We start from the raw sequence: 127,628 nt of genomic DNA on the forward strand, positions 1-127,628 counted from the left end.
CATTGGTGTTTGTCGAAGATGTGATCATTCCTTGCCAACCAAAGGTACCAACATATACAAGAACAATGAGACTATAATTGTTTCCATAACCTTACAATGAGCATTAAATATATCCCACCCTTTAATCCAAGGAGAGAAGCAAACATCGACATGTATAGGTATTGAATATCCCAAAGAGCTCCTAAACCATACTGCATGAGCCAAGAAACAATCCAATAAGATACAGGAAATGGATTCCTTACATCCACACATGTTACATAGACGATCCACCTGAAGAATTTTGTGACGAAGGGCTTCACGACTTGTAACCTCCAAAGCACAACAACGCCAAAGGAAACGTTGAATCTTTTGTATAGTTGAACAGGACCAAATATGCTTCCACAAAATAGTTGGAATAAATCGTCCGAATTGGTTGTGGGAAGAAGAAGATGCCGAAGAATCCTTATGACCTTTTGAGATTTGCGAGTCAGTGATAAACACTTTTTACAGAAATGAGTCCATTCTTGACAAAACTTCATGCAAGAGTATCTTCTTGAGGAAAATAAGGATAACTGTGTCTTGAGAATCTCCACAATCCACATGATTGAAGTGCTCCTCTTATAAATCTTGATGCCAAACTCGATTATCCTGGTCAATGATATGGTAAACTTCTGTAAATAAGGGAATTGTTGGTTGTGTATATCCCTTGATTGTAGAAATCCAACAATCACTCCATATATCAATATTATCCTAACACGCCAATACAATCCCTTTTTCAAACACCTTCTTTCCTTCTATGATACTCCGCCAACCCCAACTTGGTTGATGCTCCACCTTTGCTTAAATAAATGAGGAATGTGGATAGTAGATGGCCTTCAAGAAATGTGCGAAAAATTTATATGAATCAAACCAAATACACCAAACAAATTTAGTTAATAAAGCACTATTGTGTGGTGATGGTTCACAAAAACCCAAACTCCCTTTCTCCTTTGATTGGCATAAATAGTCTCAAGAAACCGAATGCAACTTAGGTTGACCATCCTTATCCCTCCAAAACAAATTTGTTGCAACTTGTTGTAAATGCTTATGTTAAGAACTTGGCAATTTGAAATGTAAATAAGCATAAATAGGCATTAAAGATACCACATATTTTAACAGTACTTTTTACCAGCATGTGAGAGTCAATCTTGTGCCTTATTATTGACCCTTGTTTATATATCTCATAACAAAGAAGTTCTAGACCATATGTCTCTCCCTGGTTTCTGAACCTTGACAGGTTTAAAACCTTGTGTATCACATGTTCATTATCTGTGTTATGTTTCTTTTTTTCTTTCTTTTGGCATTGGGCTCACATGAATGAATAGCCTTGCTTTCTACCCCAAAAAAAAAAAAAAAAAACAAAGAAGTTCTAGAGACACAAAAATCTGTTGGTAAACCAAGGTATTTTTTGGGTCATGACCCATATGGAATCTTTAAGATTTTAGAAAACCACTTCTTCATCTTGGTATGTGTATTAGGAGAGAATGTCATACATTTTTTCTTCAAATTTGTTGCTTGTCCTAAAGGCATGCAATAAGTGGATAGGCAATCTCCTAAAGTGCAATTTTCCTTCAGATCAACTTTACAGAAAATAAAATTATCATATGCAAATAAAAGATGACTAACTAGTGGAGCTCGATTGTGTAAATAAAATCCAGTATTCTTACCTTCAGCTTCAGTCTTCAATAATAGACAACTCAGTGCATGTGAACACAATATAAATAAAACAGATGATAGGAGATCTCCTTGGCGATTACCCCTTGTTGGAATAATGGTCCCATATGGACCACCATTAATAAGCATCTGATAAGAAATTGTATTAAGGCAAGCCATCACCATTTTTCATCTATTGAGCACTGAAGCTTGACCTCAAAGGCATAGGTTCAATGAAATCTCATTCAAGTCTATCATAGGTTTTCTTCATGTTTAGTTTCAAAGCAACAAATGTATTCTCCCCCTACTTCCTCTTTTTTAAAATGGAAGAGTTCATGTGCCAAAAACATTATCCAAATAGATGTATTCAGAATAAAAGCAGATTGATAAGGAGAAACCACATCATTGAAGATAAACTTCAATCTCATGCCATTATTTTAGTAACCACCTTACTAACAATCGTACACAATGCAGTAGGTCGGAGTTGGTCAGCCATTTCAAGGTGAGGTACTTTAGGAGTTAGACAAATCAATGTTTTAGTGAGAGGAGAGACATAATCCCATTCTCAAAAAAATTGATCACAATATTATACAAATCCATATTGATAATATCCTAATATTTTTGAAAAAAAAAAAAAAAACTAGAGGAAAACCATTAGTACCTGAAGATTTAAGTGGACTCATGGCAAATAGAGCAGTTCACATTTCCTCCATAGTTGGTTGACCACACAACATGTTATTTGTCTCTAAAGATATAATAGAAGTGATTGCATCAAGCACAACGTCAAGGATTCAGTATCAACACCTTCATACTGGAATGCATTATCAAAATGTGATAGAACTTCATCATACACCTCTTTCTCATTCTGTATCCATAAACCAGATTGAAGTTTAAGTTCCAAAATATGACTATGGTGTCTTCTTTGCAAAGTAGTGGCATGAAAGAACCTGGTTTTCTTATCTCCTTCTTTAAGCCAGATTATGTGAGACTTCTGCCTCCATATTTCCTTCTCGTTTGCTGACTCGGTATGCAAATCTTTCTTGAGAGTAACAATTTTGAGTGTGAATAGTCTAAGAATGGCAACCTTTGTAGGACAAATAATAAAACTTGAAAAAAGTATTTATAGACACCTACTTTGGGAACTTTTCCACATGGTTTTTATTTTTTGGCAAGTGAACAAGATGGTTTAGCATTTTTAACTATTGGATGCATAAGGAGCCCTTAAATAGGTTACATTTAAAATTTGATGGGATGCTGGATTCACATTACATGATGTATCCTCTATGCTCATTGATGCAGACAAAATTTTCAGTAAAGCTACCTAAGTTTAATTTGATTCCTAGCATACTAATGGAATGAGTAACATTTTTTTTTTGTAAAAAAAATACAAAGGGGGAGGGTTATAAGGGCTTATATATTTACTACCACAATGATTGTCCATAAGACCATAATTGTAATATGAAAATGCTAATCTCATGATTGTTACTTGTTACAAGGGGAATAGGCTGATAGCTCATTAGTAAATTTGATTTTTTTCTTCGAACAAGCGATCTTTATCTTTCTCCTCTATACCCTCTATTGATGAGCCATGTCCCGTGCTTCCCATTGACTGGCTCCCTCACGGCCTCACCCCATCTGTTCAGAGAACCTCTCTCCTATTTTCTCCTCTGGCCACATTCCATTCTTTGGTTTTCAAGACTTTGTTCCTCTGAAGCTATATATGATTATCGTCATTAGTAAAATCTGTTTCAACCAAAAAAAAAAAAGTCAAAATATTTTGTGTGCCAAGGCGTAGGTGAAATGACCATCCTACCCCCTGAATGACAGATCTATGTCCCTCGGCGCAGCTCCAAAAAATATCTATATTTTAAGGGAAGGGGTAGTTGGACCAAATGACCAAATTATTAGGCCACCAATTGCCAGGTCAGAAACAGTGCAATCGCTCGCTGTGATCATGTTGGACGCAAAACGGCAAAAGCGATCATCTTATCCAGAGCATGAGGACGACCGATTGCCATAACTTGGTATTATCCTATCAAGAGATGTCATATGCTCTCTTACAAGTTCCGAGAAACCTTATCGCTCTACTTACTCTTTCGCTTCTGCTACCTAGAAACCCCGATTTTCCTTCCTTTTAAGGTTTTAAACCTTCCGATGCTATTTGTTCTTCAGTAATTTCCATGGCAGCATTTCTCTCCTGCCATTACTTTCCTTCAATTCTTTCCTCCCGACGTATCTTCCCATCGATCTCGACTACAAGAGGAACCTGCTTGGGTAATCATCAGAGATCTCTTTGGATTCGGCGTTTCGGACCCAAGTGTTCTTCCGACAAACCTTCTCGGTTTCGGCCGGACCATGAGCAGGTAACATGAAATTTCATGATTATTTTCCTCTCTTTTTTTTTTTGTTCTTGGGTTTTTGTGCAACTTTGGTCTTTCTAGCAGAAATTGGTTTAACCAAAAAACTGAGCTTTTTTGGTTAGAGAACTGAGAATGCTTAACTTGGTCGTTCAGCAGAAAAGGAGGTCATTCTCGTTTAAGGAATGTGCATTTTCTATAGCACTGGCAATCGGACTGGTTACAGGAGTACCTGCTTTGGCTTATACGGCCAGTCCGGTCTTGCCTGATGTTTCAGTGTTGATCTCCGGTCCGCCGATTAAGGATCCAGGGGCTTTGTTGAGGTATGCCCTACCCATTGACAATAAAGCTATCAGGGAGGTTCAGAAGCCTCTTGAAGATATTACCGACAGTCTGAAGCTTGCTGGGGCCAGAGCTCTGGATTCTATTGAAAGAGTAAGAAAGCCTGAGTTTGTTATGATATTATGTTTATGGAGTGGAAGGGGAACTTTTTAAGGTTTTAGTTTGATGATACTTAAATGGTACCTAAGTGTAATTGTCTGTTTTGTGAATGGTAGAATGTGAAGCAGGCATCTCGGGTTCTCAAGCAAGGTAAAGATTTGATTCTTTCAGGGGTTGCTGAGTCAAAGAAAGAGCATGGCAAGGAATTGCTTGACAAACTGGAAGTTGGTATGGAGGAGCTTCAACAGATTGTTGAGGAAAAGAATAGGGATGCTGTGGGACCTAAACAGAAGGAATTGCTTCAATATGTTGGAGGGTGAGTTGGAACATCTGGGCTTTCTACATTTTTGTGCTTTAAGAAAGCTATATGTTTGTGCTGTAGGAAAGTAAGTTCTCCCATGTCTGTATTTTACAGTTCTATTTTTTATCCCATGTGAATTATGTGCCTTCATAGTCCCCTTCCTAAGAGACATTATCTTCCTTATGGCAACACGTTGATTTTGTGCATAAGTTCTTATCCCATTTGGTCAATGGTTTCATAGCCAGTTTGCTTCCCATGTGCCAAAGTATAGGAATATGAACTTGGAACCTTCTCTTCCTTTTTTTAATAAGGTATAAGTACTAACATAGAAGGAAGTGCCTTTTCTGAAAGAAAACAGGTATAGGAGACCTTTTATCGTTATTTTTTTTTTTGATAAAACATGGTAGTGAGGCTGTGTATCAGACATTAAACAGGAATAGTTCAAGTTTTTGAGGTAGAAGTGATATCACTCTGGTGTCTTGACAAGGTGGCAGAGTGCTGGGGTTTACTAACCGTTGGTCAATCATCTTTTCTTCTCTACCCAGGGATTTTTTTTGTTTTTAATTGCTTGGTCATTTACTTATATATCTTCATAATTTTGAATTCTTTTTTGGCATTATTAACTCAGTGATATGGTTTACCCTGGCCATGTATAGTACCATTTTCATGAATTTGATGCTCTGTTCTTATATAAGGAACCTATTGGTGTGTTCTCAATTAAGTTTTCATCGCATTTCTTCCGTGCCTCTTGGAACCAGTTATTATTAGTGATGTCTTATTTTCACAAAAAGAAAAAGAAAAAAGTGTATCTTACTTTGATGTTAAAGGAAGAAAGGACTGTAGAAGTTAATCCTCTTAAAAGAAACTTTTCTCATATACAACCTTGTCATTGACTGCAGCTGAGATCTTCCTGGGGCATTGGGTTTCTGCAGTGTTGAAGAGGACATGGTGGATGGTTTCCCATATGAAGTGCCTGAAGAGTACAGAAACATGCCTCTTTTGAAAGGAAGGGCAACTGTGGACATGAAAGTTAAGGTTAAGGACAATCCTAACGTGGATGAATGTGTATTTCGTATAGTTCTGGATGGTTACAATGCCCCGGTAACTGCTGGAAACTTCATAGATTTGGTGGAACGGCACTTCTATGATGGCATGGAAATCCAAAGAGGTATTAGAGCTTTCACTGAAATCCTTTGCATTGTCTGACTAGCTCCGTGCATTGAAACTTATCACAGAGGATAATATTTAGAAGAGATTTGACAGTTGCCTTGTGGAAATTATGATTTTTTTTTTTTGGGAAACAATTTATGCATGCTGTTCACTGTCTCCACTGCCTTATATTGTCTTTCAATTAAAATTGGGATCTTTAGTACCTCTCAGGATTTATGTGGTTTGCTTGGATTTACTGCAGCGGATGGCTTTGTAGTTCAGACTGGAGATCCTGAGGGACCTGCAGAGGATTTCATTGATCCCAGTACAGAGAAGCCGCGTAAAATACCATTAGAAATTATGGTTGATGGGGACAAGGCACCTGTATATGGTGAAACATTGGAAGTGAGCTTCTGGAATATATCTCTCTCTCTCTCGCACACACACACACAGATGCGCACTCCCACACTCATGCACCCATCAACTCAACCAAGCCTCATCCCTATTTCCATTTCCCAATAAAGATTTCTCAAGTACACATGCTGGAATCTCCTTACACTTTCACCACCATGAACGGATTTTTTATTTTATAGATGTACTGACACAGTTGATCCCCTTCCAGAAAGTGGGATGTAAACCTAAACCTGATCAATCTATGATATACAATAACCGAACAAAGAAAGAAAACCTTTTTCCAAGAATCTTAATTAGTAAACCTCAGAAAGCTTGTAAAAATTTGATGACCCAATCGCCTTGGTCATGTCCCACTAAGTAATGAGTGGAGTTCTTGAAAGATCAAATTCGTTGTCAATTTAGTTATTTCTATTGCTTTTTACAATTATGGGATTCACCATAGTTTCCAATTTTATCTGCTGGAAGCATTTTATTCTAATTTTATATTCACATTTTTACTACAAGCCCTGGATTTTAGTTCATGAATATATGTGGTATATGATCTTAGTGAATCTGATCATTTAATGTGTTTTTACAGGAGCTTGGTCGATACAAAGCTCAGACAAAGCTTCCTTTCAATGCATTTGGAACTATGGCTATGGCCAGAGATGTGAGTGATAAATTTCCAAACGATGTTTCCCTTTACTAATTTGGCTTACACTGAGTAGTTCTTTGTACTTTTTGAGACAGGAGTTTGAGGACAATTCTGCTTCAAGCCAGGTATTTTGGCTCTTGAAAGAAAGCGAACTGACTCCTAGTAATGCCAACATATTGGATGGTCGGTATGCGGTATTTGGATATGTAACAGATAATGAGGATTATTTGGCAGATCTCAAGGTTGGAGATGTTATACAATCCATTCAAGTTGTCTCTGGCCTTGATAATCTTGTCAACCCAAGCTACAAGATTGCAGGCTAAATTTTCCTCTGATCTTGGTAGCAGATTTGTTGTTCATAAGAGTTCATGACTGGAGCACCAACTCCAGCACTTTTAAATACATTAATGCTGTAATGTTTGATTTTGAGAGATTATTTAATATCAGACCTAGCAGTGTTAACATTGGTAGAATGCTTGGTTTGGTGGGCCTTCTCTTTTGGTTGCATATGGATTATGTAGCTATTCATGTTCTATCTTGTTCTCTTGCTCTCAAGCTTTACACCCTCCAAATAAAAGAAAGTGAAATAGAAAGGAAAATGTTCATGTACACGGATCATGGTGAATTTAGTAGATTCATCAATTGTCATGTGGCAAAAAATAATGGAAATTGAGTGGGTTTATGCTCCAGAGAATCATTTACCCATCTGACTGATAAATTTTCAGGCCCATCAGGATATACAATGTGGTTCGAATCATGGTTTAAAGTTTTTATTTTTGAAGAGACTTTCGACCAATATATTAATGCTCATTTTTTTAAGAATGCCTTGAATAAACTATAATAAGTGGAAGGGAAGCAGTTTTCTGTACGGGAGTGTGGCCTACGCCAGCACTCCCATGTGTCTATCTCTCTCCTCCTTAAAACAAGGGGGCAGAGGTATCTTTTTTCATGGGGAGGAGAGAGATAGACTCATAAGAATGTTGGCGTAGGCCACACTCCCAAACAGAGAACTTTGAACTTTTTCCCTAAGTGGAATGGTATTTATTTTTTAGGGTTTTCTTCAAATACCCCCCTGAAAATACCCAAACGTATAGTTGTCCCCTTAAATTTTCATTAATTTCATTAGCACCCTTGCTTTCCAAACTAAGTATCACTATAGTCCCTCCTGATAGTCAGAGACATTATGTTATAACTAGGGATGCAAGTTTGGCCCTGTCGACCCGAACCCGCCCTGGCTTGCCCTGAGCCCGAACAGGGCCTAGGCTGAGATATTTGGCCCTGAGGGCGGGTCAGGGTTGGAAATTTCTGGCCCTGAGTCAAGGTCGGGTTGGGTTAGGGTTGAGGCCTCAAGCTAAGCTTGGCCCGGCCCGGCCCGACACTGATTAAGTTATACTATAAAATATATATTGATATAATATATACATTATATAAACTTTAAATGTCACCCACATTTTTTTATATAATATCTTATATATGAAGACAATAAGTGATATAATACTTTTTATTATAGTGTTATTTTATGTAAAATTGATAATGTTCTCCCCGCTTCATTCCAGCCCATGCATTTCTTTCCCCTTCCCCATGAGCAGGGCCAATTAGGGTCAGCCTGGCCCGACCCTGAGGGTGGGTCAGAGTTGGATTTTTCTGGCCCTGGGTCAGGGTCAGGTCGGGCCTGGGCCTAGCTAAGGGGACTTAGGGTTGGACTAGGGTTCTATAAAGCTCGGCCCAATCCGACCCTGTTGCAGCCCTAGTTATAACGTTTCCCAGTTTTTGAACATTGTTGGACCATTCTGCCCTTGATAGGGTAGAATGACCAATTTGACCTCAAAATATTGGTCATACAAAAACCCCTTTTTTTTTTATTTATTTTAAATTTATAAGAATAAGGAATCGAAGAGGGAATATTCCCTCTCCTTCCCCAAATCGCAAAACAGAGACAACTTAGGGTTTTTTTAAAAGCCACTGCCGCCTCTTGTGGTGGCCGAACCAGGAGGTGGCAGCCTCAGAAGGACACGGCGAACGACGGACTTCCTCCAGCGACCACGATGCCGGCCTCAGATGCCGGTAAACAAACCCGTAACCCTTGGCTGTGTTGTTCCTCACAATACCCCTCACCCTGTCGTCTGCAGACAGTTTCCAAGCTCGCACAATCCAATTATAGGCAAAATCAGCGATGTCAATGCCTTGATCTCACGCTTTGTCCTCAGATCATCGACAATTCTCTCATCGTTATCTCTTCCGACTGTAAATCGACGTCGCGTTCCATTGACCTATCTAGATCTAAGTGTTTCTCCCACATTGGCTTGTCTAATTTGGTTCTTAGTTGCTCGTCTTTGGTCGAGCTTGATCTGTCTAATGGTACTGAGCTCACGGATTCTGCTGCAGCGGTTATAGCGGAGGCAAGGAATTTAGAGAAGTTATGGCTGTTAGGTGTAAATTGATTTCCGATTTGGGGATTGGATGTATTGTGGTTGGGTGCAAGAAGCTGAGATTGATCAGCTTGAAGTGGTGCTTAGGTGTTCCTCATTTGGGTGTGGGTTTGCTTGCAATCAAAGAACAAAAAAAAGGAATGGCTTAGGGTTCAAGAGACGATAGGAAATGGGTTCAAGAAAAGGGGTTTGGCAGGGACGATTGCAAATGGGTTGAAGGATACTACAACTCATCTTCCCCCAAATCGATTTGGGGGAGATGAGTTGCAGGTTTTTTTTTTTTTGGACATTTTTGTCATTTTACCCTATCAAGGGCAAAATGGTCCAACAATGTTAAAAAAATGGGATCCGTGGGAGGGATTATAGTGATACTTAGTTTGGAAAGCAGGGGTGCACGTGAAACTAATGAAAGTTCAGGGGGGCAACTGTAAGTTTGGCCATTTTTAAGGGGGCATTTGAAAAAAACCCCTTTTTTTTTTTTTATTTTGGTAAAAGTGGAATGGTACTTGCGCAACGAAGAAACCTCCCACTGGCAACTTGAAATTTTGATTTTATTGACATTTTATTTGCAATAATAAAGGTTACTCTATTGTGGTCAAGTGGTCACGGGTTCGAGTTACGGACTAAGTATATTATGACCCTCCCTAGACCCTGTAGACTGTAATGATGAACAAAGGGGGATGACTTAGAATCCCAGCTTCAAGATGAGAGTTTTATTGTGAGCTTTCATTTTATCCCATACTATAAGATGAATTTTTTTAGGGTTTCCAGCAGATCCATTCGAAAAATTAAGACAAATAGAATCCAAAGTCCTACAAATCTTAAGAGAAAACAAAAAACAAGACATAAGATAAGATGGAATGGAGGCTAAAACATCTTGAATAAGAACCCGTCTTCCTGCAAAAGAAAGAAAATTAGATTTCCAATAAGATAATCTATTCTTAACTCTATCCACAATGAACTCCAATTCCTTAGATTTGGATCTAGAGTGAAAAAGTTTGGACCCCAGGTAACGAGAATCTGAAGACACTATCCACAATAAACTCCAAATCCTTGGATTTGAATCTAGAGTGAAAAAGTTTGGAACCCAGGTAACAAGAATCTAGAGACACTTTCCTTTACACCAATCAGAGAAGAAAGTCTTCTTCGTTCCATCTGGGAAACATTCCTACTAAAACACAATTCATTTTTACCAAAATTAATATCCTGGTCAGACAAATCCGAATAAAGATCAAGAATAGATTTAATAGTAAGAAGGTCCTCATCACAAGCATGACAACAAAATAAAGGTATCATTAGCAAAAAGAAGATAAGAGATTTCAGGGGTATTTCTAATCACTTTATTTCTTTGAAACATTCCCAAGTCCCAGTAGGTAAGAAGAAGGCGGGAAAGAACTTCCATGACTATAGTAAATAAATAAAGACTGAGAGGACAATCTTGTCGGATGGCCCTGGAAACCGTAAAATAGCCAAAAGGACTACCATCGATCTTAATAGAGAAGGAGGTAGAAGAAATAAGATTAAAAACCATGTTACACCATTCATGAGGGAAACCAAGGAAACCAAACAAAGAGGTAATCAAACCCCATTCCACCTTATCATAGCCTTTTGCCACATCAATTTTAATGGCCACAAAGCCCTTTTTCTCTTTCTTTTTTTTGGGGGGGGGGGGGATTTTAGATAGTAGAAAATCTCCTGGGCTATGACTATATTGTTAGTGATCTGTCTACCAGGAATGAAAGCCGCCTGAAAAGGAGAAATAAAATAAGAAAGATGGAACTTGAGGCGAATAGCAATGATCTTGGCTAGAATTTTATAGGAAACATTACAAAGGCTGATGGGACTGAAGTCGGACACTCTAACAACATTCTCCTTTTTGGGAATCAGACAGATCCAGGTGTGGTTACAAACTTGGGGGGACAGAATGAGAAGTAAAAAAAGATGAAACAAACTCACCAACACCCTTAACAAGAAGGTCACAGAATCTTTGATTAAAACAAGCTTGAAAGTTGTCAATGCCTAGGCTTTATGGGGACCAAGAGAAAAAGCACCCTTTTAACCTCTTCTAAAGAGGGGGCAGGGGTAAGCATAAAGAGGAGGCAGCCTCATCAGGGAGAATGGGATAAAAAAGACATGCAATAAAGCTAGGATCTAAGGGGTTAGAGGTGGTAAAGATGGCTTGAAGATGATCACTAAAAGCCCTAGCAATCCTTATGGGGTCATCAATGCGAACTCCATGGTCATCTAGGAGTAAATCAAGGCGACGTTTACTAATATTGTGTTTAGAGATCGCATGGTAGTATTGGGTGTTACGATCTTCATCTTTAATATACAAGTACCTGGACTTTAGGAACCAAAAGGTTTCTTCGGCATAAAAAATCCATTTCAAATGATGTGAGATGAGGGATAGGTTAGAAGAGTGGGATTGATCAGTATCTTCCAGAGATATAAATTGATTAAAATAAAAAGATCTCAGCAAACTGACATGTCCAAACACCGATCTATTCCAAGAAGGTAAAAGTAGAAAAAAGCTTAAGGAAATCAGGATGGTGAACCTAAGCTTCTTGAAAATGAAAAACCTTTCCTTATAGGGTTTTCTCCTAAAACAAGTGTTAAGGAGAATAGGGTTATGGTCCAAGCCTAACGAAGGAAGTTTCCTAAGTGAGACTCAAGCGAAAGAAGCAAACCAAACTGGAGAGGCAAAAGCCTTATCAAGGCATTCTTTAACCAGTCTAAGAGGTTTTTGCTAGTTGGACCAAGTGAATCGAGATCCAGGAAGGATCTCTTCAATGGATAGGTCCGAAAGCAGGGCACACAGATCATGGACTGCAGAAGAAGGGTGAAAAGGGGCATCCCCCAATTTCTCTTAGGCATAGAGAATTTCATTAAAATCCCCAATAATTAAAAATATGCAATCAAGATGCTGAAGAAAGTCATGTAAAGCATCCCAACAACTAGACCGAAGAGAAACATGGGGAGGACATAAAGGCAAATAAGACATTATCGTCCAAAGATATTATAAGAAATAAAGATAGCAATAAAGTGGGGATGGGTAACAGAAGTCAAAATGGAAAAGCAGGGGGATTCTAACACCAAAGCCCATCTTTACCCTCTATGGATCCTTCACTGTTAGAAACTTAACCTGATTGGCTCAAAATAGAAAAATCCTCATGCTTCTAACATTTAGTTTCACATAAGAAGATAATATCCAGATGCAACTTAGAAAGGTGGTGGTGCAAACACTTCTGAGTAAACGAATTGTGAATACCAAGAACAAGAACATTCCAAAAAAAGATAATCATGATGAGATGAGAAAGCAAGCAGAATATCAATCCAAAAAAAAAAAACCCCGCAAGTGTCAAGCATAAAAATGAACCCCTTTTCTAGGGTAGAAAGCACGATGGAGATATCTATTATGTAATTCAAAGCAACACAGACAAATACTGAGTATAAGCATAAAGAAAACTAAAGAGAAGTTATAAAAGTTAGAATACAAAATTGGAATGATATACTCGGTTTGGAGTGGGGGAATTAACTTCTTACTGAACAAAATACTATGCAGTAGTCTCAGCGGGTGGGGGAAGAAAGCACAGTCTGATCATCGATAGAGAGTTCAACAAACCAATCTCTCACAAGTGAAAAAGAGATTTAGAATCAAAAGAAACAAACAAAGAGTTAGAAATATAGTCCTTACGAGAATCAAAATTTGAAAACATAGGAGAACGGATTGTAGAGGGCATGAATTTTCGCTTCTTGAGGCAAGGAGACAGGCTCGAGTTCCCGGTAAACATATTCGCCAATCCCTTAGGAGTTAAGGTCGTCAAAGGAAGCCCAGGCTGAAAAGGCCCATAGAAGTACTGGTTAATAATGGTGCAACTAGCCATTGCAATAGAGTCCCTTGAAGAGGGGATGTCAGAGCATGACTGAGGAACCAAAGAGGCTGAAGCCAAATTGGGAGGAACCATGGTCCCAGCAGCAACAGAAGAAGCAATGATTCCATCAGTACCAAATTTATCCTGAGCATAAGAATCCAAAGAGGCCACCATGTGGAGATCATTGGCTAACGGTATAGTAGAAGTGGGTGCAACAAACTCATCCTTAAACAAATCTGGAAGAAAAAACTCATCAGTACCCTCAAAAAGATGTATCGTGGTCTGAGTAGGGAGAGATGGATTGTAGTCCATGTGTGAGTTCTTCGCCAACATCAAGATGGGTACCAGTATCATCATAAGACTTTCAAGGATCGTCCACAGTATCATTCAGGTCCGATGAAGAGGAGGAAACTAGCATTTGAGAGTGATGAGATTGGTGCACAACCAGACAAGTGTTAACCATCAAAGGAGGCTAGAGAACATCATTAAAGAAGCCGATCGATGGTAGATGTTGCCTAGGAGAGCCCTTGAGCATTGGACAAAAAGCAGTATCATGATAGATACAGTCACAACGGAGACAAAGGGTAAAGAGTTCATACTTGAGCTGAACATGAAAGGCGTCACCAGTAGCATTGCAAATCTTAGAAGAAACACATACTGGTCGCTTCTTTTTTAAGCTAATCTTCACCCAATTTATATTCTTCTGCAAGCCAAACTCCACCAAATTGAGGCAAAATTCTAAAGTTCTACCAGTGCATGAAACAACTTGTTTAGGAGCCTCAAAAGAGAAGCAGTCGTCTGGGATAGAAAGAACTTGGATCCAGATAGGGACCGATCCCTTTCTCTGTAATAATAGTCGTCATCCGACGAGTAGGGAATCAAATGGATAAGTTGTGAGTCAAACCACCATGGGGTTTGATGAAAAATCTTGTCTCTGTCCTCAGCCGAAACAAACTCCACAAAAAAGTTCCCTTCGTCAAAGCAACACACATAAGAAGCTCCAAAGGGTTCCCAAAGTACAGCAAGAAAGTCGCAGAGAACATCCCAATCAGGCTTAAGGCAGCCCATGGTGTAGCCATGAAATCAAGCTTATGTCTAGCCATAGGTACATAAGGGATGGCCACTTTCGACTTAGATCGCGGAGAGAGTTAGAGCTGGTAGGGGTCCTCCAAGAAGATGTAAAAGGCCTACGATGAGACAAAGAGGCCAACCCCGTGCGGGATGGCGGCCTACGATGACCACCTTGAGAGGGATCGAGGTGAAATTGGTGCGCCAAGTAGTGCCTGGACGAACTCAAGTCTGGAGAAGACATAGAAGGGGAGAGGCGAGCTTTCACACAGATCAAAGAAACAAAGAAAACCACCAAGCAAGCGTTAGAAATGAAAAACACCCACAAAGCAACAACAAGAACACAAGAAAATACCTAGAAAAGGGAAAGGGGAAGAGAAAGGGGAAGGACGACAATAGTCACAACCTAGTTCACTAGTAAGAATAACACCAAAGTAGTGATAGAGGACCCTGAGGAGGGAACTCATAGAGAGGAAGACGATGATGAAGAAGCGCTGTGACATCGAGCACAATCCTAGAAAATCCATTAAGGCGAGACATAAGTCATAAAACAGAATGACGCAAAAGTGAGAAGAACAAAGAGTAAAAAAGAAAGGAAAGCAATAAAGGCAAAACAGAAAGAAGGAAAGGAGACGCCGTACAATATAGGAACAGGAATCGAAGCGATTCCCCTTTACCAAACGCGGGAAGAAGAAACAATGGTAGGTAAACGAATAGAGAGAAGATAGATGTCAGAAGGGTGATCCAAAAAATGGGTTAGAAGAGACAAGGCGGGAGGATAAGCGTCATGAAGATAACAAAGTGTTCCTTGCAGAAGAAAACCTTCCAGAACCTTGAATGACTCAACTTGGTACTTCTGTTGGATTCAGATCCTCTACGGCCAAGGACCTGGTGGCCATCGTCCTGCCAAACATCCTAATCACGCCACGTGGATTTTGAAGCATCCAACGGTCGGTTTTGTTTTGTTTTTTTTTTTAAATCAAATCTAACATTAGATGTGTAAGTGACCATGTTTAACTAGACACGGATCAGACCAAACTCGACCAGACGGTCGGTTTTATTAAAGAAACCACTTAACCAAAAGGGTGAACGAAACCCTAAGGTTTCATTTTCTATTTCAAAATTGATTTGGGCCATTGTCTTCTTCCTCCCTCTCGGTTGCTCTACCACAAGGTTTTTTCCACGAGTGAAAGAATGTTAAGGGTTGTTTTGCAATCACCAGGAGTGATAATGAAGATGAGTGGACATGAAAGGATTAATAATGGAGAGGGAGAGTCATCGGTCTTGATTGCAGAAGGATAAGTTTCTAGATTACATGGTTTTAGGGCACAAATATTGCAACATTTGTACTAGGGTTTTCTCTAGTGGTCAAGCACTTGGGGGTTTTCTCTAGGGCTTGTTTTGGACCTGCGATTGGGAATATAATTAGGAGATTTCCCAGATGTGTTTTAACATGGAATGCCTTCTTACATGGTTTGATTGCTTTTTAGGAGTTTGATCTATTTCCAAAATTGGGAAATAGAATGAAACAAGACTTTCCTTCAATGTAGCGGTGACTAAACACTTACTTTTCCTCTATAAATTAGTAATGAGAATTACTGTTGATTTCAGTGGAGGAAGAATACGATGGCCCAAATCAATTTCAATCTTGAACCAGAAAATGAAACCTTAGGGTTTCGTTCACCCTTTTGGTTAAGTGGTTTCTTTAATAAAACCGACCGTCTGGTCGGGTTTGGTCTGATCCGTGTCTGGTTAAACATGGTCACTTACATATCTACTGTTAGATTTGATTTTTTTTTAAAAACCGATTGTCAGATGCTTCAAAATCCACGTGACGTGATTAGGATGATTGGCAGGACGATGGCCGCCAGGTCGTTGGCCGTAGAGGATCTGAATCCTACTTCTGTTATGCTAGGGCAAGTCCCTAACACTTTAAGCCTTGTTTGTGGATGAAAAATCTGTTTGGTAAATAGAGTTTCCCTTGTGTTGATTTTTGTTAATAAAATCCGCAGTTTGGATTAAAAAAAAAAAAAAACCAAAAAAAACACCCAAATAACGCCAAAAAGCCAGCCGGAAGCCCCGTTCATAAAAAACCCATTCACAGTCACCAGCTACTGCGGTCTACCACATTAGTGTCTCCTCCGTCTTTCTGTTTTTCCTCTTTAGACTATTTTACATTCCTCATCTCCTCCATCGATCGAGAGAGTGAGAGAGAGAGCGACAGAGACACGGGAGAGAAATCGGAGAGAATCATCTGATAGATTTCAATTGAACTGGGTGTGGCAGTGTGGAAAGTGTTGTTTATTGTCTGGGTTTGAGCAGTGTGGGAACTGGGAAGTGTTGTTAATTGGCATTATCTCTTCTTCCCCTTCTTCGTTTCTTTGCCTCCTTTCGGGCATGGAAACGGTGGAAGGCAAGAAGGGTAAGAAACAACTGGATATTGACTTTGACGCCCTTTTAAAAAATGATGATGCACCAGCAGAGCTGGAGGTGGTGCCTGTCGAGAAGTCCTCTCAGGATGACGACTTGGTAGCGCTTTCAGATCATCAACTCGATGAAAATATTCGCAGATTACAACGACATGACAACGATATGTCCTCCAGATTGCCAGATAAAGGTGCGAAGCTTCGTGCCAGACTCCAGCGTCTCGAAGACGAGAAGAAACGCAGGAGTCTCCTCCGATTGAAGAAGGTATTCTTACTCTACAACGATCTATGCTTTTATATTTTGCTTCCTGGTTCACGGTTTTGTTTGTTCCATGCATTTAAGTGATGATGGGTTTTCACTTTTCACTTGAGTTGTCGCTCTTAAAGAATCCCTTTTAAAAAAATCTCCAGCTTGATATTTTCGCATGGAGTATCACATGCTCGCTTTTGTTATTTCTCCCTCACCCCCCCCCCCCAAAAAAAAAAAAAGGTAAAAAAAAAAAGAACAGAAATGGTGGGTTTAATTTCAGAATTTATGATGACTGAATATGTCAGATCTCTTTACTGCAAATGTCTGTTCTTTGCTGTGGGTGAATCAAGGAGAAAAAATAGCTGGGGTGTGATTCTTCAATTCATGACCGGTTTTTGTAAGTCTGTAATTGTTTATGGCTTGTCTTGAAGAATTCAGCATTACCATCACCCTATGTATACTTGGGGAATACTATTTCAATCCAGCATTTGAAGCACCGGTGACTAGGCATGCAGAAGCAGATTGAGAACGTTAATAGTATAATGTCTGCATGCACAAAATAGGTGTCAGTATGGATTCATAAGGTTTGGCAACCTATTTGGAGTGTTGTGTGACTCATAATTTTGCCAAAATTCCATTGTGGACATTGTGCTTAGTTTAATGGATGAGTAGGATACAGAAGACTTATTACATTATCATGTGACAGACAAAGTATTGGGCTGTGGATCTGAGGTGTCTATGAAACTCTGAGCATTCTGAATCTAGATTTAAAGGATTTTGGATAAGCTTTTCCTTTATAACCGGAGACCATTTATTGCATTGCTAGACACCATCCATATTCACATTTTGAGACAAGTCTACTGTTGGAATCTATTTCCAAGTTTTCTAAAGTTTTGTGTTGGACACCAACACTATGTTAATCTTCACTTTGTTATTCTTTATTAATAATAGTCTCCTTCAAAGTGTAGATTATGAGGTTTGGAGTGTAGGTATCTTAAGGGTTTAAATGCAGGTGTGAAGGACCTTTCATGTCTTACCATGAGATTGCAATCATTGGCTTCATTGCATTTTCAAGAATGTGAGATTTTTGTTAAGCACTATCTGTAGAATGGAGTCTATTTATAGGACTCACGTAACACTGAAAGAGGCCAAAGTTATATGAGGTAGCTGAATAAGGTTGGTCCAAACAGCTATTTATATTTGGCCTACTTTTTGCTCTGTATTTTGGTCAGAGAAGCTAGTAATCTGAGCTTATTATTTTTGTGTAGAGCTAAATTGAATGTACCCAAATTTGTTATTATTTTTGATTGTCAATTTAAATATTTACTTTTATATCATCTTCCTTTAAATATCTATATTAAAAGACTAAAATGACTGCATTTTTCTGTTACTTTTCCCCCCTTCCATTGGGACATCTTTCTACATCAAAACTCACGCATTTTACAGTTTTTTGGTGTCATTTGAAAGGTTCTGTGGAGATTTTTCTGACTAGATCAATTTCTTGCAAGTATGATTTGATTTGGAAAAGTTATGTTAATTTGCTGGAGGAGTATAGCTCATAACGAGATTTCAGTTTCTAAGTCATTGTCCCTGTAAATCATTTTTTAAAAACTGTGAATTAGTAAAATGCTTTGTTAGGGCTTTGTGGAATTGTTTTCAAATTGAGAGGGTGTTTGTTTATACTTTTAAATGTGATTGCGTAGGAATCCTAGGTGTGGTTACCTAGGTTAATCTTTCTTTGTCATCTTATTTGCTTCTTAGCTTTCTACTGAGACTTGCTGTCATTCTGATCATTATTCGGCGACTTGAACTTACGCTGTCTTACAGTAGAGATGTTCACGAATGTGTGTTGCCTGAAGTTTGTATGTATCAACTGTAAGAACTTCAATGGCAGCACTGCCAATGTTTGATAATGCACTTGTAACTGTAAGATGCAATATTTGGACCATAACCTTAGTGCCCTAATCCTCTGGGTGGGCTTGTTGTATCCGCTTTGAGAGTGCAAATCCACGAAATGAGAGCGGAAATTGCTAATTCATGATTAAAAGACACAGATTCATCTCTTCCCCACTCCGCACTCCCCACTCCGTTGAAACAAGGGCTTCACTTGATGCCACCCCTCCCAACCTTTGAAACCATGATTTTCTCTCTCTATCTCTTTACCCTTCACCCTGCCTGAAAAAAGCTCCACGGCCCCTACCCCACCACTCTAGGAAAGGGGTTTCTGCTGAAACTACCTTTGCTCATCTCTGCAACCACAAACCTGGAGCCCCACTCCTCAATCTCACCACACCTCATTCCACCCATGTGGATCCCTTTAGTTTTGAACCTCTATTCCTTATTTGTTTTAATTTTGAACCCCTATTCTTTATTTGTTTTGAGACTTGGCACTGTGGCACGAGATGATGATTTGTATTAAGAGGGTTGCCAAAGATGTGTTGGGGGAAGCGAAGGGTAGTCGTTAGGCCACTCGAGAGACTTGGTGTTGGAACGAGGAGGTCCAAGCAGCTATTAAGACCAAGAAAGTGTGTTTTAAGACTTGACAAAGGACTAAGGAAACCGAGGATAAAAAGAAGTATAATGATGCCAGAAACGAGGTTAGGAAGATCGTGGGGATTGCTAGGGCAAAGAAATATGAGGATCTCTATATCAACCTAAACACAAAAGAAGGGGAAAAAAGATAGCTAAGATGAGAGAAAGGAAGTGTAGGGATTTCGACCAGGTGAGGTGTATCAAGGGTGGTAATGGAAGTGTGTAAGAGATGAAGACATTGTGAAGATGAGTATATTTGTGATATACTAAGTGGAGATAGGTCGAACAGATATGACCCAGACGCTTACACTTTTCAACAAGACACCACACGGCATAGATATGTACGAAAGGTTAGTGTGGTGGAAGTTAAAGAAGCCTTAAGAAAGATGAAAACAGGCAAGACACCAGGCCCAGATGAGTTCCCAATAGAAGCTTGGAAATCCCTAGGAAGTTGTGGGGTTTATTGGTTAACCAGTTTGTTTAATAAGATTATGACCACAAGAAAGATGCCAGATGAATGGAGGAGAAGCATTGTAGTCCTTGTGGGGTTTATTGGTTAACCAACCTATTTAACAAGATTATGAGCACAAGGAAGATGCCAGATGAATGGAGGAGAAGCATTGTAGTCCCGGTTTTCAAAAATAAAGGTGATATCGAAAGTTGCAATAACTATAGAAGCATAAAGCTAATGAGTCACACTATGAAACTTTGGAAGAAGGTTATTGAAGCCCATCTGAGAAGAGAGATTCATATCTCGGTGAACCAAGTTGGCTTTATGCCAGGTATATCCACGATTGAAGTTATCTACTTATTGAGGAGGCTCATGGAAAGTTATAGAGATAGCAAGAAGGATCTCCATATGGTCTTTATCGACATGGAAAAAGCCTATGATCGAGTCCCTAGAGATATAATCCAACATGATTTAGTGAAGAGAGGGGTGTCAAGTAAATATGTGGATGTTATTAAAGATATGTATGAGGGTGTGGTAACTAGTGTGAAATCTGTAGGAGGTCAGGGCAAGGAATTCCCAATTACGATTGGATTACATCGGAGTTCAGCCTTAAGTCCTTACCATGGACGATATAACCAAGAACATTCAAGACGAGGTCCCATGGTGTATGCTCTTCGCCGATGATATTGTTTTGGTGGATGAGACAAAAGAAGGGATTAACTCTAAGTTAGAGCTTTGGAGGTCAACCTTGGAAACATGAGGCTTTAAGATTAGTAGAACGAAGACGGAATATATGAGGTGTAATTTTAGTCACATTGTGATGGATACTGATATGGTGCAAATTGACGAAATAGAGATACCGCAAAGTGACTATTTTAGATATCTGGGGTCAACTATAAATAAAGAAGGTGACATAAAGGATGATGTTTCACATAGAATTAAAGTGGGATGGATGAAGTGGAGAGGTGCGTCCAGAGTGTCGTGTGACCGACGTATTCCTTTAAAGCTTAAAGGAAAGTTCTATAGGATTGTTGTTCGACCAAACATGATGTATGAGGCAGAATGTTGGGTAGTTAAGAAGTGTCATATTGATAAGCTTTGTGTAGCAGAGATGAGGATGTTAAGATGGATATGTAGAAAAACAAGGAAGGATAAAGTACGGAATGAACATATATGAACAGACTTGGGAGTTGCGCCGATCAATGACAAGCTCCGAGAGAGTCGTTTAAGGTGGTATGGTCATATTCTACGGAGGCCTATGGATGCTGCTTTAAGGAGGAGTGATATGATTCCAATTGAAGGAGCTAAAAGAGCTAGGGGCAGACCTAAAATAACCATAGGAGAAGTGGTGAGGAAGGACATGCATAGTCTAGGTCTTGTTCCAAGTATGACCTTGGACTGAGCCGATTGGAGGGCAAGGATCCTTGTCGCTGACCCCGTCTAGCTGAGTTTCTTCCGATGTGCTGGGCTGTGCCTCTTTCCTCTTACTATCTCTCGTTTTTTTTTTGATCCATGTAGCCGACCCCATTAAGTTCGGTTAAGGCTGTTTGTTGTTGTTGTTTATTCTTTATTTGTTTTGAACCTTTGAAACCATGATTTTCTCTCTCTATCTCTGTACCCTCCACCCCGCCTAAAAAAAACTCCACAGCCCCTACCCCACCATTCCAAGAAAAGGGGGTTCTGCTGAAACTACCTCTGCAACCACAAATCAGGAGCCCCACTCCTCAATCTCATCCCACCCATGTGGATCCCTTTAATTTTGAACCTCTATTCCTTATTTGTTTTATTAAAATTTAGTTTCTCCTATCATTGTTATTAACTATTAAGAGTTTTCTATTCTTTGCAAGACCATTTGATTTACAATATACTTTCTGTAAATCATTCATTTAATAAATAATCCAGAATATTTAAAAATAAAACATAATATCTAGTTTTTTTTTCCTTCAAAAAAACTAATGAACATAGTCAAATTTCATTATAAGGCGGCTTTATGTTCTAGTGATTGGTTGATTGTGTGGTCCCATGTACTATGGTCATTGGGCTACATATTAAAATCCCTTCTGGTTGTTTATTAAAGAAAAAGTAATAAAAGGATAGCTGTGTGCTAATCAAAGCTCTGGAGAACATAAGGAAAATAAAATTGACACATTGTCTCGCAAAGGGAAGTTGTGCCAAAAAACCGATTCTTGGTCTCATCATGTCTTGTTTTGCCAAGGTGTCTACCAACTCATTAACCATCCTTGACCTTCACCGGAACCAGAGGTTTATTATGGATTTCTAGGTCATTGACGTGTTTTAAGAATGTGTACGAGTCTATATGGCCTCTTCTCTGAATCCCTCATCCACGCAGTGATGCAGAAGTAATCCCCTTCCACAGCAACTTGAGGAACTTGCTCTCTAGTAGCAAAATCCAAACCACCACAATGGGAAAGAAGCTGTGCTCTATCTGCATCACCTTTTCCTCTTTGGACTGATGAAGCTGTCCTCACCTCTCCTCCGATTCTGGAAGTCCTATTGATGTCGTCCTAGCTAGATGTTAGATCTACTAGGAACCAGGTCAAACAAAATTCTGTTAAGCTACTGGTTAGAGGGCAGATTTTGATGAACTTGGTCAAGGCAAGGGTTAGACTTGGGGTGTTGGGTTTGAATTTTATAGGGTAAAGCAGGGCAGGTTTAGGGGAGTCTAAAGAACCTGGTTTGGTGAGTTTTGAATGAGAATTTCAAAATCAAAAAAATTAGGGTTTCGGGTTTGGTTTTGGTTTTGGGGAAGGAGAAGGTGGTGAATTTTGGGTTTATAATGGGGGTTTGGTCCAAGGTTTGGATCGAATTTCCCAAATAGGGAGAGGAAGGTTCGATCCTAATATGGAGGGGTTTTGAGGGTAGGTTAGGTCTGGACAGGTTCTAGGTTATTTAGGGTTTAATGGATATGAGGAGGGATGTGGGGGGTTTGAGGTAATAAATGGGACAGAAGTTAGGATCGAGTGAGGGGAATGGTCTAGGGATGCTGTGACTGAAAGTTGGATGGATTCTAATGGAGGAATAAGATGGAAAGTAATTGCAGCAATTAGAAACACTTACTGGATTTGTAGAACAGCAACTAGAAGCTGTAGAAGAGAACCTCCCGATCTGAACAGATGCAGGGAGTCAACTGGAGTCTTACCAATCCCTCCCTTGAATCCACAAGGCAAGCTCACAAGGAAGCTGGGCAGCAGCAACTATGGCAGCAAACTTTGAAACAAATTTTAGCAAAATGAGTAGTGGGGAGCCTCCCACGATTTACTTAATAAGGCTGAAAGCCCAAAACCTAATACAAGATCCTCTAGGGACCAATAGGAATACAAGGTCCTCTAAGGACCAATAGAAATAGGTTAACTCCTAGCCAATAGGAGTGAATCCCTAAAATTGAACCAAAGGTTGAACCTGGTTCAATTGAACCAAAGATTGAACCTGGTTCAAATTAAGTTTTACAAAAGAAGCTAAGCATAGAATAAAAACTAAGGCTCCTCAATCAGCCCTAAGCTTAGGGCTGTCTCTTCTTCTTGCAGCTGCTTGGACCTGCATCACCTATGATTTAGTGTTCATTTTTTGCCTATTATAGAATGGTGAAGGCAGAAGGAAAAGATTGTAAACACATTCGTATTGGTGGGCTCATTTTGCCTTCAATCTGCATGGTTTTTGCTACAATTATTCTTAGCAGATTTCTTTGCTAATTCAAACTTCCAGTGTTTTGTTGCTGCTGGTCTCAAGCCCAAGTAATGTAGGAGGGTTGGTGCATGGGCATCATGCCAGCAGCTGGTATTGTAAAAACCTGGGCCAAACCCTTCGGCATGGATCCCGGGCGTTTGCTTTTTTGAGTATGGTGTTGACTGGAGATGAACTGTGTAACAGGAACCATGTAGTTGACCCCATTTATTTAGGTTTGGGCCTGGTTGGGTTATTTGAGTATTTGTTCATTCGAAATTGTACATCAAACCTTACAGGTCAGAAAGTAGTCACCAGCCTTCACAAGCATATTTGGAGGAATGGGCAATTATCACTCCTAATTTTTTTAATAAAAAGATACATATCAAGAAAAATAAAATTACTGATTACAGTGGACATTGAATGAACAAAATATCCCAAAGATGCAGGATAAGTTGACTACCTATGTAATCCTGTTCCTAAGAGGCCCTAATATGAGCACTTCAACAACTAGGGTTGGGTTAGACTTGAAGGGAACTATTCTAACAATCTACAAGTAGCCAGCTCCTATGAGTAGGTTTTCAAAAAATATACCCGACGAAAACAGAATTGGAGGGGGTTGCTAAAGCAGTGCTAAAACTAATAATAATCATAAGGAATCAAGCTGATCGAGAAGTTTTTAGAGAATTATGGCTGTAGGTCAGGATTTTCTCAAAAAGTATGTTGATATTGTGGATGATGATTGCTCTTACCTTTCTTAATTTTTTTTTGTTGGATGTTAGAAAGAATGAATCAAGAAGTAAATCTTAGTCTAATTTAGAGGCTCATGGATAATCTATAGTTAGAAGAGAGCTCACAAACTTAATGAAGAACTTGAAAAGATTCCTGAAACAACTGAAGGACTCAATAAACTGTTCTGAAATATAATACAAATGGTTAAGAAACTAATAGATTGCGATAAATCTGAATTACATCTTGATATAATGGTGGAATCAGGGTATCCCTAAGAAGGGTTCAGATTCCAACCCACAGGCAGAATTGAGGAGCTGAAAACCAGCAAGCTAAAATCGCTATACCATCCAAAACAGTTTATCGATCCAATAGTTGAATCTCCAATTATAGACGCGTCACCAAAATAGAAAATAGCAGCCATAATTAGAAATGATGCTATAAATCATCATCCAACCATCAAAATAACATAGAACTGTGAATGTAAGCAGTACTCCATAATCAATCCATCATATACAAAAATCGCGCTCATCTATCAATCCAATATCACAGTTCAGTAACTCACAGATTTAGTAACCAGCTGAGGGAATCACTGATGATATGCCCAAACTCTTATCGAGGGAAGGGGCTGTGATACTCAATAACACTTTAGAAGAGACATGAGAAGGAAGAAGGGGGATATGACCAAGGCCTCTCATCTACGCAGCCTTAATCCTGCTTCGCGGAGAGGCTGTTTCCTGACTCTAACCCAAGAGTCTGTGACTACTAGGTCGCAATGGAGCAACCTTATTGTTGTGCCTGGGCCCGCCTATTACTGGTGAAGCCTGATTTAGGTCCAGAAAGTGGTTCAGTGGATCTTTGGAGGGCCATTTCGGCCTCGAAACGAGCTCGGATGGCCTAAAAAGCGGATACGTCACCGCCAAAGGCCGTGAGTTGTGTTGGGTTTGTCGAGACCTTCGAAACGATACATATTTCGACATATGTTATGTTTTGGTCCGACCCTGTCCGGTTTGGCAATTTTTGGGTCCAAGGGCATTTCTGTACTTTCTCGGGTTAGGGTTTTTCTATAAAGTCTCCTTATCTCTTTGAGAGGTGTGTGAGTGAACTTTGATGGTTTGTAACATTTTCAGAGACATAGTGAAATTCGTTCTGTTTCTCGGCCGTGGAGGTAGCTTCCATCTTGGGGGTGAACCACGTTAAATCCCTTTGTGTTGTGCGTTGTGTGATTTCTTATTTTCATTTTCTTCTGCAAATCGCCACTCCTGGGCGTTGTTTTCTTAACACCGCCCTCATCTAGTTCTCTATTGAATAAAAAATTAAAATCAATTCGATTTGACAGGTTCAGAAACGTCAATCACAACAGTCAAACAAACCTTTTTCAAATTTAAATATACGAGCTTACAGATTGTAGAATTCAGTTTTATGACAAATATGGCTATGGTCTATAGCTGAACAGGTAACCCTGATAAAGACCAAAAGGTTGGTTTAGGCCATTAATAGGCCATTAACTAGCTGCTTGACATTGATCTTCCAAACATCTAAAGAAAGTAAAAGGAACAGTGAACTCCCCTGTGCGGATCTATGGAATACATTTTTACTTTCTGGCCTGAATTTCTTGGGAGGCAGAGCTAAAGAATTTTTCACTACATCATATAAGACTGGTAGAGGAGGTTGATCTCCAAAGACTTCAAACCTGAGGTCCTAAATAAGATTAGTTCCAGCTTTTATTACAAGATTTTCCAAGATGCTGCCAATCTTGACTTGAAACAGATCAAACAGCCCAATGAAATGTTTGTATAATTTCCACATGAGTTCATAGATGACTTGTGGTCCCCCTATCTTCTTTGTGACTATAATTGACAAAAATGATCTGTTTTGATAAGTTGGTTAACCATAACAAACTTACTAATGTTGCCGTCTGCACTAAAAGTACTTTTGGGAGGATTGGGATCTCAAAAAGTATGATCCACTAGAAACTGCCTATTGCCTGGATCCAAGAAATTACTGGTTGAAAGATTTTATAGAGAAGATCCTTTTTGCCTCCAAGGTTTTATTTCTGCACAGGGTATGTGGATGAATAAATAAAAAACCAGACTAGTTTACTGAAAATATGGTTAAACAAGGAAAGTGGGACTTTGAGGGAGACACCAATGTGATGTGGAACGAGATGATGACTTGTCTTGAGAGGGTTGCTAAAGATGTGCTTGGAGAAGCAAAGGGTAGGCGTCAGGCCCCTAGGGAGACTTGGTGGTGGGATGAGGAGGTCCAAGCAGCCATAAAGTCCAAGAAAGAGAGGTTTAAGACATGGCAACAGACTCCAGAAACAGAAGATAAAAAGAAATATATTGAGGCCAGAAACTAGGCTAAGAAGAAGGTGGGGTTGGCTAGGGCGAGGAAATATGAGGAGCTCTATATTAGTCTTAACACAAAGGAAGGGGAAAAATCTATTTATAAAATAGCTAAAATGAGAGAAAGGAAGAGTAGAGATTTTGACCAGGTGAAATGTATAAAAGGGGAGGATGGAAGAGTTTTAGTAAGAGATGAGGACATTGTAAGGAGATGAGATGAGTATATTTGCGAACTTCTAAATGGAAATAGTTCGATTATGACCGAACAGGTTAACAACATTATTCATCAAAACGCCACACATTATAGATATGTACGAAAGATTGGTGTGGCGGAAGTTAAAGAAGCTTTAAGAAAGATGAAAGTAGGCAAGACACTAGGACCGGATGAGATCCCAATAGAAGTGTGGAAGGCCCTAGGAGTATGTGGGTAGGTTGGTTAACCAAGTTATTTAACAAGATTATGATCACAACGAGAATGCCTAATGATTGGAGAAGAAGCATTGTGGTGCCGATCTACAAAAATAAGGGTGATGTCCAGAGCGGCAATAACTATAGAAGCATAAAACTGATGAGTCATATAATGAAACTTTGGAAGAAGGTTATTGAAGCCCGTCTAGGAAGAGAGACTCATATCTCAAAGAATCAATTTTGTTTTATGCCAGGTAGATCCACGACAGAAGCTATCTACCTATTAAGGGGAGGCTCATGGAAAGATATAGAGCTAGCAGGAAGAATCTCCATATGGTCTTTATAGACTTGGAGAAAGCCTATGGCAGAGTACCTAGAGATTTAATCCGGTATGTTCTTGCGAAGAGAGCGGTGTCGAGTAAGTATATAGATGTAATTAAAGATATGTATGAAGGTGTGGTGACTAGTGTGAGATCTGTGGGGGGCCAGGGCAAGGAATTCCCAATTACGGTTGGGTTGCATCAAGGATCAGCCCTAAGCCCTTATTTGTTTGCGCTTATCATGGATGAATTAACAAAAAGCATCCAAGACGAGGTACCGTGATGTATGCTCTTCGCCGATGACATCGTTTTGGTGGATGAGACAAAAGCAGGGATTAACACTAAGTTAGAGTTGTGGAGATCGACCTTAGAATCAAGAGGCTTTAAGATTAGTAGATCAAAGACGGAGTTGGTGCCGAATTAAGTTTGTACCGAATTAAGTTTGACCAGTTTTTGTTCTTGAACTGGGGGGTTGACTTTAATTCCTTTTGGAATTTGATTTTTTAACTATTTTTATTGGATTCAAATAGGGGGTATTTGCTTATTTATGAATAATTTCTTAAGTAAATGAAATACAAATACAAAAACATTTACTTAAATGATATTAGGCATAAATAAGTGGCTGTCTTGGTTCTTGGTATAGATAGGTGTCTGTTTACCAAGATTTTCCAGCAAGATCTTGAGATCTGGCACTCATATAAAGGACCTAGATGGGCATTTTCCTATGTCAAACTGAGATCTCAGAGAGATATTGTACTTTTATGACTCGACCCCCATCTCATCTTGGGATTTCGAAAAATTGAGAAACTCGGCGAGGTCTCGCGAGTTCTTGAACTATGATGATGACATAGTGAAAATTGAGGAGCCAGAGATACCGCCAAGTGACTATTTCAAATATTTAGGGTCTATCATACACAAAGAAGGTGACATAGATGATGATGTTTCACAAAGAATTAAAGTAGGATGGATGAAGTGGAGAGGTACGTCCGGAGTTGTGTGTGACCGACACATTCCTTTAAAGCTTAAAGGAAAGTTCTACAGGACTGTTGTTTGCCCGACTATGATGTATGGGGCGGAATGTGGGGCAGTTAAGAAGTGCCATATAGCGAAGCTATGTGTTGCGTAGATGAGAATGTTGAGATGGATGTGTGGCAAAACTAGGAAGGATAAAGTGAGGAACGAACGTATTAGAGCGGATGTGGGAGTCGCTCCGATTAGTGACAAGCTTCGAGAATGTCGCTTGAGGTGGTTTGGCCATGTACAACGGAGACCTGGGGATGTTTCAGTAAGGAGAAGTGATCCGATGTCAATTGAGGGAGCTAATAGAGCTAGGAGCAGGCCTAAAATGACCATAGGTGAGGTTGTGTAGAATGACATGCATAGTCTGGGCCTTGTACCGAGTATGACCTCAGATGAGCCTATTGGAGGGCAAGGATCCACGTTATCGACACCATTAGCTGAGATTTTCCTGAATTACTGGGCTATCCTCTTTCCTCTTACTTGCATCTTTCATTTTCCATTACTTACCTTGCTTATCCAATTTCTTTTAAGTTTCTCTTACTTTCATTTCCCTTTATGAGGACCTCAGTTTTCCCTACTTTGTTTTTGAAAGGATCCATGTAGCCGACCCCATTTAGTTGGGATAAGGCTGTGTTGTTGTTGTATGTGTTTGCCAGCCATTTAATCCCTTCACCTTTTCTTGGGAATGATTCTATTGCCTTTATGCTCTAGTATATTCACTTAAATTATTTGTACCCATTTGGTTCTTTTTATGCTTTACACATGTCGATATTAGATGCTCACCTCACCATTCATATCCATTTTGTCGTTCAGGATGATGATGACTGTAAGAAGGCTACACAATCCCGATGCTTAAGTTTCTCAGGTGATAATTTTATTGCTTGACCTCATAATATAAATGTTTGTTCTTATGAGTTCTTTTTTACTTAATTGTTTTTGTTTATTAGCACCCTGAGATCCTTTTGTTCATTTTTAAACCAGAAATCCTGTTTGAATTTCAACTAGGTACTTACAAAAATTCTGGCTTTTCAACTTAGATATTAAGAACTAAGAAGTGTATTTATATATGCTTTCAACTCTTGTTTATTTATACTAATTGTCAGTCTCATTCCAGTTGTTGAAAACATCTCAAGTATATCAGTCCTTACATATGTTTATATATGATTTTGTAGTCTTTATTGTCTGCTGAACCCAATGGGATGGCCATACCAAAATAGTAAGTGTATTGCTTAGTTTTAGTTTTGAAGTTTTGTATATCCATGGGATTAGATTTTTCACTATTCTCAGAAATCTAGCCTTCCCATAACTGTATTTTAATTTGGTATAAAGTATAAACAATCTCAATATGCCATGTGCCTCATTGGCTCCACCTCCCTAAGCGGGGTCTAGTAAGACTAGGGTACCGGATTTAAAGTAACCAAATGAACTAACTGCTTAAAACAATTGAGACTCACTTTCTAATTTTAAACCTAATCCTCAAAGTTAATGTTTTGACTTCAATTACAATATTTACAGCTCAAATGAGTGCTTAACTTTTTTCCTCGACAAATAAGATATGCTTCAATTTACTCTGTTGCTACAGGAACAAAGGATATTTGGTTGCAAGCTTGTTAGGTTTCTTTAAGATGTTTCACCATCAAGGATGACAAAAGTAAAACCTTGCTACCCAGTCCAATGCTTAATATCTTTGATTGCTTGCAAGTGTCAAAACCCCACAATTTTAAAGAAGCTCCATTTGAGGATAGGATCTGCCAGTCAAAATATCTTCCTTCCTAAGCATGCATGCAGTGCAATAATTCTCCACCAAGCAAATTGCTGAAGAATAGAACCAAGAATGAAGATCTTGAGAAGACCAAGACAAGCAAACAGTGGCTTAGAGAATTTCAGTTATTAAGATGCTAACTTGTTGAAAAGATCAGTATAAAAAAGGGTGTACCCAGTGCACAAGGCTCCCACCACTGCGGGGTCTGGGAGGGTCATAATGTATGCAACCTTACCCCTTCTTTCGCAGAGAGGTTGTTTCCAGACTCGAACCTGTGACAACTTGTTGAAATGATCAGTGACTTTGGAAAATGTAGGAATTGCCCAGGTTGCCCTAGCTCCTTGTTCGAATCTGAAATAGTATCAAAGCCTTAGATAACCAGAAGGAGAGAGACGGAGAGAAGAGAAGAAGAGGATGAAGAGAATTGAAGTGGGACAGAAGGCTGGGCGATAGAGAGATAATATCCCTATCGCAGGCAGTAGTTTTATTATATAGGCTGACTCTTAGGAACAGCCTACTAAGAGTCAAACTTCTTAATTGCAAATACAAAGTAAAGTAGAAATAAAAATCCTACCTAACCTAACAAGTCTAATTATAATAGGAAAGATAAGACACATAAACTAAACTACTTATAGGCTATATCCTTAGACATGATCCCATGGTACAGAGGTCCATGGACACCCATGGACCCTCAACCGAGGCACACTTAAATTGATGATGGCCTATCCACTTCACTTAAATGGCACCCTTCAGGCGTTCTCTCTACTGTGGTGAGCCATAGGGACATATACTCCTCAGGGCTTGACAGAAGCTCTATGGTTGCTACCATCTCCAGAGGTGTCTGGTCCCCCCCCCCTCCTCCACTTCCCCTTTAGCGGATATTTGGAGCTCCCTCCCCCCCATTCCCCTGGTCACCGTGGTAGAAGTGATGTGACCCTTTGGCTCCCCTCAGCTTCAGGTTTGTTTAGTTCCCGCTTAACTTGGGACTTGGTGAAACACAGAGGCTTCCTCCCCCCCCCCCCCCCCAAGGCACAAAGTTGTTTGGTTCAAAGGTTACATCCCCCGCCACAGTTTCACCACTTGGCGTACCCTCTCCAACTGTCTTCCGACTCGGGCATTCCTCATTCATCGCCACATCCAGGTCTCCCCTTCATGTGGCTTTTGTTGGAATGGGCAAGAAGATGCGGACCACCTGTTCCTCTCCTGCCCCTTTGCAGCCTCCATTTGGGAAAGAGTCTTGAGTCATTGCTGGCCAGACAGAAGAAGACATCTTCCCCTTCAGAGAGAGTGGCTTTGGAATGAAATGACATTTGGAGGAAAGACTATATGTGACTCTATGGGCAAACTAGCATTTTGCGCAAATGACCCCTAGGCTTGCTTTGTTTCTCTTTTCTCTTTCTTTTGCCCTTGGGCTTGTATATTCTCTCCTTCTCTACGGGCAAGCTAGCATTTTGTGCAACTATCTCTCATAATTGGATGGAACGTAACCTTTGGAGATGGACTTCCAACTCTCATTCTCTAGATCAGATTTGGAATGCCATCTTCTTTGGTGTTTCCTCCAAGCTTGCCTTGCTCCATCCCTCTCCTGTAAAGGATTCCCCAAGGAACAGGCTCATTGTTGTATCCAGGGGTTTACCTATTTCCCTGTGGCAGCCAGCTCCCCCTAGGTTTGCTTTGTTTCTCTTTTCTCTTTCTTTTGCCCTTGGGCTTGTATATTCTCCCCTTTTTTTCTTTGTAATATAATTTTTATTCATCCAAAAAAAAAAAAAAAAAAAAAAAAACCTTCGAACAAGAACCTAGTAGACCTTCAAAACCAGAATCGAGTGTTGATACAGGTTATTAAAGGTGCTCTAATACCATGAAATAGTATCAAAGCCTTAGATAACCAGAAGGAGAGAGATGGAGAGAAGAGAATTGAAGTGGGAGAGAAGGCTGGGCGATAGAGAGACAACCTTCCTATCTCAGGCAGCATTTTTTTTTTTAATAAGCTGACTCTTAGTAACAGCGTACTAAGAGTCAAAGTCTTAATTACAAATAAAAAGTAAAGTAGAAATAAAAGTCCTTCCTAACCTAACAAGTCCAATTACTATAGGAAAGATAAACTACTTAGGCTATATCCTTATACCATAGTTGTCACGGCGTCACGGCAATCCAAGTCGGTGGAGGGGTGTCACGGCGATATATCGACATGTCGACCATGTTTTATTTTTTATTTTCTCTATTTTTAATGTGTTAATAGATGTATACTCAAGCCATGTTTTATTTTTTCTCTATTGTTTCTCAAGTTTTAAGAAGAAAATTCAGAAATCGAAGAAGAAATTGAAGAGGGAAAGAAGAAATCGAAAGAAATCGAAGAGGGGAAGAAGACAGGAAGAAGAAATCGAAGAAATCGAAAGAAATTGAAGAGGGAAAGAAGAAATCGAAGAGGGAAGAAGAAATCGAAGACAGGAAGAAGAAATCGAAGAGGGAAAGAGAGACAGGAAGAAGAAATCAAAGAGGGACGCCATGGCGTAGGTCGCCATGCAACCCTTTCCAACGCCAGGACGCCATGACAACTATGCCTTATACATAATCCCATGGTACAGAGGTCCATGGACACCCATGGTCCCCTAACCGAGATCCACTCTAACAGAATCTACTCTCAGATGAAACAGTAACTGATGCAAACAAGGCGTACTTGGCTGTTGGCCCATATTGTACCAGCTAGCCACCTTAATTATGAGAAAGTAAGGTTCTTCTATAAATTTTGATTCTGGTTAATGTTAATTTGTGTCTACTCGTCCTCCTCATCTTTAATTTCCTTTTTGGGGGCAGGATGCAGGAGATCAACTTTAGATACACGAGTTTATCGAAGTCTGTTTGCAGCTTGTCCCTATAAATCAAGCTGTTTTTGGTTTATTAAGTCAAGTCTAGTTGTCAAAGTCAGTTAGGGGCCCAGATATGGTCTACCAGAGGGCTAGATGACTAATACCTTTGGGATGATATTGTTTATTTTGTCGGGCTGCAACCATGGGTGACGAATGCTTTACGATCGAAAGTTGGAGCTGCTCATCGCTGAGTTGCGGCTTGAGCAGCATGAGACATGGGATTGACCAAAACCCCAAGGTGCTCCTAGATACTCTATTTTCTCTATTTTCCTTCCTCTTGTCTTCTTTCTTGTTACTTCTGTGTTATGTCTCTGTCTCTTACTGGGAATATGGATCTGAGGACCTGGTCATTTACACTTTTCTGTATCTAGCTTGTTAAACCTTCGAACCCCAATTTCCCAAGTCCTATTTTCTGGTTGAATGGAGAGATTAGCACAAGAGTTCGTATCTGGATTTCTTTTTTTGAGTGGCCTTCATTCTTCCATTGTAATCAGTACTATCCTAGTGGTCATCTACCTTGCTCTTATCCTGTCCTGAGTCCTATGTAATTTTAGTGAAATCCGTTTAACTATCCCACATTCTTGCATAATTAAACTTGCTGGTTCCTCAGTACATCCATATTCAAACCACCTGTTTCCTAGAAGTTCCTCAGTGGATTGTGATTTTCCATTACCTTCTATAAAATCAATTCAAAAACGGAAAGGAAAAAGAGAGAGAGAGAGAGAGAGAGAATGCTTCTATCAAATGCAAGCTTTAGAGTGTTTCTAACTATTACTTCACTTTGTTTTGTCGCTACTTTCTCTTGTGGTCAGCTGACATTTACGTTCTCTTGCCAAACAAACATAGCCTCAATCGTGTTAGGTTTTAGAATGGAAGGAGAAGAAGGAGAAGAGGAGAGAAGAGAGAAGAAGGTCTAGGAGAGCAAACACGATGTTGGGGATTATATGTTATGTCTCAAACTAGAGACTAACAGGTTTATATTCAAAAGAATGAATAATTACAGAGAGGCCCTTGGCCTTGTACAATTAACATAAAAAACATAAAAACATGTGGATGTGTACAAATATACCCCTGAAACTACTATTCTTAACACTCCCCCTCAAGCTGGGTGGTATATGTCATACATGCCCAGTTTGTTCAACAAACAATCAAAATGATGAGAGCTAAGGCCTTTGGTGAAGATGTCGGCCACTTGTTCATTTATCTTCACAAAAGGAGTGCAGATTGTCTTTGATTCAATCTTTTCCTTGATAAAATGTCTATCAACCTTAACATGCTTTGTCCTGTCATGTTGTATTGGGTTGTGGGCAATACTTATGGCTGCCTTGTTATCACAATATAAACTTATAGGTTTAACAGTCTCAAATCCCAACTCTTGAACAAGTTTCTTTAACCATAAGATTTCACACACTCCATGAGCCATGGCTCTAAATTCTGCTTCAGCACTCGATCTAGCCACCACAGGTTGCTTCTTACTTCTCCAAGTAACCAAATTTCCACCAATAAACGAACAATAGCCTGAAGTAGATCTTCGATCAGAAATAGATCCAACCCAGTCAGCATCAGTGTATGCTTCTATCCTCAAGTGACCATTCCTAGAGAAGAGAAGACCTTTTCCAGGGCATGACTTTAAATATCTGAGAATTCTGTAAACTGCATCAAGATGTTCCATTTTGGGTGCATGCATAAACTGACTTACCACTCCAACAGCATAGGCTATGTCAGGTCGGGTAAGGGAAAGATAGATCAGCTTGCCTACTAATCTTTGATATTTCTCAGCATTTACAAGAGGTTCACCACAATCTTCCCCTAGTTTGTGATTTTGTTCAATAGGGGAGGAGACTGTTTTACATCCTAAGTATCCTGTCTCTGTAAGTAGATCAAGGACAAACTTCCTTTGACAAACATTGATCCCTTGCTTGGATCTTGAAACTTCAATCCCCAGGAAATACTTCAAAGGACCAAGATCTGTGATCTCAAACTGCCGAGCCAAGTAAAGTTTAAGCTTTGAGATTTCAGCCTCACTGTTTCCCGTGACCACAATGTCATCAACATATACAATGAGAGCTGTAATAGTGCTGCCCTTCCTTTGTATAAACAAAGTGTGATCGGCTTGACTTTGGGTGTATCCATTTTATAGGATAGCTTGTCTAAATCTCTCAAACCAAGCCTTAGGAGATTGTTTAAGGCCATGAAGAGCCTTCCTAAGACAACACACCTTTCCATTGCCACTAGGATGCTTGAACCCAGAAGGAGAGTGCGTGTAGACCTCTGCTTCTAAGTCACCATGTAAGAATGCATTCTTTACATCAAGCTGGTATAATGGCCAATCAAGATTTGCAGCCATTGAGAGAAGTACCCGAATGGAGTCATGCTTGGCCACTGGAGCAAAGGTTTCCTGATAATCAATTCCATACACCTGTGTATACCCCTTGGCAACCAGTCTTGCCTTATACCTCTCCACAGTACCATCAGACTTGAACTTGACTGTGAATACCCATCTGCAACCAACAGGAATTCTCCCCTGTGGGAGTTCAACAAGATCCTAAGTGTGATTCTTCTCAAGAGCCACCATCTCTATATTCATTGCTTCTCTCCATTTCGGATCAGCTATAGCCTCTGCTACATTCTTAGGAATAGGTATGGAGGAGATAGCCACAGTGAAGGCAACACCTGTAGGGGAGATAGAATCATAGGAGACAAACTTGGCAATGGGATTAGTACATGCCCGTGTTCCCTTGCGATGTGCAATGGGGAGATCTAAGTCTGAGGATATGGAAGTAGAGGAAGGTATACCTGTCTCAATGGATGTAGATCCAGGATGAGGGGACGAAAGAGGGTTTTGGCACGTCTTCTTTATGGGAAGCCATGAGGAAGGATTTTGGCTGCCATCCTTCTTTGTATACACCAGTAGCTCCCCCTGTTCTCTGTTCACCTGTGGTGCACAAGGCGGCTCCTCCTCAACAATAGCATCTATAGAACTTTTCCCCTTAACAAGAGTATCCATAGAACTTTTTTTTCCTTTGTCAATCTGAAAAAGGGGAATAGGAACAAGAGAGGAGAAGGGAAAGGAAACAAAGTGAGGAACCTCTTCAATCGCACCACCAAGGGATGAACTCTCCCCCTGAAGAGGTGACTGAAAATACGGAATGGTTTCAAAAAAATGGACATCTTTGGAGAGAGGCCACCGACGGGTAGGAGGATGATAACATTTGTATCCTTTGGAGGTAGAGGAATACCCAAGAAAGAGGCACTTCAAGGCCTTAGGGTCCAATTTAGTGCTGGCAGATTTGCTAATATGGACATAGCAAATACAACCAAACACTTTTGGAGGAAGAGAAAAAGAAGAAGAAAGTGAGGGTAAGACATCAAGAGGGACTCTGAAGTTCAAGACACTGGAGGGCATATGATTAATAAGAAAGATAACAGTGAGTAAGGCATCGGACCAAAAGGTTTTTGGAATATGCATTGTAAACCAAAGAGACCGAGCCACTTCCAACAGGTGGCCATTTTTTTGCTCAACAACCCCATTTTGTTGGGGGGTATCAACACAAGCCACCTGATGGACAATGCCATGGTCAGAAAAAAAGGTTTCCAAACCATCATACATATACTCTCCACCTTTATCGGAATGGACAATCTGAATACGAGTTTGAAACTGAGTAAACACCAACTCATAAAAATTTGTAAACGCGGCATGGACATCACTCTTTTGTTTCAAGAGGTAAACCCAAGTAACACGAGAGAAATCATCAATGAAAGAGACAAAGTAGCGGAAGCCACGTAAAGAAGTAACGGGGGAAGGACCCCAAACATCAGTGTGAACAATGTGAAAAGGTGAAGTAGATCTATTGCTAGTAGATGGATAAATTGTCTTACAACTTTTTGCAAAAAGACAAGGTTCACAATGGAAAACATGATTGACAGGAAAAGAGGTAAATAAATGTGGCAACAGTTTCCTCATAACAGAAAAAGAGGGGTGTCCCAAACGACGATGCCAAAGCAAAATATCCTCCTGTGTACGCCCGCCATCTTGCCCACACACGTAAGATTGAGCTTTCGCAACAGGGGAAGCACAAGTGTCCAAAACATATAAGCCATCTGCTTCACGTCCACTGCCAATCACCCTCTTCGTCACCAAATCTTGAAAGAGACAATGGGTAGGAAAGAAAGTGACAAAACAGTTTAAAGATTTGGTCAATTGGCTAACTGAAAGAAGATTAGTGGCAAAGTTGGGAACATGAAAGACAGATTTCAAAGGGATAAGTGGAGTGACTTGGACATCTCCCTTACCCGAAATGGAAGAAAGGGAACCATCAGCAATTTTTACCTTGTCTTTCCCAGGGCAAACAGAGTAGGAATTATAAAGTTGAGACCTACCAGTCATATGATCTGTGGCTCCGGAGTCAATGACCCAGGGAGTGGTGCCCAAAGAGGTAGAGACTTGTAGGGCAGTGGAAGTAGTGGTAGCAGTAGAGGAGGAACCATCTAAGTGGGCTACAATCCGGCGAAATGCAGCTATGTCTTCCTTGGAAAGAGAGGATGGATCAAACTCATGAACTCCAACGTGGGCCTTAGGCCCATTGTTCTTCTGTCCTTTTTGTCCCCCTGATGAAGCAAAGGATGGTTTCCCATGAAGATCCCAACAAAACTCCTTATGTCCAGACTTGCCACAATAGTCACAGGAGAATCGGCCCCTACCAGACCCCTTGGTGAGGGGAGTACGATCTTGAGGAGTGGAAGAAACAAGGGCAGAGCGCTCAACGGTGGGAGTGGTCTCCATAGCACCCCTACGGGTCTCCTCACTCTGTAGATAACCACACACCTCCTCTAGGGAGGGGAGACTTGGTCGGCCAAGGATCTGGACCCGTAAAGGTTCAAATTCAGGGTTAAGACCTCCAAGGAGGAACAGGACTCTCTCCTTCTCAAACAGCCGATGCACTTTAAGCTCATCAACAGGGCACAACTGGAGATCTCTATAATGATCATACTCCTCCCACGGTCCTACGACCAGACTATAGAATTCAGAGATACTTTTGTCATCCTGGCGCAGGCTGACAATCTGTTGGAGAAGCTGATAAACCTTGGTAGAGTCTCCCACTCTATCAAAAATACGAGCAACACTATCCCAAATGTCTTTGGCAGTTTCCTTGCTCATAAACCTTCTTCCAATCTCCGGCTTCATTGAAAAAATAAGCCAAGTCATCACAAGGGAGTTCTCTGTTTCCCATTTGGAGTAACTTGGATCAATGGAGGGAGGAGCCTTAAAGGTCCCAGATATGTATCCCAACTTTCCTCTACTCCGAAGAATGAGCTTCATAGACCGTGACCAATCCAAGTAATTATGATTGTCAAGCTTGACAATGGGGAGCTGAACATTGGGATTCTCATATGAAGGTGAAGGGATTAAAGGCAAGGCTGCTGCAACAGTGGGAAACTCAGATGTCTCAGATATTTCAGATGGAGGGATGACTGTGTCTCCATTTTTTTCACCCATTGTGACTTCAAAGCAAACAGTTGGGAACCAAACAACAGCACCACAAGTAAACACAGTGGGTTCTCAAAAGACAGCAGCAAAAAACAGATACAAACTAGGACAGAGATCCTTGAAATAGCTTGTAGAACTTTAAACAATCATCAAACAGCAGTGGAGCAAAAAAGAAGGACCTTCCTTAACCAAAAAACGATAGGGTATAGCCCAAAAAAACCCCCCAAACCAAGCTCTATCGAAGAGCTCTTTCGAATCAGTCCCTCTGGCTGGCGGAAAAAGTTGCAGAAATGGCCTGGCCGAGATGTATTTCTGATCCTTAGGAGCTTCCAAGATGCTTGAGAGGATACAAGGAAAAGAAAGAGCACTTCCAAACGAAACTAGAGCACCTGGTCATTCATCATTCAGGTTGCAAACAAGAGAGAAATCGATCTGAGAAGGAAGGCTAGGTTTTCCTTCAAAGGAACTGTTCTTCACCTTCCCAACAGCCTTCTACCACCTTCAAACTCCAGGAGCAAGACGCTCTGATACCATGTTAGGTTTTAGAATGGAAGGAGAAGAAGGAGAAGAGGAGAGAAGAGAGAAGAGAGAAGAAGCTCTAGGAGAGCAAACACGATGTTGGGGATTATGTGTTATGTCTCAAACTAGAGACTAACAGGTTTATATTCAAAAGAATGAATAATTACAGAGAGGCCCTTGGCCTTATACAAATAACATAAAAAAACATAAAAACATGTGGATATGTACAAATATACCCCTGAAACTACTATTCTTAACAAATCGATCTATGCCAAGCTCTAGTTTTCTGACCATTGAAGCATGGACTTTGAGAATATTATTATGCATGTTTTTCATCTTGTCTAATCCTTGAAGGAACTTAAGTCCGTTCTTTAGTTTTTTGGTTTGGCAATTTTGTTTACTTCTGATACTTGAAGGTTTTGCAGGTGCATGCAATGGTTCCAGTTCAGTCCGTCAATCATCTCAATCCCATTCACAATCAGCATTTGCTCCATGTTTCAATGTACTATTGGAAAGGAAGGTGGGGAATTTTTTTTCAATTTTATGCACACATGTAACTGAGCAATTGAATTGCTTCTCTCTTCTATTATCAGTCAGATGCTAGTAATGCCAGAGGAGATGTATCTGCTAAGGAGTTGTCATATTTACACTCTGGAAACCAGCAAGATGCTAGACAGAATGGACGTTTGATACATAAGGAAAAGCAGGCATGTAGAGTGTCTTCAAGAAAATTACCTTTTAAGTCTGTCATTGATGACTCTCTTGATAAAGATAGACAGCGACTCCCAAATGGTGGTGATCAAAAGGTTACTGCTCCTCGTTCTCTTAACCATCAGGAGGAAAACTTGTCTGGCCGTTTCTCTAAGAAGTATGCATTTTGAAGTCAACTATATCTTGATCTTCAATATTACATTGTTACATGATTTTGCTGATACGATGACAAATTATCTCCCAACTATATTTTGTTTCAGTGCTGCTGCTATTGGATTGGAAGTGTTATGATTGTTTTAATTTTGTTTTTAATCTACCTTGTTCATTTTTAATTTTATGATGATTGTGCCATTGGGCTCATCTGTCTGTGGGGATGGTGGTGATGTCTGGCTAAAATAATGGTTGACAGTTTCTCTCTCTCAAACTTTCTGTTGACAATGGTTTCAACTTGCAAATTTCTTATAACTCGTTTTGACACTTCCTTTGCGAGCATGGGCATATGTGGCTGTTTTTGCATCTGGTAAAGCCTGTTTTAACCAATGTTTAGAAAAATAGGGTGTTCACTGAAAATTGCTTGGTATGGACAGCCTGGATTGTAGAAAAATTTGCTAAATAGGAAACCTTTATTTTTGTCTTTTGATTCTTTTAAAGATAGTAAAATCTAAAAAGAAAAAGAACACACATTTTATCTAAATAAATTAACCTTCTTTTGAGTAGTGTGGTTGTGGTCTTGAAACTAGGATCAATCTACTTCAACATCTATTTTCGGATCAATGTTTAGGATGAAAACATTCCCCCTCACCCCCACCCCTCACCCCCCCCCAAAAAAAAAAAAAAAAAAAAATAAAGAAAGAAAAAAGAAGAAGAAGAAGAAAGTAAATGAAACCATGTGCATATCGTTTTTATCGATGATCGAGAACTTGTGTTCAAAAAAGAGATAGAAAGCTGGGTGTTGGTGGTTTGTATAAAAACCATGAGGGGGTGGTGATGTTAGCCTTTTTGTGCCCTGTTGGCATAGTGGGATTCTATTGAGGCAGAGTTGAAGGCAATTATTCAGGGTATGGAGCTAGCTTTGGGCTTAGGTTGAAGTGGTATTATGGATTTATAGTAGAACATGGCTCAACTGTTTATATCTTATTAAGTAGGCCAGGGCTCTTGCTGTGCGAGGAATTTTTCTTATTTCTTGGAGGACAAGGTCTGTAAATTATATGGGCAGATGATTTGGCAAAGGGTGGTGTAGGCCTATCATGTAGTCCTCATGTGAGATGGTTGGCCTTTTGGCTCTGTTTTTGTATACTATGCCCTACTCTCTCTTTTTTCTTTTTCTGTCATAAATCTGGGTGAGGAAGGGAGAATGTATACTGCCACTGAAAGGTAAAACATCCCAGAAACTACTGATAAAATATGTACTGTGTTTAGTATGATAGAGGGTGTGTCCCTATCGTGCTGTGAGTTGAATGTTAGAGTTTTTTTTTCTCTTCCTTTCCTTCACTGTATAATACTGTTAGTAGGTTTCCTACTAAGAGTCCATAGCTGATATTATAAATTAAGGGGGAGGATTACGATAGCAATATACACTGAATCTATCGTGTGTGTGTCTCTCTTTCTTCTTCTTCACAGGTTCTGGTTGTTGAGGTTTTGTCACATGGTATCAGAGCAATGAAGAAGAAAATAAATAAATTGTTAACAAAACAAAATTTAGGAAATGGCTAGAATAATCGATGTGATTATTCAGCCCTTATATTTATAACTTTCATAAAAGAACTGAAATTACAGCAATAACCCTGTATAGCCAACCATGATAGCTATAGGGAAATAAAAAGAGAAAAATACCAAAACTACCCTTATAATGTCGGGTAACATAACTCAACACTCCCCCTCAAGTTGGGGCATAGATATCACACATGCCCAACTTGACTAGACTAGGATGAAACAACTTCCCACTCAATCCTTTGGTGAAGACATCAGCCAGTTAATCTCCAGACTTCACAAAAGGAATACAAATCTGCCCTCTCTCTAACTTCTCCTTGATAAAGTGTTTGTCAATCTCCACATGTTTGGTACGGTCATGCTGCACTGGATTGTGGGCAATGCTAATTGCTGCTTTGTTGTCACAGTACAACATCATTGGAAGATGAACAGAACCACGGATATCTAGGAATAAACTCTGAAGCCACAATAACTCACATATGCCCTGGGCATAGCACGGAATTCAGCTTCAACACTAGATCTTGCCACAACATTTTGTTTTTTACTCCGCCATGTGACCAGATTTCCTCCAACAAAAGTACAATAGCCTGAGCTAGATTTCCTGTCAGGATTACCACCCCAGTCAGCATCTGTGTAAGCTTCAATGCGAAGATGATCATGAGGAGACAAAAGGATCTCTTTTCCTGGGGTTGATTTCAAGTAATGGAGAATACGAAGAACAGTAGCCATGTGAGTGGAATAAGAATCATGCATGAACTGGCTTACTAGGCTCACAGCAACGGCAATATCTGGTTTGGTGTGGGAGAGATAAATCAGTTTTCCCACCAGTCGTTGATATTTGCCCTTATCAACAGGTTCACCATCCTTCTCTTGCAGACGAGTAGTAGCTTCCAAAGGAGTGCCACAAGGATGACAACCAAGCAAGCCAGTCTCTGATAGTAAATCTAGAACATACTTTCTTTGGGAGAGAAAGATGCCTTTGGGAGAACGGGCAACTTCAATCCCAAGAAAATATCTTAGCTGTCCCAGATCTTTTATGTCAAATTCTCGTCCCAAGAAAGTCTTCAGATGAGAAACTTCATCTGCATCATTAGCAGTCACAACTATGTCATCAACATAAACTATAAGAAGAGTGACTTTTTCTCCCTTTCGCTTGATGAACAGAGTGTGATCAACATTACTCTGTTTGTATCCACAGGAGACCATGGCTATATGAAACCTACCAAACCATGCCCGTGGAGGTTGCTTCAACCCATATAGTGCCCTTTTGAGCCTACAGACTTTCCCATGGGTCTTGTCAGAGGAAAAACATGGAGGAACTTCCATATAAACCTCCTCTTCCAACTCTTCATGAAGAAATGCATTTTTGACATCCAATTGCTGTAGGTCCCAGCCAAGGGTGACAGCACAAGACAGTAAGACCCGGACCATAGTTGTCACGGCGTCACGGCGATCCAAGTCGGTGGAAGGGTGTCACGTCGATATATCGACATGTCGCCCGCCATGGCGTTGCCATGGCGAGCATGTCGACCATGTTTAATTTTTTATTTTCTCTATTTTTAATGTCATTGAGTATGCCATAATATATGTCCTATAACATCAAAAATCAACATGAAAGTGTACTACACTACTACTAATATACTATGCCACTATGGTTTAATTCATGAAAGTGTAACTAATATCCATTAGTGTATATGAAAGTATGAAAAATTGAAAATATAGATAACCTATCAAATAATTGAAAGCAATAGTAAAAATTAAATGATAGGCTAACCATTTCTTGAAGCTTGATAGCAATAGTCTTTCTTCAGTGTGTGTGATTTGGAGCAAAGCAACCTGAACAAAGTAATAGGTATATATTAATATATATGAATTTGATGAAAGAGGAGAGGAAATTATGTATTTAAAAGCCAAAAAATAATTTAAGATAGATAACTGAATATAGGAATCAAAGATCAAATTATTAAAGTCAAGTAATCAACCAAATATAGATAACTTTAAGTCCTTAACTAATCTTCAAAGATCAAAGTTTAAAGTTCAAACTTCAAAGTTTAAATAATCCATAATCATAATATCCAAAAGGACCAAAACTAATTAATTATCATATTCATCTAAAAGATCTGCATTTGGCAGATTTTCTTGTCGTGGCTCTTCGACACCAACATAGTCATCTACGACATTCTCGTCGTCATTCACATCATCTTCCTCTTCTTCCTCATCTTCATCTAGCTCAGAGTCATCCTGAACATCAGCCATCCTTGAGCTACCTCTCCCTCTAGCATGTCCACGGCGTGAATATGTCACATCGGCTCTAGAGGTTGATGCTTGAGTTCTCCTTGGTCGGATGGGGGCTTCAATCGATGCCCCCATTGCTCTACCAACATCATCCCACGTGAGATCATCATTGGGATGGACTAAATCTTCCTCTGAATGGGTAACCATCCACTCACTAGACCAATCCAGCTCATCAAGAATTAGTGGATCATATGTTTTGTTTTTGCCTTCCAGCTCACGTCTCTGTTGAAACCTTTCATGGAGGCGGCTATTGTATTGAACATAGACTAGATCATTCAAACGAGAATGTTTCAGTCTATTCCTCTTTTTGGTATGAATCTGAATTAATAAACAAGAGAGAACAAAAAAGTCATTTTTCAATAAAAAGACATAACAAAAGTGAAAAAAAAAAGTCTAAAAAATAAATTAAAAGTAAATGTAATCATGTAAGTTAATACTTAATACTTACAAACTCAAATGTGCTCCAGTTGCGCTCGCAACTAGAAGAAGAGCAACAAAGGCCTAGTATGCGTCGTGCAAGCTTTGAAAGCTCAAAAGCACGACCTCCATTTGTACTCCACCAAGTAACTATAAAAATATAATAAAAAAACTGAATTAATAGTAATACATCATAGACATAGTAGCATACAACGTAGGTACAAACTAAAAATACTAAGTTACTTACTAGGATTTATGGTTGTCCGTTGTCTAATCGCCATATCCCTCCCGAAACAACCCTTTGAATATCTATAATCATCAATTTGCAAAGTTATCTTGTCTTGTATAGCAGGGTCAACTACCAATCTGGTCATGACATCAACCAATGAGATGTGTAGATTGGCAATCAGTTCGCCATTTTCATTTTCCTTGAACATGAAAAATTTTCCGGGATTAAGAAATAGTGCGGCTCCATACAATGGACGCTCCATCTGACACTCCCAACGCCTGTCAATGATACTTATAATTTTCTTCCACAGCCGTTCTTTATGTGCTAAATGTTCACGTATTTTCTTTTTTGCCTCTTCCATAGCAACATAAACTTCAGGCATTGCAGGCCTCTCATCACCATCAACAATCCTCAAAACAACAATAAGTGGCTTCGATGCTCTAATAAAATCCTCCACAGTGTTCCAAAATGGTACAGCAAACACCGTTTCTTCCACTTTCTTTCCAGCCTCTGTCTTTGACAAATTAGAACCCTTCCACTCATCAGAAATAAACAAATGCTTCAATGCATCCTTATGCCTAACTAAGCTCTGACATGTCAAACAAGCAGTTGCAAATCTAGTAGCTGCAGCTCTCACAAGATCTTTTTGTCCAGTTCTTTTCCTCATTGCATCAAGAAGACGTGTGTGCCTGTAGATGAAGGTGGTTATTTTTTTTGCCTTACCTATCACATTCTTAAAGTCTTTCAGACCACCTATATCCTCCAACATCAGGTCTAAACAATGGGCTGCACAAGGAGTCCAGTATAGCTTTCTTCTCTTTTCCATAAGCATTTTACCAGCCAACTTATAGTTTGAAGCATTGTCAGTCACAACTTGAATGACATAATCCTCACCAATCTCATCAATTTTGCTATCAAGCAATTCAAATAGCATTTGTGCACTTTGAACCATACCAGATGCATCAACAGATCCCATGAAATAAGTCCCCTCTGGACAGTTAACGAGAAAATTAATTAAGTGCCTTCCCCGTTTATCCGTCCATCCATCAGACATAAGAGTGCACCCATACTGCTTCCAATACTCTTCATATTTTTTCTTCATCTCTGCAGTTTCATTCACAGCATTTCTTAACAATGGCACTCTCACTTGATGATATGAAGGTGGAATATATCCAGAACCATATTGTGCAATAGACTCGCACATCACCTCAAAGGTCCTTGCCTTAATAGCATTGAATGGGATACCTTGCTGATACAACCACTTAGCAATGTGATAATCAACTCTAGCTTTTTGTTCTGGTGTCCTAAAACGGTTCTCTATAGTAGTCTGAGTAGAACTACTATTATGCCTCTCATTGACTACTTGCTCAGGAGTCCGTCTAACATGAGCATCCATGGGACCCCTTACTTGAGGCTGAGTAACCTTTCTTTTCTTAGCAATTGTCCCAGAGCTAGGAGCCACCCTAGCAGCTGTAGGAGTCTGGGATTGTCCTTCTAGTGTATCTTCTGATTGTATTTGCCCTCCAACTTCTACAGCATTATCATCACCATCATCATCATCCAATACTTCTGTAATTTGTTTCTTCTTTTTTTTATTTAGAGCTGCCCTCATCACTTGAGAAATAGAATCATTCGTCTTGGTACACTTAATAACGTCTCCATATCCACCCACCAAATGTTGCTTCAATCTTTTAATTCCACAACTCATTTCTTTGCCACAAAGGGTGCATTTAACAACATTCTTGTTTGTTAGATCTGGCCAATACCCATACTTCCACCCAGGGTCATTTGATTTGGCCTTTCTTGCTGGGTCTTCGCTTGGATCATATCCTGGAGTAGCTCCAGTACTTACAATATTTTCACCCCCACTACTAATTGGTGTAGAACCATCCATTAGTTGAGTGAAAGACACTAGTAGACTACAAAGGTAACAAAACAAAAAAAAAAACAATTAAACTGATTTTTAGCATATTAACATTAAGCTGAACTAGGATGGAATACAGTCAAAACATAAAATCCAAGTACTGGTTTTTAGCAGATTAACATTAATGGATGGAGGGGAAAAAAAAAACTGAAATTATGGAGTTGAATATGTGCTTGCTGCTGTTGTGTGTGTGACACTGTGAGTCTGTGACTGAGACTGTGAGTGAAATCAGTGAATAGTGATGGACTACTGGCTGTAATAAGTAATAACTATTAAATCCCTCCCCCCATTGTCTCTCGACTCTCTCCCTGTCTCTGTGTGTGTAAGTGTAACTGTGTATGTGTGATCCTGTGGCTGTGTGCAAGGTAAGAAGAAGAAAAAATCAAAAACAAACACCTTCTCTGTGACTGTGCAACCCTGCAACTGCAAGGCAAGAAAAAGGAAAAAAAAAAACAAAAAACAGAGATAGTTCGGCTGTAATAAATCCCTCCCCCCTTCTGTCTCTCAACTCTCTCCCTGTCTCTGTGTGTGACACTGTGTGTATGTGTGCACTGTGCAGGGCAAGAAGAAGAAAAAAAAAATGCAAGGCAAGAAGTCCCAAGGTCTGCGACTGTAAGCAAGCTAGTTGCAAGGCAAGAAGAAGAAAAAAGAAAGAAAAAAAAAAAACCGAGAGGACTATGGTTACAACACTGGCTGGAATAAATCCCTCCCCCCTCTCTCTCGACTATGTCCCTGTCTCTGTGAATCTCTGTGACTGTACAAGCAAAGAAGAAAAAAGAAAAAATAAAAAAACCGAGAAGGCTATGGTTACAGCACTGACTGGAATGAATCCCTCCCCCCTCTGTCTCTCGACTATGTCCCTGTCTCCGTGACTGTACAAGCAAAGAAGAAAAAAGAAAAAAGAAAATAAAAACCGAGAGGAGTCGAGAGTGAGGACTACTAACTGAAATAAATCCCCCCTGTCTCTCGACTCTCTCCCTGTCACTGTGTGTGTAAATGTGGCTGTGCAAGGCAAGAGAAAAAATAAAAATAAAAACGATACTACTGGCTGTAGTAGTGATCGGAGGCTGGGAGGAGAAGAACTGAAGAAGAAGAAGTTAAGAAGAAGAAGAAGAGGTCTGCCTGGGAGGAGGAAGCAAGGCAAGAGAAAAAATTACAAAAAAAAAACGATACTACTGGCTGTAATCACTACCGGAGGCTGGGAGGAGAAGAACTGAAGAAGAAGAAGTTAAGAAGAAGAAGACGAGGTCTGCGGCGTCTGCCTGGGAGGAGGAAGAAGATCCAAATTAAAAAAAAATTAAAAATTTACTTACTTGGAGAGTTGGAGTCCTGGAGATTGCCGGAGAACTGGAGAAGTTCGAACTTCGAACTTGTTCGAAGGCTGCCGAGACTCGAGAGTTGCAGGAAGCGAGGAAGTTACCGTTGCCGCTTGCCGGAGTCACGATCCCTCTCCTCTCGATTTTCCTTTTGCGATTTCTAATTTTCTATTTCCCCCATTAGGGTATAACCGTATAAGACTATAAGAGTATAAGTTATTATGTTTATTTAAGTTTTATGATAATGTGTATTGTAGGTGTAACTTGAAAAAGTTACACCTCCAATACACATTAACGAAAAAGCATCTAAGTTATTAAGTCGTTTTTAAAAAAAAAAAATATATATAAATCTGACTTTTATACATTAAATGTTCAAATATCGGTCGACATACCCATATATCGTGGTATGGCGTCCATGGCGACGCCATGGAAGCCATATCCCTCGATATTTATACATATACCATGGCGGATCTCGATATGCCCTTTCCCCCAGCGCCAGGACGCCATGGCGACGCCATGACAACTATGACCCGGACAGTGTTCAACTTCGCAACAGGGGCAAATGTCTCCTGGTAGTCGATCCCATAAGTTTGAGTAAAGCCTTTGGCCACAAGCCTTGCTTTATATCTATCCATTGTTCCATCTGGCTTCTGCTTGACAACAAATACCCATTTGCACCTGGTTGGTTTCTTACGCGAAGGAAGAACAACTAGCTCCCATGTCTCATTTTTAAGTAAGGCCGACATTTCTTTCATCATGGTTGCTTTCTACTTTGGTTCTGCTATCGCCTCCTGCCATTTCTGAGGAATAGAAACAGAGGAAAGAGAAGAAACAAATGCATGATAGGAAGGAGATAAAGCATCATAGGAAACAACATTGGAGATGGGGTGTTGGGTGCATGACCTAACACCTTTACGAACAACGATAGGTAAGTCAAGAGAAGGATCCTTACCAGATGATGTAGTAGGGTCTAAATCTGGATCAAGTGTAGACGATTGTAGAGGTGGTATGGTGGTGGTGGTAGTCTCAACTTGTCCTGTGCGCTCCCGGGTATACACTTTATCAACAGGAATTTGACTGACTGGTCTACGCTCCCCCTGATGGGGAACCACTGTAGGAGCTGAAGTTACAGAGGGCTCCCCTTGAATAGGACCCGGAAGGATGGCAGACACATCTTCAAAACCCAGATCTTGCTCCCCCTGAAGAGGTGTCTGAGAATAATATGATAAGGACTCATGGAAGACAACATCCGTGGAGACAAAAGTACGTCGAGAAGGTGGATGATAACACTTGTATCCTTTCTGGGTTGCAGAGTTGCCCAAAAAAATACACCGAATGCTCCGTGGATCAAATTTTCCATGAGAAAGGTGATTGCAAACATAGCAGACGTAACTAAAAACTTTGGGGGGAACCACAAAGGAGGAGGAACCCTGGAGGAGGTCAACGTGGGAACGACCATCAAGGACACGGGTAGGCACACGGTTGATGAGATAAGCAGCGGTAAGAATGGCATCACTCCAGTATTGGGAAGGAACCTGCTGTGCAAACATAATGGCCCAGGCCACCTCAAGGAGATGTCGATTTTCCCTCTCAGCAACCCCATTCTGGGCAGGTGTGTCAACACAGTTGGTCTGATGGACAATACCATGATTAGCCAAATAAAGTTGGAACTGACCCTCTATGTATTCTTTGCCATTATCACTGTGTAAAATGCGCAAGGTGGTATTGAATTGGGTCTGAACCATATGATGGAATAACTGAAAGCAGCGGAAGACCTCACTTTTATGGCTCATCATGTATACCCAGGTGGCACGAGTATAACAATCTATAAAGGAGACAAACCATCTATGACTAGAAATGAAAGTACAACGGGCAAGGCCCCACACATCAGAATGAACCAAAGCAAAAGGAGACTCCCTTCTTTTATTTAATGAAGAATAAGTGGAACAAGTCTGTTTGGCCAAAACACAAGCCTCACATAAAAACTCATTCCTATTACAATGCTTGATCAAGTGGGGAAACAAAATAGCTAAAGTACTAAGGGATGGGTGACCAAGCCGATAGTGCCAGAGATGAAGGTTAGGTGAGGAGGTGGATTGTAAATGATGAGCTGTAGAGGAAGCTGAATGCAAAGTAGAAGGCTGACCCGTGTCAAGTAAGTAGAGACCACCTTGCATCTTACCACCCCCAATCGTGTGCCCCGTCGCCAGATCCTGTATGACACAATGAGAAGGGAAAAATGTCAGTTTGCAGTTCAGATCTCTAGTAAGGCTACTAATAGAGAGAAGGTTGGTAGAAAAGTATGGAACATGCAAAATAGATTTTAAAGAAAGGGTAGGTGAGCAGTGTATGGAAACCTTTCCATTAATAGGAGAAAGGGAACCATTAGCCACTCGAACACTGTCTTTGCCAGAAGATGGAGAATAAAGGTGAAACACATGGGAGGAGCTAGTCATGTGGTCAGTGGCACCGGAATTGATAATCCAAGGGCTGGATACAGCCGATGCACACAGACTACTGACTGGAATACCTGAGGCAAAGTGAGAACCAGGATGGGCAGCAGGTGCAGGTGCCATAGTAGGGGCAGCGGAAGAGGCTTGGAGCATGCAACGAAAAGCTAGGAGCTCATCCTGAGTAAGCCCAATGTCAGATGAAGGGGCGGCAACAGCAGTGGTAGGAGAATCAGCCATATGAGCCTTGGGTTTAAACTTCCCACGGCCTTTCTTTTCCTCAAAATCAGCAGGCTTCCCATGGAGCTTCCAGCATTGAGCCTCAGTATGATAGAGCTTGTTGCAGTGTTCACACTTGACAGGTCCTTTAGGGACAGCAGTACCACCATCAGTAGTGGTAATAGAAGGAACACTGGAAGCAGCTTGCAAGGCAGAGCGATCAACAGTAGAGGAATGCAGCATAGCAGCCCGACGAGATTCCTCATTATGAACCAAGGCAAAGGCCTGCTCTAGTGTGGGAAAAGGAGATTGGCTAAGCACTTGCACCCGAATAGGGTCAAACTCCATATTCAGTCCAGCCAAAAAATCATAGACGGGTACTTTGTCAATGTGTTTGCGATAGGCAGCCAAATCAGTAGCAGTAGAGGGCTGATAGTCGGAGTAGTGATCCAATTGCTGCCACAAGTTTTTGAGGACAGCATAGGATTTGGAGATAGAGAGCTCCGATTGGGTAGTCGCATTAGCTTTCTTTCTAATCTCATAGACCTGTGCATCATTCCCAGTGCTACCATAAGTCTCTTTGGCACCATTCCATATAGTATGGGCTGTGTCCAAAAGGAGAAAATTGTCGGAGATATCCCCTTGCATAGAATGAATCAAGCAGGACATCACCATTGCATCATTAGATAGCCACTTGTTGAGCTGAGAACCCTCTTCCTCTGGCTTTGGTGTTGTCCTGAGAATATGGTCAGTAAGGCCACGGCCAGCTATTGTCAAATAGGTAGACCGAGACCACTTCAAGTAGTTGGAGCCATCAAGTTTAATAGGTGCAGCAAGGGGAAGAAAATCAGTCCGGGGCTGTCCATCAAGGCCAGAAGAGGCTGAAGAAGAATGAGATCCAGTCATTGCAGCAGGCAACCAAGGTCTTCAATGAAGCAGCAATCAGCCAAAGAACCCCAAAAAATCCTGGAATCGATTTGGGGAGAATTCGACCCCAAGAGAAGATGGCTGAATTGGAGCAAAAAATCCCAGATATGAAGGCTGGGAATGATGTCGAATGGAGGCAGCAAGTATGCCAAACAGATGCAGCAGCAACCAGCAGCCCAACCCCTAGATTGATTAGTGTCAGGGTTTTGAAAAAAACCCTGAGAAGAGAGATCGATAAGGGGGAGGGGTCTTCAAACAATCTGATGAAGTGGATAGAGGCTGAGAACAATAGCTGAGGAAGATTCCACAAGAGAAGAAGCAGCCGAAATAGTTATAGAGGCCTGATCTTCAAAGAAAAAAAGAAATCTCCAAATCGCAGACGAGAACTCAGCACCTATCAATCTGAAATAAAAGCATAAAAGGGAGGTAGGTTGGGGGGCAGCAGCTAGATCATAATGATCACCTCATTAGCGCTGCCCTGATGAGAGAAGGAGAACCAAAAAAGAAGAAAGAAGAAGGGATGGAGGGAGGGAAGGAGGGAAAAATTCGAAGGGAGGGTGGTGGGTTTTGAAAACCTAGATCTGAGATTATTTGGCTCTGATACCATGTGAACAAAACAGAATTTAGGGAATATCTAGAATAATCGATGTGATTATTCAGCCCTTATATTTATAAATTTCATAAAAGAACTGAAATTACAGCAATAACCTTGTATAGCCGACCATGATAGCTATAGGGAAATAAAAAGAGAAAAATACCAAAACTACCCTTATAATGTCGGGTAACATAACTCAACATAAATCAATAACAATACTGCTGCAAATACCATTCTGTTTTTTTCTTACCTGTTTACCTGCCCACAATACCAGGCTGAACCTGTTTTCTCTCTCTTTTCTCCTCTCTGAATTTGTTATCTTAGATACATCCTATCTTGCGGTCTCCCTTGATGCTGTTCGCACCTCTGGCAGACTCGCTGCCTCTCCCGCCATCGCCAACGTCTTTTAGGTGTGCTCCACGTTGTGGGACAAATTTATTTTCTGGTATCGTACAACTCACAACTTACGAATACTAAGGGCCGTGTATACTCGACTGGAGATTGACGACGGTGATGGTGACAACAACGGCATTGAATTGATCTATTGACACATCGCACTCTCAAAATGTACCTCGTGTGTGGTTTCGTCGACGGCTCTGTCAGTCTATTCGATCTGTTGTCGAGTCCTTGAGACTTTGTGGTACCTTTCTATGATTTTCTGCATGCTTCTTCATGATCTGATGAAGCACTTTACAACAGATCTCTCGTTTCAAAGCTGCAATGGTAGACTTACTTCTTGCAGGTTAGGCTGAGTGGGCTGAAGTCGGTGAGGGTGAAATTGAGGCTAGAGAGTGGACAATGACGACGTGGAAGATCTCCTCAAGGACCTCGTAATGGAGTTTGGCTGGAGCTCTCCGCCTCAACCTGCTGGTTGTGTGACTGTCAAGAGGTTGAAGACAGTCAAGTCATTCCCTTTTATAGCCTACTTTCCTCTTTTGCCCCTCTCTTTTAAATTAAATCAAATTTGTTCTTGAGTTTTATTTTGTTTCAAGATTACCCCCGTTTAATTATAACCCCCCTTATGTCCTCCTATCCCTTATTCCTCTGACATCCATTTAAGATTCCACATATTTACAATTTTGCCACCCATGTGGTACACTTGGAATAAATTGTGAAATTGTTATTCATTATAATTGCAGTTCTATTGCCATTCTGTGGGCCTATAGCACCCAATTTAGGGTCTTGGACCCCTAGATGGCATCAATTTGGGGTTGCAATTTGTTTTGAAGATAGGTACTTGCATGGAGTGATGTTTGCTGCTTTTAATTATTGAAGATTATTTGTTCGGATTTTTATAAATCTGGTCTATCTAGGATTTTATTTGCTACTGCTGTTTTTTGGTATGGGGTTTAAGTGATGCTGATTCTTCCTACCATATGATGATGTGCTATCACTTTTCATTTATTGCATTCTCCGCATTATTTGTCCACGTTTGGTGCTACACGTGAAGGGGAGATTGGAGTTATCATGAGTAATCATCTAGTATTTGAAGATTATTATTGTTGTCTACTCTAGTCATTAGTTGAAGATTATTATTATTTGCTTGTTCATGTCATCTGTTCATGTCCTCAACAACAATATCTTCTTATGAAGAGATGGTTATGCTTGTGGTATTCAGCAACAAGATTCTTTTATGTGGTTCCCAGCAACCTTATGCTGCTACTTGTGGTCCACAGTAACCTATGCTGCACTTTTACCAGTGGTTCGCAGTACCCTATGCTGCACTCTTACCAGTTGTTCGCAGTGACCTATGCTGCACTTTTATCTATCTTCTTAGTGAATATTACTACTTGCCTTCCTTGAGAAGGGCTTATGATGTTGCTGTTGCTCCTATGATATTTTGGATTGCGGGTAGTATTCTCTGCCGCTTATTTTGTTCATTGCTGTCTAGATTTATTCGACCCCTAGATTTTTCTCTATTATTGCTGCTGATGGTTGATGTGCTTGAGTTGGTATTGCTACCAGAATGAAGTTCTCTTTGCGCTCATTGGCATCCACGACTGCTATATATGTTCAAGACTGATTTTGCAGTTAATATCTATTCTTGTTGTTCCAAGCTGGAGCCTTTATATATATATATGAATTTTCTTATTGACACCTCTTACGGTGTCAAATAATTTAGAACCTTACTTTTTTGCCCTCTTAGTATTTACAATTTTTTTTGAAGGGGGTAAATATTGTAATTTCACATATGTACTCGAAATATGTGCATGACAATAACACCTTTTGATAATGACATAATGATACAAGTTATTTTTGAAAACCCTTTTATTCCCTTAACTTAGAATTTTTGAAAATAAGACAAGGGGCAGTTTAAAGAAGGTGTCAAGTTCTAAATACACCTATAGAGGTGTCACACACATCAAATCTCTCTCTCTCTCCAGCTTGAGAGGGAGTGTTAAGATATGTACTGTGTTTAGTACGATAGAGGGTGTGTTTCTACTCCCTATCGTGCTATGAGTTTGAGTCTCAGAGTTGCTTTATGTTAAGTCATAGAGTTGTTTTTGGTTCCATTTCTTTCCTTCATTGTTAGTAGACATCTACTCTTAGTAGGTTTCCTACTAAGAGTCCATAGCTGATATTATAAATTGAGGGGGAGGACCACGATAGCAATACACACTGAATCTATCGTGTCCTAGAACTCTCTCCCTCTTCTCCAACTCCATCGTCTCTCTCTCTCTCTCTCTCTCTCTCCTCTTCTTCTTCTTCACAGGTTTTGGTTGTTGAGGTTTTGTCACAACTCACAACTACGAAGGATGAAATACAGCAGCAGGAAGTTAAGAATCAAATTATATATAGAAGGCATATAAGTTCTGTTCAAAAGGCAATACCCTAAAGTCCCGGGTTTTTTACACTATTCCTTCTTTGTTTTATTCTTTATTCTTTATTATTTTGTTGGATAAAGCTATTTATGTATTCTTCGATCATTGTGTAAATGTTGATTTCATGAATCACATATGTATTTATGCAGCATGAGGCAATACCTTAAAGTCCCAATTTTCTACAATCCTTCTTTGTTTTATTCTTTATTCTTTTTTTTTTGTTGGATAGATCTATTTGATGTATTCTTCGATAATGTGTAAATGGTGATTTCATAAATCACATATTTATTTATGCTGTCATTTTGGAGATTTATTTTCTTTCTCATTACTAATGTAGGATGTTAGTTCTATAACCACTGTTTATTTTTGTTTGAACTGAATGGAAACTTTGTTAAACTTTTGTAATCTTGATTAGGAGGACTTCTTCTGAGCTCCAGACTTTACTTGATTCGAAGACTAGGAAGGTATGTCATTTTAGTATTTTACTTTCTTTTCCTATAAATGCAGCTTGCAATTCATTTTTGATAAACAATATAATTTACTGGAAAAAAAACAAAGTGGGTAAAAACTCTAGATAGACCAGGCCAAACAAGGTCCAAAGGAACCATTTTTTTTTTTTGATAAGGTTCCATTGGTTTCCACATAAAAGAGGTGGAAAATGAAAAATTTCCTGTAGGATAGATTTTGTCACAGTTTGTTTTGACATAAAATGCGAAAAAAATGACTTTGAGAAACAAGAAAATTTTCATATGGAGTAAAATGTTACATTGAAAGAAACGGTGCTTTAGCAATGGAAAACGGTTTGGTGATATGGGAAGAAAGTTAGAGACTCCAAACAACCAGGGCCATTAATGAAAGCACACCAAAATAAATATCCAATGCATGAGGTATAATAAAGCGCAGTCTGTACTCTGGAATTGGGACAGAACTACATTGGCATCACCTCTACCTATGAACAGCTTCCTTAGCCTTTCGTAGAAGGAGCATAACCAAGGAAAACACATTTAAGGGCCTTAGGATCAAGTTTAATCCAAGCAAACTTATTAACATGCTCATAGCACACACACCTAAATACTTTGAAAGGAAGAGAGAAGGCTGAAACAATTTGGGGGGGGGGGGGGGAAACAAAATTTCTAAAGGAGATTTTGAGACCAAGGATACTAGAAGGCATACGATTCATTAAGAAGACAAAAATAAGGAGAGCATTGGACCATAAAGTCTTAGGGACATGCATACCAAATAGTAGACTCCTAGTCATGATGCAGGTGCACTACCTTGGACCAACCCAAACCCATTTGGCTATCCAAACGGAAATGAACCGGGTCCAGTTTGAGTTTTTGGAGTCTAGTAGGATTTTAGGAAGTTTATTTATTTGGGAAAATATTATGTAATCTTTTATTGTGGGTAGGATACATAGGACGGTAACTTGGTACTTTCCTTGTTGGATATGTTTCTACTTTTGTTTTAGGCTATGTACAGGTTTTCTTTTCCTATTTATGTGTATGCTGGTACCGATAAAAAAATCAGAGATTGAATAATGAATTGAATAGTGAGTATTGACTGCCTGTGTGGCTGGCTGTGTTCGTTTTTCTTCCTTTCCCCATCCCCCCCTTTTTCTTCTTATGCGTTCCTCTCTCCCCAGCAACACTGATTTCTTCTCAGATTTCCCCTTCTCCTTAACCAGCCCTCCACCAATTTGGTGTTAGAGCCAAAGGATCCATCTCTTTCTTTCTCTCTCTCATCCCATTCTCCTTCTTCCCTATTATACTGTTCATCTGATACCAGCAAACAAAAAGAAAAAAAACCCTGCGTATCACTCTCCATCTCCCACCCCTCTCCTTCGACCTCACTGATATCCACTCCCTTTGATTCCAGCGACCCATCCCTCTTAATTCCCTTAGCAAAAACCCAACTCACCGAACCATTAAAACCCTAAACCCATCTCATTCCCGCAACAAAACCCCTTCCCAACACCCACCGAACACTCACTGTTACTCACGAACCCACTGTGGATCACGAAAACTCGCACCACCCCTACTGTGACTTCAATTGAAACCCTTTCTAGGGTTCAGCCAGCAACCAAAACGAAAGAAAAAAAAGGGGGTAGAAGAAGAGAAGCAAGAGCGAGAAGCATAGACTTGAATAAAAAAGAAAAACACTCGTACCTAAGGGTGTCAAAATGTAACCGGAACCGAATACCGAATCCAAAACCGAGCCGAATTAATCGAATCGAACCGGACCGAATTAATTCGGTTCGGATTTGGATCCACCAAGCAAGATTTTAATTTTGGTCTGTTCGGATATGGTTTCAATGTAAGAACCGTCGGTTCTAACTGAAACCGAACCGAACGACCGAATCTAAATCCCTAGTTTTTTTTTAGTTTTACAACTTTACGTTTGACAGTTGATCTTTAGGCTTCAGGTTTTAATGCTTTAATGCTTTATTCCTTCATTCCTATGTTGCAAGAGACTCTTTACCTTCCAAAGTTCCAAGTTCCAACCTTTTACAAATTTTAAAAGGTTTTACTATCTCTATTCTCTATGACTCTTCGTCTCTCCCAAGTTCCAACCTCGTACAATTTTTGAATTAAATTGATTTTCAAAGTGTGCATTTAAAGATGTAAGGCCCAAAAATACAAGATGGGCATTTGTAGGACTTTTAGTAGTAGATGTTGTTGGGAATTTAAAGCCAAATAGTAAAACGGTTTAGCAAAGCGAATAGAATTTAAGTTGTATAATCGAATTAAAACCGTATCAAGATCCGAATTGGAACCATAACCGAACCGAACCGAGCAGGTTTGGATTTGGATTTAATTCTAGAACTGAGGCAGTTCTCGGTTCGGATTCGGATCACACTATCACTTCCTGGAACCGAACCGAAACCGAACCAAATGACCAAAATCGAACCATAGTTGTCACGGCGTCACGGCGATCCAAGTCGGTGGAGGGGTATCACGTCGATATATCGACATAACGCCATGGCGAGCATGTCGACCATGTTTTATTTTTTATTTTCTCTATTTTTAATGTTTTAATAGATGTATACTCGAGCCAGGTTTTATTTTTTCTCTATTGTTTCTCAAGTTTTAAGAAGAAAATTCAGAAATCGAAGAAGAAATCGAAGAGGGAAAGAAGAAATCGAAGAGGGAAGAAGAAATCGAAGACAGGAAGAAGAAATCGAAGAGGGTCGCCATGCAACCTTCTCCAGCGCCAGGACGCCATGACAACTATGAACCGAACCAATTGACACCCTTACTCGTACCTGGTTCAGGACCCTTTGCCGCGTCAATTCCCCACATCGGTGTCCTCCGTTGGCCGTCGCGGTTAAAGTCTTAGTCCTCCACCCCTCTTCTGTTGCAGCCAGCGTCATCCTCGCTGGTTTCCCTCTGGTATGACAGTAGAAGACTCCAGGTCGAAGTCGTCTACTCTTTCCACGATAAGTCCACTTTTGTCCCCAGCTTTCCCATTTTTTGCTCCCCCTACGTCATACCTTTTTCAAGTTTCAGATTTTATTTTTCCAGAATTATCGTTTTCTCCTATTTTTATTTACTTTGTCCCTTTTTATCAACTTCCAAGTTGTTCCTCCCCCCTACATAACGCTGTTGACACCCACGTTGGTGTACTTAAAGGGTTATTTCCCTTTTATGTTGGTTTTCCAAAACTGCCCCTTTATTCCACCTTGTCATTATTTTAGCCTCAATTCCTAGATTGCCCTCTATTTTAAATTCTTAACCTTATTTCGTCCTTATTCTGATGTCTAATAGCCCTTCGAGATTCTATTTATTTACAACAAAGCCGAACCTGAGGCTACATCATGAAGGTTGATCGATACAATTTGCTCCTTTCAATTAGAGATGGTTTCCGTAAATTGCAAACAACACTTATTGATTTGAAAACAGGTTGTCGGGAGTTTGCCAATCAATAATCACTTCTATGATAAGGTGTCAAGCATGATAGAATCTTCCGAAAGCGGATCAGAGGTGGACAACAAATGTGACGATCAAGTTCAAGTGAACAATCCGATCAAAGTTGCGGTTGAAAAATTGATTGACGGTCCGATTCCAGTTGTGAAACCCCACGACCAGATTCTCATTAAAGACATGTTGTTTGCCAACGAACATCAGAAAATCATGATGGTTGATCATGAGATGCACTGGATCATCACTCCATCAAAGTAGATGTTTGTGGATGCTGATTCTCTCATTTTTACAAAACTCGAGGTCGAGTTTTTCTCAACACCGGAGGAATTGATGCAGGCTCACTACCTTGGACTGACCCAAACCGATTTGGGTTTCCAAATGGAGAAGAACCGGGTCCAGTTTGAGTTTTTGGAGTCTATTAGGATTTTAGGAAGTTTATTTACTTGGGAAAAATATCATGTAATCTTTTATTTGGGTAGGATATACAGGACGGTAACTTGGTAGTTTCCTAGTTGGATATGTTTCTATTTTTGTTTAAGGCTACATATAGGTTTTCTTTCCTTATTTATTTGTATGCTGGTACTGATAAAAAAATCAGAGATTTAACAATGAATTGAATAGTGAGTATTTAGTGCCTGCATGGTTGGTTGCATGCATTCTCCTTCCCTTCCCCCTCCCCTTCTTCTTATGCGTTCCTCTCTCCCCAACAACACTGATTTTTTTTTCTCAGATTTCCCCTTCTCCTTAACCGGCCCTCCACCAAGTCACTACCCAGAAATGATGATTTCCGATCAGCTACCCCATTCAGTTGGGGTGTGTAAACTCAAGCTAGTTGATGGACAAGGACATTATCGGTAAAAAAGTTATGGAGCCCACCATGCATATACTTTACCCCCTGTATCAAAGCACACAATTTTAAGTCTAGTATCAAATTGAGTGCAAATCTTCTGGTAGAAATTTTTGAAAGCATCATAGACATAGCTTTTGTGTTTCAATCGAAAAACCCACGTAGTGCGGGAGCAATCATCAACAAATGACACAAAATAGAGATAACTCAATAAAGAAGTGATGGGAGCAGGTCCCCAAACATCGGAATGGAAAATATGGAAGGGAATAGTAGATTGATTACCATGGTAAGGATAAGAAGAACGAAAGTGTTTAACAAACAAATGTGGTTTACATTGAAATACGTGGGAAGTAAAAATAGAAGAAAACAAATGTGACAACTGTTTTTTCATAACACCAAAAGATGGATGCCTAAACGTTGATGCCAAACCATCACAAAATTAGCAGTGTTGTTTTTAGTTGTTACTACGCCCACACATATGATTGAGCTATAGTAGAAAAAGATGGTCTGGCTTCAAGAAGATAAGAGTCCTTTTTCTCTTCACGTCCACTGCCAATCATCCTCTTCGTTACCAAATCCTGAAAAGACAACAATTCAAGGATTTGGTTAAGTGACTCATAGATAGGAGGTTAGTGGCAAAGTTTGGAACATGAAGAATAGAGTCAAGAGATAGAAGAGGAGAGATGGAGGAAAGAGAACCATCAACAACTCTAACATTATGCCAACCAGAGGAAACATAATGTGAATCATAACATTGGGACATACCGGTCATTTGGTCAGTGGCTCTAGAATCAATGACCCAAGAAGTGGAAGTGGCTGAGGTAGAGGGATGCAATTTTGAAGCAAAAGGATTTGACACTTGTTTGTTGAAAAGGAGCTACCCAATTGTGACACAACCCATCGAAAAGATACAAGATCTTCACTTGTGAGGGAACTATGGTCTGCCTATAGTCCAGATGGATACCACATGTGTTCAGTTTTAGCCATCACAGAGTATGCTCTAGCTCCCCCTCTCCACCACCACACATACCAGTAGGCGCACGGTCATGACGTACCCATCAAGTCTCCCTAGAGTGCCTGGATTTGCCACAATGGTCACATTTGAGCTTGTCTCTGTCATCCCCATGGTTTGACCCTTGGCCTCTTCCTCCATCATGCCAATCTCTATGAGAGCTAGAGGAAAGAGTAGATCTTTCAAGTGATGGTACAGTGTCCATGGCGACTCTTTTGGTCTCCTCACTTTGCAAGTAGCTACATACTTCATCTAAAAATGAAAGAGGTGACCAGCCCAAGATTTGCACCCGGATTAGTTCATATTCGGGGTTTAACCCGCCAAGGAGAATTAGAACACGCTTCTTCTCAAGTGTTCTATACACCTTTGCTTCATCTTTAGGATTGGATAGCTGGAGGTCGCTTTAATGATCATACTCCTCCCAGGCTCCTAGAGACCAATAATTCTGTTATAATACTCAAAGATAGTTGGAGGTCCCTTTAATGATCATACTCCTCCCAGAGACCAATAATTCTGTTATAATGCTCAGAGTTAGCCCTGTCTATTTGCCTGGCCGAAACCAGGTCCAAAATCGAGACCTTGAACCGTGCGTACATAATGCGGGGCCTAAGCTATGCATGTCTTTCCTCACCACTTCTATGGTTAATTTAGGCCTGCCCCTGGTTCTTTTAGTACCTTCAATTTGAATCAAATCACTCCTTCGTACTGGAGCATCCTGAGGCCTTCGTTGAACATGGCCATGCCACTTCAAACGACTCTCATGTAGCTTATCGTGAATCAGAGCTACTCCCAACTCAGCTATAATATGGTCACTCCTTACTTTATCTTTCTCAGTCTTGCCACACATCCATCTCAACATCCTCATCTCTGCTACACTTAGTTTATCTATATGGCGCTTCTTAACTGCCCAATATTCCGCATCATACATCATAGCCGGTCGTATGGCAGTCTTATAAATTTTCTTTTAAGCTTTAAAGGAATACGCCGATTGCACAACACTTCAGACGTACCTCTCCACTTCATCCATCCTATTTTAATCCTCTAGGAAAAATCATCCTCTGTATCACCTTCTTTATTTATTATTGAGCCCAAATATCTAAAATAATCACTTTATGGAATCTCTCTCTCATCAATATTCACAACCTCATTAATTGTCCTAGTATGGCCAAAGTTACACACCATATATTCTGTCTTTGTTCTACTTATCCTAAGGCCTTGTGATTCCAAGGTTAACCGACTCCTTTTCCCATTTCAAGATGAGTAATGCAGCCTTCTGGGGCCCCTAATTTTTTTTTTGGGTGAATAAAAATTTCATTACCAAAGGAAAGAAAAAGAGGGGAGGAAGAGTGAACAAACAAGCACAAGCCAAATACAAAGCCCTACCAAAAAAGGCAAGGACAAGCAAAAGAGGGAAAGAGCCCTAACAAAATCAGCGAACCAAAGAAAGGGGAAAAATAAATGGCCTTCAGGAGACGACCAAAGCCAACCTCGACAAATACAGAGTTCTATCCTTGATCCAAAGGCTCACAACAGAGGGCATGATCTCTGATATCCAAGCTCTGAGGCAAAATCTTTTTCGAGCAGGGCAGGGAGTAGGCGCTGTAGGGACGGATCTTAGGGAATGGAGGGGGCTGGGGTTGCGACGGCGAAAGACTCTAAGGGTCGGGGGGGTATAAGACTGGGTCGCAGAGGGGGTCAAACCGATGTTGGAGATTAGGCTCAAATAAGTGTGGGCTGGGAGGGAAGGGTTAGAGCAAAGGGGCAAACGACAATAAGGATTTGGGCCTTTTGGCCCATCAGGATTAGTCAAAGAGGATTGGGAGGTGGGCCGGGTTAGAGAGGGAATGGGCAGAGAAGGAGTAGGGACCATAGTTCAAGAACTCGCGAGATCTCGCCGAGTTTCTCGGTTTTTGGAAAAGCCGAGCCGAGACTACCAATATCTCGGCGAGATCTTGGATCTCGGTTGGAACTCGGTTTCGACCCATTATTTTAACCCACCTACCACTTAAATACCTTACCTAATTGGACAAAACTGGACATATCTCGACGAGATCTCGGGTTGACCCAAAGTTGAGGCTTCGAGTTGAAAAAAAAGAAATGCACCTACTCGGCGAGAGATCTCGCCTCGTCTCGGTTTTTCTAAGAGTCAAGTTGGTACCGAGACTCGAGTTTTAGTACCTTGGTAGGGACCACATGGGTTGCGTTAGAGGGATTCACCAAAGGGGTTGCGTTAGAAGAGAGAGAGGTTAGGGAGAGGGAGGATCGAGGGCCCAACAAGGACTTGGTTAAACCTTTGAGAAAGGGGGTAATCCCTAGGTTTGATGGGGCTGGCCTAGGTGGAGTCAGAGGAGAAAGAGTAGGCGCAGAGGAAGGGGAAGGGGTGGGGGCATGGACAGTCTGATGAGGAACAGAGGAGATTGGCAAAGGAGCGATATGTCGATTGGGAGGGGAGATGAGGATCAGAAGTCGGATCATTGGGAGATGGGATAGCAACATTGTCGCAAAGACCAACGGACAAGAGAATGGCGTTTTGGACCAGTGGTAGCCGATAGAGGGACCGACAGACTAGCGGAAGGATGACCTCGGGGAGAGTTTGAAGTCGGGAGCTCTTTGCATCGGGGTCTGCGATATCTGCTTCTTATGCGGCCACGGTTAGGGCCACAAGAAGTAGAGTTTGCCGGAATGGATGGAGGCGAAGGATAAATAGAGTAGCCAGGGCCCTTCGCTGCATGGTCCATCGACGCAAGCGATCGCATACGAATCCAGGTAGGATCGACTTTGCACACAACATTGGTGGGGTATTTGTGAGTAGAGTCTTCTTCGCATACAACAATAGTAGCAGTGGACTTGGGAGTTCAGGCTTGGGTGAGATGACCAAAAGCCTTGCAAATGAAACACTGGGGCGGAAGCCTTTCGAAGTGAATCGTCTGTTGGAAAGAGAACCCTTCATAATCCATGACAAACGACAGCCTATCCATCTTTTTGCTTCTCTTGTCGGAGTAAAGGGGTTTGCTGACGATCGAGCCGATGATGCTAAGACCCTTTTGACACTAGAAATGGAGAGGAAGGCCTGGTAGCGTGATCCACAAAGGAATGGAGTGGAAATCGACCTTGTTGAGTTGCAATTGGTGATCCCATTGTCGTAGGAAAATAGGAGCCTCTAGGGCTTTCAGTTTATCATCTTCTTCAGAGAATTTGAAAATGGAGTTCTCCATTTTCTAGGAGGCAAGTATCCATGGTCCCTTGGGTTAACCATTGCTTAGTTAGAGACGACTTTACAATATTGAAGCGAGGTCTGCTCCCAAGGAAGTGCCCTACCAACCAGTCCATCCATTTAGTGATTTCAGAGTCAAGAAGCCCATACGGGGTAAAGGCCGACTAATTTGTCCCTAACATGGAAGGTGGGACAAAGTGGAGAGGGGGGTCCTCCCTAGCAGAGGAAAGGGTAGGCTTGAAAAAAGTGAGCTCCAGGTCTTTGCACTGGAGTTGGGGAGAGAGGGGGAAATGTTGGAGGAGAGATTTGGAGGGGTGGGGTGGGGGAGGGAGGAACCGACCGGTAGGGCCACCAGAGGAAGGTCAGACATGGCAGAAGGGTTTCTTTCAACATTCGGGGCCCTTTGACTTGAAGAATCTTCATTAAGTAGCTATAGAAATACTCTTTCCATCTCTCCTTAAAACAACACTTTCAAAAGATCTAAATATTTTTCAAACCAAAACAGAAATTTCCTATTTTTCCTGATTGTTTTGTAAAATTTCAAAATAATTTTGAAAAATTAAAATTATTAATTTGCGTACCAAAAAAAAAAAAGGCGACTCTATGAAGTCGTAGATTGAACAATGGTGTCTAACATATATAAAATTGAGCTCTAACTGCTAAGTACTAATCTTTGCCCCCCCCCCCCCCACCCAAAAAAAAAAAAAAAATTTGTAGCAAGAAATCAAAATTTTTTTTTTCAGAAAAATTTGAAAATATTTTAAAACAGAAAATTAAATCTGACTCCATTAAGCCGAAGATCAGCCTAGGTGTCTAACATATAAAAAATTGAAAGCCAAACCAAGTATTTACCCTATTTTTTGCAAAAATTCATTTTTGGGAAAAGTGATATGCCTTCAATTTTGAATCTTGCAAAAAACTTCAATAAATGCAGCAAATAGTCTCTGTAGATGCATTCCAGTACTGCCCAACATCTTATTCCATAAAGATATGGGAGTGATTTGGCCAAAAAGGTATTATTTTGTAGCCCTTTGGAGTTGAAACCAGCGAGATGATCGAAATGGGTTGAAATTTTATACTATGGCCTTGTATTGTTTTTGTTGAAACAATACAAAAACCCGATATCTTATGAAATTTCAACTGAAATATTGTACATTTTAGGTATCACACCTGGTTTTGTTTCAACATGTGTTGAAATCGAAATATTTTGTGAAATTCTGGCGGAATCCACAGAAATTTCGAACATTGGATTCAGCAAATAAACAAAAAATAGGAATCAGGTACTCGGGGTATGTGGTGTTCCTTTTAATTTCTAATTTCACCAAAGAGATGGAAATACTTCTATATGTATATATGTTCGCACAATGCACGTAAGTTGTTTGTATTTTCTTGCATTTTTTGTTTGGGTTAGTTATAGCTCATCATGATAGGTGGTTTTGCATGTTAGCCAAATTCTTCAAGAATCTTTTTCTCTTGTTAAAGTTTAATCTATTATAATTCATAATCCTAGACACCAATTCAGTGCCATGTTGGTGTCTACTCGTGTTCTCACATGGGCATGGCTCCTATTTTGAATTCTCTTGGTACATTCCTGGAGAGATCTTACATTCAACTTAGGACTATTGAGAAATACTTGAGAAAGTGAAGATTTCTAAATAAGTTGAACTATTGAAGGACACTTTAGTTGCTTTTCTTTGATCGGTTACTTTTTGGTTATGTCTTGATTATTCTATTAAAAAACTTGCTTCCATAATTAAAATCCATACTAATTATGGCCTGTAATTTTTGTTCCATTAATATGCTGACTGAATCCATTCTGGCACTCATGAAACAGGGCCAGAGTCACCAGACTGTGGTTCTTGTGGATGAAGAAGATTGTCCTTCTCTTGAGACTACTCAACAAAAAGACCAACCAATTGAACGGTGAATTAAATCTTTCAATACTCTCTTTGTTTCTTTTCCTGTCTCAGCTGCACAATTATCTATTAGAGTTGGCAAATGATTTGATAAATGGCCCTTTTTCAGGATGAAGGATAAAATAATATACTACCCTTCCAGGTACTACACTATGTCTTTGTTCTGGAACTTATGCAGAATATGATAACTGAAAGATACCATTTGCTTGGGTTTTGATTTGCATGTTCTTGTAAGTGGTAACCATGTACTTATATGTCAATGCAGAAATGATCCAGAATCTGTTGAAATTTGTTACTTGGACATTGATTGCCTTGCTCCTGAAGCTTTTCTATCGTCAACTATTATGAACTTTTACATTCGGTGAGTTTTTTTCAATTGTTAAGAGTAATGTACTATGCCTCACATCATGTTATTTTTCTTATCCTGCTTATTTCTTTCTTTACTTTATAAAGTGAAGGAGTCTAGTAAGAAAGAGTGATGATGTGTACTATTGTACCGAGAAGATATATAACCAACCATAATTGACTGGGCTGTGCAAAAATTAGAAACCAAAAATCTTGGATACTAATATTTAGTCTGTTGTCTATTAATTGGGACTCTCTTAGTCATTTCATCTTATTTTATCTTTTGTTTATACAAGCTGGCCAAAAGAACATATTGGAATTTTGGGAGAGAGTTCTTTATGCATTTGCTGTCACTATAACTGCTCCCCTCGGTATGACGTCACCTCCCCCATCCAATTACAGAATTTCATAGTTCGAGGTATTAGTTTTGGGCATGGTTTCGATCAGCCCTGAAACCGAGTTGTTTTGGCCAAAACCTGAGATTTTGACCAAAACTATATATATTTTTTCAAATTTCGAACTTTGGTTTCGGGGTCATGTGACCTAATTAAGTTATGAAACTTGCAGGACAGCCTATTTTAGGCCCTATAAACATAGTGGAATCCTTAGATTTTTTTTAAAAATCACACTAGGTTGGTAGTGTATGCTTTATATAGACACTGATATGGCCTATTCCACACAATCTTTAGTATTAGAACACATATAATTCAATTAAAACAACTTAAATAAGCAATAGGAATGAAAAGACATCAAATTATAAACCATTTCATGAATCATATATTGTTTGTTATGTAGAGACAAATATATTGGACTCAACATTCAACAATACAAGCAACAAGTCACCCCTATCCTCACCTATTGCCTGATCAAAACCACTAGAATGTTGCTGATGCTAAATCAAATTTTCCTTCCACTGAATCACAGAAGCTATCCATTTCATAGTATGGCGGAAGAAACACTCGAAGTCGTTCACAACAGCCCTATAAATGAAATCATCAATGAACTCGAGGTACCCTAACATAGGGTATATATCTCTGAACCATGTAGAACTCGAGCGAGAGCCATTGCTATTGCATGGTGCATGTGGAATTTGAATTGGCATGTGCGTGAACCTGTAGATGCTGTCCACAAAACCTGACCAAGTGGGTGACCGACCCTCATACTCAGAGACAAAGGGTAGAGTTGAGAAACAAGAAGAAGAGAATGATTTGGCTTGTCAATGAGACAGGGCCACCACTTTATTTATAATCTTAGGAATATTGCAAATATGGAATGATTGCACAATCACACAATTAGCACATTAAACATTTGCATATGAATCTAGACACTCCAATGTACCCAGTTGCATTACACACTTTACCAAGAGAACCAAACCAGAAGAGAGCCGAATTGGACCAATCTTCAACACTCCCCCTCAAGTTGGTGCATAGATATCACACACATAGTTCTAAAACTAGCCAAGATCTGGGAAAACTCGAGAATCTCGACCTGGTCGAGACAAGTTCTCTTATGAGACCCAAATCTGCATGGTTTCGGTAAACTCGACCGAAATTTCGGTAAAATCTCGGATATCTCGATCTGCTTAAGAAGAAACTACTCTTGTTTCTTCCATATTTGTCAAGGTGTCGCCTAGGCGTCCAAGCGGATCTCTAGGGGCCTAGGCGACTGTTGCCTTAGTGCAGAGTGCCTTACATTGGTTTAATTGGTATCGGACCAGGTTTTGGCACTTATTTATGCCAAATATCATTTAATTAAATGTTTTTGCTTACTATATTATCATAGTTGTCAAGGCGTCGCCTAGGCGTCCAGGCACTTTGGTGGACTTGGGCGCCTAGGCGGGCGCCTTGGTCGCCTACTTGGTATCGCCTTGGATTTTTACCCTCTCCAACGCCTTGGGTCGCCTAACCGCCGTGACAACTATGGATATTATTCATAAATAAGCAAATACTCCCTATTTGAATCCAATACAAATAGTTAAAAAATAAAATTCCAAAAGGATAAAAAGTCAACCCTCCAGTTCAAGGAAAAAAACTGGATTTTTGGTAGTAGGTGAAATTTTCAACTTTCTAATGCTGGGTTTTTTTTTATCAAATCTAAAAATTCCATAAATTTTAATATGGTTAAACATTGCTAAAAATCCAAAGTGCGGTAAAATATTCATTTGTTTTGATATCTTAAAAAATATTTTCATTTAGAGCGATTTTGAATTTTTGACAGCATTTGTGAACACCAAATAAGGTTCAACATGGAACATAACTCTTCAATATAAATCAGATTTAAGCAATATTGGATTTGTTGGAAAACTGGTTTTGCGTTATGCCTAATACAAAAAGTCTCATGTAAAAATAAAATCATTTGATCAGTCAAACTTCTTAGAGAACAAGAACATTTCTCTAAATCGAGAGCAATTTAATTATTTATTGATAAGATCATATTTTAAAGAACAATGTAAACCAAATGTATGTTTTGATTGTTTCAAACTTCCAATGGCTTGTTTTTTCAGTTATGCCGTCTTCTAGTTTTATGTTGATTTTTAATGAATTTTATGTGGCTTAATATTGAATTTTGATTACTTGATGTGACTTAATGTTGATTTTTTATGTTGCTTAATATTGATTTTTTATGACTTGATGTGGCTTAATGTTGATTTTGGATGATATAAGGTACATATTGTAGCATATTAAATAATGTTAGAAAAGACGAAAAATAAAGAATAACACTTGGTTGCCTAAGCGCTTAGGCACCCCTTCACTACCTTAGGTCGCCTTGCCGCCTTGACAGCTATCTTTCTTCTCAAACACTGATGTGGCATTCATATGTCATGCAGACGGAAGACAATGCACGTCGGTTCCATCGGACCATGAGTGGACTTGATCCAGCATGTCATAGTTCATATCAATAGTGATGTAAATTGGCTGTCTAAAACCAGTCGCAGGTGTAGAGAAGAATATTCTTTCCTACACCAGCATGAGTAGCCATCAGGTGGTGTAGGGATTCACAGCTAAAATCGTGGGTTGAAGTTGGTATTTTAATTTGTTATTTTTTAGTCAGTCCTTTATCGAATTGTAATTCTAATTGGGATTCCTAGTGCTAGTTTGAATCCTAGTTAGAAGTCCTAGTTAGTATTCCTAGTTCAGTCATGAGTCCTAGTTAAGTTTTGAGTCATAGTTAGAGTTTGATTTCTGTCCAGCCGTAAGGCTATATATGTGTAAGAGCTCTTGAGAGCCCCCCACAATTTAATGATAAGAATTTTGCTTTGCAAATTGCCACTGTCCTCAGATAGGCTGTGAGGGTGAGATACCCAGGCTGAGATAGCCTTCACTGCCCCTCTCTCCATTGATCTACATTCAAGTATTCAAGTTATTTCAATTCTGCTCTAGCCGACAGCTTGAAGATTCAATTCAATCATTGGGATTTCTGCTACAGTGCTACTAGACTCAAGATCAGTCCAATCAACAAGTAAGTACAACACCCCAACCCCAAACCCTTCTTCTAATCCTCTAAACCTAACACTAACATTCCCTACACCCGAACTTCATTCCCCATACCCTAAATACTGTCCAGACCAATCTACTCATCAAAATCCCACCTTTCTAGATTCGATCTTTCCCTCCCACCATAAGGGAAACTCGATTCTGGTGCCAGCCTTAGGTGACCACTTTTAAACTCTAGATTCCCCTTCATTCCACTTTTCGAAAACCCAGAAACCCAGACCCTAATTTAATATTCATCTTTGTTTACATACTCAACCTCCATAAAACATCTCAGGACCTTCACTGGAAGACTTCCCTTCACCAACTTAACCTAACCTTACCATCAAACCCTTGATACCATCTAACCCTAACCCTAATTTCAGAATTTCACCTATTTTGACCTAGCCGATTCCTCCAACCCTTAGCAGATCCTGGTTATTGGTTCTAATTGGTATTCTAGCCATCTAGAATTACATTAACTAGCCAGTCACAGACTCACAATATTGTATTGTTGGGACATGGAAGACTATGGTGTCTATGACATATGTATTGTTTACTATACTTGGGTATCTATTTAATATGCATTGTTTACTTATCACTGTACTTTGTAGTTTTTACTTCGAGTCCTTAACTATTTCTTAAATAATTATTCAAAATTATGTGTCTTTATCCATTATTGCTAATTACTTGTTTTATTTGCCCATTATGTCTCATAGCACTCAAACAATGTGTATAGACAAATATTACATAAGGATTCAATGTTTATTGTCAACCAAAGGTGCAAATCCAAAGCAAAAAAATTGGTTTTTTTTTTTTTTTTTTTTTCAAGTTGAAGATTTAACTATGTTTATTAAGCCTAAAACAAGCTTCTCTTAAAGTTTCAGAGCTAACTATGGCCATTTTCCCACCGAAACATCAAATTGGAACCAAAAAATAAAATAAAATGCACTGTCTCGCTGAGATCTCAAGAATCTCGGCCTGTTCTAGACACCTCCTCAAGACGAATTTTTGAACCGTGAACACGCATGTCCAACTTGGAAACAATAGGATGGAAGGTTTTGTCAGTTAAGCCTTTAGTGAACACATCGGCTAGTTGGTTCTCAGTAGTAACAAATGGAGTGCAAATCAGACCATCTTCAATCTTCTCCTTGATGAAGTAATGGTCAATTTCAACATGTTTTGTTCTGTCATACTGAATAGGGTTATGAGCATTACTGATTGCAGCCTTGTTGTCATAATAGAGTATCATAGGCCCTTCAAGAACTATTTTTAGATGTTGGAGGAGTTTCTTCCACTACATGAGTTCACAAACCCCCTGTGCCATCTCCCTGTATTCTGCCTCAGCACTGGATATGGAAACTACATAGTGTTTCTTGCTCCTCCATGTCACTAAATTCCCTCAAAGGAATGTACAATAACCTGAAGTGGATCATCGGTCATCAACAAAGCTAGTCTAGTCAGCACCAGTAAAGGGTTCCAACTTTAGACTTCCATTGTTTGAGAACAGGATTCCTTTCCCTGGGGTTGACTTTAAGTACCGAAGAATCCTATATATTGCTTCTAGGTGAGTGGTCTTCGGATCATGTCTGGTCTGGTGGGGGAGAGATAGATAAGCCTTCCAACGAGGCGCTGGTACCTCTCTTTGTCTGCAGAGTCACCACCTAGGCTGCCTAGTTGGTGATTGACTTCAATGGGAGAGTCAATTGATTTACACCCAAGCATCCCTGTTTCTTCAAGAAGGTCTAAGACATATTTTCGTTGGGATATGAAGATACCTTTGCTGGATCGGGCTACTTCAATCCCTAAGAAGTACTTTAGATGTTCTAGATCCTTAGTTTTAAATTCAGTTGCCAATTGAGTTTTCAGGGATGAAATTTCTGCTTCGTCATCTCCGGTAATTACTATGTCATCCACATATACAATCAGTGCAGTAACTTGTCCGTCCTTGTATTTGACAAATAAGGTATGATTAGCATTACTCTGCTTGTAGCCAAACTTGATCATTGCTTTATGAAATCTGCCAAACCATGCACAAGGAGATTGCTTCAGCCCATAGAGTGACTTTCTGAGTTGACTGTTGACTGACTTTGCCAACTGTAGTAGGTGAGTCAAAACCACGAGGGATATCCATGTAGACCTCCTCCTCAAGATCTCCATTCAAGAAGGCATTCTTAACATCCAGTTGTTGGAGACTCCATCCAAGATTTGCTGCGTAGGATAACAAGGCTCGAACATCGTTCATTTTTACAACTGGAGCGAAAGTCCCCTGGTAATTGATGCCATAGGTCTGTGTGAATCCCTTTGCAACTAATCTGGCCTTATAACGAACAATGGTCCCTTCTGCATTTTGTTTTTCTGTGAACACCCATTTGCATCCAACTGGTTTCTTCCTATTAGTAGAAGGTACAAGCTCCCAAGTATCATTCTTCTTCAAGGCTTCCATTTGTTCTACCATAGCATTCTTCCATTTTGTGTCAGCAATAGCCTCCTTCCAACCCTGTGGAATAGACACCGAAGACAACGAAGAAACAAAGGTAAGGTAGGAGGGAGATAAAGATTCATAGGTGTTATACCCAAAACATAGCATCCAATCAAACCGCGCCACGTCACTAGGGGATAAATTAATAAGGAAAGAACTCATCGGATTATTCCCATATCTACCCTAATTAGGAACCTGCTAAAGAAGAATGCTACATACCATATAAACATGAATCAATCTTTACTTCAATCTACTTCGATAAGGAAACTATAGGAGTAGCGCCCACGATTCCGAGGGATTACACTCCTAGAAGAACTCTGATGTTCTTACCATAAATAGAAGATTATCAGAATGGGACTCTCAGCTCCACAGCCTTTCCTAGTCAGGAACGCTATATATACTCAGGTATAACCATGCATAGGGCCATCTTGCTTATTATCAATTGTTGCTCAGAGAGATCTGACTTAGGCATTAGAGAGTCGCACGCTGGTGCAAACCGACTCTCTGGTGTCTACCCTACTCTTCTGTGCAGGTCATAGTACAGGAGGATAATCTGTGGAGATTTCTTGACACAACAATATGAGACAAGTTAGAAATGGAGTGTTTGTACAAGTTCTGATTCCTTTCCTTAAGGCAATAAGGCGAGCATCAGAGAAAGAAGATGTATTACTTGGTGCTTGAGTTGGTGGGACCGGCTCAAGGAGCGTAGGTGGACATGGTATGTCAGGGATGGTCATTGTCTTTCTGCGATAGGTGATAAGATCCTTTTGTTTAGTGGCAGCATTAGTGTGGAATTCTGTGAATACTGGCTTGATCAATGTGAACACAACCCAACCTTTATTTATTATATTGAAATCATATGACAAAAATATAACTAAGCAATGTGGGACTAAAACCCACATACAAGCATAGTTGTCACGGCGTCACGGCGATCCAAGTCGGTGGAGGGGTGTCACGTCGATATATCGACATGTCGCCCGCCATGGCGTTGCCATGGCGAGCATGTCGACCATGTTTTATTTTTTATTTTCTCTATTTTTAATGTGTTAATAGATGTATACTCAAGCCATGTTTTATTTTTTCTCTATTGTTTCTCAAGTTTTAAGAAGAAAATTCAGAAATCGAAGAAGAAATCGAAGAGGGAAAGAAGAAATCGAAAGAAATCGAAGAGGGAAAGAAGACAGGAAGAAGAAATCGAAGAGGGAAAGAAGACAGGAAGAAGAAATCGAAGAAGAAATCGAAAGAAATTGAAGAGGGAAAGAAGAAATCGAAGAGGGAAGAAGAAATCGAAGACAGGAAGAAGAAATCGAAGAGGGAAAGAGAGTCAGGAAGAAGAAATCAAAGAGGGTCGCCATGCAGCCCTCTCCAGCGCCAGGACGCCATGACAACTATGATACAAGAATACCCCCATGGACAGATTTACCCTTGGACCCATATTACAACACTCCCCCTCAAGTTGGTGCATACATATCAAACATGCCCAACTTGCTAACAGTAGGAAAGAACAATTTTGTACTGATTCCTTTGGTAAGGATATCAGCCAACTGTTCACTAGACTGAATAAATGGAATACAAATAATTCCTTGTTCCAGCTTCTCTTTGATGAAGTGCCGGTCAATCTCAACATGTTTGGTTCGATCATATTGGACTGGGTTGTGAGCAATGCTGACTGCTGACTTGCTGTCACAATAGAGTCGCATAGGAAGATCAGCACTCATCCCCAAGTCTTGAAGAAGCCCCTTGAGCCAAAGGGCCAAAGGAGCTCACAAATACCCTGTGCCATAGCTCGGAATTCAGCTTCAGCACTAGATCGAGCCACAACAGCTTCTTTTTTGCTTCTCCAAGTAGTTAGATTACCTCCAACAAATGTGCAATATCCAGATGTGGACTTCCTATCATCAGGACTGCCAGCCCAATCTGCATCAGTGTACGCCTCTATCCGGAGATGGCTGTGTCAAGAGAACAATACTCCTTTCCCCGGAGCTGACTTGAGGTAACGGAAAATTCTGTATGCTGCTTCCAAGTGAGAAGAGTGAGGATCATGCATGTATTGGCTGACAAGGCTTACAGCAAAGGTGATGTCTGGCCGGGTATGTGAGAACTGAGAGGTAAATCAATCAACCCACTAACCTCTGATAGCTTCCTTTGTCCACTGGCTCACCTTTCTTGCTCTTCAAATGTGTATTGGGCTCCAGAGGGGTATCTGCTGGTTTACACCCAAGCATCCCTGTTTCTTTCAATAAATCCAAGGTATATTTCCTTTAAAGAGAGATATGCCCTTAGCTGAATAGGCAACCTCAATCCCTAGGAAGTACCTCAATTTGCCCAAATCCTTGACTTCAAACTCCGTGCCCAAATAAGCTTTCAGCTTCTGAATCTCATGTGCATCACTGCCTGTAATTACTATGTCATCAACATAGACAATAAAAAGGGTAACTTGCTGTCCCACTCTCTTAACAAACAATGTGTGGTCTGCATTACTTTGCTTATACCCATATGCGATCATAGCCTTGTGGAATCGGCCAAACCAAGCCCTTGGGGACTGCTTCAGACTATACAGGGCCTTCTTTAACTTGCACACTTTCCCTTGAGTCTCTAAGGAGGTAAAACCCGGGGATACCTCCATGTAGACATCTTCTTCCAAGTCTCCATGTAGAAAGGCATTCTTCACATCGAGTTGTTGAAGTTCCCATCCTTGATTTACAGCACAAGAAATGATGACCCGTATAGTATTCATCTTCGCTATAGGAGCCAAAGTCTCTTGATAATCGATTCCTTGGGTTTGAGTGAACCCTTTGGCAACTAATCTCGCCTTGTATCTTTCCACAGAACCATCAGCCTTGTGCTACACAACAAAGACCCATTTACAACCAGCATGCCTCTTCCCATGTGGAGAACTTACCAAATCCCAGGTCTGATTTTTCGCAAGGGCAAGCATTTCTTCATTCGTTGCCTCCTTCCATTTTGGTTCGGCTATTGCTTCCTGCCAAGTGTTAGGTATAGAGACAGAGGACAAAGAGGATATGAAAGCATGAAAGGCAGGAGTTAGAGAGTTGTAGGACACAAAGTTTGAGATAGGATGCTGAGTGCAACTTCTTTTTTTGTTTGCAAACAGCAATGGGTAAATCAAGACTAGGATCAAGAGGGGGCTTACCCGAAGTATGACTAGGAGCAAGATTTGGAGTAGGAACAGATGCCGATTGCGTAGGTGGTGCAGCAGTGGTGGTTTCTTTCTCTTTGTACCGAGGACCATCTGTAGGAAAATCAGTTCCCCGAGTGTATTTCTGTTTCACAAGTCTCTCCCCCTGCACCTGTTGCTCAATCTGTCCCACTTCTTGTTCTTGACTTGTAACTCCATCCTCTAGTTTAATAGAAACATCTTCAATGGTTGGTATCTCAACATCTAAAGGAGCAATCAACGGGACCTCTTTATTACTTTGAGTTTCCCCCTGTAGAGGTACCGGCGGTGGAAAGTAAGCCTCCGACTCCCGAAAGACAACATCCATAGTAACCAACACCTTTCTAGTAGGAGGATGGTAGCATTTATAACCCTTCTGAGTCGGTGAGTAACCAAGAAAAATGCACCGTAATCCTCTGGGATCAAGCTTACCATGGACGTGGTGATTTCGTGCAAACACAACACAACCAAACACTTCTGGGGGCACCACAAAGGTGGATTTGCCAACCAACATCTCAAAGGGACAGCGGCCACCCAAGACACGAGATGGAAGTCGATTGATTAGGTAAGTAGCTGTAAGCACGGCATCACCCCAGAAACGAGGAGGGACAGACATAGTGAACATAAGGGAACGAGCTACCTCCAGTAGATGTCTATTCTTGCGTTCAGCCACTCCATTTTGAGCGGGAGTGTCAACACAAGAAGTCTGGTGTATGATCCCATGGCCATCTAAATAGGAACGGAAAGCACCATCCATATATTCCTTGCCATTATCTGAGCGAAGAATCTTCACCTTGGCATCGAACTGGGTTTGGACCATTTTGTGGAATAACATAAAACAATTAAACACATCACTCTTGCTGTGCATCAAATATACCCAAGTCTTCTGGCTAAAACAATCGATAAATGTGACAAACCATCTAAACCCAGAGGTAGAAACACAACGGGCAGGGCCCCAAACATCAGAATGAATTAAACCAAAAGGAGTCAAACTTCTGTTGTTTGAAATAGGAAAAATACTCCGAGTTTGCTTTGCCAAAGTGCAATCATCACAAGAAAAGTTGTGTTTATTACATTGTTTTACCAGACTAGGAAATAAAGTATAGAAAACCCCAATCGGGGGATGGCCCAAACGACGATGCCAATTATTTAACTCAAGCAATGCAGAATCAAAACTAGAAGAAGCCGGCTGTGATGTCAATGCTGTCCGGGAATTTTCAAGCACGTACAGACCACCAACCACCTTACCACATGCAATTGTACTGTCCGTTTCCAAATCCTGAAATAAACAATGAGTTGGAAAAAATATTACTTTGCAGTTCAAATCCTTAGTCAGACTACTAATGGACAGCAAGTTAGTAGTAAACTTAGGAACATGTAAAACAGAGAAAAGAGTGAGATAGGAGGAGCACTGAACGGATCCCTTCTCAGAAATAGAAGAAAGAGACCCATCAGCAACCCGAACCTTTGACTGGCCTGAAAGAGGAGTATATGTGGTAAAAATAGAGGAAGAACCTGTCATATGGTCGGTTGCTCCTGAGTCAATAACCCAAGAGTCGGGCATGACCGAGGTGCAATTCCTACCAAAAGAAATACCTGTGGAAGAAGGTGCATTGGAAGGAGCAGGTAGAGACAAAGCCGAAGCCGCCATGGAAGGAGTTACAGATGCCGAAGAAGATGTGTCCAAGCGATTCATCATATCCCGTAGATTGTGCAACTCAGCCATCACAGAAGAAAGAGACTGTTCAGATGGATCTTCAGTGGCAACCTGATTAGCACGAGAGGAACTAGGCCGATTGGAACCCCCCTTTCCACGCCCACGAGTATCCGCAGGACGACCATGAAGCTTTCAACATCGGTCCTTAGTGTGCCAGTCCTTCCCACAATGATCACATTTAATAGGCGGGCGATCACTAGATGGCCGATCAGTAGGAGGAGGACGAAAGGACTTTCCACGGGAAGATTGAGAACCAGAAACAAGGGCTGACCATTCCTAAGTGATAGGATGAACCATGGCAGTGCGCCTCGTGTCCTCAGCCGAAAGTATGGCATAGGCCTGCTCCAAAGAGGGAAGAGGATCCCGATTTAAAATATTGGACCTGATATTATCAAATTCAATGTTGAGGCCGGCCAAAAAATCAAACAGCCGTTGACCATCCTCCCACTTCCTGAAGGCCGTCGCGTCAACATCTGTGGTAGCCTTAAATGTGCCCAAAAAATCCAATTCCTGCCATAGTGTGCACATGGTATTGTAATATTGGGACAGAGACAACTCCAGCTGCTTGGTAGTATGGAGCTTCTGACGGAGTTCATAGCATTGGGCTGCATTCCCAACCTGAGAGTATGTGTCATGAGCCGTCTTCCAAATTTTTGCAGCGGTGTCAAGGAGCAGATAACGACCAGCAATGGTCTGGTCCATTGAATTAACCAAATAGGACATCACCAAAAAATTGAAATTCATCCATCGATCCTGAGCCGATTCAGCCTTTGTAGGCCTGACCTTAGTGCCCGTGATATAACCAGAGAGCCCACGGGAACCAATAGCAAATAAACAGGAACGAGACCACAGAAGATAATTGCTGCCATTCAACTTTATGGGATTCATCGGAAAGGGAACAAAGTCCTGCTGGTTGGAATCGTCAGAACCAGTCGAAGCAGTCGTGATCTCAGACTCGTCAGGCATAGTGGCTGGAGAAAAATAGGCAGAGACAAATCCCCAAAAAAAAATCAGAACATGTATGGGGGAAAAAACGAACCCCTGGTGGGAGTCAACTCACCACCAAGGGATGGAAAAAAAATCGAACAAGGTGGAGGCCCTCCCGAGGTGTGTAGAGGTGGCGGAAAAGGAGGGAGGGACCTGCGGAGGTGGCGGGAGAAAGGGAGAGAGCCGGCGGTGGCTGGCGGAGGCGGTGGAGAGTTGGCGGTGGCTGGTAGTGAGTGCTGGTGGCTGGCGGAAGTGTGGAGGGGCTGGCGGTAAGTGGTGGAAGGGCTGGCGGTGGGTGGTTTTAGGGCAGAATGGCAAAAAAGAAAAAGAAGAAGAGAGAAAAAAACAAAAAAATTTTACTTTCCATATCCCCGGAATATTTTTGGCTCTGATACCATGTGGAATTCCATGAATACTGGCTTGATCAATGTGATCACAGCCCAACCTTTATTTATAATATTGAAATCATAAGACAAAAATATAACTAAGCAATGTGGGACTAAAACCCACATACAAGAATACCCCCATGGACAGATTTACCCTTGGACCCATATTACAACAATTAGTTTGCTCCCCATAAACAATATCTTTTTGCTCCCCCTGAAGTTGAATACTGTCTATAATGAACGGAGATGAAGGATTCTCTTCTTCTAGAGTCCCCCCCTGAAGAGAAGGCAGGTAATAAGGTTTATCCTCGTGGAAAGTGACGTCCATGGTAATAAAAAGCTTGCGAGAGGGAGGATGATAACCCTTATAACCCTTTTGAGAAGTAGAATACCCAATGAAGATGCATTTGAAGGCCCGGGGGTCAAGTTTTGACCGGTAGGGAGTTGAGTTATGAGTAAAGCAAACGCGTCCGAACATACGAGGAGGAAGGTGAAAGGCAATAGTGGGATCAGGAAGCTGACTTAAAGGAGTTTAAAATCGAGAACACTAGAAGGAACCCGATTTATAAGAAAGGTAGCAGTGAGAACGTCACCCTAATAATACTTTGGGACATGCATGGTAAACATTAGAGAGCGCGTGACCTCCAGGAGATGGCGGTTCTTGTGATCTGGAATGCCATTTTGTTCCGGTGTGTGAACACAGGAGGTCTGAGAGAGGATGCCATGGGTATCAAGGTACTAGAGGAAAGGCCATAAAGGTACTCCGTCCCATTATTGCTTCGGAGAACCTTAACTTGTGCATTGAATTGTGTCTGGATCATTTCATGGAAAGATTGGAAGTAGGAAAAAGCCTTAGACTTGGTGCGAAGAAGGTAGACTCAGGTTAGTTTAGAACAATTATCAATAAAAGTAATAAACCATTTATACCCATCACAAGCAATTGTCCGAGGACCCCATAGGTCAGAGTGAATAACAAAAAATGGAATCAAACCTTTATTATCACTTGGAAAATAGGAGAGCGTGTGTGCTTGGAAAGTTCACAAACATCACAATTAAAATGATCCAAGTTACAATGTTTAACCAAAGAAGGAAACAAACGATGCAAAATATAAGAGGGATGACCAAGACGGCGGTGTTCATGATGCAACTGTCAAAGAGCACCATCTTCACAAGTAATATGATTTGAAACTAGGGAGGGAGGTGCAGTGAGACTAGGATCCAAATAGTAAAGACCATCCCGCACAATGGGTAGAAAAAAAGTGAACAGAACAATTAAGATTCGTGGTAAGACGATGTGTAGAAAGTAAGTTGGCACAGAGATTAGGGATATGCAAAACAGCGGACAGAGAAATGGTGGATTGCAAGAAATAGAGCCTTTACCAGAAATAGCTGAGAGAGAACCATCAACCACTCAGACCTTTTTCTTACCCAAAAAAGGGAGATAAGAGGAAAACAAGTCTAAGGAGCTGGTCATATGGTAAGAGGTTCTAGAATCAAGAAGCCATGGAGAGCTATATTGAGAGGAGGCCAGAAATAAACCTGATTGGGCAAGATGGGAGGTAGGTGAAGTGGAAGGTGCCACGGTAGAAGATGCAGTTCCAATTTGAGACATCATGCGTTGGAGCGCACCCAGTTGATCTGAAGAGAAAGGAGCAGGGGCTGTGCCTTCTATAACCTCAGAGAGATGAGCCTGTGATAAAAAGAGTTCTGTTTACCACCACACCCTCCTCCTTTTGGGTGACCATGAAGTTTTCAGCATGTTTCTCTAGTGTGGCGAAGACGCCCACAATAGTCACACTTAACCGAGTCCCTATTGGATGAACTAGGTTTCGTGGAAGAGCTGGTTGAGTCAGAGACAAGAGAAGCCCGAGGAGTGGGGTTACTAATGTAGAATGAGAGGGGCAGCGGGAGGCATCATGACAGGGCAGCGACGATCCTCATGTTGCAAAATATTATAAACCTGTAGAAGAGTGGGAAAGTTATCCCGTCCCAGAATTTGTACTCTACTCTGATTATATTCTGGGTTGAGACCAGTGAGAAAATCATACTCTCTACATTTCACGTTCCTTCTTAAAGGTAGCAATGTCGGCAGTACAAACCATGGGAACAGGATGATGAAAATCCAACTGTTGCTAGAGTGCATTCAGGGCAGCATAGTAAGCGGTAAGGGGCGTGTCCTGGGAAGTTTCCCGAACCTGACGACAGAGCTTATAAACTTGAGCATAGTTGCTGGTTTGAGCATAAGTTTGTTGGACTGCTTCCCATAGTTAGTAGTTGGCTCAATAAATACAGGAATGGAAGTGATGGTGCTACTCCTTTCTTTGGCTCGTTTGAAGCATTCTTTTGGGCACTACATTGGAAGTCCTCCCTGCAACCTTGACTGAGGCTGGACTTATCTGATTGTCTGATTCATCCTATACTAGTTTACGATGCTACCACATACATTTCCCTTGGTATAGCTCTACAAAGATTCTTTGGCTGTGTTGAGTAGAACAAAACTTGCACTAATTTGTGGTTCCATGGAATTGAGAAGAAACGACATTACCAAGGCATCATAAGCTAGCCAGGTGATCTTTGCAGCACCAGCAGAGGGCATAGGGGTATCTCCAGTCAAATACCCCGGAAGATGATTTCCTCGGATAGTTAAAAGACATGCTCGTGACCATGCAAGGTAGTTAGTCCCATTCAACTTGGTTGGTCCAGGTTTCAGAGAGGGGTTATGGCCATGAGTCCCAGCACGACTCACTTCACTACCCCCAATATCTCCCGTGGAGTGATTACCATCACTATCGTCCGCCATGGGATGGAATCAAAACAATATTGATATGGAACACAACAATCAGATAAAAAAAATAGCAAGGAGGCTACTGTGGCATTCACGAGATGAGCAGCAAGGCAACGATCAAAGTTCCAACGACATATGGCCTAGAAGAAGTCGAACAACCAGTGCACAGGGCAGCAAGCCTTATAATATCGGAACAAGAAGCGGCAAGGCCTGGCAGAGGCTATGTGAAGGCGGTAGGGCCAGATAGATGCTGGCGGAGGGCCAGGCAGGTCTGGTAGATAGCGGCAGGGCCAGGCGGAGTCAGGCAGGTGGCAGCAGGGCTTAAGGAGCCCTAGGCAGAAGCAAAAAAAGCTGCTGGAGCGGTGGCAGTGAGGAGCTGGGTGGTGGTGACAGCCCTGGAAAAAATACGGAGTCATAGTTGTTACAGGTGAGCAGCGGTTAGCGTGATCCGACATGCATTATCACATGTTCAGTTGACCATGCTGAACCATAAGGCTGAAGCCTCAGCGGCTGTGGTGATGGTGCAACGGTGGCTGCGGCGGTGGTGAAAAAGTTCTAAAATGGATTGGGAGCTCTGATACCAAGTTGAGAAATAAGAAGAAGAGAATGATTTGATGTTCAATGAGACAGAGGCCACCACTTTATTTATAATCTTAGGAATATTAAAAATTTGGAATGATTGCACAATCACATAATTAGCACATTAAACATGTGCATAATGAATCTAGACACTCCAATGTACCTAGTTACATTACACACTTTACCAAAAGAACCGAACCGGACCAATCTTCAACAGGTAATGATGATGAAGAGCTAACCTGCCCAAACTGACCATACCCAGTATAGTAACTGTAGTCGGAACTGGTGCTCCCCGTGCCATATCCATATGACGTTGCACGCCACTGCTCCCCATACATAACACTCTCCATACTTATGCCTCCGAGAGTGTTAGTCAAGCTTTTGATATTGATGTCCATGGACTCCAGTGTATCATCCTCCTCAGGTGGTGGTATGAGTCAGTGACGCGGGCCTCTTGAGTAGTCTGCATGCCTTGCACGTGTGGGGGCACGTGCACCGTGGTCCTCATCTTGTGTGGCATGAGTATGTTGAGCTGGTACAAGTACCTCTCGCCCATCACCCCATCACAATCACTATCACCATCATCATCCTCATTACCCCACTTACCCACATCACCACCATCATTGGAATCTTACCACTCAGGGTCCTCATCATCGCCAACCTGAGACTTTAAAGGTCAGGGTGTCTGTGAATGCATGTGGCTCTTGTGAGACAACATATACTCATCCACATCGGTTGCCATCTGACTAGCTATCTTGGGGTCAGGCCTACCCCTTGCTTGATCCATGACAGGGTCACCTTGATCCTTTACCCATTGGTATGGGGGATCCTCATCATATGAGTTGAGCTGAAAAATGTTGGCAAGCTCGGTTGGATTGTTATTACCCTCTGTGCCTTGGTATATGTTCTGCATCCTCAGTCTCATGTTAGAATGCACATACACCAACTGCTCTAGTCGTTTGTGACCCAATCGGTTCTGCCTCTTGGAGTAGTCAGTGAGAATATACTCTAATTGGGCTTGCATCCGAAGGCGGAATAAATCTGAGAAAGCACCTTGATTGCTACCTTTCTCAAGTTAGGTGAGTCTTTTCCATAGAGAACCCACCAGTTAGCTGCATTAGAAATTTAAAATATTTACTTATAGGTATATAAATTCAATGGAGACAAGATGACAAATAATGCAGTGGACCTACCAGTGTCTACGGATTCTCTAGCAGCCATTGTGGCCTTATGATTGAAACTCCCAACAACATCTCTATAGTTCTTTTTCTGGTTGGAAGTTAAAGATTGTGAGAGAACAAGGAAAAAGATGAGAATGGAAGGTTGGAGAAGAAGGAGAAGAAGAGAAGAAGAAGAGAGATGATGGTAGAATGTTGTGTTAGAGAAATTGTCTCTACCACACCTATATTACTTCACTAACATAATGTATGACATTACATACAACTCCCTAGGGAGGTGAAAAGTAAAAAAGGACAAATACAATCTTAGATAATAAGTAAATAAACTAGTTCCTTAATAACACTCTCCCTTAAGCTGGAGAATAAATGTCATACATTCTCAGCCCACAACAGGGTACTAAACAGAAGATTTCTGCCAACTGATCACCAGTCCTTACAAAAGGGGTGCATATGTAGCTAGAGTCAATCTTCTCCTTGATGAAGTGTCTATCCACCTCTATGTGCTTCATCTGGTCATGTTGCACGGGATTGTGAGCAATGCTAATATAACAGCCTTGTTATCACAATAGAGACGCATGGGTGCCTCAGTATCAAACCCCAACTCTTGGACTATCCTTCTCAACCATAGAAGTTCATATATTTCATGAGCCATAGCTCTAAATTTTGCCTCTGCACTTGATCGAGCTACAACTAGCTGTTTTTTACTTCAACATGTAACCAGGTTGCCACCTACAAATGTATAGTATCTAGGTGTAGAATGTCTGTCAGAAACTGAACCAGCCCAATCAGCATCAGTGTAGCCTTCTATCATCATATGGTTATGCCTGGCATTCAATATTCCTTTCCCTGGGTGGACTTCAAGTATCTGAGAATGCAGTTTACAGCATCCAAGTGCCCACTCTTGGGGGCATGCATAAACTGGCTTACCACTCCCATTGCATTAGTGATGTCCAGGCGAGTGAAAGGCAAGTAGATAAGCTTCCCCACCAGTCTTTGGTATTTTCCTACATCAACAAGGGAAGGACCATAGCCTTCTCCTAGCTTGTGATTATGCTCAATAGGAGAACTTACAGGTTTGCAACTCAACATCCATGTTTCTTTCAATAGGTTCAACACAAGCTTTCTTTGACATATACTTATTCTCCTCTGGACCTTTACACTTAAATTCCAAAGAAATACTTCAAGGGTCCTAGGTCTTTGATTTTGAACTGCTGCTCCAAATAGGTCTTCAGCCTAGCTATCTCAGCTTTCTCATCTCCAGTCACTACAATGTCATCAACATAGACAATTAGGGCTGTAATGGTGCCATTACCTCACCTAGAAAATAAGGTGTGGTCAGCTTGACTTTGGGAATACCCATTCTTTAGAATACCCTGTCTGAATTGCTCAAACCATGCCTTTGGGGACTGTTTGAGACCATATGGTGCCTTCTTGAGAAGACACACTTTGTCTTCAACTGAAGAGAGCTTGAAGCCGAGTGGAGTTTGCTTGTACACTTCCTCTTCCAAGTCACCATGGAGGAAGGCATTCTTCACATGTAAGTATGTAATTGATATAAAGGTCAACCCCTATTGGCCGCCAATGATAAGAGAACCCTTATAGAATTATGCTTAGCCATAGAAGCAAATGTCTTCTGATAGGCAATTCCATACACTTGACTGTACCCTTTGGTCACCAACCTTGCCTAACCTCTCAACCGCACCATCTGACCGATACTTGATTGTGTATACCTATCTGTATACAACTGGAACTCTTTCCCTGGGAGATCTGTCAGTTTCCATGTACAATTCTTCTCAAGCGCCATCATTTTAGGCCTGCCCCTAGCTCTTTTAGCTCCTTCAATCAGGATTAGATCACTCCTCTGTACTGGGGCATCCTTAGGCCTCCGTTGAACATGGCCATACCACTTCAAACAACATTCTCGGAGCTTGTCATTGATTGGGGCAACTCCCAAATCAGCTCTAATACGTTCATTCCTTACTTTATCCTTCATAGTTTTGCTTCACATCCATCTTAGCATCGTCATCTCTACTACACATAGCTTCTCTATATAACACTTCTTAAGTGCCCAACATTTCTCCTTATACATCATGGCTGGTCGGACAACAGTCCTATAGAACTTTCCTTTAAGCTTTAAAGGAATATGTAGGTCACATAGTACTTCGGTCGCGCCTCTCAACTTCATTCATCCCTTTCTAATAGCAATAAGAAGGTCTAAATTAGAAGGAAGAAAAGGGCTTCTTATTACTAGAACCACCATCTAAATGATCACTAATATCAACCACATCTACTTCTTTGTGTTTCCCAATGTCAAGCGTATAAGGAGAAATGGGTAGAGGAGATAGAAAGGGAATGTCATCAGCATGCTTTTCACTCCTACTATTCTCCCCCTGTAGAGGATGCTGATGAGGAGCAAAAAAGGGCACGAATTCAAGGAAGGTTACATCTTTGGAGAGGAGACACCGACGGGAGGAAGGATGGTAGCACTTATAGCCTTTGGTAGTAGAGGAATACCCAAGAAAGAGGCATTTGAGAGCCTTGGGGTCAAGTTTAGTCCGAGAGGATTTGTTAACATGAACATAACAAACACACCCAAAAACCTTGGGAAGAAGAGAGAAAACAGAAACTTAAGGAGACAAGGTTTCCAAAGGAGATTTGGAACCAATGAGTTTTGTAGGCATGCAGTTGATTAGAAAAGTAGTAGTAAGAAGAGCATTAGACCAAAAAGTTTTAGGAACATGCGTGCCAAATAAAAGTCTCTGAGTGACCTCCAATAAATGACGATTTTTCTTCTCAGCTACCCCATTCTGTTGGGGTATGTCAACACAAGCTAGCTGATGGATAATGCCATTATCAGTAAAGAAGTTTTGGAGGCCACCAAACATGTACTCCCCCCCTTTATTAGAACGAACCATTTTGATGTTAGTTTCAAACTGAGTAACTCCTTGGTAAGGGAGCTGGAATCAGCCTGTATGCTAGGTGACTACTCCATAGTATCAGTCTCAATCATCACATAATGTGCTCTAGCTCCCCCATCTACGGCCACCACACGTACCAGTAGATCCACCACGTGTACTAGGGGACGGCCATGATGAACCCAACAACTCTCTCTAGTGTGCCCAAGTTTCCTACAATATTTAAATCTGGACCTATCTCTGTCATCTCTACGGGGTGACCCTTGGCCTCTGCCATCACCACGCCAATCTCTGTGGAAGCTAGAAGAAAGAGCAAACGGCTCAAGGGAGGAAGCAGGTTCCTTTGCTACCCTACGAGTATCCTCACTCTTCAAATAACTACACACCTCATCTAGGGATGGAAGGGGAGACCGATCCAAGATTTCTATACGGATGGGCTCTTACTTTGGGTTCAAGCCACCAAGAAGAATAAGAATACCCTCCATCTCAAGGGTTCAATAAACCTTAGCTTCATCTTCTGGGTTGGATAGTTGAAGATCCCTATAATGATCATACTCTTCCTAGAGACCAATGGTAGTGTTATAAAATTCAGAAATAGGTCTATCCCCTTTCTTCATTGTAATGATCTTCTGGAGAAGTTGATACCCCTTAACCGAGTCACCAACTCGGTCAAAAGTTTTGGAAACACTATCCCAAATATCCTTGGCAGTTTCCTTTCTCATAAATTTCTTCCCAATCTCAGGCTTCATACAGAAGATAAGCAAGTCATAACCGTAGAGTTCTCAGTCTCCCATTTTGCATGCGTTGGGTTATTTGGATTGGGGGCTTTGATGGTGCCTGTAACATGCCCTAACTTCCCCTTAACCCAGAGGGAAAGCTTCACAAAATATGCCCAGTCCAATTAGTTGGTATTGTCCTACTTCACAATGGAAATCTGGGTATTTGGGTTTTCAAAAACCACTTGAGTAGGAGGAGCACTACTCGAAACAACCTCTGTCGATTCACTGATCTCAGACATGATGAAGAAACACACTTACAAGTTTGGGGTAACACCCAAAGTCAAATGGGGAGTATATTCTCAACCCAAAAAACCCTTTTTCAACACTGGGAAACAAGGTCCAGCAAGCTGTATTGATGGTATTTAAAGTAAGTTGTATTGTTTTGGCTGGAAAATCGGTGAAACGAAATATCGGACCCAAATATGATAGTAAGGGAATATCATATTGAGTCGAAACCAACATCGAAACAGAGTATGATATTCCCCTACTATTGGCTGCAACACTAACCCAGAAACTGAAATAGTAGAATGCTCCCAAAATATCAACTTAGCCCTAAGGCCGCCTCTTATGGAACCCAATTTCGAATCAGGAGTAGGGTATTGGAGAACATTCAACTCTTAAAAAACTTGGCCTATTTTGATGGCTGGATTAGGAGATATAATAGGACCTCAGAATTAGAAAGTAAATCTTCAAAGTAGCAACTTACATTCTACTGCAACATTCGGCTATCAGATGGGGTTGAACTTAATATCGTAGGAACAATCTGAAGACAGGATCACTCCCTCCAAATCCCAGAAGAAACTGATGGGTAAATCTGAAGTTTCAAGGGCCTGAAGAAAATCTGCAGAAACACCAACCCTCCAATACCACATGCTTGTTTGAGTCTTCAAATCAGGTTTTGATGAAGGACTGAAAGAACATCCTTCTAAATCTAATGGACAAACAGCAACAATGGATGAGCTGTAACAGTGCTAAGTGCTTCGGTTCCTCACTGCTGAGCACTGATAGCAGGTTTTTGGAAATAGAAACTTAAGAAGAAAAGGAAAGAAGAAAGGGGTAGGGAAGGGCATCTCACATTCTCACCTATGGTCGCTCACCATATCTGCCTCTCACAGCACACAAAGCACACAGTTATGTTCTTTTCTCCAAACTCCAAATCATGGGCTAGTGCTCCTGCCCTCTTCTTTTATTAATGGTTCAAAACAGAGAATAGGAACCCCCATGCGTGGATGGAAATTCCATCTACAATAAGTTCTCAAAATGGAAACAAAATTACATAGAAAATAATCCTAACATTAAATCTAATCTTCAAAAAATTAGAAACAACTCTAAATAATAACTACCTAATATGCAATACTGATATAGAAACAAAGAAAGATCTTCTAAGAATCCAATCCTCCATTATGCACTAGTTAATTAATGTAGTAATGGGCCAAGACCTGGCCCATGAGAGTGGACCACTCAAAGAGGGCCTAGGCTGGCAGACTGGGCCCGATGGGCTGGCTGTAAAAGACTGGACCATTCTCCCTTACTCCTCAATCGACCTATATCGGAGAGTAAATCTGTAAATGTTATTGTTGTAGAATGCATTAGTACAAATTTTATCCTGAATGGCTGGTGAAGCTTCCATTGATAAGCACTTTCTTGGATTTTTGTGCTAGATATCTACAAAGGCCGGTGTCCCCAACAGGTAGACCAATGGGTGATTATCATTTTTTCAATACATATTTCTACAAGAAGCTTAAGGAAGCTGTATCATGCAAGGTAATTTTCTGTGTTTAAATTTTGATGATACTGCTATATGCTCCAAGCTACCAAATCTTGGTTCTGGTATGCAAATATGCCATTAATGGACTAGGTATCCAAGTTGGAAAGAATTATTCTAATTATTTTTCTAATTTGCAGGAAGTATCTACCAAATTCTGATTTAATCATTCGTAGGTCTGGAAATTAAGAAGCTTGACATTAATTGGGCCTAGGTTTTCCACTTTGTTATTCCTCTTCTGAACAAAGGAATACGAGACCTAGGCCAATTTGACTTTCATTAGATTCATTAAATTATTAAAACCAGTTGTACAAGATTCACAGTGTATCAGAACATTGGTGAGATTCATCATAGTTGCTACTGTGGTGGTCTTAAATAAGTGCATTTGCATTGACACATTCAGTCGGACTATGGTGATATTTCTTTGGTATCTTAGGGAATTTTAACTGTTGCATTTCAAGGACACTGGTTTTTGGGAAGTCTTGCTTATTTATAACTTTTCTGTTTTGATTGTAGAAGAGTGAGAAGGATGCATTCATGAAGTTCAGGAGGTGGTGGAAAGGTGTCAATATTTTTCAGAAGGCATACATATTTTTGCCAATACATGAAAAGTAAGTTTTTTCAAATTCTTTGCAAACTTTTAGAATTGAATGCATGATTAATATTTAAAAGCCAAGCTTAAAGACTAAAATACATATGATACAAAAAAGGGGAAAAGAAGGGGGCGGGGATGAAAAGCATTTTAGATGTATATTTAATTGAAAAAATATTTCATTTTTCCATTGATGTGGAACTCGGGTCACAAAAGCTCACCCAAATACACAATAGCCAATAGTAGGAGGGTAGTGGCAGAACTGTCAATAGGCAGAGTTTTAAAAGGGGAAATTGGTAGTTGAATGAAGGGACAAGAGGGGGATAAAGAGGTCAAAGATCTTAAGAGATGCTAAATCATGAAAAGGAGGGGGGGTCATCTTCAACCTCCAGATGACACAAACCAGTGGCAATGTTTCCACTCAATAGAAATTCTATGGAGATGAAACTTCAGAATGTTAAACGTAACCCACAGTCCTCTTAACCTCGACTGAACACCACCACAAAGATCATGTAAAGGATTTACAAGGGAACTCTGAAATTGTACCTGGCGGAAGGGAGGAACCAGATCTGAAATTTTATCTTAGAACTCCCAACTCAGGCAATCTTCTGATCTCGGGTTGTATAGTTTGAATTACCCCAGGGTAAGTCGACAAATCCCCAAATTTCAGCCCCAACTGATAGAACCCCAACAAGTTCGATCCCAAAGTTCAGGACTGCCAATTGTTGAACAGAACAAGGGAAGAAATTAAAGGAGAAAAGAAGGAAGAAGAACAAGGAGAAGAAGAAGGTTTTGCAAGGGGAAAGGGGAGAGAAAGAACAAGAGATGAGAGAGAGAGAGGGGGGGGGGGAGATCGCACATGCCACACAGGCTACTCAAGGAAAACTCAATCTTCCATTGTCTCGAATTTGAATCCATCCTAGATACAAGACCCAACTAAAAAAGGAAACCTATTTAACTAGGAAACAAACTCAATTAAGGAAACTGGAAAATAAATTTAATCTCGTACGTGACTTACCCAAATAAAAGATAACATGATTATCCCAATATAAATAAAGAAAATCCTAAATATCCTACTAGACCAAAGACCCAAATTTGGACCCGGTTCTCGGTCTGGGTTCTCAAACAGGTTCGGCCAGGTCCAAGGAAGTGCTCGTGTATCATTTTCCAAACCACTGTCTACTGATATACTGTTAGGTTAATAGTTTAATATTTTTTGGGATTATTCTTGGTGAATTAGTAGTCCATTTTATGCTGGGAGTAATTATGACAACTGAATTTAATTCAAACTGTTTTCATGAGCCTCCTTTTAGAAATGTACGATAATCATTTCAAGGGTTGTGGAAGAGTTGTATTAAAACTTTTATAAATGGTGTATCTTTAGGAATTGATGTTTTCCTAGGCTGCCTATAATGATTGGAAATTAGAAGATATCTGTTGCACTTCTTCCATTCCTCCCCCTCCAAATCCTTTCCCCCTCATTTCTGTTTCTCATCTCATTTCAGAATGAATGCCAGTCGACTCTATTGTTGACCCTTTTTTCTGGTTTCTGATGGAATCAGTCTGCATTGGAGCTTGGTAATTATTTGTAACCTGGAGAAGGATGATGAATCGGGACAGATTATACTCCTTCATTTGGATTCATTGGGATATCACAATAGTTTTGACATTTTTGAGGACATTAGAAGGTGAGACAATGGAAGCACTTTCTTGCAGTGCATTTATGAGTTATTTTATTCATTTCCTATGGACCGTATGATAATAGTAAAGTTAAGAGCTATGAATGTTTTCTTTCAATTTTATTGTTTCTTTTTTGTGTGTATTTAGACTTCGTTATTTGATTCTGGCAATCTATGTGGTGTTACTCTTCTATAAATTATCTACAAGGTAGAGTAATTAAACTATTTTTTTTTGGGCGGTGGGGGTGGGTGGGACCATCTTGTCGCTTGACAGCCTTGGTATATTATGCATAGTTGTCAAAGCACTAGACGATTCAAGGCGTTCGAGGTCCTCCCTAAGCGCTTAGGCAGTGCCTAGGCAGCCTAAATCGCGTTCCGGTATTATTTTTTTAATATATCAGTTATATGTGTGAAACAATTAAAACATACATTTGGTTTAGGGTGCGTCTGTTTGTAACCAAGAAGGTTACAAACAGAATTTGTAACCGGACTTTATTTGTCCTCAAGCATAATGTATTCTTATATGGATTGAGGGGTATATAATGTAATTTCACGCAAATGGTTAAAAAAAAAATTCGTTCTTCATCTTCCCTGATTCCAGCGCCGACATGAATCCAGCTGACCCTTCCACTGCAACTTCTATCAACCCCCTTCAGCTCTTACCTCCCAACCTGCAACTCTCCTACCCCCACCTCCACATGCTACTCACCAATCAACTCTGCCCTCGGGCCGCACCCATATTCTACACCCCCACCCTGCCCTCCCACTCTGTAGTCCACCCCTGTCCTCTGTAAAATTTTCAACCTCTCTCTCTCTCTGTTTATTCCCTGCCCCTATTCTCAAAGATAGCTTCTTCTCTTCCATTGAACACCTCTCACCACAACCCCACTTCTCTACCTTCTTCAAATTTCTTAACAAATAGCAGAGCAACTGCAAGGATCAATTGGAATAGCGCCCAGCAATCGGAACTTGGGTTCAATCAACTTTATAAGTGGTAAAATGCTAAAAGGCACTTAGGAGATTGCGTAGACAGAGGAAAAAAAAAAGGGGACAAACCCATTTAGAATTCAGATAGAAAGGACCAACAATTCTCTTTTGTGAGGCTTTGCAGAGGCTAAGTTTGAAGCCGGTTGATACACTCTCAACGGCATTGTTGCTTCTGGCATTCAGGCAAGCTAACGCAGATCCTCACAGAGGACCCAACAGTAATGGAAACGACTCAACAGGATGGAGACTTGGGCGGCCATTCTGTTGAGAGGTGATCGCCAGACCCACCACTGTTCAATCTGAACCTCCCAGTGTCAAGGCTGCCTGATCCTTTAAGGAGGTTCTGCTTCTCCCCCAACGCCCTAAACTCCCACGATGATCTCATTTCCAGTTTCAATTGCGTTCCATGTTCTTCTTAGGCCCCCCAAAACCAAAATTGTTAAAAAACTGAAACACTCAAATCACTATCATCCAAAAAAAAGCACACTTCTCTGAATTTGATGCCCCAAATCTACTGAACAGACACTGTACTAGCTTAAATGATGCCCAGATAACGACCAGATCTATAATATAAAAAATACTGCACTAAGCTAAGCTTGACAGTTGTCAGAGACGGAAACAGAGAAAAAAATTAGCTCCTAAAGTTACAAAACCTAAACATGTAAACAATGGCAGGGAATCGTTGGGGAGGGGAGTCGGAGCCGGGAAAGAAGGGGAGAAATCCCCGGAGCCGGGAAAGAAAGGGAGAAAGAGAAAGAGAGGGAAGAGGATGGGAAAATTACAAAATACACCCTATTTTAAAATGTTGGTAAGCGGTGTGGGGTGGGCAAAAAAATCCAATTTTTGTTCTTGAACTGGGGGTTGACTTTTTATCCTTTTGGAATTTTATTTTTTAACTATTTATTGGATTCAAATTGGGTTATTTGCTTATTTATGAATAATATCTTAAGTAAATGAAATAACAATTATTATTTCAATTACTTAAATGATATTTGGCATAAATAAGTGTCAGAACCTGGATTGAGACCAATTAAACCAATGCAAGGAGGCCTACAATAAGGTGGCAGCTGCCTAGGCACCTAGAAATCCGCCTGAACGCCTAGGCGGCGCCTTGGCGACTCCTTGACAACTATGATATTATGGATGTGCTACATTGAGACTTGAGAGTATTAAGGTGATCTAAAGTTTAAAGTTGAGTTCTATTGGGCCATCTCAAGTTCTATAACCAAAAGAAAAACAAAGAAAAAGAAATGCCAGCATGAAGCTGCAGGTTCAAGTTTGACAGTGGCCTCTTCATAGAAAAAAATGCTGGAAGTTAGGTCCGTCTACAGTCCACCCCTTTGGATCCTGTCAAAAGCAGGATCATACCTGTTTACAGCCCGTTCATGTTCATTTATAGTACATGTAAATTTGGGAATCATATTCTCCATTCCACTTGTGCTTTATTGGTATAAAGAATAAATTTATGTACTTTATGCTTTTCAGCTTTTTAAAAGAAGAATGGAAATACCTAAGTGAAGAAGTTGCAGCTCCAGACCCGTCCATTGGAGACAGAGTGCGTAGAAACCTTCGAAGTAAAATCTGTGAGAAAATAATCACGGTAGGAAGATGTGTCGCATTTGCATCAAATTTTGTGACCATTTTTGCCATAGATGTTTTCTTAGCTGTCATATTCTTAGCATATCTTCCCTCCCCCCTTTTACGATTGTTATACTTAGCATGTTTTTGCATTGCTTATTTGCTTTAATCGTTGTCTAGCTACCAAGTGACAATTCTGACTTACCAATGCAAGAAAAATAAATTCCTATACACCTTGACCTGGTGCAATAATGATTTCATATTATATCCCTGGTTTTAATTTAGTTTTTTTTTTAATGTGGCTTTGTATCACAATAATAGCTTTGATTTTCATTCAGAGGTACTATAGTCTGGTATGTAATTGTCCAAATGTTTTTCTTTTTTGAAGGGGGGGGGGGGTTACTTAAATGACTACTTGTGGAGGTGTGAGGATGAGGAATCGAACTCCGTGACTCTTGCATGCAAAGCAAGTGCTCTATGATATGAGCTATATTCATAGGTAGTGTTTCAGAAGTTGAGTGAGGGAGATTCCTGCAAGTCTGGGAAATCTAACTGCTACATTCGATTACCACTGGGAACCAATTAAATGATAATTCTCAGATTTTTTTGATAGTCGCCAATTAAAAGGAGACATTTTCTCGATTTTTGTTATAGCTATTACAGCCGCTGAAACAGCCATTGGATAAATCCTTGTGTGAAGATGTTGCCTTGAAAACAGGGTTGCCGATAGAATCCTTGTTTGATTGAGAGAATGATTAGACTGCCAATGTGACAGCCCTACTTTATTTATAATAGGTGACATACAGGTATAAGTACTATAATGCCCCTATGGACAGATTTACCTTTATACCCATATTACAACACTCCCCCACAAGTTGGTGCATAGATGTCACACATGCCCAACTTGCACTCTAAAGGATGAAACAATTTACTACTTAACCCCTTGGTAAAATATCTGCTAACTGATCCATAGTTGTCAAGGCATCGTCTAGGCGCCGCCTAGGCGTCTAGGTGCCTTGGTCGACTTGGATGCCTTGGTCGCCTAGGCGGGCGCCTTGGACACCTAGGCTGCCTACTTGGTGTCGCCTTTATTTTGGACCCTCGCCAACACCTTGGGTTGCCTAATCGCCGTGACAACTATGAACTGATCTCCAGATTGCATAAAAGGTATACAAAACAGTCCTTGATCTAACTTTTCTTTGATGAAATGACGATCTATCTCCACATGTTTGGTGCGATCGTGCTGAACAGGATTGTGAGCAATACTAATTGTGGACTTATTGTCACAATATAACATCATAGGAAGGGAAACAGGAAGGTCCAAATCTTTCAAGAGTCCTTGAAGCCACATCTACTCATAGATGCCATGAGACATGGCTCAGAATTCAGCTTTAGCACTGGACCAAGCAACAACTGTCTACTTCTTACTTTTCCAAGTAACCAGGTTGCCTCCCACAAAAGTACCATAACCGGTGGTAGATCGCCGATCATCCAAAGAGCTGGCCCAATCAGCATCCGTAAAGGCCTCAACTCGTAATGGCCATGGGAAGAAAAGAGGATTCACTTTCCTGGAGCAGATTTTAGGTAGCGCAAGATCCGGAACACAACTTCTAAGTATGAGTAATAAGGATAATGCATATACTGACTTACTAGACTAACAACAAAGGTAATGTTTGGACAAGTATGGGATAGGTAAATTAGCTTTCCAACCAATCGCTGATACTGTCCCGTATCCACTGGATTACCAATCTTACTAGAAAGATGAACATTTGCTTCAAGAGGAGTATCTGAAATCTTACAACTAATAGGAAAATACCCTTGGTGGAGCGGGGAACCTCAATACCGAGAAAATAACGCAGCTTACCTAGGTCCTTGATCTCAAACTCTTGATTAAGGTAAGTCGTTAGGCAAGAAATTTCTTCTATGCTACTCCCAATGACTACATTGTTATCAACGTACACAATGAGAATAGCAATCTTGGAACTAGTCCACTTAATGAACTAAGTCTGATCAACATTGCTTTGAGTGTAGCCTACAGACACCATAGCTTTGTGGAATCTCCCAAACCAAGCACAAGGAGATTGCTTCAACCCATACAGAGCTCGCTTAAGCTTGCAAACCTTTCCCTTGGTTCTCTGACATGAGAAACCAGGAGGAATTTCCATGTATACTTCTTCCAATTCACCATGAAGAAATGCGTTCTCAACGTCAAGTTGTTGCAAATCCCATCCTAGATTCACAACACAAGAAAGAATCACACGGATGTATTCATTTTTGCAACTGGTGCAAATGTCTCCTGGTAATCTAGAACATAGGTCTGAGTAAATCCTCTTGCAACCAGCATGGCCTTGTACCGGTCCACCGTCCCATCCATATTTTACTTCACAGTGAAGACCCATTTGCAACTTACTATCCTTTTCTGTGGTGGAAGAGAGAACAAATCTCAGGTACCATTCTTATTCAAGGTTTGCATTTCTTCATTTATGGCTGCCTTCCACCGCGGTTCTGTGATAGCTTCCTGCCAATTCTGCGGAATGCAAATAAATGACAAGGAAGACACAAATGTATGATATAACAGAGGTTTAGGACCTAGATCAGGAGGTGATGACTGGCTAGGTGGTGTTGGTGCCATAGGTGCCACTGAGGTGGTGTCTATTTGTTGCTCACGATGTCGACGAACATATACTCTCATGGGCAGCTGAACATGAACATGTGTCTCCCCCTGAACTGAAGGAACTTGAGAGGTAGAGTCAGAGGCAAGAATAGGGATGGCTAGAGGCACATCTTCACCAAACAGAGAAGTATACCCCCCATGAAGAGGTGTCGGAGAGTAGTAGGCAGCAAACTCGTGGAACACAACGTCCATAGATACAAAGACCCGATGAGATGGGGGTGATAACACTTGTAGCCCTTTTGGATAGCAGAGTATCCAATGAACACACACATTTGAGTCAGCGGTGGTCTAACTTGCCATGGAGATGGTGATTCTGAACAAAACAAATACAGCCAATGACTTTAGGAGGGATAAGAAAGGTGGAGGAACCCTGGAGAAAACCAATAGGAGCCTTGAAGTCAAGGACACGAGTCAGCATCCGGTTAATGAGATAAGCAGTAGTGAGAATAGCTTCACTCCAATACTGAGGAACATTCATTTCAAACAGAAGAGCATGGGCCACCTCCTATAGATGTCTATTCTTGCGTTCAACCACACCATTTTGAGCCGGTGTATCAACGCAATTGGTCTGATGAATAATCCCCCGAGTGGCAAGGTAACTCTGAAGGGAACTCTCCATATATTCTCTTCCACTATCACTACAGAGAATTTTGATGGTGGAATTAAATTGAGTACGAACCATGGTGTAAAAAAGTTGAAAACAGCGAAATACCTCACTCTTTTGGTGCATCAATTGTGCAAGTCAAAAGAAAAGGGAGGCCTTGTATTCAGGAACTCTAAACTTGAGAATCTAGCTCTACTGGCTAAAGTTGCATGGAGATTGATATCCTCCCCAGAATCTCCTTGGGCTCAAATGCTAATATGTATTTACTTCCTAGACTTAGATTTCCTCTTGACAAGACTTGGATCAAGCCCATCGTAGGCATGGCACAACATTCTTCATGGGAGAAAAGTGATTATTGATGGTCTATTATGGAAAGTGGGTAATGGTTCCCAGATCAAGATTTGGGGGGATAGATGGATACCCTCTCTCTCAGGAGCTAAACTGATACATGCTTGACCTCTTGATTTTCATCTTACCTATGTTGCTGAGATTATTGACCAAGAAAATTGCTGCTAGAATCAAGATCTGCTGAATTGGTTCTTCCACCCAACTGACCAAACTCCCATAATGGAAATCCAACTGAGCATCTTTCTGAGGGAGGACAAACAAGTATGGGGGGAATTAAAGAATGGAATCTTTTCAGTGAAGTCGGCCTACCATCTTCTCAACAATCAATAGGATGCCATAGAAGCCTTCCGCCCTAGTATCTCTCGTCATTGCTCTTGGACCTCTACCCCAGATTTTGTCTGGAAGAATATATGACAATGTCACCCTACCAAAAAAAAAATCTTTCTATGGAGAGTTTGTGCACGTGGGATTGCATCTAGAGAGGAACTGCTACACTGACAATTGAATGTTGATCCTATGTGTACTCATTGTGGTACTTCCCCTGAAACCATAGACCACATATTGCTTGAATGCCCATTGGCGCAACTTGTTTGGTTTGGAAGCTTCCTCTCCTATGTTACTCCTCGGAACTCCACTCTATCTATTTCCTCATGGATTCAGAGTTGGAACTCCATCTTATCCCAAGTTAAGAACATCAGCAAGCATGCCCTTGGTCTTTGTGCTTTTATTTGTTGACATCTATGGGTTTCTAGGAATGATAGAATTTTCAAGTGGAGAATTTGGTCCCCAAGTGAAATCATCCAAGCAGCAGAATGTGCCCGCTATGAATTCTGCCAAGCAAATCCTATCATCAATAGAGGGGATCAACCTCTAGCTCCATCTGAAAGTTCCCATCACTCCTTGTGATGGGTCGCCCCTCCCACTGGCACAATGAAACTTAACTCTGATACGCCACTATCTTCAGATCTGAACAGGGGTGGTTTTGGTTTTGTTGTTCGAGACCATGCTGGAAATCTGGAATTATAGCTGTTGCAATGTCCGAACCTTTTTCTTTCAGCAAGCTTTAGTCGTTGAGGCTCTGGCTCTGAGGTCGGGTTTACTACATTCTATAACCGAAGGATATGATCATCCCATGGTTGAATTTAATTGCCTTGAGCTTATTCGTTATATCAATTCTGAAGCTGCCGACCCCCCTATGGTTTTATCTTTGATCTAAGATGTACAAAGTCTGACCTCTTATTTCCTGTCATGTTCTTTCACTTATGTTTCTAGACATCAACTCTGTTGTAGATGCTCTTGCCCGAAGGGCACTGTCAGTTTCATGTATGACACTGCTCCAATTCCACTCCTTGGCTTCTGGATCTATGCCAACCAGAATCCTCGGCCTATACAGGATTAGATAATGAATAATTTTCTATTCTACCAAAAAAATCCATGTAACCCGTGTATGATAATCGATTAAAGTCACAAACCATCGATAACCAGTAATGGAAGAACAACGGGCAGGGCCCCACACATCAGAGTGAATAAACATAAAAGGAGAGGGACTTCCATTATTCAAACTGGAATAAGTTGAACGAGTTTGCTTGGCTAAAACACAAGCATCACAAAAGAAAACCCTGGGATTACAGTGCTGATATAAACTAGGAAAAGTTTAACTAAAGTGCCAATAGGGAGATGGCCTAAGCGTCTATGCCAAAGAAGTAATTCAGATGAAGATGCTGAACGAGAACGGGTCTAATGAGCCTGACCCAGTGAAGAAGTGTCATCGTCAAGCAAATAATGACCACCATGCACCCTACCACAACCAATCTTTGTCACCAGATCCTAAAAAACACAGTGAGAAGGGAAGAGAGTCACTTTACAATTTAGATCATTGGTAAGACTGCTGATAAAAAGAAGGTTAGTAGAAAAATCTGGAACATGAAAAATAGAAGCTAAGGATAAAGAGGGAGAACAAGTGATAGAACCCTTCCCAGAAACTGAGTATGAGTACTTAATCCTCATCAGACATCTTCACTCTCTTACCCTTAGACTGTGGAGATGATGAAGCAGTAGAATCAGTAATAGCAGTGGAATTAGCAAATTGTTGCTGAGGTGGTTTGCCATGAAGTTTCCAACAAAAGTGTTGGATGTGTCCTGGGCGACCACAATGGTGATAAGTCTTCTCCAAACCTGAAGTAATGGCAGGGAGACTTTCATTCAATCAATGAGGTCAACTTCTTATGATGCTTCCACCCAGTCAACGAGCTTTTTATTTGCTACAGGGTGGTCGTAGATCAGGGCGCAGGAAGTCGAAATGAACTCACCTGATGCAGCCTGAGTACCAAAAATAGGAGCTTTACCAGAACCAGCCCCACGTCCACGACCACCACTACCACCATTACCTGTCCCACTATTGGGCCCACAATTAGGTGTAAAAGAAGCCAGAGCTGAATTGTCAACCGGGGTGGAATCATGAGAATTCTCACAAGACTCACAGAACTCGGGAAAAAAAAATCTGAGAGTGTGGCTACCTTATCACTACCAAGAATCTGAGAACAAACTGAATCAAACTCCTTGTCAACACCTCCCAAAAATCCCATGACAGCGAGCTGCTCTCGCTGATTTTGCATCTGTTGTACTTCAGAAGTTATAGGAAGTAATGAATTCAGCTCCTCATACATCCTCTTAAAGTCAGCAAAATACTGGGTAAAGGGACGACCCTTTCGATCAGCCCTATAAAACTCATGTGACAACTCATAGATATGAAAAAGGTAGTTTTGTCTGGAATACAAAACATTTAGATGTTCCCATGATTCCTTAATGGTGTCAATATGAGTCACCAAGTCAACAATCTGATTTTTTATGAAGTTCAGCATCTGTCCCATAATAAGTGCATCAGTGGTGTCCCATGATGCATCATCAGCCGGTTTAGTCTTTGTTAAATGACCCTGTTGGTCAAAACCAGTCAACACCAATGTAACAATTTTCTTCCATTGCTGAAAATTGCCAATTCTTTCTAATTTCTTTTCAGTAATATGATTGGAGGACAAAGACACAGCCTCAGTAACGACATTCTTTGGAGGCTCAAACATCTTTCACAAACAAAAATAGAGTGAAATTGCAATAAGTACCAATGATTTAGAGAGAAGAACAAAACCCAGATAATATTGATTTTTCAAAATCCTGAAAAATCGATTTCTCCAATACCCTGACCAGACCGATCTCCAAAAACCCTGACAAGTTGATGTCGATTTCTGAATCTGGCACTTCAACTGCAATCTTCACTCCATAAATCAATTACCATGAAAAGAGAGACCTAGTTCTTAATTTTGAAACATGAACTAGTCTAGTCTCTAAACAATCCCAAAACACATGCTGCACGCCTGCACACGAAAAGCAAGAGAAGCTGCAAGCCCAAACTGATACAAATCAACCAATAAAGATTGAAACCTTGAAAGAGAGAAGACAAGAGACTAGGAGATCTGCTCATACCATGTAAATAATAAGAGAAGATAAAAGGGAGAAAGAGAACAAAGAGAGAGACGATGGTTTTGTGTAACCTTGGCAGTTACAACTTAATGTTGAAGCTCCCACTCAATTCAATATATAATAAATAAAGAGCACAAAGGACATAACTGGAAATAAAGAAATAAGAAACAAAAAATAAAAGCCTAAACTACCCCTCACCTATCTCGGTATTAGCACTAGTGCAAGCCAGCGCTAATACCGAGACTCACAAGTCTCGATTTACAAGAAACAAATAAATTATCAAATTAATAAGATTGTTTTTAAAAAAAATGGGAATCACACTGACCATCTCAAGTAGACTCTAAATAAAATTCATAATCAATTTACACATCTTACATATAGATGTCATCACATACTAAAAGCCTATCAATAATTCAATACATTGGCCGTGACTTTCTGATTAACCATGGTTAAGGAACCGCAAGATTCAGTCTTGTTGGAAATGTAACTGAATAGGCTTTAAAACAGCACCAAATCCTAGTAATGGATGAGATTTATCCTGACAAAAAAAAAAAAAAAAGCCCAGATAAAAATGACAGAAAGGACTATTATAAGGCTGAAAAAAGAAAAGTTCCCTTCGCTGATCTTCACATTCATGTCCTTGGAGACTTTCAAAAGAAGAAACATCATTCATTGAAGGTTGAGATGCTGTGAAATTTACTTAGAACCAGATATAGCAGAAGATTTGGATGAGCAAACATCTGTTTGACAGGTTCTTTTGCTATTGCTACATTGATTCTTGATTTGAGGTCCTTTCATGGAATGTGATTAACGTGCTTCCATCTTCTTCATGCTGGTGCACTAACATGGGGACTAGGGATAGATGTGCTATAGGATTTTCAATTGGTGCTACATGACTTGGTGACATGTGGTTATACAATTTCTCATTTTAAGCCCTGTAATGTCATGGAAGACATAACACGGTATAAATTAAAACCATTGCTTCTTTTTTGGGGTGAATAAAAAAATTCATTACCAAAGAGAAAAGATACAGCAGCTCCCTTAGGGAGCAAAAAGAAAGAAAAGAAGGACCAACGCCTCAAACAGGGGAGGGCTGGAGAGAAATGGAGGACAGACCCCAGGAGACAACAATAAGCCTATTCCTTGGGGTGTCGTTACAAAATGAGAGAGGGGCTGAAGATAAACAAGCTTTGATTTCAAACGAAATAGAATCCCAAATCTGCTGATGAGTTCGAGATTTGGAGGTCCATTTCCTAAGGTTACGCTCCATCCAGATGTGGTTGATGGCGGCACAAAAAACTAACTTTCCAACAGTGTCGCAAATAGAAGAACCAACAAAAGTCATATCAATCCAAAGCCACTCTCTACTGAAGGGCAGAATTCTTTGACTTCTAGGCCAGCATTTTGCTAAGTCTCCCTTCCAAATAGCCAAGGAGAAGGGCCACGCAAAGAAAAGGTGCTCAGTATCTTCCTCATTGTTCCAGCAAAGGCAACAAGAAGGAGAGGCAGCAATCTGGCAATGGCGGAGGGACTGAGTTGGAAGACAATTGGAGAGCGCTCTCTAGGTTGTGAAGCAGTGACGGGGAATGTGATGCTTGAACCAAAGAAGTTTTCTCTAAGGAGGAAGAGGGCTTTTGATGCGAATATCATCCCAGGCAGCTTTTGCAGTGAAGGAATCCGTCTTGGAAGGCCAAATGACACCATCACCTCTCCCACGACTTATGGAGGGGAGAGCAGACCAAATGTTGGAAAGAGTCTGATGAGAAGAAGGCAGCGGATCCCAACCAATGGGGTCAATGGTAGCAGCAACCTGAGAATGCCAGGGGATGCCTGATCTGTAGATAATTCTAGGGCTAACAAGGCGGAGGAGGATGCCCATAGGGTGCCTATAATCTAGTCAGAGGGAAGTAGAGGATCCATCTCCAATGCGAGAGCAAATAGCTCCTTGGACAAGAGAACGAGCAGCTAAGATCTTACGCCAGACCCAAGAAGCATCAGTAGACGAAGAAACAGTCCAAATAGAGTCTTGCTGAAGGTGCCTTGAGTAGATCTAGTCGACCCAAATACTTCTCTTTTTTTATGCAATCGTCCAGATCAGTTTGATGGTGCCTGCCAAGTTTACCTCAATTCTTCAAATACCCAAGCCACCCTCTTTTTTTGGAAGGTAGACCGAAGCCCAACTAATCGGGTGGAGGAATCTAGAGGAGTCCGTGCCTTTCCAGAGGAAAGAGGCCATTAGGGATTCCAAAGCCTTGATAGTAGAATGAGGCAATCCATAAATACCAGACCAGAAGATGTAGGAGGATTCCAACACTGATTTGATAAGAACTAATCGGCCTGCATAAGATAGGAGCTTTCCTTTCCAGAGTTGAAGTCTTTTCCTGATAAGATCCAGCATAGGAGTGTAATGGTGCGAAGAGAGCCTAGCAGGAATCAACGAGAGCCCCAAATATTTGACAGGGAACTGGCCAACGGAAAATCCCACTTTCTCAATAAGGGCTGCTCTATCTAAGTCAGGAACCCCAGCAAGGAATAAAAGGGACTTCGAAGGATTGATGCACAGATCCGAGATCAATTGGAAGTGCTGCAAACAAGACATAATGGTTTCAAAGGAACTGATGGAGGCCTTGGAGAAGATCATGAGGTCATCTGCAAAAGCCAAGTGGGAGAGCTTGAGAGCTTTGCACTTAGGAATGAGAGATACAAGATTCTGATCCGTACAGATTTGAATTTCTCTTGATAGAACTTCCAGCGCTAAGGTGAAAATGTAAGGGGATAGAGGGCACCCTTGTTTGATTCCCTTTGAAGTTGAGAAGTAGCCTGCCGGGCTGCCATTTACTAGAACAGAGAGCCTTGTAGTGGAGATGCAAGCATGGATCCAGTGAACAAACGCAGGAGGGAATCCCATCTTATTCATCACATTGATAATGAAGTCCCATCTTAGAGAGTCAAAAGCCTTGTGAATATCTATCTTCATAAGAGCTGCAGGGGAATGACTAGATCTTTCAAAACTTCTAACAATCTCATTATATAGGAGGATGTTGTTTGAAATACATCTACCCGGGATGAAGGCCGACTGGTTTTCGCTGATAAGCAAATCCACAACACTTTTGAGTCTGATGGCAAGGATTTTTGTAATAAACTTTATCAGATTGCAAAGAGCAATGGGTCTGAAATCCGTCATCATTGAAGCTCCTTCCTTTTTGGGAATAAGACAAAGAAAAATATGGTTTACCCCTTTGATCTGACACGGGTTGTAGAAGAAGCTCTGAACAGCTTTGATGTGCTTTCTGACATTGTTTCCCCGTGTTAAATTGGATGAGTGTGACTTGATCTTCTGACTAATACATCATGATTGCCTTCAAAAAATGCCAGAATGCAAATATGTCACATAGGGTTAGTTTTTAGTGCACTGCAGGCACAATTTTCTCTATTATGTCTTCGAAATTAGATATCATGGTGAGGAAGGACATGCATAGGTTAGGACTTGTTCCAGGTATGACCTCGGACAGAGCCAACTGGAGGTCAAGGATCCATGTCGCAGACCCCATTTAGCTGAGATTCTCTTGACGGATTGGGCTATGCCTCTTTCCTCTTACTATCTTTCATCTTTCATCTTTCATCATTCATTTTTCTATTTATTTCCCATCTTTCTTTTGCCCTTTTCCTTTTTCATCTCTCGTCTCTTTCCCCATCTCTCTTTTCCCATCTTTCTTTCCTTTTTTTGGTTAAAACTATGTTTTACATACTTTGTTTTGTCTGTATCCATGTAACCGACCCCATTAAGTTGGGATAAGGCTGAGTTTGTTGTTGTCTTCGAAATTAGATATCATGCTAAGGCCTTATATGACTTGAAATAATCATCTTTTTAGCATTTCCTCAAGTTCAACCAGAATTACTGCCATGATTAGATGCCTAGGCTTTTGATTATTTCCTTGATTTTTTCAAGTTTGTGGCAAAGGTTTTATGTATGTTATTGATTGTTTTAGTTGACTCTTTTGAATTATCTGCATCTGCACAATTGTTCTGAATTAATACAGGGTTAAACAGATTTGACTAAGGAACTAAAATTATATTAGATATGGAATTTTAAGAACACCGTGGGTGAATTCTCTATGGTTCAATTCTTAGGGTGTATTCTTTTCTAAACCATGGCTTGGTAGTTTATTTTATATAGGATTATATTAGGAGTTTTTGCCATTGCATTTGCAAGTAAGTTGTGGATTTTAGTGAGAGAAATGGTGTATAAGTGTCCTGTGCCTAAATAGGTGTTTTTTTGGTTGCCTTGCCCAAGTTTTTCACCTAGGCAGGTGCCATTTTGGATTCTGAGGCAAGGGATTCACAACGAAATGGTTCCTTCCTAAGAGATTGCTTATGTCAGGGTCATACGATCGAATGACTTTAATTATGTATCTTTAATAGATTTTTCCCTTCTCATATATGAATCTGATAGAAGGCACACTCTGTTATCATCTAATCACATCAGTTATTTTGGCGTCAATCTGTTAGTTGGGATACTCGTTCAGTGATTGGTCACAATCTTGTACAATTTATTCATGACATATCTTGTGAATATGAGGGCTTCAGACTGTTCCTCGGGTCCTTTACACCAGAACTATTAATTTCCATAAAAAAATTTCTTTCTTTGTAGGTGAATCACTTGCTCACCGGTTACACAATTTCTCATTTAAGCCTTGTAAATCCCTAACTACCTTGCCTTTGGGCTCTAGATATAGTGCCTTTTTTAATTACGTGTTGCAATGGATCACTCTGTTGCCATAATGGTTTGAAGAATCGGAATCTGATCGGTAGAATTGACCGAGACCGATACCGATTCCAGCGGATTTGGGTCGGCCAATTTGTACTGTATCTCTAGGGTTCAGGGAGAATCTGAACCGATTCCTCAAACCGTGGTTGACATTGAACTACACAAGCTGGAAGGGGAATAAGCTTAGATTCATGGGTTGGTTATGGGGTTTCAGAAAGAACGAGGCTGAAGGATATTATTTGTTGGCACATAGACAGGGAGATGCGCTTATATGTGAAGCATTATATCTTTTGCCCAGTCAAGGAGCAATAGAGAGAGCATCTTCATTTCATTTCCCTTCCCTGTTTTTCTCTAACTGGTGTTTTGATTCTAGTCGGTGAGGTAGTTGGCTAGTTACTCTCTTTATTTTATTTCCCTTCTCTGTTTTTCTCTGACTGGTTTTTTTATTCTAGTCAGTGAGGTAGTTGGCTAGTTGCTGTAGTAGAGGGAGTGGCCATATTTGTTTCATTTCCTTTCTCTGTATTTCTCAAGACTCTCAGGTTTAGATTTTGGTCAGAGGAGGTAGTTGCTTAAATATTCATTTCTCGTAATGCATACTTATAGTTTCTGGTTTGCTTATGTGATTCTTGTGATCCTCATGTAGGTTCCCCAACAGAGAAATGACTATGATTGTGGCATCTTTGTGCTTTACTTCATGGAGCGTTTCATTGAAGAGGCCCCTGCAAGGCTCAAAAAGAAAGATCTAGATAGGGTATGATTTAAATTTAAAGTTATTTGCCTTTGTCCCTCTGCTGTTTTCCCTTCATTAATATTTTCTAGTTCTTCAGTTTGGCAAACAGTGGTTCAAACATGAAGAGGCATCAGGGTTGAGAAAGAGGATTCGAGATTTGCTTAATGAAGAGTTTGAAAATGCTAAAATGGAGGATTTTAGCAGGGAATCATCACCTGTATCTTCGGGTGATGCTGCAATAGGGCACACTAAGGATCATTCCGATTCTTAACTTATGATTTGGACTGAATGGGACATCTACTCCCTGGGTGGTTCCCCGGTTGGGGTTTTTCTTGTGCCATTCATCTGCACGGTGTATAGCCTCTTGTATACATTGTGAATACCATGCTTTCTCAGGATTATCTCACCTCGTCCATCATCAATGAGCTTGTGTAGAAACCTTACTGATTTGGCTGGGAGATGTCAATACTACCTCAGTGTTGATCGTCAGAAGAATTTTGCGATTCAGTAATTATGTAGTGTGCCTAAGATGTGAATGTCAGTAGATTGGTGAAGACTGAAGGAGGGCCTTGGAAGACTCAGGGTAGAAAGTAGTTGATGGTTAAGTGGCATATGAAACATTCATCATCAAAGTTCCTTTTGAACTTGAATGGTAACTAACCATTTTAGGCTGGTCAGAAGCATTTTAAATTTTTTTTTGTTCTGGTGTCGAAATCCTCAGGCAAATATCTGAAATTTTGTTGGTTCTTTTGTATGATCCAAGCCTTTGTAAATGAATGAAAGAGATGTTTGACAATTGTACTACCAATACCTTGGGAAGTATCTTTCACACTAAAGAATGTAAGGGTGTAAATCTGGAGTTGGAAGCGGGAATCAGACTGCAATCGTCGATTAAAAACTAGAACTGATCAGAACCAATTATTAATGGGTCGGTTTTGGTCCTAACCGTTAGAATGATTCATATCTTAGACAATCAGACTCGGATTGAACTTATGATGAATAAATGAAAATATCATCTTGTAAGTTTCTGGCTGGTCTCAGCCGAGCAGGATACATATAAAACGAGTATTCTCATGATTTTCTGGGTTATTTTTCAAGTTTACGATTGAATTCTTCGGTGGTAAGGAGTCTAGAAAATTATTTTCTAACAGATATTTCTATTAATATGTTTGATGCCATAGTTCTAATTACTTCTCTGATTGGTTAATTGGCTAACCTCATTAGAGCAGATGAGGAACTGATTAGGTACCAAATATCGGAGTTTATATATGTGGGTTTAAGTTTTTAACTCATTATTCATGCTCTTTGTATATTCATGTACTCATCCATTGTTTTAGTAGATCATGCTGTCATAGTTTTTGGTATTTAAGCCTTCCATTTATCTGCAACTTCTAGTACGGATGGGATTTTTCCCTCTCAAACTAGACTAGAATCAAGGAGAGATAACCGGTCCTGTGATCATAGCCTGATTGCTTTTCTTGTCCCACAAGATTTGTTTTTGATAGGTCTTTTATCAAATTTTATCATAGATTGTATATGGACCCAAGGGTGTTAAATGGTTTGGTTTTAGTTTTTCAGTTCAATTCATGGTACAATATGTACAAATTGAAATCGAATCAAAACTAAATAATTTGCATTCGGTTTGTATACGGTCGTGGTAATTCGGATTAACTTATTAGATTTTGTTCAATTCACTTCTTCTGTTCGTACAAGACTTGGGAATGCCTTGTACTGGCCTTGAAGAAGCAAAGCACGAAAGAGGAATGGGGCAGAAGAGTAGTAGCTAAGGAGAGTCAACAGTCGAAGGAGGCAAAAGAGGCTAAGTGAAGACTGAAATCTTAGAACTTTTGATTTTTAGCTTTTAGAGTATACTACAGAATGGCTAGGTTCGATTTAGATTCGGTTTATATGGATTACATTTCTTTTGGTTCGGTTCAAATCGACAGTTTTTTGTCCAAATCCAAAAGCGAATTTATGGAAAGAAATTTTAATTTCCAAAATCAAATCGAATTTTTCGGTTCAATTTGGTTTGATTTTATACGGCCATATCAGTTCTGGCTTTTTGTTCCAGTTGGAAAATGACAACCTTAAATATATGATTTTTTTTAAAAAAAAACGTTATTTAGGCTTAATGGACTAGTGTTTTATTATTCTCACTGATTAAGATTTGTAATCAATTCACAAACAGCCCCTTGCATTTTGGTCGAATAACAAAGACATCCTAAAAAACTTTCAATGTATCACAGACACCCATTTATGTTATGATTTTATTACTACTTAATCCACTCTGTTAGGTCATTGCAGTTAAGTGATGGTCTCTCACCCTCCTAGATTTTGAAGTCGTCTCCTAAGTGGTTCAAGGTCACCGCTCAAGAGCACCCTCTATTGGTTATTGGTTATCCATGGCATATCTAATCACCTGACACAAGAGGCGATTTTACGTGGCTTTCAACAAGGACTGCTCGAGGTTAACCTTTTGGGATTGGTGTGTGGGTTGTGTGATTACACTTTCATCAAAAAAAAACAAGGATTGCTCGAGGCAATGGAAATGAGATCCTTAGAGCTCGATGTATTGACTGCTATTGGAGATTTAGTGAGGGGGTTTGATGATCACCAGTGTTTTGTGTGGTGCCGGGAGTATTTTTCTATTGCTTTAGCAATTTCAAAATTTTTACCATCCTCTTTAAGTCTAACTTCTTATATTATCACAGAAAAAAAGAAAAAAAAAAATTTCTTATATTAAAGAACAATAGTACTTGTATGTAGTATATAATCTGGTAACTTTGTCTAGTAAGTCGCAAGTTAGAGGTCATGTGACTATGGGACCAAGGTTTTTAATCCCAGGTTTAGTCAAGGTCGATACTGATCTAGAACAGTCAAAATTGGTCCGAATCATTCAAAAAATGGTAAAAAAAAACACTTGGTTTTGCTGGAAAGGTCCTGGAATCAGCCAATATCGGTCAGAAAAAATATTAAAAATTAAGAAAAAAAATTGAAAAAAAAAAAACCAGTAATCACTGTTATGACGAATTCCCTAATCCCTAATTTTTTATTTAACTTAAACTAATCCCTATTTTTGTTTTTGTGTTGAGTTTATCTTCTCCGCCCCCACAACCTCACCCATTATTGCCATTATTCTCTTTTTACCATGGGTGACGGAAAACTCAATGCTACAACATAAGTAATCTTTTGGACCCACCAATGTCCTCCCTCACCTCTAATGTATCTGAAGGTCGTGTTTCAAGACCTTGAGAGGAATTAGGCAATGTTGTTTTCACAACGCCTAAAGATTATTTGGAGAAAAAAAACACACATCTGTTTCAATCAGTGCTTAAAGGGGCTTGAGATACTCAGGTAGAACTCATAGGGTATGCCCAAGTACACCCAACATCGAAGGCACGCAGGAGTGAAGTTGTCACGGCTCTGATGCCATTTTTTGGGACCTAGTTAAAAATCATCCTTAAAAAGCTAACCTTTAGAATCCGATGTGGGATCGATTGCTTTCATGTAGAATCCCCACAAAAAGCATACCTCACTAGCAAATCCAAATGCTACTCTCATGCTAACTAATGGACCTTTGTGTAAATGCTCCAAATGCAGTAAAGTTGTGGAGGCTAAAGGAAGTGAAGAAAGCTACCAAAGAATATTAAGGTGGTTATATCAAGTGGCAAATGCTCTTTGAAGTCTTTCTGTTGAGAAAGCTCAAGAATGTTAAGGTGGTTATATTACAAGGCAATTGCTCTTTCCAGGTTAAGGTTCCTGATGACAAGGCATATGGCAAAGAAACCTTCCAAGTCCCGAACCAAGACAAACCAGTCTTAACCAACCTGATTTTGGATCGAATGGCAGAACCGGTTCTGTTGGTATCTAACACTAAGAGTGCGTTTGATAACGTTCATAACAGTGTTTTGAACGGTTCTTTTGTTCAAAAAAAACAAAATAAAATGAAAAAGTGTTTGATTTTACGGTTCAATTTTTCATTCTTTTAGAACGAATCGGAGGTATTGAGAACCAACAGAACATTCTTTACACACTGCGGAAAAAAAAAAGAACGTCGCTTGGATTAAAGTCACAAACCCGTGATTTTTTTGGGAGAAATCACGAAACTCACATTTCTCTTGCTCTGCTACCACGAACTTGGGAGACGACGAAGGGCTCGCTCTGCAACCCTAGGTGAGATCTGTCACTCTCTCTCGCTCTCTCTCTCTCTCTATCTCTCGCATGCTGGTAACGTTGTTTCCCTCTCTCCCTCTCTGTCTCTCGCACTCTTTGTACTTCTCTCTCGCTCTTTCCCTTTCTCCGTCTCACTCTCTCCTTCTCATACTCTCTCTGTGGGAATTCTTTGTTTCTTTTCCTCTCTCTGTCTCTCTCTCTCCCTCTCATACTCTCCCTCTCACTGTCTCTGTGTGGAGATTATGGAAGACTGATCCAAATTTTTGCCCATTTTGTCTTAGGAAGTGGATCAGCATCCTACAACCGAAAACAGACGGATCAGCACCCCTTTGCTTCCCATTTTGTCTCAGGTAATTTTATATCTCTGATCTAATGTAGTCTACTTTTTTTTTTTCTTTTACATTTTTTTCCTGCTGTAACGTCTCTGGCAAAATTGTTGGTTCGTGTAAGGTATTTTTCGTTTTTAATTCATGGTTTTTTTTTCCTCCGATTGTACCAGAGGATCTGGTTTATTACTAGTGTTAAACTGTTGAGGGAGACCTATATGGGGATCCAATAATATGTTACCAAATATTCTGATTCAATTTCTATGGAAAGATCTTCCATTTCAGCAAGACTGCACTTTATTTGTGTATCAGATTGATTCATTAATGCTTGCACTGTGGTTTTGAATCTTCAAAAATTTTTAGGGCTGTTTTCTGAACTGAATTGATCCCCATCTGAGAGAGATCTGTCCATCAACTTAGGGCAGGGTTTTAGGGCTGTTTTCTGATTTTTTTTTAATTTGTATTTGTTATAAATATCTATTTGGTTAGTTTTAATTTAATGTGGATGAATTGCTTGGTTTCTTCCATGAGGGCCCTCCGGATCTGAAGTGGGTAAAGCGAATTCCTTAGACAGATGAGGGATTGTGTGGATTTTCATAAAAATTGCTCTAATTGGAAGTTTGTCTCAGTTCGATGGTTTTGTTTGGATGGATAGAATGGTCTGCACGTTGGGATAGATTTATTAGTTTTCTAATGTGTTTTTGATGATTTCCTTTGGTAGATATAAAGTAGTTTCCCCCCCCCCCCCACAACAAGAAGTTGCTGTTACTACAGTTTGTTCTGGATTTTCTTCTTGTTTTTCTGAATTATCTGAACTTCTTCGTCAAGGGGTTGGGATATATGCCTTCTTTTATCTGTTGAAAATAGGGGTGAATGGCATTGCACATGCCGGGAAAATTTTTGGCGGTTAATAGTCTGTTCAGCCCATTTTGAATCCGTTCACATTCTTTGATGAGTTGAAGTAAGTTTAGAAGCTATTTTGGCTAATGGGTATCAGTAACTTTTTGACTGTTATCTTGAGATCCTGTTGGTCTTGCATTAAATTGCCCCTACTTCCCATGTCAAGTCTGCCTTTTTGGTTTGGGTTTTGGAAAAGAAGAATTATCTAAAATTCAATAGTATCTCCCAATATATAGGATCATGTGTTTGTGTTGATGGAGTAGTGGTTGCATTCTTTCTAGTTGCCTTTATGAGGTGATGCTTACCTTCTCTAAATGGATTGATCTGTTTAGCCTTTTTCAGCCTTGGGGTGGGTTTGCATTTTGAGTGAAAATGAGTGCAAGTGAGTGAAAGAGTGAGAGAGAATTTTTTTTCTTATATTTGTTGAATATTTGGGACTGAAAATGGGTGGTCTGGTTTGAAGAAATGGGAGAGATGCCTTTTCTGTTCAATTCCTTTTTTTGTCCCCACTGAATGTATTCCTTTTTGGTTCACTGCTGTTGGAATCTCAGAAATGTAAAATAATAACTTGCTGAATTATGGGTGGTTGCTAGCAGAGAAGAAGGTGCATTTGTTTGATCGTTTTCATGCCTGTATATGATAAATGCTACATTTTGATATTATAAGTTGATTAATTCATGGCTTACTTTGATTAAGATTGTCTTAATTTTCATGTGTCATTGGCATTAAAACCAGAACTTGATTTGAAGATGCTTTGTTGAAGTAAATATGGTTATTGGTGCTAAAACTTTAACTTAACATGATCATCCCTTCTCTCAATTTTTTTTTTACTGATCAGAGATATGGATGAACATTGGATTTTTAAACTATTCCATACATCACTAACCTTGAAATACTCTTTACCTTTGTTTGAATGGACATCTTGTGAGTATATAGAACCTTCTTAGGGGGTCTAAATAAACATTAACTACAGAAACAGGGGATTCCTCTGTTAATGGACAGAACTAAGCAGAATAGATCAGCTAAAACTGAGAGAAGTAGTTGGCTTCATCAAGTAGAGTGTCTTCTTCGTCTTCACCTTTATTGATGATAACTTTAGCTAGTTTACTTCTTTGATTGGACAACAACCCTTTTCCCTTGTTGTGTAACTCATGAGTAGATTTTATTATGCCAAAATGGGCAAAAACTGATTTACAGTCTAAATTAGGGACTTCTTTTGATAAATTTATATATTCTATATGCTATTAATCTGTTTGGTAAATGATGTACATGGTTGCTGCATAATGAATGTATATGCCTCCTGAATTTTTGCAAATGAATACCAAAAAGAGTGGTTTAGTGCTCATGATCAAAATGGATTATTCATTCGTCCATACTTGCATAGACCTTATTAGATCTATATGATAACAGATCAATCAAGGGTCTTTCCCTTTGAACAAGTGCTGCCTTTAAACGTGCATAGCTTTGGGGAAGATATGGAAGATGAGATCTCTTTTCGTTCTTGTGAATGGACGTATTCATAACTTCCCTCCTGGATTTTCATTTTCATTTTTTTTTTTTTTCAAGTTAGATGCATTCATGTTGACTCTATTTATTTCCCATTTTGATGAGATCATAACTCACTTGCTGAATTCCTATTTGGAAATCTTGCTTGTTAACTTTTTCATGCAAAGATTTATTTCATTGTGACTCTCTTGCTGTATTTCTGTTTTAGACCTTTGCTCATTTCATTCCTCATGTGAAGATTCATGCTACTATGATTTTTTTTGTTGTATTTCTGTTTTGGATCTCTACTTAATGGGTCTTTAGCTCAAATTGGTAGAGCACTTGGAACATGCTCATGTTCCAAGGGGATGGTGGTTCGAATCCACCAAGACCCATTTTATTCAACTGCTCATAGTATAGTCAGTTATGGCCCTAATCCACACAAGAACCCACTATTAATGGTATTTTTTAAATTTGATATATTTTTATAATTATTCTGATTATGTTAATGAGATATTTTAATTTTATGCTAAGGTTGATAAGAGGGAAACTGATTTTACAAGTATTTTTTGGTATAATTTAAAAGGAAATGACATTATTGTAATTAATATCAAATTTGAAAGAACAAGTTTTATCAAACATCATTTTTGTTTTGAACACGTTCTTAAGACCGTTACCAAACGGTCATTTTCGGTCTCAAAACGTCGTTCTAGATCAAGAACACAAAAGAATATTTCTAGTCGAGAACGGACGTTCTTTGTTCAGACCGTTACCAAACGTAGCCTAGGAAAAAATAGATACCAATTAGATCCAGCTCACTACCCATTGTTGCCCTAGCTCCCCACACTTATCTGCAAGCTGATGCTGATTCAAAGCCTAGACCATCATTCAGAAACCTAGGGAATAATGATGCATGAATCTTAATACTCCAAATTTAGTTTCTTCTAATCTGTCACAAAGCTTTTGCAAATTAAAAAACTAGGTACCATAAAAGGTAGATAAACCTAGAACAACAGTATTATGTTCACAGAAGAAATGCATCTTTGCTTTGCTTACAGTGTATACAGCTAGGCCTCAAGAACAAGGTGATAGTCATCTGTTCCAATATGGTAACATCTGATGTGTTTCAGGTATTAACTGAAATTTCGAGTTACAGTAATGTCAAATAATGACATATTAATAGTTGAAATATATTAACTAGCCTTGCATAACCGGTGGGGTAGCTAGTCCACTGGCTATCCAATCAAATAGACATTATTGATAATAAGGATAAGAAAGGTGAGGTTGGGGAGGGGGGATAAGAAAAGCTTTTACATCAATGGGATACGACATTGCAGAGTTCGCCTCAGCCTATGTCACCCCACACACTGCCTCTTTTCAACTCTCTTGACCTGCATTACGAATTGATTCTCTTAACTGTAATCACATCTCATCCTTTTCACTTCAAGGAAAGGTCATCCTAAGGCCCACGATATTTACGGAAGCACAGACAGCCCTGTTGCTGATCAATGGGTATCATTCCTCCACCCTTTGATGTGTCAATCGCCTCCAACAAGGACACCACCTCGTCCATCTCTGGCCGTTTGTCAGGGTTTGCATCCCAACATCGCTTCATTATATTTGCCAGGGAGCTTGGGCAACACCGTGGTATATCTGGCCTCAAGTTCTGCAGTTCCGAGATCAGTTCAGATTATGTCTTCTACTTGTGCACAGATTAATTGATGACTAACACAAATGACTAGTAGAAAAACAAATTATGTACCTGGCGAACAACAGCTGAAGTCACTTCTGAGAAGCTCAGGTCCGGGTAAGGCATGTCACAACAATATATTTCCCACAAGCAGATTCCAAAACTATACACATCACATTTCCTATTATATGGGTTGCCGTTAAGGACCTGAAACAAAACGACAAACTGGTCAGGTAATCACTTAATGTATATTCATTTTGAAGAGAGGTAAATTGTGCATAGTAGATTTTAATTGGCAAGGCCTAATCCATAGCCTTGCAACTAACTTGTCAGAACTCCATCATAAGTACTCATTTTGTCATTTTTAGATTTGAGAGAGAGAGAGAGAGAGAGAGAGGGTCCAAGTTGGGGAGGGAGTATCATTCAATTGAAATTTGAGATATTCAAAAGTTGGTTCTGATAGGTGAAGCTTTTCAAGGACAATAAGGAAGTCTATAATTATACAGCATTGCTTTGGGGCAGTAAAAATGTGGCTGATCTAGAGGGTCACTATTTGTCAGGTTTTCAGTGTTTGTCATGTGGTCTTACATGCTCGAAAAAATGATATAAAACGACTCTAGAAAGAAGTTTAAAATAAAAGAGAGCAATAAGAACATTGATAGAATAAATCCTAACCAAAAGCAGATTCACCATATACCTCAGGAGCCATGTAACCAAGGGTCCCAGTCTCACCCGTCATGTCATTAGGGTTTTGAGCTTCAACACGAGCAACCCCAAAGTCCGCTATTTTTAAAGTGCGTGTCTTATCCAAGAGCATGTTCTCTGTCTTCACATCTCTATGTGCAATCTTCTTGGAGTGAAGATAACTCAAACTACACAATGAGAGAGATTAAATTTTCAAGTGTTTGTCACCCAAAGAGTTAAAAATCTTGGAATAAAGCTTGATATTAAAAATCCCCTTAATAGTGGGTGAGCCCTGGTGCAACGGTTAAGTTGCGCTATTGCAACATGTTGGTTGCGGGTTCAAAACTTGGAAACAGCCTCTCCTGCAAAACAGGGGGTAAGGCTGGGTACATTTGCCCCTCCCAGACCCTGCAGTAGCAGGAGCCTCGTGCACTGGGATGCTCTTTTATTAAAAATCTCAATCATAACATATACATATCAGAAAAAAAAATAAACTATTTCAAATAAAAATTAAGGAAAAAGAGACTCAGTAAGAGTCTGACCCTCGTGCAAGATCCAATGCCAGTTGAATAACGACTTTGAAAGCTAGCTTCCTGCGCCGGTTCTTTATGAGAAATGATTTCAAAGCACCCCCAGGCAGATATTCAACAACAACACAGCAAACAGTACTAGGCATGCCAATATGACCATTTTCTGATTGTATGTTCAGATCTGATGTGCCCATTGCAGCACCTATGAACTGCAAACAATTCCACATGAATGTAAGGACCAGCATGTAAGCAACCTTGGAAACAGAGTATCATGAGGTCTATAGAGACCAATTAAAACAACTTTTGCCACAACAACTAGCCCAGAAAAGTATTAATACTGCTTTTGGATATATCAGTAAGAGGAAACTAAAAAGAAAAAGTACATGTGAACTCAAAATCAGAAAAAACACAAATGGGGCAGTTATGTAGAAACATGATCCCGTAAAACCAGTATACAGGAATATGCCCCAAAGTCTTCTAGAGCTTATAATTATAGAACTTCAAAACCTCAAACAAAAAACCTCCTGGTAGGGGGGGGGGGTTTACACTCCACATTCTACCAACTGTGCTAGGCAGTTGTTCTCGAATGGATGTACTTTATTTCCACAAATTGACTCGAAAACTGTTGAAGAATGGCATTCTTAGGTCCCCTGATGAATCACAGTATTTCTTTAACATTGTAGACATAGATGCAAAATCTATATACAAGAACCAATGAAGTTATACACAGAAGGTAGGGCTAAAAATACATCAAATATTCAAGGTTCCAGACAGCAGCTTCACCGGTTGATGTATTACACAACATGAGGACACAAAATCAATTCCTTCTTACTCACCTCAATTAAAACTTGATTTAGAGTCAATTAATTATTATCAAATAGTCCCATGCTAACTTCTAATAAAATTACTTATTTATTATCAAATAGTCCCACTCCTGAGTATTTGTGCACAATAACCAGGTCCATGTAACTTTTAAATGCATATAAATGAGTTTTAGCAAAATTGTCACTGGAAAGAGCAGTTCTACTCTGTGATTTATAGGATAGGATATAAAAGATACTTTTTGCATCCAGTATGTTACACTTAACAAGTAAGAAATGGATTTGGAGAGTTAGCGTGGAGAGGAAGTGCCACATTACAGAAAAAGCTGGAAATCCAGCAGATACCAATAACTTCATAATGAAATGGAAAGTGTCTGAGATATTGTCATAGTTTGTAGGTTGGGAACGCCTAAAATGGAAGTCATTACTAGAGTATAAGATATTAATGGAACAGGGAGGACCATAGATCCAAAAATTCAAAGGGTCAAGTATAATGAAATTGGATTAAAAAAAACAAGGGAAAATGTTCTCCGTGGGGGGGGGTGGGGGGGGGATGACCGCCCCGCCCCCATGAAAGGTGGAAAGCCTGCCCCCCCAAGATGCCAGCACACACGCTCTCATTGGCTGTCCCGCGAACGTGGCCCCTTCACTCCCCCACAGAGAACTGCTACCCAAAAAACAAATAGATGGTAGACAGACACTTGAGAGATAAAGTTGGGACAAATAAACAGTTATTAGAAGTGGATGAGGACCATAAATTTGCTGTTTCTGATTAACAAACAACATGAAGAGAATAAATAATAATGGATGTATACAAGCTCCTTAATATGATAATAACAGAAAAAAATATGAAAGAAGATTACAACCCATATAAGTCAAACCTTAGTTTCCCTCCCTAACTTACCCACCATCTTTTAAACATAATCCTGCACCAGAAATTGAATTTTGCATTTTTTTCTGATAGCTAAAAGACTACCAATAATTGGTCAATTGTAAGGATGTAAGCCTTTATTCCTCCCTCTTCAATTGACTGGTGTTTTCAGTTGTACTGCTCTAACCAATAAAATCTTTATTTAACAGTAAACATGAACATTGATCAAGAGTATCTATCAATAACTGGCATGCATAATAATCTCATTAAAATGTGTTAAGAAACTAGAGAAAGCCATCCATAGGAAGAGATATTCATTAATGCCAGAGGGTGGGGTTGGGTGGGGTGGGGGTGAGACACAACAGAGAACATATTGCTACCTTAGTTACATTAGGATGATCAAGCTTATGCCAGACAGCAACTTCATGGGTAAAAGCTTGTCTCAGTGAAGCAATTTCCGCATCAGATCTGTGTCCTTCTTCCCCCCAGTCAAGCAATTTGACTGAAAATAAGGAATATAAAACCAATTCATAATGAATAAATAAGAAGATCAACTTTGGTACCATAAAAGCTTCTTTTTTTTCTCACACAAAAGCAAAACCAAATACAAGAAATTAGAATAAATAGGGAAAAGAGATAAAAAAGAGTCAAAACATCTACAACTGTGATTATGACGGACGACGGTGAAGATAAATTTTTTTTTTGGGTCCAATTAATCACTAACACTGATTGACTAATATTTCTTAGCATATAATATCAGCTTTTTATGCACACATGAAGCTACCAAATAAGTGTGGAGTACAAGAACCCCACCCATAGCTAGGATCACATGAAAGTTACAGAAAAAGAAAACCAACTAACCAACAATACAGAAATTATTTCATATACTAACCAACCCAACTTAATCCCGTGAATTACAGATTTGGTAAGATTAAATTCACGAGGACCAAACACCAACCACTCCCTGAGAGTCAACTTGGATATGGGGCATGGTCGGAAAGGACCACTTGCTAGAAGGATCAAAATGTCCTATGAAATTTTAAAAGAAAAGAAAATTTTAAAAAAAAAAAAAAAAAAAAAAAGGCCATATAAAAGCAAGAAGGTGAAGGCAGAACAATTGTGAGAAAAATAATAAGAGAGAAGCTTGAAACAACATCATCTGAAATTAGTCATTGCAACAGTTCTCAAAAGCCCAATGAGTACAATGTATCCCAACCTACATAATCAAAACTGAACTCGAAAACATACTCTGTTCTGCCATTTTGTAAACCAATACTAACACGTTAACATCAAGAAACAAATTGGCGTCCATTAAAATGCAAACCACTAGTACTTTCCCAGCAGAACCCCACAAACATAACAGTAATATAGACAAAATAAATGCTGAAATCATAATCCAGGGATAAAAACAGAATAGTCAAATGAGTCATACTGAACTGGGTGCCCAAAAGTAGTAAGAGAAGGCACAGAAAATTATATATCCAAAACAACCCCCAAGAGAGAGAGAGAGAGAGCAAAAAACAAAGGCTAAGAAGAAGAAAAGAAACCCACAGAATAGTCCAGGAAAAAAAAAAAAAAAAAAAACAGAAAACATAAACTAAAGCGAGAAGAAGAAATTTTGAAGTTCAAATCATAACTAGAAAGAAAACAAGAGTGGCCATTTTTTTTTTCCACTTTGCTTATTAAATGGATTCAGAACAGAAGGGGAATTTAGAGAATATGAATCCAAAAGGCAAAAAATAGAACATTTTCCTTTCCTGCTGTGTGTGTGGTGTCTGACCTGCAACGTCTTGGCCATCGTAAACCCCTCTGTGAACGGTGCCAAAAGTGCCTCTAGCAATAACACCCTTCATAATAAGCTTACTGGGATCGATCTCCCACTCCTCTCTAGTGGTCTTCTCCTTCGTCTCTTCCTTCTTCTTCTCCATGGTCCATGCCCGACTCAGATGCCTTTCGAGTTGCTCATCCAAACTCTTCAGATCGATCTGATCTGCCCTAACAAACACATCACTGTTCTCCTTCATATTGCTCGCTGAGCTCTCTCTCTCTCTCTCTCTCTCTCAAACAATAACTAGTAAAATCAACTCACTGGAAAAGAAAAAACCCAATATTTTTTCAGCTAATTATACCATATCCATATGTCTCTAACTCTCCCCAACGGCAAAGACAAAAAGCAAAGATGGGTGTGGTCAGCTCGCAGCAAGTGTGAAAAGGGATCGTGAGTTTCGCCCCTGCTGCTGCTGCCGCTTCTGCTTCTTCTCCTCTTGTCTACTACTATTTGTTTCTCTTTCTCTGATGGGTTTCTCCTCTCTCTCTCTATATCATCCATGTGAGCACATGGATTGCCTGAACACAACGTGTGTTACTGACCCACCTCGCCCTCTTCTCTCTTTCCTTTCTCTTTAATCAAACTCTTTGCAGTCTCTCTCTCTCTGTCTCTCTCTCTCTCTCTCTATCTTCTCTTTGGCTTCAACTTTCTACAACTGGGAATGGATAGATCATTAATGAGTTTCACGGTCAATGTGCTTTTCTACAACCAATCTCCTTAAAAACTACCTTCCGATTGATATTGGAAAATTGGAAAATATATATATAAAAAATAAATTTTGTAGCTTTTTAGATACTTCCACAGTTACAAACCACAGATGAGATACCTACCAACTCATGAGAAGGTAACTGTTATTCCCTCTCTTCCTTTAACTATCTACTTTGATCCTGATTTGATATTCTAGAACGAATTTTCCAGTCACAGACTCACAGTGCCATGGAATCAGGATTACCCTTTTATTTTTACTTTATTTATTTTCTTTATTAGTACTAATTTTAACGGTATATCCTGGAATTATTGCTTTTTTCTTCTTTCGTCTTTATCTTTTACTGATTACCCATTACACACCGTTCCACTCGCTATGTACAGAACATATATTTATACGTATGGACATACATAATACACATATATAGTCGTAACATGATACTCATATATATACAGAATTGTGATGTATATCCATGTGACAGAGGATCACACAAACATCTCATTGGTATAATTTCAGTTTAAAATGAAGAAAGAAAATAGTTAAAATTATAAAACATGTCATTTTGTACTTTAAATTCATCTCTATGTGATGACATTTTGATAATTTTACTAAAACTTTGAATCAGAATTTGAGTAACTCTCTCTCTTTCTCTCTCTCTCTCTCTCTCTCTCTCAAATTCAAGCCTCCCTCTTGGCTAATACTAATCCAATACAGACACGGTATTGGATAAAGTATCTCTCTTAACCAACATCGATATTGATTACAGTCTGATATGAGTTACCAACATGACATGAAGTATTGGTATCAAATACGACCAACATTGACACAGATACCAATATCGATCCGATATGGGACATTGACACAATACCAATATCGTTATGGTGATCGTCACAGTGCCATGGTGGTGATTTGCCAATATGGTGATATGTTGATATGTTGATTTACCGATTTGACGTCATGATGGCGATTTGATGATATGGCATCATAGAGATATAACAATTTGATTATATGATGTCATAATGGCATAGTGGTGATATGGTGATATGACGATTTATCGATTTGGCGATATGGCACCATAGCAACAATATGGCAATATGGTTACATGACGATATGGCGATTCGACTAAGAATGATACTGACTTGATACTACTTTTTTTTTTCCGATACGTTGCGATACCAAAATTGTCGATACTAATTCATGGATCAGTATCAATATTGTATCGGATTGGCATCGGGTAATCAGAGGAGAATGAGTGAGAGGAGATTGGGACTTGGGGTATCAAAAGTAGGTTGAATAAAAAATGAGAGAGAGATTATTGAGTCGAAGTGGAATTTCACTATCCACGTGTCACTGTTACAAAGTACAAAAACAGGAGTTTAGGTCCTCGTACGAGGACCTGATCCAAACTCTTTATTTTGAATTAAAATTTGATCATTGAGATGCATGTAAGATCTTCTATCACATGAACTAACTCATATACTCTCGAAGTGATAAATAATGAAACTTATATACCTTATTAGGCATATTTTGAGATTTCTAAGAAGACCCTAAAAAAAGAGTCAAATACAAATTAGTCATATTGGGTCGGATCAGATGCTTTTGTTCCTTAGGATTCTATTACTTTTTTTTTTTCCTTTTACATTTTTGCCCTACTTATTTGATTCCTAAATCCATGAATACAAATGGTGACGTGTTCATAATCACTTTATTAGAAGAGGTACTGAATATTAGTTTATCCATTTACAAATATCCTAATTATGGATATTCCCAAGGGTTAATGGACAATTCGATTGCAATATTTGGATTCGAAAGCTTTTTCTTTTTCTTTTTTTTATTTTTCTTGTTAAGTTTAAGAATAAAGATGACATTAAAAGAGAAAAAAGGATTACGTATATCTCTAGTTCTTTAAACTTATTCTCAGCCAAATAGGGAAAAGAATCAATTAAAAATAATCTCCTCAAAAGCACATTCAGCTAAGCAACACCCTTCATCGAATAATTATCACCTCCAATTACTTTAATAGGGGGAGTGGACCCCACCTTGGGCAGGGGGTAGGGTGATCATTTCTGGCCCCATGTGAGAAATTGGAGGAATTGGAAGGGACAACGATTCCTCTTCATCACATCCTTCGCTATCATCTTTTTTCCACTTCCAAAAGAAACCTCTTCTACAAGAGAAGAAAAAAAAACCCTCAATCATATCCCTTCTAGCGAAATAATAAGAGCAAAGTTAGTAAAATTACATCCATTATTTGAAATCTTGAAGACTTGAAGACTTGCTTATTGCTTATTGGCAAGATGAAACTCCATTATAGTAACCAAAGATAGGGGGGCTGAATCACAGTATTGGTTACTCTCCTCAAGACCATAGACACCTTTTATGGTACAAACCAAGTTGATTTGAATTGATCTCCAATAGTAAATAGTCTCGTAGATCTTTTTACTAGTCGATGTATTTGTCTATTGGGTCATGTCAGGATACTTCAGAATTGTGCTCAATTGATAAGAAAAAAAAAAACAAAAAACTTAAAAATTGTTCAAATGGAATAATAAAGTAACAAGACTGGAGTATGTAGAGAGAGAGAGAGAGCGAGAGAGAGAGAGAGAGAGGTTTCTAAGAGTGTTGGATGTCCCTCTTTTAATAGAGGGATGATGACTCTAGGACATATTTGTCCTAAGAGGTACAATTATGGTAGAGTCCAGTAGAAGTCTCTCTCTCATAAAGACAATATGAAAATATGCATATGAGAGGAAGAGGCTTTTAAGAGTGTTGGATGTCCCTCTTTTTATAGAGGGATGATGCCTCTACAACAAACTTGTCCTAGAAGCATAATTATTTAAAAGAGTCCAGTAGAAGTATCTCTCTCATAGAGACAATCTGAAAAGATATGCATATGAGCAACCGTTCAACTGGTTCATTCTAAAAAAACAACTACTCGAGAACATCATCCGAGACACAGTAGGTCGATCGCTTGATCTATCTGGTCGACCGCTTATACTCATATTCTCAAATATTTTAAATCTTTATTTTATTTTTTTTTATTTTAAACCCTTTAAAATACAATAGTCATTCTATCGACAACTCCCTTTAACAACCATTTATAATTATATATTAAAAAAAAATCTCTTGGAATAACTTCTTTGTTAGGTGAAAATTACATTAATTAGACATCAGAGAATGATGTGAAAATTCTAACAATTGGATAGATAAATCTAAGGTTTAATTAACCATATGTCAAATTTCACGACTTAATTCAATCAAATGCCCCCGTCATATATTATCATGCATCCTTCTATTTTTCGACCATCCATTTATGATCACTTATTCTTATAATCCTTGGAATTTTAGAACTTTGTTTTGCGACTCAGCAAACTCTATTTGGACCAAAACTTGAAACATGGACTACTTGTTAATATCTAATTTGTCACATGACAAAAAATTGAACTCTCTTAAAAAACTTATCAAGATGATAGTAACTTAGCCCTCCTCATCACATCAGAGGTACAGCCAGGTCAAGACTATATATGACTAGAGAGGAGAGAAGGGTTTTGGAAGTTGTGGATCAATGAGGAATAAATTTTAGAACCTGGGGCCCAGAAACAGTAGAGCCACCTCCAATCAGTGGTTGGGGAATCTAACCTTAAACTAACAAGGTATTGTGATGAATGGATAAGATCTCATGATGAGCTGAAGGGTTCATCCATATTGGGTGGTTGGGAAAGCAAAAGAGAAAGGCACCATAGCCTTATTCTCCACAATAACAATAACAGATCAAAGAAAACAAAAAATGGAGGGAGCCACCCATTGCTGTATGTAGGTATATGTCTCACCTATTGTCATTAAGTACACAAAGAATCATTTATGGAAGCAAAAAGGACAGATGTCATCACCTAACCGTATCTAACCGTATATATAATGGACACATACAGGTAAGTGATCAGACCGGAAATCAGATGCGTGTTTTCTAATCATTTAGTCGTATGTGGACGTTACATGCACGATTGGTTGATAACATCTGTCTCATCTGTTACCGTTAAAACAAACACCAAGAAACACGAAGAAACAAAAACAGAGCAAAGATGACACAAATATTTAAAGTGGTCCATGCACCAATGTGATGTGTTATATCCGCGGACGAAGCTGAAAATGATTCACTATGTAATGGAAGAAAATACAACAGAATCTCTGCAAGAACACCCAAACGGCGTAACAAGAACTCTCTTCTCAAAACCCAAACACAAAAATCCCAAATACTGTCTCTTTCTCTTGCATGCACAACATGACTCGAAAACATATAAGTAATCCTCCAAGTTGGATCGCCATAAAAAATTTTCTGTGCAGACCAATCTTCGAAACAGGTACAAGAATTCGAAAAACACATAACAATTACCATTTAAGAGTGTATGGAGAAGCATTTTTTGGAAACAAAAAGAAATACATGTCTCATCACTAACTGTAGGTATTATGTAAATTTAGGGTTGGTGATCCACATCCATTCTCTCTCTCTCTCTCTCTTGGATGCCCTTTTTCCATCTCTTCTATTCCTTTTGGGTTAAGGAAATGAGAAGGAGGCACAGGATTAGTAAATGACCTAAGAGGAGAGGAGATAATGTAGAAAATGTTATTTCAGAAGAATAAGAAACAGCAACAAAGGGACTAGTAGAGTTGATCCTTGGGAGTTGTTCCAAAACAAACATGAAAGATTTCATAAAGTAAACTATAAATATGAAACACCCAAAAGGTACCATGAAATCATCTGGGTCTAAAAGATATAACAATGGTCTCTGTAAGAAAACTTCCTCAGTTATGAATGAGCAGAACAAACCAAACATATTGGTTAGAAGCAAATTAATAGGACAGTTCTTCTCTAAAGATTGAAATGTTCAAAGGTTAACATAATCATCTGAAAATTTTGAAGTATTGAATGAGCAGATCATTAAATACTTGAAGAAAATGTTAAGTTTATGGGAAGGGTAAGGGATGGGATCATGGACAATGGATCACCCAACAATGTTCAGCAGAGTGTGGGGTTAGCGTCTCTCACCTAACAGACAAGTGGTTCTGTCCCCTTCTTATTCTTTCCTTCCTCGCTACCAAAACTGACTAATAGGGTGACCCCCCCCCCCCTCCTCTGTGGATGCAATTATGTATAGTTGGAGATGCATGTTGTTATCGTTTTTAAAACCTTGATTCTTATTGAAGCTGTGGTTGAGTCACTTTGGTCAGGATAGTCAAGATATGAATGACGCAGAGCCATCGCAGAGCATCAACAGGGGCAGAATTTTTGCTTTTACATGGGGGCGTGTGGTTATTTTGTCTCCCTTTATGTCTGGACGCAAGGGCCATGCTGCCAGGCAGGGTTCTTTTTCCCTATTTATATAGGTATAAATAAATTAGTCTCAAAATTGGCTCATGGTACCCTTTGAGAGGGGTAATTCGATGCACTGGGAGAGCGAGGGACACTGTTGCATCCTCCGGAGTGGCGTCTATACGGTGTGAGGTTTTCATTCCTTTGTCTCCTATTGAGGAGTCTTTGGAGCAACATCTGGATGCATTGTCTTCTATCAATGAATTCTTGACGGGGAGTCGAGACGCATCTCTAATGGCGGACAGTTGGTTTATTCTTCTTTTGGAACTTTCAAAGATAGAAGTATTGCCGGTGACAATCATGAAATTGTTGCCGTCAGTTGACGATGAACCCCTATGTGTTGAGGATTGAGGGGGAAAGAAGCTTTTATCAAAATCCTTTGATTTGTGTGCAAACGAGAGAGGGCCAAAGATGGAGGTCGGAAGCTCCTATTGTCTTATTGCATCTTCATCTATCTCCATTAGCTCTTTTCCTGCTCCTACGGAGCTCCTTCTTTTTTCAAAAAGAAGCCACTCTTTACCAGTTTGGCAACCCGAATAGCCTCGATACTTGCTTTTAAAGAGAAAATATCCTAAAATCGGGTCCAATTGGTCAAGGGCTTGTAGCGTAGTGTTTGTCCAATTTCACAAGGGGCTGATGTTCTCTATGTTGCCTGCACCTAGATACATGGGCCCGCTATTCAGGGGGACAGATTGGTCATTTCGCCCACCCCATGTGTCTAGGCGCCGCCTGCGGCAGGCACAAAGAACATTTGGCCATAAATTAGATTAGGAAACCGCCTTTTTGCTTCTTAACAAAGATTTCCTATAAAGGATAGCAGAGTATAGAGATATTAGAGATTAGAAGTAAAAAAAGAAAAGCGAAGTAATGGGTTCGTTAATTATTAAGAATTTTACTTTAGAAAAACTACTAAAAACGAGGAAATAGGAGAGGATAGATATTTTAAAGAGATCGGAGAAGGAGAGATTGTAAGAGCAAAGAGAGAAACGGGAGGGATTTGTTGAAGCGAGAAGCGTGAGATAACTTCCCTAATGGATCATAAAATCCTTGTGGGTTCTTCGATACCCTACTATTAACAATCAGTCACTCCAGTCCAGATATTCAAAAAATATATATATTTATTTATCTCATTCAACAGGTACTGTGTGTATGTGTTTTTTTACCCTGTTGGTTTACTTGTTGTGGATGTGTTAATTGAGATGTGTGGAAGTAAGTGAAAAGATTTGGGAATTTTTGAATTAGGGTTTGTGGGTGAGAGTTCTTGCCCAGTTTAGTTTAGGGTGTTTTTGATAAGAGATCTCCACAGCAATCTTTTTCTATTTACATAATGAATCATCTTCAGCTCCGCCCATGGATGTAGCACTATCGTATTGTTGTGTGAACCATGTTAAATCTATGTGTCATCTTTGTTTCGTCTCCTCTGTTTTGTTTCTTCGTGTTTCTTGGTATTTGTTTTAACAAAGCTCAGCTCTTCCTTCTCATGTGTTAGCTGGTCCTCGTGTACATAAACTTCCCCCAACAGTATTATTGTAGTAGTAGTAGTACAGGTGGTGGTTGTGGTTATTTGCAAGTTATAGCATGGCTTCCTTTCTTGACAACACTACAGATTCCCATGATATTGCAGTACTTACAGAGGATATGATGATTTTAATCCTAAGCAAGTTAGACGTGGTGGGCTTCCATCGCTTTAGTGCATTTTGTAAGTCCTGGCAATCAATTGTCATTGCTGCAAAGAAAGATATACAGCAGTTGCAAGTGCTGCAACCTCAACTCCCATGGCTGATTCTTTCCTCCAAATCCAAATCAGATGAAGGACGGTTTTTCAGTCTCTTCCATGCCAAAGTTTTCAAGCCAAATTTGTCTGCCAAGTATAGCCTTCTTGATTCTAACTGGGGATGGTTGATAATGGAGTTTCCTATGCACAGCTATTTCCTATTTAATCTATTTACCATGGTACGAATTGACCTTCCTCTTGAACGTACTCTTCATCCTTACCGTTCAATTTGGTCAGACTGCGACTTCATCAGCGAGGCTATGTTGTCTGCTCCTCCTCTTGGTGCTTCTTCTGCTACTAATGATTTCAATTTGGATAAGAAAAAAATAAATGAAGATTGTGTAGCCATGGCGATATATCATTCCAACCAGTGTTTGGCCTTCTGTAGACCAGGGGATGAGACATGGACTACCCATTCGAAACGACAAATCCAGCAAGTTTCAAGACATTATTTCCTACCATGGAAAATTCTATGCCATTTTTGGCCAATGTGATCTTATACTCGTGGAGTTAGGAGGCGGTGACGGTGGTGGTGGTGGCGGTGGCCCTCGAACTCATCCAAAATTAATAAACTGTAACATTGCTCCTCCGGAAAGGGAAAAACTACTACTTCACCGGGTAATGTCCTTGAATTTGGTGGAATGTCTTGGGGAGTTGTTAATGGTTATGAAATGTTCTTCAATGTATGTCGTTAAAAATGATTGGTTCAAGATATTCAAGTTAGATATGAAGAATCGGTGCTGGATTAAGGTGGAGGACTTGGGTGATCAAATGCTATTTATTGACACAATCAGTGGCTTCTCTCTCAGCA

General features: G+C 40.1%; 3 protein-coding genes and 1 long non-coding RNA gene across 8 annotated transcripts; 2 read left to right on the forward strand and 2 right to left on the reverse strand.

Annotated features, from left to right (window-relative positions):
* Positions 1-3,731: 3,731 nt before the first annotated feature.
* Positions 3,732-7,437, forward strand: LOC122671452 (peptidyl-prolyl cis-trans isomerase, chloroplastic). 3 transcript variants are annotated; one of them, XM_043868662.1, is made up of 8 exons: positions 3,732-3,777; positions 3,840-4,034; positions 4,185-4,463; positions 4,586-4,785; positions 5,703-5,938; positions 6,182-6,324; positions 6,911-6,982; positions 7,063-7,437. In XM_043868662.1, the coding sequence occupies exons 2-8, from the start codon at positions 3,852-3,854 to the stop codon at positions 7,288-7,290; spliced, it is 1,341 nt and encodes a 446-aa protein (XP_043724597.1). In that variant the 5' UTR covers positions 3,732-3,777; positions 3,840-3,851; the 3' UTR covers positions 7,291-7,437. The 3 variants fall into 3 exon arrangements, with proteins under 3 accessions (XP_043724597.1, XP_043724598.1, XP_043724599.1); XM_043868663.1 differs by having other exon boundaries at positions 3,733-3,777; positions 4,188-4,463; XM_043868664.1 differs by lacking the exon at positions 3,732-3,777 and having other exon boundaries at positions 3,787-4,034.
* Positions 4,305-4,654, reverse strand: LOC122671453. Its single transcript, XR_006334348.1, has 2 exons — positions 4,554-4,654; positions 4,305-4,515 (listed from the first exon to the last, which is right to left on the reverse strand). It is a non-coding gene; the product is annotated as an uncharacterized LOC122671453 (long non-coding RNA).
* A 9,104-nt stretch (positions 7,438-16,541) lies between the features above and the next one.
* On the forward strand, positions 16,542-106,153 carry LOC122671504 (ubiquitin-like-specific protease 1D). Of its 3 annotated transcripts, none has more exons than XM_043868757.1 (14): positions 16,542-17,027; positions 29,315-29,366; positions 39,554-39,657; positions 39,845-40,005; positions 55,168-55,216; positions 65,580-65,668; positions 65,771-65,803; positions 65,927-66,022; positions 88,124-88,226; positions 88,744-88,838; positions 90,382-90,507; positions 92,971-93,085; positions 105,575-105,682; positions 105,759-106,153. In XM_043868757.1, exons 1-14 carry the CDS (start codon positions 16,734-16,736, stop codon positions 105,930-105,932), a joined length of 1,599 nt encoding a protein of 532 aa, XP_043724692.1. In that variant the 5' UTR covers positions 16,542-16,733; the 3' UTR covers positions 105,933-106,153. The 3 variants fall into 3 exon arrangements, with proteins under 3 accessions (XP_043724692.1, XP_043724691.1, XP_043724693.1); XM_043868756.1 differs by having other exon boundaries at positions 39,563-39,657; positions 39,731-40,005; XM_043868758.1 differs by having other exon boundaries at positions 39,563-39,657.
* A 7,724-nt stretch (positions 106,154-113,877) lies between these two features.
* On the reverse strand, positions 113,878-119,532 carry LOC122671506 (serine/threonine-protein kinase STY13-like). Its single transcript, XM_043868760.1, has 6 exons — positions 118,922-119,532; positions 117,522-117,643; positions 115,462-115,658; positions 114,933-115,107; positions 114,308-114,442; positions 113,878-114,211 (listed from the first exon to the last, which is right to left on the reverse strand). Exons 1-6 carry the CDS (start codon positions 119,163-119,165, stop codon positions 114,005-114,007), a joined length of 1,080 nt encoding a protein of 359 aa, XP_043724695.1. The 5' UTR covers positions 119,166-119,532; the 3' UTR covers positions 113,878-114,004.
* Positions 119,533-127,628: the final 8,096 nt, after the last annotated feature.

The sequence above is a fragment of the Telopea speciosissima genome, chromosome 8, assembly GCF_018873765.1.
Source record: "Telopea speciosissima isolate NSW1024214 ecotype Mountain lineage chromosome 8, Tspe_v1, whole genome shotgun sequence".
Classification (NCBI taxonomy): Eukaryota; Viridiplantae; Streptophyta; class Magnoliopsida; order Proteales; family Proteaceae; genus Telopea; species Telopea speciosissima.

Coding starts and splice junctions, on each gene's coding strand:
- LOC122671452 (XM_043868662.1), top strand. CDS start 3,852: ATGGCAGCATTTCTCTCCTGCCATTACTTTCCTTCAATTCTTTCCTCC. Junction 4,035..4,184: donor TTCGGCCGGACCATGAGCAG/GTAACATGAAAT, acceptor TTGGTCGTTCAG/CAGAAAAGGAGGTCATTCTC. Junction 5,939..6,181: donor TGGCATGGAAATCCAAAGAG/GTATTAGAGCTT, acceptor GATTTACTGCAG/CGGATGGCTTTGTAGTTCAG.
- LOC122671504 (XM_043868756.1), top strand. CDS start 16,734: ATGGAAACGGTGGAAGGCAAGAAGGGTAAGAAACAACTGGATATTGAC. Junction 65,669..65,770: donor AAAGACCAACCAATTGAACG/GTGAATTAAATC, acceptor GCCCTTTTTCAG/GATGAAGGATAAAATAATAT. Junction 93,086..105,574: donor TCTGTGAGAAAATAATCACG/GTAGGAAGATGT, acceptor ATCCTCATGTAG/GTTCCCCAACAGAGAAATGA.
- LOC122671506 (XM_043868760.1), bottom strand. CDS start 119,165: ATGAAGGAGAACAGTGATGTGTTTGTTAGGGCAGATCAGATCGATCTG. Junction 117,644..118,921: donor CGATGGCCAAGACGTTGCAG/GTCAGACACCAC, acceptor CCTTATTTTCAG/TCAAATTGCTTGACTGGGGG. Junction 114,212..114,307: donor CTTCAGCTGTTGTTCGCCAG/GTACATAATTTG, acceptor TCGGAACTGCAG/AACTTGAGGCCAGATATACC.